The sequence below is a fragment of the Rasamsonia byssochlamydoides genome (assembly GCF_041956645.1).
Source record: "Rasamsonia byssochlamydoides strain NRRL 3658 unplaced genomic scaffold VTN77scaffold_55, whole genome shotgun sequence".
NCBI classification, from domain to species: Eukaryota; Fungi; Ascomycota; class Eurotiomycetes; order Eurotiales; family Trichocomaceae; genus Rasamsonia; species Rasamsonia byssochlamydoides.
The window spans coordinates 1-135,489 of record NW_027192438.1 but is presented as its reverse complement, the minus strand read 5'-3'; the positions used below and the strand labels follow the sequence as shown (position 1 = coordinate 135,489).

The window sequence follows — 135,489 nt, the reverse complement described above, 5'->3', positions numbered from 1 at the left end:
TAAGTATCAAGACAGATGACGGGATGGCAGTGGCCATGCTGTGTCCCCACGCTGCATTCCAGTTCCACGAGAGCCTCTCCCCGGTGGACCCTCGATATTTCTGTTTCTGGAGGCAGGCCAGTTCTTAACTGTGCTGCACCCAGATGCACAGCAGATACAGAGTAGTAGTAACTACTGTGCTTGTTGTGCTCGGTATCTTGACGGGGATTTCCTATCGACTTGATATGGTCTCTCAGCCAGAAACAATGGGTTTGTTGGCGTACACAGCTGCTGCTGCTGCCAAGTAGGAATTTAACATGCTGGACTCGACTCCTGACCAGTGGACAGGATGGATCAGGTACATAATATCATAACTGTTCTCTATATGTTAATCACCATCACTGGAAGATGAGATGTTGCTGGTGTCTATCCAAGATCCCAAGGATTACTCTCCAGAGCATCCTACATGAGGCTATCCCATCAATTCACCCCGTGACTTAAGACTAGCTCTGCAAGCTGCCAGCTCCGCCTTTCTCCATTGGAGCTGGTCGCAGGCAATTTAGCGCCTTTCCCTTTTCCTACCTAACCCCTCAAGCGGCCTCACCCGCAGCAGACGCTCACGCAGCCCCTTTCTCTCTCCCAGTTACTCTCTCTTGTCTAAAACACCCGCGGTCCAGCGCCGTTCAGGGAATCGAACTAACTTGGCCCGTTTCTTCACTGCGGAACGCTCCTCTTCTTGCCTTCTCCTACACGCACTCCTCGCTCTCCTGAGTCGTGCCCGTCCTTCTTTCCGTCTCCTGTTTCTCTTCCTTCTGCTTGTTTGTCCGTTTTGACAGTCAACAGCACCGTTTGAGAACAACACACGGTGCGTGAGATCTTCTCCGGACTTTTTATTTTTTTTCTTACGCTTTGTCCCCTGTTGAGTGCATCGTGTCTTGGAATCCCGGGTTCTCTCCATCACGGTAAGTCTGCAGAGGTTGACATATGCTTCTTCACCCCAGCAATGTCAACGTCTTTCCCTACCTCATTTAGAAGTTTATTCAACCTGAAAGTGGACATTCCACTCTAATCTTCTGGATCCTCTTTCTTCATCAGCTTCCAAATATGTATGTTGCAGACTCGTGGCTAACAGAGAAGGTGCGATTCAGGGGATTTCACTTTGCACTCCACGCCCCTTCACCTTCCCGACGCTCGTTTTCAGCAGACCTAGATCACTTCCCTTACAGTCATGGGTAAGCCTGCGAAATATTTCCTACACTCTATTGTTTCGGTTACCTCCCTATTGTGCCTCTTGCGATTGCCGGTGATTTTCTCCTCTGTCTCGTGTTGTGTACCGCCCGCCTGAGAGAGCTTCTGTTGCGTGATTGGAGGATGATGGGCCGTTCCAAATATCGTGTCGTTGTAGAGATCCGCCCCAGCACAGATGGTGGAAACCATGGTCATCACAGTCCCCGCTCGCGAATCCCAAGACTGAACAGATCATCTTCATGCGCATCTGCACCTCTGCTACCTTCTCCGACATTGCTGGATACCGATGAGAGCGACATGGATCAATATGCTGACTTCGACACAGCTACCACCGCCAACGGCTCCGCCACGGCGCCTGCCGACAAAGCCTCCAGCACCTCTAGCAAGCCAACTTCGCCATTCGTCGAACGAAGCAACCCACTGGGTGGTGCAGGTAACACCCCGACGGTGTCCTCCAAGGACCCGAAAACCGCTGCTAAGGCTGCTACCGACATGAACAATGTCATCCGTCGGAAGTTGACTGGCTACGTGGGTTTTGCGAATCTGCCCAACCAGTGGCACCGCAAGAGTGTCCGCAAGGGATTCAACTTTAACGTTATGGTTGTTGGTAAGTACTAGGTTGATTCTGAGGGCATTGTGACTGTCCAATTGACCCCGACTTTCTCTGTAGGTGAGTCGGGACTGGGAAAGTCGACTCTGATCAACACTCTGTTCAATACGTCTCTCTACCCTCCCAAAGAACGCAAGGGCCCCAGCCACGACATCATTCCCAAGACCGTGTCGATCCAGTCCATTAGCGCCGATATCGAGGAGAATGGTGTCCGTCTCCGCTTGACTGTGGTGGACACTCCTGGTTTCGGTGACTTCGTCAACAACGACGACTCCTGGCGCCCGATTGTTGAGAACATTGAGCAGCGCTTCGATGCCTATCTTGAGGCGGAGAACAGGGTCAACCGGATGAACATTGTCGACAACCGGGTGCATGCCTGTGTCTACTTCATCCAGCCCACGGGCCACTCTTTGAAGCCCCTTGACATCGAGGTGATGCGTCGTCTGCACACCAAAGTGAATCTGATCCCCGTCATTGCCAAAGCTGACACTCTGACGGATGAGGAGGTTGCCCTGTTCAAGCAAAGGGTACGACCCTCCTCCCTTTCTTGCTTACAATTTGTGGTGCTCAAACTGACGCTTTTACCCCATTTTGCCCCTGTAGATTCTTGCCGATATTCAGCACCATAACATTCAGATCTTTGAGGGTCCTCGTTACGAACTCGATGATGAAGAGACGATTGCCGAGAACCAGGAGATCATGTCCAAAGTGCCCTTCGCTGTTGTTGGAGCCAACACCGAAGTCACTACCCCCGATGGCCGCAAGGTTCGTGGCCGTCGTTACCCGTGGGGTGTCATTGAGGTCGACAACGAGGAACACTGTGACTTCGTGAAGCTGCGCCAGATGCTCATCCGGACCCACATGGAGGAGCTCAAGGAACACACCAACAATGTTCTGTACGAGAACTACCGTTCCGACAAACTCACTCAGATGGGTGTTGCCCAGGACCCGAGCGTGTTCAAGGAGGTCAACCCGGCGGTCAAGCAGGAAGAGGAGCGCGCTCTGCACGAACAGAAGCTTGCCAAGATGGAGGCCGAAATGAAAGCGGTCTTCGAACAGAAGGTCCGCGAAAAGGAAAGCAAGCTGAAACAGAGCGAAGACGAGCTGTATGCCCGTCACCGCGAGATGAAGGAGCAGCTAGAGCGGCAGAGACAGGAACTAGAAGAGAAGAAGGCTCGTCTCGAGAGCGGAAGACCCATCGAAGAAAAGGGCAAGAGGAAGGGCTTTTCGCTCCGTTAGAGGCCGAATCGACTGAACTCCGACGAAAGAACCCATACCTGACGAACACACTTGAGGGTGTGGATTATTGTTGCTACGGATGGAACTTGCCAGGGAGCTTACGGCCTGATTCTCCCCATCTGTCGATTGTTCGATCACTCCTTTCAATCGTTTCCCTTTCTTTCCTTTTCTCTCCCTTGTCACCTACGCTCATTCACCTCTCCTTTTCCTCGTATCTCTTTCCGGTAATGACTGCTTTTGTATCGGGCTGACCGAAGAAAAAGAACGTCTTTCGAAGAGAAAAGATTTTAATACTAGGGTTGTCAATATGAGACGAGCTGGAGATTTCAGAGTCTTTTCTGCATATCTTACGCGTGGTGGGCGGTTTCGATTTCCCAGGAGATGGTTTCCAGCCGCAAGACTGCTGCAGACTCTATTCAAGCCCGACGTCCGATCACCTTTTTCTTCTTGTCATGTACTTTTGGCCTATGTTATACCTCTCTTCCGCCTTCTGGTCCTTTTTTTTTTCTTTTTTTTTTTCTTTTTTCTTCTTTTTTTCTGTTTCCCTGCTGTGTGTTGTTAAGGTGACTAGTATATCATTTTTATCGCTCCTCACCCTCGTGCTCTCCTTATTATTCTTTGCGTAGTTCTGTTTTGTTCTTTGCCATTTCAGTCCAAGTGCGCCCTTCGCACTCGCCTTGCCTAATATCTGCCTTTCCCGAATCTTGACGAGGTAGACGTGTACTTGGGCTTGTGATTTCCAATCGTGACGACTTTTGAGTCTTATCTATAGTAGTAGATCGAGACCACAGCGAACTTAATAGGAAGCTAATTTGCTAAGATTATCGCTATTGGGGTTTTCTTTTCATTGAGAAGACGTAAGGATGTTACCGTCGATAATCCTGTGGTACTCTATAGTTCGACCTCAATCAGCTTTGGTATCTTCGATCGTGTGCTATTTTCATGATAATCTCATTCTAGGTTAATTATTAAGATAAGGGCTATTATAAATATCTTCTTAAACTTATAAAAAGCCTTATTAGCCTAAGCTATTTATTTAAAGGGCTTTTTTTAGGTAACATCTATTAAGGATATTATCATTATTAACTAGTTCTTAATATACTCCGTACAGACTGGCATAAGATCCCAGGTCGATTTAGTCCTGGATAAAAGGTGGAAAATTCAAGACAGCTCCTGTGGAGCATGTTATATACCTAGGTAGACAAGCTACATGGCTTTATAATTCCATTGAGAATGAATAAATCAGAACGATGACTTTGCATTGACGGCTACAGGGTTATAGATCGGGGAGTGGTTGCATCATCGCTGCACAGGACGTCACTGTGGGTGGAGTGCCGTGCGCATCGGCCAGATTGCAGAACTGGCTAATCAGCGCCCAGTGAAGGGCGCCCGGGCGGTAGGCCACCTTCCCCAATGCATCCATATGTCGCCAGCCTTCTTCCGCACCGCATCGCACAGCTCAGCACAGCTCAGCTCAGCTCTCAGCTCACGAGGAAGCCCTCCAGCAGGCACCACCCAAATCCCAGCCCGTCTGGTCCTTTCCGTCGGCCTGTGTGACTTGTTGTCAATCATAAACCCCATTGTGCCTCAAGTCGTCTTTTCTTGGTGGTTTTTCTTCCCTCGTCGCTGCCTACTTCGCTTTCTGACGCTGTCCATCGGTGTGTTGCGTTCACCATGGCTCCTCCACCTCCGGCTACCTTGCCTTTGGGCGAGAGACTCAAGGCCTTGGCTCAGACATTGCAGTATGTTCCTGTCATAATCCTGATAATTGATGCATTCTTTCCCAGAAACTGACCAATGTGACAACAGATTCGGTTGGTTTGTAGGGTATGTCTCTCCACCGTTTTCAGTTCCGCTTGTTTGCCCGTTCTCGAAGGCTACCTGCCTCGAAGTCTCGACGAATCGCTGCCGATTGGAGTTCAAGATAGCTGATGATCTAATTGTAGTCACTTGACCTTGCTCCTCGCGGTCTTCCGGTATTCCCTGTCCTACATCACCTTCAATTACTACTCCCCCTCGGCGAAGATCGCGTATCGTTTGGCATTTATCGCTGCGGCTGTGACCTACGGTATCGTCGTCTACAAGCAATATATCGCCCGAGGAAAGCTTACAGGAAGTGTTCCCAACATGGTTTTCAAGTTGCTGGGCGATGAGAATGTGCAATACCTTGGTAGGCACCCCGAGTCTGGCTCCAAGCAACTGGCAAGTGCCCCTGGCTCATGAAGGCTCGACAGGAATGGCCCTCGTGTGGTTGTACTCCCGCCAGATCCCCCTGGCTCTCTTGCCCTTCAGCGTGTACTCGATCTTCCACGTCGCCACGTACACCCGGACATACTTGCTTCCCACTCTGCAGCCACCAAAGCAGGATGCGGCCGGTCCAGCCTCCCCCACTTCTCCCAGAGCCGCTGCCAAGCAGTCTCCTCTCGCCGATACCATTGGAAAGTTCGTCAAGCAGTACTATGACAGCAGCATGTATCTCGTCGCGTCACTCGAGCTTGCTCTTCTGGTCCGCCTCGTCCTGTCTGCACTCACCTTCTCCCGGGGAAGCTGGGTTCTGCTCCTGATCTACTCGACTTTCTTCCGTGCGAGATACTCTCAGAGCTCCTTTGTTCAGAGTGCTGTGACGCATGCCGTTGCGAGAATTGACACCTCGATCTCCCACCAAAGCACCCCTCCCCAGGTTCGCCAGGGATGGGAAACATTCAAAGGCATTGTGCGGCAGACATATGACGCTACGGATGTGAAACGCTATGCTGGAGGTTATGCTGGTTCGCCGGCTGGCAAGAAGCCCCAGTAAAGGGCTCGCCATGTGGGTGGGGGGTTGACAGCTCAAGATGATCAACCACCTTTGTTTTGCGCACAGCTTCAGCCTCACCTCGACGAGTCTCAATGATTCTTGACGACATTATCGATAACGGTCAACGAACATCTTATCAATATCATCTCCGTGCTTGGGAACACTCCAGAAAGAAGAGTCATTTTGCAATGCGTTAAAATGACTAACCCCCTTTGCGATGAAAATTGGGGGGACACTCCGTCAAACAGTGTATTCTCTACTACAAATGGCTTAGGTTTAATGAGGGAAAACCTTGTACTCCTCACAGTTGGAGCTTGGAATCGAAGCGTTATACTTAGTTGTTATTGTGCTAATTCAAAGAACGGTTCTTCTTGAGCTGGTCTGCTACGTCATTCATGTTTTGTCTCAGGAAGGTCGGCGTGTTGATCGCGTGCGTGGGGGTTTGACTCGTCTTTGTGGTTTGTGGTTTCGTACGGAGTATATTATTCGAAGTCCTTGTGTCACGTCGGTCGAGCACGTGCTGTACAGAAATCTTTTCATCTCGCTGAACTGATCAGAGGCGTAGAATGGCTTTGGGCTGCAGAAACTGTGCCATCGTAGATCAATAAGCTAAGAGACACTGATTGGTTGAGAGGGCCAGGCTCAATGAGCCGTCGGAGAAATCGACCGCCGTGCCGAGCCGGAGGCCGACCAAAATTCTTGAAAAGACTGAAGATGAACCAAAACGGCGCTCGCGAGGTTGAGCAAATAGACCCTTTCTTTGGTGTTTCGGTCCCATTTTGATCAGTACGATGTTATCTAATTTTTCTTTGAGCTTGTATTAATTTTCATTTTTTGTTTCCCCTTTTTTTATATCCCTCCTCCACTCCAATCCATCTCCGCCGGTGGCGCCATTCTGTCACCAGGCACGCCGCTTCAATCCCGGAAATCAAATCACTGTCGCACTCGCCCTGGTGCCCCCGTACGCACGGTGATACGGGCACGGGCAGCGACACTCTCTTGCCATGAGCCTGGATTCGTGGGCTTCTAATTTCTTGACGACATCGAAGCCTCCTACGACCTCGGCGGATTCATCCAGTCATAACGATCATGTCTCGCAATTGACGCCGTCGACGACAAGTCAGACTTCACACGATGTTGTTCGAGGCCATGGGACGTATTCTGCGGCTCATGGTGGAAGCGACAAGACACTGCGGAAGAATATGAAGATAGAGGATGCGGAAGATGATCATCGTCCGCCATATTTATATGTATGTCATGTCCATCCCGTCCGTCCCTGAGACGGGCGTTTCTCTGCCTTTCAGTCTGCGGAATTTGACTGTCGTCTCCTGTGGATGTTTCGTGTCTCTCAAAAAAAAAGTTTGTTATGGCTGACTGCCTCATCATCGTGACTACAGTCCATGCTGGCTGGCGGCATCGGCGGCACCAGCGGGGATATGTTGATGCACTCACTCGATACGGTGAAGACGCGACAGCAGGGCGATCCCCATATCCCGCCCAAGTACACCTCGATGTCCTCCTCGTACATGACCATTTTCCGACAAGAAGGGATCCGACGGGGGCTATACAGCGGCGTGACTCCTGCGTTACTGGGCTCGTTTCCCGGAACACTGATTTTCTTTGGGGTTTACGAGTATACCAAGAGGCATATGATCGACGCGGGGATTGCACCGACCCTGTCATATTTGACTAGCGGTAAGGGTTTCTCCTCTTGTTGGAGAATGTGAAGGACGAGACTTGAGTTATAGTGATGACGATTCCTGACGGAGGTCATTTTTTCATTATAGGTTTTGTCGCCGACCTGGCTGCCTCGGTCATCTACGTTCCTTCGGAGGTGCTGAAAACACGACTACAGCTCCAGGGGCGGTACAACAACCCCTATTTCAATTCCGGGTACAATTACCGGTCGACGGCCGATGCGTTCCGGACCATTGTTCGTGAGGAGGGATTTGGGGCAATGTTCTACGGTTACAAGGCCACTATCTTCCGGGATCTGCCTTTCTCAGCGCTGCAGTTCGCCTTCTACGAGCAGGAACAGAAATGGGCCAAACAATGGGTCGGCCACCGCGATATCGGCCTCGGTCTGGAAATCCTAACCGCAACCACGGCCGGTGGCATGGCAGGGGTCTTGACCTGTCCGCTGGATGTGGTCAAGACCCGGATCCAAACCCAGCAGAACCCGGTTACTCCCAAGCCGGCCTCCACAAAACCGCCATCTGTCCACTCCTCCTCTCCCTCCTCAAGTCCCTCCACAGTGCGGCCTCCCTCGCGACCTATCTCGACTTCGTCTCCGTCAGCCGCGACGGTCAAGCCTGGGGCTGCCTTGCTAGACACGTCGTCTGTGGTCACCGGTCTGAAACTCATCTATAAGACCGAGGGTGTCGTGGGCTGGTTCCGTGGAGTCGGGCCGCGTGCGCTGTGGACTAGCGTCCAGAGCGGAACAATGCTGGTGCTGTACCAATATTTGGTGAAAAAGCTCGAGTCGTTCCAGAGCTTTGAGGGCTTGTCGCCGCTATAAGGTCTCTGCGTATATGCATATAGCAGAGGAACACTCTCGATCTGCAACCGGACTTGGCGGCGGCAGCTGTATACTTACGTAACCATTCGCATGGGCTTTCCACCACTGCAGCCTTACAAGATACAGGCACGTACAGGAGCATACTTAGCGCACGGTGGGAGGCATACTTGGGCGTTCTGGAAAGGGGATGGTCATTTCTGTAAGCATCGGCCATCATTTGCACTGTCCAATTACGGAGATAGAGTTGTAGATTCACTTGCACTGCCTTGGTCTGTACTATAGGGCTGAATAGGAATAATTCATAGATCTCTCATTGGCAGTCGCTTGATTGTATCAATGAGCTGGTGCGAATCATTTTTTGGCTGGCTATTCAGCATACAATAATAGTTAGTAACTAGATCGAGTTATTTAATGCATCAAATAAGTGACGTGTTTCTTGGACTGAATAATTTAATAATCTCGTGACAAGCCTGCTTGCTGCGTTGCTCAGGCTGGCGCGGAAGAAAACACGCTAAGCGCATGTAAACAAGTGCGTCAACAGACGAGGCCTGTTGTTGGCTGATCGCCCGCCTGCCCCACGAGTCTCTTTGCTGCGTTTTCTCTGCCCGACAGCCACAAACCATAACCATCACGTAGTATCCCATCTGTTGTTGTATCCCTCTTCTTCTACTAGTCCTGCAGCACTACGCTTGCACTCTTGATCTGTCTTCCACTTTTACGCGAAGTCGCATGGTCCGCGCGATCCAGAATCTCCTCTTTACTCACCCACCATGTCTTCTGCTATGCCCTACCTGCGCAGCCTGCGCAAGAGTGACTTGACCACGCTTGCGGAGATATCCGACCTCAAGGAGTATGTTCGCGCAATCGCTGCTGGTTGGTATCAGACTAACCCGGGGCTATCCAGTTATGGGGATCTCAGGAAGGCCGAGCTTGAAACCGCCTTGGACGAGCATCTGCGTGCCAACAGCGCCAGCTTCTCGGGAGACAAGAGATTCTCAGAATACTACCGACGCCTGTCGCAGCCCGGCCGTGTCTCATCGCCAGTAAAGAAGGAGCCCAAGACGGAGGCGACTGCGTCTGGAGACGAGGCGAAAAGGCCCACGCGCCGACGACAGACAAAGGCGGAAATCGATGCGACGTGTGTATCCATCTTTTCCTTTGTTGTCACTCTTGCGCAAGGCCTCACTTGACCTGACGCATCGCGTCGCGCTGTGGAACAGATATATCTGACAACTGACCACCATGACAACAGAGACGATTCCGACACGGCCGACAAGACCCCCGCGTCGACGGCGGTGGCCCCGACGCGCACTCCAGGTCGCTCCCCGCTGTCGCTAGCGAGCTCCCTGCCGCCGTCGCCGGCCATCGTCACGGACGCGATTGATCGCCAGACGACCATTGTCCGCAAGAGCCTCTCCGACGCATGGAAGACATCCGGGATGTCAGAGCGTTCGGACGCGCTGCGCGCAGCACTGAGCAGCGTCAAATCGATCGAGACGGTGATCATCGCCCTGGAAGGGCTCGGGTTGCTTCGCGAACTGGTGCCGCTGCGCTTCCTGACGACGGTGCCCGCAGTGGACGCGTTGCGCACTCCCGAGTTTGGCATCAAGGTGCCCGATCTGTTCGTGCTGCTGAGCGGCTCGTTCTGGGCGCCATCGTCGTTGTGGGCGCTCACCAGCCTCGCCCTCCCTCTGACCTTTGCGTACTTCTTCAACCTAAGCTACCGAGCGCAGACCAGTCATACGTACGGCACTCGCCGGTCGACTTCGTCGGCAGCTGCAGCAGCGACCTTTGACCCGCTCGTGTTCAACATTGCCAAAGCGCTCATCGCGTACCTGGTGTACGCCAACAACTTCACATTCTGGGACATCTATAGCCCGTTGTCTGTCGAGAGGGTGAACGTGGCGGTTCCGGGGCAGTGGCCAGGTCTGGTGACCGGCGCTGCTATTGGTGTTGTTACCAGTCTGTATGAGGCTGTTTTGAAGAAATAGACCTGATCCTCGCCCGAACGGCGGTTCTGTCTGTGACAACATCGCTTTGTATGAGCTACGATATGAAGATTCGGACAGCGGAAGTTGTGCGCTACGCTGTCACACGAATTTGGGTGCCATATTCGCAATATACTTTCTGGTTTTCAAATCTGGTTTGAATTTAATTTCAGCTTCTTTTCACTACACTCGTTTTCTGGCTTCCCCTCGGCTCCGCTTTTTCGTCTGCGAAGCGTGTGCTACGGGCGTCTGGCTCCGTAGGTTTTGATGACCGCACGGCACTGCCGAATGATGAACAACAGCAAGCCGAAGTCTTATGGAACTGGAACTGAAACTGAAACTGAAACGACTTGGAAGAGAGAAACCCAGAAAGTGAAGCGCCCCCTCCCTAGGTACTCTTTTCTTTTCTCTCGGCAGGAGTTGATATGCGCAAATTTTTTTGCTATCTATCCATCTACCTATCTATCTATTTTTTTTCTTTCCATCCTATTCTATTCTGTTCTTCAGATATCCCACCCTCGTTTCTATCTACGATATCTATCATACACCGTACACACTTGGGAGAGCATTTAATTGGTGGTTCTTGAGTTTTGGAACTTCGATCGATCGAGTCACGCACGTATCAGGTATCGGTATCGTTAGAAGGGTCTGACAGTAACGAGGTAGAGGCTGAGCCTGTTCGGTCCTTCTAGTTGCCTCAGGGTTGTCTGGCGCTTTTTTTTCCTGCTTTGAGACTTCCACTGTTTTTGTTTGTTGGGTTTTCTTTGTTGATGCCATCCCCAATCACAATCGTGAAACGCGACAAACAACAAAAAAGGATGCAGACGTACTCGTCCAGCGCCAGTCAGTCAGTCGGTCATGTATCTATCTAGTACCTACCTTAGGTACCCTTGTCCCCTTTCCCCTTTTTCCCTTTTCCCCAACGCACCCTTTCCTGCCTGCTTTTGCTTGTTTGCTTGCTTACTTGATTACTGGTTGGTTAGTTGATTGATTTGACGGGTATTTTTCGCTTTCGCTTCTGTTTTGGTTATTTATTTTTCTTTGATTTTTTATATGGATTTCAAATCTAGGTCTAGGTCTTTGGATCTATCTTTTTGATTTCGATTTAGGTTTATTTCTATTTCTTTTTTTTTTCTTTTCTCCTTATATTTTTGGGGGGTCAGGATAGGGATACTGTTTAGTAGTCATTACTTCTATTATTCAACTCTCTTGGTAGTTTAGTAGGTAGGGTAGTGAGTTGAGTGAGTTGATCTGATCTCAAACATTGAGTTGATTTTATTTGCTTTGATCGTCTAATCCAGTTTAATCCAATCCAATCCAATGGTAATATCCCATGTCATACCCATAAAGAAACCCACTCAATATGATAGATACTTTTAGGGACCGACTGGTTTTATCTACAGGATGACTGTGGCTGGCATTCTATTCTATCTAGGAGATGATAGTTGAATTTGAGCATTCTAGGAGATGGTACTTAATTTGAGTCATTATTCCATGTACAGTAAGTGCTAGCGAGCCATTTATTTCTAATTGTCTATTTAAATTTTTCAGATTTCTACTAGCTGAGCAAGTCACATAAGATTAAGGCTTGTTTGAAGATAGGATAGAAAGCTCATCTCGCCCTCCCACCCACTTTGAATCTGCTCGCCAACTCCACCGTAAACAGCACCGGTCTGTCCGTTTCAACCTGCACCACATCCGCACGGATATGATTGCTCGTGCTGATCTGCCCGCCAATCTCAGTCCGCCAGTCCGTGACATCCCACTCGAAGCCGCGGAGGGTGATCACGCTGGGTCCGTTGAGCGGGATGATACCGACGTTCTCCTCGAGGTAGTAATCGTCGTAGTCGCAGGGTTTATTCTCTGTCGTGGTGGATTCTTCCTCTGGAAGGGCCTGGTGGGATGGGAGTGGTGGAGGGGGCGTACCACTTGGAGGAGGCACCGCTACGCCCGGGCGATTCGTCCCGGGAGTGAGGATGGTGTTTTGGCCTGGTTGAAGGACGAAGGAGATGCTTTCTTCGGAGATGAGGTAGAGATCTTCCCTTTTCTTCGTTTTCTTTTCCTTCGATTCCTCCGGTCGGGATTCTACGTCCCCTCTTTCTGCTTCTTGGTGCTGTTGACTCTGCCGCGTCATGGCGTACAGGTGGTGGATCTGCGAGAATGCCTGGTCGACTCGTCCCCCGAGACCGCCGAGGATGAGCACGTCGAGACAGACATCTTGTCGTTGCTGCTGCTGCTCATCTTTTAAGGAAACGTCGTCACTCTGGGGGTGTAGTCTGCTTTTTGTGACGATCTCAGCAGCATTGGCTCGGAGATACTTGAGGCATTTGGTGAAGTCGGTCGAGTACTGATCTGGGTCATGCAGGATCGGGACGCCCCGGTCTGTGTAATGTTGGCGGACATGCGGCAGGAGGGAGTCGAGGTCTCCTACGATGGCGGACGGTAGCTAGCTTGTCCAGTCAGCAGTTGGTCTGAAACCCTTCGACTGGGGTAACCGTATACAACAGGAGAATTATCTCTCAATGTAGATGCACGTGCTCAGTTGTACAGAAAAAGAAGAGGAAAGTAAGAGGAATAGGAAAAAAAAAAAGAAAGAGGGGGGAAGAAAAGGAAAGGAAGGGAGAAAGAAGAACAGAAAACTACATAACAAGGGGATTTATTCTCTTGCTTCGACAAGCACGCTTACATCTGTGTCCACCTTCCCCCGACTCTTCATCAAATCATAGTATCGATTGGCACCCCCGTCAGCGCACAGGATAAAGCAAGCTAGATGAGAAGTGTCACTATTCAGGATTTATAGTGCAGAAAACTGGGCCAGAACTCGGAAATATATATATTAAACAAAAAAAGGTCGGTCAATGAGATTCAGCTCAAGCACAGTAAAAGATAAGGACACAGATTCACAACTAGTGTATTTCTATTGCTCTGAGGATATGCATACCGTGCTTTCTGATGGCGACAAAGGCCCTCTCGTTGATGGGCTGGTTCAGCACCAGGATTGCGTAGGGAAGCCGAGGAGGGCGGTCCTTGTCACTGCGGAAGAATTGCGTAGGATCCCACTCCATGCTGTGCGACCTGACGATTAGCAATATAATATAATATTATATTAAGTTGCCAAATCAACCCACAATATTAATCCTGAGAAATAATTAAAAATGTTAAGAGTTCATAGGGTGTATCATACATGCCTGCCTGTCGTCATCCATCCATTCATCATTCGGCTTATGTCAGAACTTTAACTGATTTGTTTGATCCGATTCCGTCCGCTTCACATCTCCAAGGCCGACTGCTTGCTAATCAGACCCAACCCACGGGCAAAAATCTTCCTCTCCCTCCTTCTCTTCTTGTCTTGTCTTCTTTTTCATGCATCAATTCCTGTTTTTATAGCTAATTCTCCCCTTTTCTCTCCTTTGTCGCCATGTTCCGACCCGCGTCGAGGACCCTTCTCCGCGCACCCAGCAGGGTCGCCGCACCGGGTCGCATCCGAGTCGTCCAGAGAATACCGACAACAAGCCGGTTGATCAGCACCGCTCCGCCAGCGCAGAAGTCGAGGAGTTGGACCAACTGTCTGGTGAGATTGGGTCTGGCGGTCGGGGTCGTGTATTACTACAACACGAGCAGTGTCTTTGCGGAGGAACCATCTTGTATGTGCGGAAAACTGAGAAAAGCTTGACCGTGCGCTCTTGCAAAGGGAGATATATCTAGGCTGACACACTGGCGTGGTTCATGCAGTCTCCCTCCGACCTCAGCCCTTAGAAGATGAGAACGCTCCCACCATCGAATCCCTCAGCGCCCAGAGGAAACAACGTCTACAGTCCGCCAGCGTCGCCGTCACAGAACCCCAGGCCCAGCCATCTGAAGGCTACACTTCGCCAGAAGACCTCGAGCAGGAGGCAGATCAGCAGGGCGCCTTCAATCCCGAGACCGGCGAGATCAACTGGGACTGCCCGTGCCTGGGCGGAATGGCCCATGGACCATGCGGTGAGGAGTTCAAGGCGGCATTTAGCTGTTTCGTCTACTCGACGGAAGAGCCTAAGGGAATGGACTGCATTGACAAGTTTAAGTATGTTCCCGTAACTACCAGCCAGAGAACTTCAAACTAACGTCTCATCTCACAGGGCCATGCAAGACTGCTTCCGCCAGCACCCTGACGTCTACGGCTCCGAGCTCGAAGAGGACGAAGTAGACGCCCAGCTGGAGGAGCACATTGCCGGTACGTCAGAAGACGAGAAAGCATCAACAGCCCGCGAGGTCGACGCCTCTTCGACCCCAGCCGAGAAACAGGCGGAAGCCAAAGAGGTCGCTGCGCAAGCATCGCAACAGCAGGAGCTGAGCGAGGGCGAACTGGTGCCGAAGGCCTCGCTCGATGCGGCGGAGGGGAAAACCCATACGAAGAGCACCAAGACGGAGAAATGAAGAGAATCGAAGCTTGTGCGAGTCCTCCTGACGACGGACAACGATAACCGATATTCGTTCATATAGAGACAAGCCAGCCAGCCACAACAAAGACAAGATAGACAAGGCGATCGATCGATCGATCTGACCGAGACTACATATGTAAGGAAAAATGTAGGTGGGTGGACGAATTCAAATGCAAATGCAAAAGCAGTATAGACGATGGATAGATGGATCGATCGACCGATTTAATTTTCACTCACTTATGACCTCTTTTTTTCTTCGCATTTCTTGAATTATTCATTTTATTCTTTTTTTTTTTGTATTTTCATCCATGTATACCACCAACCAACCAACCAACCAAGCATTGTTGCAAACCGAGAAAAAAAAAGAAGAAGAAAGGAAACTGGTATAGACAAAAGACTCCTAGGACAGACAATGTATACTACCTACCTATCTACCACGCACTGTACACTTACTGTACCAACGCATTTGGGTCGGCATATCTACTACTCTTCTATCTATCTATTCTAGACATCTATCTAATTTACTTTTACGTTTCATATGTTCCATATATTCAGCTCATTTTTTTTTTCACAGTATGATTAGATACCGCATATTGATTGATAAGAGGCTCGTCTGGACTGAATCTCGGCGTATTTAATTAATAATCAAACCAGGAAAAGCCCAAGCCAAGCTGATTAGAATTTAGCAGAATTAAAGACAAAAAAAATAAGATAAACTTGTCGATTTGTTGATTGATGAAAAAAAAAAGGAACAACTGAGTGGTATGAATGTACCTAGGTAGTTAACTAACTCATTTCCATCTCGAGGCAAATAGATAATTTGTAAGGATAGGATAAAAAAGACCACTCGACGATGGTTTTTTGGTTTGGGTTTGGTTTGTGGGGTGCGTTTTCTTATGCGTTTTCTTGTGTTAGTGGTCAAGACAGTACGGTACAGTACAGGCGAGAGCAAAGTTCAAGATCCCATTCGAAGTTGTAACTTGTCGTGTTGTAACTTGTTCGGCGACCTGCCTTGCTGGGCCCTGGTTTCATAAACATCCGCCAGGGCTTCCTTCCTTCCACTGTCACAGAGGTGCGACCGCCGTCGACACGGTTCAAACCCACCGGCAGCATACGTTCAACGTTGACCCGCGCATCTCATTTCCCGCTTCACCAACCTGTTTTGCATCGTCTCGTATTTCACAGATCTAAGACGCCTTCGAGCAGCGAAAGAGCGCGGTCTGGTCGTTTCCACCGGTGGAAATTCTCGCTGACGAACGTACAGTGGAATCGCTCGTTCCAATTCACCGGAGACAAGGTCCGACCCTGTTGAGTCTGCAGGACTGTCCGATATCAAGAATAAGATCGATCGTGCTATCGATATTGGAGACACTGATATCAATATCAAGTAGTTTCAGGTCCTGCATTGCAGCATGCTCATCAGCTTTGCGTCCTTCTACATCCAAGGTCATGTCTTGTCGGTCAATCATACCAGTCGACATCGCTCAGCTGTAGCCTCCTTGCTCGGAATCCAGTCCGGTTGGAGCTTGATTTGTCGATTCTCGACTCGCGTTGAGAGCTTCGCTTCTCAAAACCTTTACGGGTCTTAGCATTTCTGTTCACGTTTGGGTTCCTGTGGTCCAGGGAAGAAGGGTCATCTTCACCATCCGTAGGCTCATTGTCGTTTGATAGGTCGTAGTTTAAAACCAGGTTCTTGATCCGCTGCTGCTCTTCACGATCCGCCTGCTGCTGGGTCTTCATGGCAATGGCGAAGCTCGAGTCTGATGGTAGCTCAATAGTGCGAGTCTGTACAGAAGTCAGCACCTGATTTAATCTTCAGACCAGTCAACCAACCTGCTGCTTGTTGCCTTTCTTTGTCATCAACGAGAACGCCATCGTGTTCGGCGATCGATTTTCGCCAGCATTGTCCTCGGTACCCGCTGCGTCTCGACGAGAGGGTCTCATGGGCAGAGGCACGTCAAACAGGGTCTTCCGCTCGAATCTTCTCGACTCGAGACTTTCGGCCATCATCTTCTCGAACGCCCGATCAAACTCTGCTTCTGCCTCAGGATCGCGTTCCTCCTCCTGACGAGCCACGAATATCTGTTCCTCTTCCGATTCGCTGTCGACGTCTTGCTCCGCATTGGTGCCAGAGGCCTGATTCTCGTCAGGACCCAATCAAAGTGATTTGAGGGGGGAATATCCCAACTTACCTCAGCCTCTTCGGTCGACGACTGCTGCTCGTCTATCTCCGGGACTACATCCTCTTCGAGACCCTCATCCTCTTTTCCATCATCCGACAAAATGCTATCCACTTCATCTTCTTCCGGCTCCGCCGCCTTCTCGCCGTCCTGAAGCTTGTAGTTTTGGGCGATTGCTTCACTAAACAGACGTGCAGCCTCTTCCAAATCACTGGCTATCTTCCACTGCGGACGTACCAACGAATAAGTGTCCTGGACAAGGAACTCGACATCCATTGGAAGCGGATCCTTGGTATAAATGTAATACTTCGCGTCATATCAGTCAATACCGTTCAAAAGAACAACAAGGTAATGACACAAATATACCTGGAAGAAGGTCAGAAAGAAGTCCAGCTTCTTCTTCGCAGAACCGCGATCGAAGCAGACACCACACGTGTCAAGAAGCGTGCACACCAAACGGATACGGAAGAAATCGTCCGGCATGTCAAGCACATTTATTTTGCCAGGAGTTGGTGTGCCATTTTCTTGAGTCTGAATTAGCGGATGTCCGATGGTTCGCAAGGACAGAATACACCTACCGTGCCCAAATACGACGATTCGATAAAGCGCATCGAAGATCACCGGAGAGTCGATTATCTTGTAGTTGTAAAGCTCACCGAGATACTTGACCTCGGCTATACGCTTCTGGTTGAACTTGAAGTCGTTTTGTTCTAATCCGAGAGTGATGGACTCCAGGACATTGTCCACAATACCGATCACAAATTCCTGGTGATACCGATACAGGGCGCTTGCAAGAATCGCCAGGAGGTGTATGTTACCATACTTCACCTTTGCGGGCCTGCTGAAAACGCGTTCTAGGATGTCCACGACCTTGCAGAAGTTAGCAGAAAATTCACTACTTCACGAAAGGAACGCAATACCTCTGGCTCTTCCCAATGAAGTTTCCTTATCGATTTCAATATCTTGGTGTAGTTGCGCTTGTTCATGTCCAAGTAGATCAGTTTCCGGATATACAACTCCATCGGAGTGCGCTCCTTCTGCTGAATGGCCGGTCTCTCGGGAGGGTCGACATAGTAAATTGCATTCTCGATGATCATCCGTTCCTGTTGTTGCAAATGCGTTGCCGTCTTCTTCCGAATCAGGGTTTCCAAGAATGATGCCATTCTTGGACAAGTCTCTGGATTTCTCAAAAGATAGCGCCCACAGTTCTCCATCAGATTGCCCATGATTTCAATATTTGTGCGCGAGAAATCATCCAGGCAGACCTTGAGGCAGTGGAAAATGACGTGCTCCGGCACAACACCGAATTTGGTCAGTTCCGCAAGGTAGCGAATATTGATCATTCGGACCTGGCCCAGGAATTCTTTCTGTTTGCGACGCTGCAGGCTTCTGAACTCCTCGTCGAGATAGGAAATCAGCCCCTGGGGAATATCAGGCATGTACTGGCCCAGTGTCGCAACCAAACGCGCGTAGAGAGGCAGAAGATCGGTACGACCCTTGGGGACGTCCTGCAAAGCTTTGATCAACCGGTTTCGAGAAGCTTTCGAGTTTAAGAAACAGAAATCCAACGCTAGCTGGTCGACTTGGTCTTTGTTTTGCAGTTCTGGAAGTCTCACCAGGAGTGCATCCACCTGAGCACCAATGGTCTTGTTCACAACAGCAGTAGATTGATCATCTGTCTCGGATGGCTTCGATTCCGTACCCGGCGCTTCATCTGGCTTGTCTCCTGAGGTGTCTGGAGCAGCTTCTTTGTCCGCTTTGGCCTTCGCCTGCTCATCACTGTCGCCTTTCTTTTTCTTGCCATCTTCGAGGAGAACGGCTGGCACCTTTCCCTTAAGATCAACGAGGTTTTCATAGAAGCGCCTCTCCTCCTCATCTTCCCAGATCCCGGGACCTTCTCCTTGACCCCTGAGATATTCGGCAGTTTTGACCAGACCGATGCCTCCGCTCACAGAAGAGTCCGCAGCCTCTTTCTCAGCTAAATTAGGCATCTCAACGCCGAGGATCTCACACAGGACCTGGGTGTTCGCGACAAGTTTCTCATGCGCCTTGGATTGCTTCTCGAAGTTCGCTTGGCGGTCCTCAAAAATTTCACCGCTCTTAACGTATGCTTCCGCATTGCGGCGACTCTGGGCCGCTAACGCCTTCTGGTCGCGAACAACATGGGCCTTGACGTCCTCCAGATACCGAGTCAAGACGCTCTTAAAGCGGAGTTGCAGCTTCTCCGGAGTGATTGGCGGATCTTTCGCAACCTCGCCATTCACAGCCGGTTCGCCTCCAGGCGCAGTCTCCGTAGTTGCAGCAATGGTGGTTCCGTCGGCATCCACGGTCTTCCTTCCTTCTTCAACCGGCTTAACACCCAGAACGTCCCAGCTGAATGTCTTGGCGAAGAGGACCGCTAGGGGAAGATTTGTATGTTCTCTGTCGTGACCGAGGAGGTCTTTCAAGACTTCCAAAGGGAATGGGTCAGTCTCCTTGTCCTGGTCGCCTTTTGCTGGATGTGCCCTGGCTTTGGACGGTCCATCAATAGCCTTGCCTCCAACACCCGCAGCTCCATCTGTTTTCTTGACGCCGACATCTTCCGGTCGTTCAATGTCGTCCAAAGTCTTCAAGAAGCCGACCAGCCAGAGTTCCGTAACGACCCTGAGCAGCACCCGATGTCTCGAAAGCCGTTCCTTTTCCTCCCGTTCGCGGACTTCTTGGCTGAGAGTTTTCAACTGCGACTTGTCTGGTGTACTCAACCCCCGTCCTAAGAGCCATCCAAGCTGCTTCGTGAACTCATTTGGTCCGAATCGTTGGTGGAGAGCACTGGCGATCTCCACCCCTGCAGCCACCTCGCCGGGCGATTTGAGTTTGCAGAAACCTTCGTAGCAGGCCGAGATGATTTCCGAGAGGTACTTGTGGAGAGACAGGGTACGGATGTCCGTGAGGAAGGTTGGGAGCGCGGCGGCAGTGATTCCCGTGCGGAGGCGCTTAATAAACGCAGTGTTCTTCTTCAAAGAAGAATCGAGAGACTTGTTGACAGGAAAGACATCTGGAGATACAAATGGTATTAGATGTGGCTACGCACATGGTCAAGATGTAGTGGAGGGGGTTTGTCATACCACTCTCGCCAGACCAAGCCCTCTCATTTAAATCGCGGAGCTCCCCTAGAAGAGACGGAAAGTCAGAAGACGATTTTCTGAAAACGCTAAACGGTGACAAAGGCGCTGGAGCAACATACGCTTCCTTTTGTGGTCCATGGCTTGCTGCCCGTGTCGCGTGCGCCGGTGGTCGCGAGTACTGATTCAAAGTTCAATCGAGCTGAGGTCCTTTCAGAGATTCCGAAAGGAAATACCAGACACCAGCCGAACGCCACATTGGATTTGGAAAGCAGAACGGTAAAACGCTGTGTCGATGTCAGCTGAAAGCTCCCTTTCAGCCTCCAGCGCTTTCTAGAGGGAGAGGGAGAGAATGTTCTTGCGAGATGGGAGAAGGTGCTCTGCGGCGGCGAAGTGGGTTCCTTCTCGGGGTTAAGGGCGACGACTGGCGGGCGGTGGGCTCTCCGCCGCGGAGCGATCCAAACTACATCCTCCAATACTCACTGGCGCGCAAAAGTTGGACGTGAATGTTCAGAAAATTCATAGCAAGGATTTATTCTTTTTATTTCCGTCAATGTGATATTTGTAATTAAATTACTGCAATGAAGGTATATCTTGCTTTTTTACGAGGTCACTGTGGCAAAATATACAGTACAGTACAGTACATACATACTACCGTCATGCGTATAACCTCAGCAACTTAACAAAATATAACTAACCTATATAATCTGCCAAATGAGAGATCCCGACCATTCCGTCTGCCAGTTGATGCGACTTTCAAATGAGGAAAACTGTCAAATAAAAGAAAAATAAAGGATATCATTAATGCTCCGATTCCCTGCATTGAGTCATCGTTCCGGATTTCCTTTATTATTATTCGTATGTTGATTAATAGCATCTGCCAGTGAGGCAGCCGCGTACGGAAGGCAGAGGCAGTAAATCGCTAGTTGCAATAGGTGCCAACGGGCGTCAATCTTCGAAGCTGCAGGCAGGGATAAGCGACGACAGGCGCCCCTTCCCCCAGCTTCCTATCGGGGCAACTTCCTCTGCCACCAGCCTCTTACGACTTCATCTCCGTGAAACCAGATTCCTTGCCCTTTTCTGTCCGAAGAAGTCTAGCCTGCATCTGGTGCTTCAGATCCTGTGCGCTCCAGCTCTGCTGGCGATTGAATGACGGTTTCCATGTCTTCTTTTGCTCGTCTCCACCAGCGGTAGAATCAGGTGCGGAGTCAGCGGGGTTAGCGTTGGAGGAGGAAGAGGGGCGGCTGTTCGAAGGCGTTGACGACGAAGTCCCTTCACTTTCAGCCGGGAGGACTAGGATGTGCTCGCTCGACGAGTCATCAGAAAATGGGCCATCGTGACCAGTGGATGCCATCGTGAGACAGAGAGGAAAAAGAGATTCCGTGTACGAAGTAATTACGATAGAGATTCAATAGTCTTGTTATCAGCTTGAGTGGCACGAGCCAACTTGTTAAGACTTGAGAGATCAGCGGATAGTTGTTAGATATTATTAACTTGGCGAACTTAAATCAGACATCCCGGAAACCTGGAAATCCAGTCTCTTGTCCAAGGTAGCTAATTACACAAGTAACTACGGAGTACCTAAGTAGGTAACTCACAAAAAGCTCGAGCAGTGGCGACCTTTTAAATTGTATGCACACTGACGTATGAATACGCGGCAGCCGAACCGAATGCAAGTCTTCCCTGAATGCAGGCCAAGGTTCATCGTTTTTTTGCAAGATAGCTGATTCCCTTATTCTACTACGTCCCTGGTTCAGATCAACAGATAATATTTATCAACAATTGCTGGGTAACTCAATTAATTAACCCATATAAGACGTGAAAACGGAGGAGAGAGAGAGAGAAATGATACGGTCACCTGACCTGACCATGTGTATGGAATATGGAGTAACTAACGTAATTCCCGGCCTAGTGGTTCACCCTGTACCTACGCTTACTAAGCCGTAGGCATACACTGGATCCACCGTCCGGCTCAACATCGGCCCGAAATCTTAAACCTTGGAGATCGATAATTTTTAGTTTTCTAAGCAAAAGCTTCAGTTCAAAGCCGCATATCACATTGCGCGTTTCTTTTTCCACCCTCTCTCTCCCTCCACGTCGCACAAAGGGCGAGCCATCGCAGAGGCCGTGAACCCTTCGGCAAAGGCAAGCGATATTGAGAAAGTAATTTTCTCAAGTTCAAAAACAAGGATAAGACACCATGGCGGATCAGACTTCGGCTGGTAAATAATTATTCTTGATTAAAAGAAATAATTGACTATCCTGTGCTAACGTCTTCTTCCAGCTTGGCCCATCGCAGATGAGGCGCTCACCCAGACCATCCTGGACCTTGTCCAGCAGGCTTCGCACTATCGTCAGCTGAAGAAGGGTGCCAACGAAGGTATGTTTTCGGCGTCGACAGACTCGCGAAGAAAGGGCATCGCATCGCTGACGACTTACACAGCCACGAAGACCTTGAACCGTGGTACTTCTGAGCTCATCATTCTCGCTGCCGGTATGTGTGGTACTCGTTTCTGCCGAAGGAATCCATCCACGCTAATCTAACTTTCTCTCCCAGACACCTCTCCGCTTGCGATTCTCCTCCACCTCCCTCTTCTCGCGGAAGACAAGAACGTTCCCTATGTCTACGTTCCAAGCAAATTGGCTCTTGGCCGCGCGTGCGGTGTGAGTCGCGCCGTCATCGCCGCCAGCATCACGACCAACGAAGCCAGCGACCTGACCCCTCAGATTCGCGCCGTGAAGGACCGTGTCGAGAGGCTGATGATCTAAACGGATCTGAGCTAAGCTCAGTTCTTACCGATCACTGATCACTGATGACTGATCCTGGAATGTTGAGACCAATTTGATTTGACCTGATTGATTAATCCTGTTGCTGTCAGTTTCTCTCTTTGCCGAAATGCGGGGGAATGCTACTGTCTGTTATAGGTTTATACCATACCCTGGTCTTAGTTCCTAGGAGTCGCTTGCTTCAATAAACATGGAAAAATGACGTGAATCGAAAATTGCTTGCTACTTTGCATAGTATTGTCTTTTCTTTTTCTTTATTTCCTCCAACCCCCCCTCCTTCTTCCCTCCATCCCTCTCGTACAAATTACAATCCATCCATAACAATTCTCGTAATGCCCACTTAGGCCATTCATATTCTTTGACATTCCAGACGGCCAAACTGCCATTGCAGATTGTTTCCATTGCTGCAAATGTTTTGATTTTTTGCCTGAAGGGTAGGGGTAATAGAGTGACAACTTGAACAAATATCCTTTTCAATTTTTAACTATTTTGGGATATCGCTAATCATACAACACATTATCTGATAGGCGTTCAGGGTCTTGAATCTTGAAAGGGATGATGAGCCGTCTCTCAGAGACGAAAGATGCATATCAGTAGTCACGTTCAGGGCCATCGAGTTTTATTTTCCACACCTGGGGGTATCAAATTAAGAAAAAAGTCTTCCCACAGGAGGTGATTCTTCGAGTGTGGATGAGAAATACAAAAGGGGGAACTTGCATAGACAAATAAATTTAGTCATGTTAATAGAGGTGATGGAGGTAACTGGGAAGGGGAATACATGGGAATTCAGGGGACAAATAGAGCACAACACATCACATCGGTACAAGGTAAGCAAAAGGAGTTTTGCAGGGTCATAATACACTTAAACATCAATAGGAAAATTACAAACAAGGTACACCCGGCAATGCTATGCGAGAGAAACCTGACACAAAGGTAAGGGGACAAAGAAGTATGTCACAAGAATGTAGAATGCTGAAGAAGTTTAATTGGGGTTTTTAATTTCAATAAATTATAATCGCATGAGACAGTTTCGAATGCTTGGGCCATCAAAGTGTCTTCATGATGAAGCTATTTGGGTTTGCGCCAGTAGTATTGCTGTGACCTCACGTTAATACATATGAATATGAAACGAATGACAGAAAAGGAGAGCAAACCTTGTGTTGCTTTCTGCAGTTCCGCAAACCCGGCTTCCGTAGATCATTGACAACTGCCTGGCGACGCATTTCGTCCTCGTCAAAATCAGGGATATAGTAGAATTCACTTTCCAACGGCTTTCCGGCGGCATCTTTCCCCTCCCGGGTGACTTCGCCAATGCATTTAGTGCTTTCAAGAATGGATAGAATCTCTTCTCGTGTGAACTGTTGGTCAGGATTGCTTTCATTTTTCCACAGACTCGGCGGAAGATTATTGACGATGGTTGAGAATGGTGTTGACGAAAGGCGGGAGAACGCCAGCTGGTTGATCGCGTGGTTCTGAATAGACGCTCTGGCTGATGCCTTCTTATCATCCGCTTTCTTCTCCTCGTCTTTCGTTTCCTCGTCCTTCTTCTCAGTCGCATCAGACTTGGCTGCGGAGGGTTGCGACGGAGTGTTGGTGGGTTTGAGAGGTTCATGTTGGGCACGAGCGGAACGAGCAGTCCGAACGGGAGAGCCTCCAGCATTAAACGAGGCCATGCGTGGAAGAAGATTATCGCCAAAAGGACCGAAGGAGTGAACAATCGGGTCGTTCTCCTCGTCGTGATCTGAAAATTCTTCGTAAGACTGGGACAATTTGCTCAAGCTGCTTTGTTGTGAGCTGTGAGCTCCATCTGCAGCTGGTTGCTCCCCAACTTGCGTTGTCCTCGACGTCGTAAGTTGGCTGTCTTCGGAACGTTCACCTGGAGGAGACGGTTCATCTTCATAAACAACCACCGGATTGTGTGACCGACTTGGAGTAAGCAACGGGGAGGATGGGGGAAGCATGGAGCCGCGCGCTGCAGGAGACGGTGATATGGGCGAGACCAGTCGAGGTCGATCTCGGAAGGGACTGTCGTGAATATCACGACGTGATGGCAGGTTTCGTCGAGGAGAATTCTCATCCCATGTGTGATCCGAGTCAGCTGAACCGGAGTCCTTCCTTTCATGTCGGGGCCATTGGACCAAGACACGGGCATCCTGCACATCAATCATGATATCGGCGTCCTTGATATCGGACGTGAAGGTCTTGCCCTTGGCCAAGTCATAAGTCTTGCCTTGGCAATGCAGCTTTATTCCATTCCATCCCAGGCACATTATCTCGACACGGTCACGGTCGAAAGGGTTGCCGGCGGGCTTGTAGGTAGCTTTGACATGGACACGGGATATCAACCGGTTTGCAGAAAGCTGATAATGGCATGACGCACTCGATCTTCCCATCAAAATGGGTTCCCCGGATTCAGGAAGCATCAGAGTGGGCACGGCGGAGAGAGGTGCACGTTCGGAGGTCGAACCATTGCGCTGCAGCTTGGGACGCGTTAGGGGCATACGAGGCGGGGAGGACGACAGGATATGGGTCGAAGACGTCGGTACAGGTGTTGGATAGTCATGGGAATCGCGTGCTACACGCTTCTGAGGTCGAGGGAGAGACGGAGACGAGCTCAATGGCTCAAAGGCTGGCAACAGGGACGCAGGACGCTTGACGCCTGTGGCAGTAGATGCTTCCCGTGGAGGAGACGACTCCATGTCGGGCAAATTGAAAGTGTTGCTGGATGATTGAAGTCGTGGGCGTTTTAACGGTTCTAATTAGGAGGAATCGGGGGCTGTGTCGATTTAATGTTGTCGGTAGGTTCAGGCAGGAGAGAAACAACAACAGGGAAGAGGAGGGAGGAGGAAGATGGCCAGATGAAAACAAAGGCCTACTATAAACAAACAGGTCAGGAGGCTGGGAGAGGGAAAAAAAATGCGATGCGTCCAAGAAGAATTGCAAAGACTGAGGACAGTCTAGAAAAAGGTGGGTGCCTCGTGTGTGGTGCAGGAATGCCCTGCCGGAACGGTGCGTCTCGTCTCGTTGACCACCGCGGACGTCCACGCTGCGCTTCACGCTTGCCCACTCGAGACGCGTTCTACAAGCGCCAACGAGCTCCACTATGTGTTCGCGCCCCCTCACACGTCCAAATTGCAGCCCTAGCAAGAGCCTTATGCATGAGGAATATAGGTGTGGAATTAAAAATTCAGGAGGAGCGATGTCAATTCAATTGGGTTCGGTTCTTACATGCTACATGTCGAGATGTAGATCTCGTAGACGATGCGCGCTCCGCGTTGGTATCTATACGTCACGTGTCCCGCGTCAATGCTACCATGCTTAGTCAGATCTATCGCTTCCATGCCAAGTATTTGGCTTATTTCCTTTATCTTGCTATCTTTTGTCGGGAACAACCGTTTTCATCGCCTCTGTCTAATAGTTTTGACCGGAAGCAGTGTTAAACCCGGATGCGTTCACTGTGTAGATGCATCTCTTGCAACATATACCTAGGTATAGTTGCATAACTTCCGGGTGTGAGTCAATCTATTGGTATAGTTCGTAGCGTCTTAGATCGTGATTCTTTCTACTTCTAACTTATCTTCAAAAGCCATATATTTTTTAACCATGGTTCCTTTCAAACTCAAACGGCAGGAGAAAAAAAAACGAGATCTCATCCAAGGATGATGAAATTCAAAATATCTTCTTCCACTACCTACTTTACACATCGTCTTTACGCAACAGATTTAGGAATAAACAGCGTATTCTCAAATAGAAATATTTGGTTCATTGACAAATAACCTGGCGTACGACCAATTATGCTTTCTTAAATACCCCGCTCAGACAAGTGTCTTCCCAATGGTGGCGGATGTTGAGGTCTTTATTGACATCGTAGGTATGATGGCTATAATAGGTAGGTAGGTAAATTAGCAGGGTATGTCTTGTACATACATGAGGCCTCACATAACTGATCGAACAAGTTGGCTGAAGTCCTCCAGACATACAGTAGGCATCGAACGGAGGGATACAAGGCACTGCAAGGATTGGGAGGGAAAAAAAAAAAGAGGAACAAGGGGAAAAAAGGCATATCAATGGATAAAGTATCACAACCAAAAATTTCTCTATAAGAATTCTCCTTGATTGACATGCTCACTGTTTGGAAGTTCTTGATCCTTGGATCTCTCCCGAGATCCATGGACTGTACCGATCCATGGGTAGATTAGGGCCTCCCTTGGGTGGCAGGACACCTAGGTAATCATTTCAAATCACCTCCGGCAAGCTAACTCTATGGAGAATTCTAAGATTCTCAGAACCTTCAATCAGACAGCTTTCAAAGTTTTGAAAGCATAAAGGTCACCATTCGTCCCGTTCCACATCTAAGACCAGGCTGTCGAGAAAGTGCACAGGAAAAGAGAGCAACAATGGCGAGAACGTGGGATTGTGTCACATTCCATGTTGGATCACGGTCATTACCATCGTGGCGGTGGTATGGGACATGGAATGAAGTGACCAGGTAGTAGTACAAAAGAGGGTAACATATTGGACGCGTTGAATTTCATCCAAAAGACTAAATCGGTCGGCTATTAGGATGGATCTTTATGCTTCTTTCACCTCCAACAGGGGTTTCTTAAAAAAAAAAAAAGACGTAAATGGCATAAACGAAGTAAACCAGGACCGTGGAAGGCGTGACAGTTATAAATTAATAGTATCCCTAAGTATATGGAGTATATAATCAGTCTACATCAATATATAGTTCCCATCGCACGCCTGATTTAATTCTAGCAGCCCGTGTAACAGCTATTATTTTTCTTCTTTATGTTATTTGACTGTGGTGACATTATTATCAAGGCCAGTCACTACAGTACTCAGCATAAGTTCCGCTATGACGAATAATCCTTAGCACGTCGAATTGACAAATCATGCTTGATTGTCGACGTCACGACCTCGTCGTCATCTCGCATAAATCTAATCTCAACCAAGATCATACCGAGATAGGTTCCCCTCTAAGGGGGTGGCCTTACAGTACGACAGGGGTCCGCTACATTTATATCTCTACCTACAAACATAATCAATGATTACCCGAAGTGGAAATGATATATAAGCTCGTTCAGGGCCCGGGCCGATTTTCTTTGTGACTGACTATTTCATCTCCCCTATTCGAGCGAGTTTAATTAATCAATTAACTAACTAGGATTACTTTTACACCATACGGTTCGATTAATTAATTAGTATTACTATTACACCATATTCTGCGCAGTAATTAACTGTGATCCAACCATTTTTATCCCCCTGGGCTGAAAGCCCCAAGAGGGCATGTACAGTATGCTGTAGGCATGATATGAAACATGGCTTAATAAATAGGACCTTCTGAACAAACAGATTGAAACCTCGCGATCAGCAGATTCTATTCCCCAATCCGACATGGATACATAATCCTATGACCTGTTCCAAATCTCTATTAAGTGGTCCCACAAGGGGAAAACCTCATAGTCCCTTGTCTGACGTTGCATGGGTATTAAAATATATAGGTAGTTCTCACTGGCTACTTAGCAGCGCAAGTTTAGCCCTGTTTGGAGGTCGTGTCTACGAATAATGAATTAGTATTAGATCTACAAGAATAATGTATATCATATATAAATATCCATCCTGTCAACCTGTTCTCTGTCTGTTCGCTCAAGAGGACAAGAGAATCAACAGCTTCAGAGGTTGGGATGCATCTCTCCAGAGATTAATAGCACCAGAGATTAATAGCAGAGAACACATCTTCATCAACTTGATCGCATCTCTGTTCTGTCATCCGATAGCCTGTCAAGATGATTCTCCAATCAAAGACTCCGACTCTGGCCGTCCTTGGCCTCATCTTTCTCTGCTACTTCCTCACCTGCCTCTCCTACTCATAGAGTTGAGAAAAAGGAATCGTCGCAGATGGTGGGTGAGACTGTCTCTAATACGGAGAATGGGTCCTAAACTTCTGGGTCTGCTCTGTGCAGGACTTCGTGGAAAAGGAAAGGAAAGGAAAGGAAAGGAAAGGGGACGACGAAGGGTTGGGAGAGAGGGCTATGGGGAAAGACATTGGCAATTGTTTCATTTCATGTGTAGAAAACTGTTATTTACTTGAATTTACGTTTGGCTTTCGTCCTCTGCAATGGCTATCTTGTGGATAACACGTATAAATAAGTATGAACATAGCAGTACTCCGTACAGCAATATAATGTAATGCTCAAATACATACATGCTACTTTAACAGATACTAATACAATCAAAAGATAGAACCCAAGACATATACAACTGAATACAAAACGAAGCAGATCAAGAAGTATCGAACAAGACTAGAAGAGAACACAGGACAAGCGGACGATCAACTGCAATTTATCCAACATCCACACTATCCTGGGTATAACTAAAACAAAGATCAATAGCCGCCCTTCCCTTCCCCCGTCAGAGATTGCACTTTGGTTCCCATACTTTACTTCACATTCCCAACCCGCGAGATGCTAGCGCCTGTTTGACTTCGATGGCTCGGACGAGTGACAGCAAAAAGGAACAAAAGCTGACCCGTGTACACACTACGCAGTCTCCAAAGTCAAACATGGGAAAAAGTGTAGAGAAAGAAGGGGGTGAAAAAAAAGTCACAAGCCATTTAACGTAAAAACAGCCAGCACATTAAAATTCACAAAAAGAACACGACGCAAATGAACACTACACATAACGTGAGTTGGTAAATGAAAACCAAAAGCAATCTCAGTCTCCACGGAAGGCAGGCGACGAGAGAGAAAATGACTTCTTAATTACAACCATCAGATTGGACTAGCCAACCACAGCTTGACAATGTACTCTAGCCAATCTAGTAGAAGACAATGGTGGCGGTTTGGCCCTCGGGGACGGCGACCTGGTTCATAATGGTCAGAACAACGGATCGGAAAGCAGGTGAGGATCAAAAAGAGAACATACAGTGCATCCGGTAGCGCTGGTGCCTGCGCTGTCATAGAAAACGCCGTTCTCGTACTTGCAAGTCTGGCTGAGATCGTTGCCGGTGATCTTAACGTTGTAGTCCAGCTGAGCGTTGGTCGTGGGAGTGTTAGGGAAGATGGAGAGCCAAGTTTGTCCATCCTTGAAACCGGCACCGACGTTAAGAGGAGCCCAGTTGCCAATAGGCTGGCTGCCATCTCCCCACTGGCAGCCCTCCTCGGTCGAAACACCCTTCGGGTTCAGGTAGTACTGAGCAGAAGTGGGCATGCCCTTCCACTGGTAGTAGGTGTCCTCATTCGGGCAGGTGAGTTCCTGAGTCTGGCCAGGGGCGACGGCAAGAGGGATCGTCTCGGATTCCGTTCCTGAACAATAAGTGTTAGGTACCATCGCAAACGATCTTAACAAAAAAAATGGAGAAGGGGGAAATTTACCAGGATAGTCAGTACGGCAAACGGCCACCTGCTGGCTGAGAGTGTTCTGGACGAAGACTCCACCAGTGCCCGGTTCACAGAGCGTCGAGGAGTTGGGGTTGGTCTTGTACAGTTTGCCGTTCTTGCACTGGATGCCACCAACTGACTGACCAGTGGAGCCCTGAGCAGTGGGCCACTGACTCTTCTGGTAGCCCGGCGGACAGGCGTAAGAGCACATGGCACCGTCAGTGCAAGTCTGACCACTGATAGCGGTGACAATGGATTCAATCACTTCCTCGAAAACACTCCAGGTAATCTGCTGAACGCCAGACCAACCGCCCAAACCGAGATAGTCCAGAGGGACCGCACCGTACTCCGAGGGGAAAGTGGAGCAGTCAATCACACCATCGGGGAATTCAGCATTGATACCAGTGGCTCCCGAACTAGCAGAGGTCGAGGATGCAGCCGGGGCAGAAGCCGACGAGGAGCTTGGTGTCGGGGTGGAGACCGAGCTCGAGGAAGTCGAAGACGAGGACGAAGACGGGGTGGAGGTGGACGAAGTCTTCTGGAAGAACTCGGCCGCAGCAATGGAGACGCTCGTCGGGGTCGGGGATGGGGAGGCGGTGGAAGCGCAGGCATCCGGAGGAGCAACACCATCTGCCCACTTCAGAGTGCCATCGGCAATGCCCTGGCAGGCCTCCTGAGCGGAGATTTCCTTCCCATCAAGCTGGTAGGCAATGACGGTGGGACCAGGGACCGCGACAGTCACCGCGTTGGGTTCACGCTTGTGATGATGACGGTGAGCGTGGTGGTGTTGCTCTGCCGCCACGAGCGAACCCGCAGCAGCGAGGGTAACGGCAATCGGGGTAAACTTCATCGCGACTTGCTTTCTTCAGCGATGCCTTTACTAATAAAATAATATGATTTGACGTCAAGTCGTGAAACGGGCTATTGTAAGGACTGGCGCGAGGTCTGTCGAAGACCTCCTATACAATTGCACTGGCTTCGGAAATCGTCACAGCGACTAATCTGTATAAATGTGGTTTTGTTAGCAATATCATTGTCAGATTTCCAGCCTCGGGTAGTGCATCTGTTCCCAATGTTCCAAGCAATGTCGTAAGCAGCGCTCCATACGTCATTGGAGTACCATGATGCAGAACATTGCCGAGACCAGACAGGTGATAGCTGTATGAGACTCCAGTGTCTTCAAACGAGCGAGAGATCCTACAGCAGATCACGACAACGGGGGACCACGCCAACCAACACTCGCGAATTTTGTGCGAAAAGCAATATAAAGACCAAGCAGACAGAAAATGTAAAATCACATACTCAGATCCTATGGGCAAGCCCGTCACACACGTGACAAAAGGTAAATGTACACGAATGAGAGAGTCGATTGGTTTGGTTGCGATCGCAAAATCAGGCCGTATTGGCGAATGGTGAATTTGTTGGAAACGAAAGCAAACACGTTTCAAAGAGCGAAAAAGAGATTCCTAAAGGAACGTAATAGAGAGCGCAATGTCTCTCTGGTCGGATGGGAAACTCGATGAAAAGAGAGAACAAGCGAAGGATGGACCAGCAAAAAGTCGAAGAAGAGAGAGTGGGTGAGAGAAGGGGAGGCAGGAGGAGATGAAGAAGGCGGCCGTCCCGGGGAGGGGGCGCAGGGAACGTCAACCAGGGGTTGCGAGTTGTGACCCAGGCGCAGGCTAGAGGGAGTGTGGTGGCACTGGTGGGTGGAAACAAGGGAGCGATAGAGGCGGTGGCCCTGCTGGCGCTGGTCTACTGGTGTCTCAGAGTCAAGTTGGTCAAGCTGGTGCGTGGGCAAAGCAGACCAGCGCGTGGGCAGTCCTAACTTCGGGGCACGATGGGCAGACGCAAGCAGGGTGGATCGGGTCTGTGCAAAGAGTGACGGTGCAAGCGCCGGGCAGCAACGGCGTGTGTTGTCCTTCACTTAATTTCCTGCTCGGGAAGGCATTTGCCGGCCCAGCGCAGGGAAAGCGCGTCCAGCAAAGTTTCAGGCGGGCTCCTGGTCTGTTTTGCCATTTCCTGTTCCTGGCGCTAGCCCCTCCCTGGGCCGCCCCGAAATTGCTGTCGGCGCCTCCTGTCCAATAATCGCCTCCACCGGCAGCCAGGAACACCAATCAGCCCCCATCACGGGGGAGATCCCCTGGTCGCTGCTTCCAGACTGGCCAGTATGCGCACTGCAATTTCACTCCATGGTGTTGTTCGCCCGGCATTGGTGAAGTCTGAATTATTCTCACACGCGCGCCGCTAATTAATTAATATTTAATATGGGGTGTTGCATCATATCACAGAGTGACATCGACTTAAAATGAAGGAACAAGAAATGTAATACAGCGACTCGAGGATATGTCAACTGCTCTATATCTCGAATCCCGACAGAGTTGATCGTACGTTGCGTGGTACGTAGTCCACTGTATCTAATGGGGTACGCACTCTACGGAGTAGGTAGAGCGCTGATGGTGGCGTCCGTCGTCGGGCGCCAAGAGTGGGACTGGGGGTTCTTAAAGATTGACAAAATATATGAGACATGAGATGATGAGCCACAGAACTTAGAAGACTAGTTAATTAGTATTCTGTACGGAGTACTCCCTATACGGAATACTCCGTATAGGGAGTACTCCGTACTCTACGTGCAGGACGGAGTGAATTTGAATAGGCTCGGGCTTTCATTATTATTATTTACTTAAAATGATCTTTGCTACTCAGTAACAGCGAAGAAAACGTGTCCTCGGTACGAGTACGGCGTACGAAGTACGGAGTACGGAGTAGACTTTTCGATGTAATCGGGCTCCCCGAGTTCAAGTCTTCAAGAACATTCGGAAACTGCCGATCATTTTCTGCATACTGGCTGCTCCCCGCGCAGATCATCGACCTACTCCGTACTTCCCGAACGACAAAAGGAGTGACTTTTCTTTCTTTTCTTTTCTTTCCCCTTCTCTGCCCTAAGCAACTTCGACCGTCGAAGACACTGTTCTGATTCTTTGGCTTGTCGGCTTCGTCCAGTTAATAATTGACGACTGCACGTGGCCAGCCCATGCACTACGTACTCCGTACGAACTCGACCCATTATTCGCGAAGAGGTCCCGTCATTTGAGACCAGAACGCGCTCTTTGATTGCGCGTCTCAACTCAGCTGCTACTTATTATTTGTAATGATAATTTGTGGCTGGTTCTGGGTATCTACGTGGTAGATAACAATGAATTGCGATCGGTGAAATCTACGGAGTAAGGAGTACAGTGGACTCCCATCATCTCGATTTGTTACATGCGCCACAGCATTGCTGTACATACCCGGACTGGTACGTTGGCAACCGTATCTTGCGAGAAATGTGGCGATGGTCAATTGCCCCGGGTTTCAGATCGATTAATTGAAGGCAACTACTAGGTAGAAAGCTGCAGGATGCAGCATTGGCAAGCCAGATACAAAGTATGCACTACGCACGTAATACCTAGGTAGCATCGATGCATCTCCAAACGGAATGATGCGCCTGTAGCATTTTCACCACTGCCAAAGATATGGTAGATGTTGATGAGTGATGATTCTATCACATACTGTCGGTGACGACATCGGTATTTTTTTGGCACTAAGCCATAGGGCGAACTCAGCCCTGTCTGGGAGATTCTATGGACATCTGGACCTATCCAAAGACATTTCCTTCTCATGATGGAATGTAATACCTAGATGTGACTGCGGATTTCAAGGAACTTGCATACCCTGGTACCTATTTAACTTATCAGATAGATAAGACAAGCATCGTTCTCGATCTCGCGATCTCTTCCATGTTTTGCAGGGCCGATAACTTAATCTTTCCCCAATCAGCGTGTAGTATCGCACTACTGAGCAACAATTACAGTGCCAGCACTTGATTAAGGTACAGAACTTTGAAGAATGTTTTTCTTTTTCTTTTTCTTCGGGTCGACAATCCCGGCATAAATTGTTCTGTCAGCCATTGCAAATAGGGATAGTCCTAACTGTGGTCCAGCGTGCTAATATGACTCGCAGGATCGGCAAAAAGTAGGGCCGACATCAGTGACGTATGTATCCTGACCCTCTCCGAACCTTATCTGAGACCGCATCTCAACCGTGAAGCTGCAGTTCTTGGCTCAGCAAAGACAGCGATGCGACTTGGTTACCGCTTTCGCCTTCCCGCCTTGCCTCCCGTGCAATGCCCCAAACGGAAATTCTGGACGAGCCCCTCATCGAATCCCATAGAATTCGTCTCCACCAGCCTCATGTGAATCCTGCAGTCGCTGCGATTTAAATCGCATCCCGTTTCCTCACGATTCTTTCCTTGCTCTTTGCCCGGGGTCGTTGTCTCGTAGAACGTAGATACCCTCTTTCTTTGCCAAGCACCGAGAACTTCCTGCTGCGCATTCCACGACATCCTTCTCTCAGTCTCTTCCAAGGAGAGAATCGGCGAAAGCTCACTCAATTGACGAAACGCTGGATACTGGTGTTGCGTTTTTCTAATCATGGCGATTGTTCCGGCGGAAGAGATCTCTCCTCCGAGGAGACTCAACATTGGGGTCGTGGGTATCGGCCGGATGGGTCAGCGTCATGCGCTCAACATCCTTCACCACGTGCCCAGAGCGAATCTCCTGTGCGTCTGCTCACCGGCCAAGAGCGATCTCGAATGGGCAGATAAGCATTTGAAGCCTTACGGAGTCCAGATCTACGAGACCTTTGAGGAAATGATCGAGACTCCTGGTCTGGAAGCGGTAGTCATTGCTTCCGTGACCGCGCTGCACGCCAAACATACCGTCGAGTCGCTTGAGAGAGGGATCCATGTTCTTTGCGAGAAGCCCGTGACCACCGACTTAGATGAGGTAGGTACCTTCTCAGGACTTGTCCCACGCAACCGTGCTGCGTTGGTCACCCCTGCGCGGCGTAGCGCATCCATCTGGAATTAGCGCTTTCTCCAAGGTAATCACTCCTCCGTGTTAGTTGCTTGATGCTAAAGTTCCTCTCTACTAGCTGTCCAAGGTCATCGCCAAGGCAGAATCTCGACCAGAAGTCAAGGTGATGGTTGGATTCACCAGGCGGTTTGACGGTGATTACAAGTATGCCCGGGAGAAGGTCAAGGCTGGTGACATTGGAACGCCTATAGTGCTACGTTCACAGGGCTGTGAACTCTTGGACAAGAGCGGTTTCTTCATCCAATACGCTAAGGTCAGCGGTGGCATCTTTGTCGATTCCGCCATTCATGACATTGACTTGACTCTTTCCTTCTTTGGTGACGATGTCAAGCCTAAGGCGCTCTGGGCGACTGGAACCGCAGCTATGCACAAAGAGCTCGAGGAGTTCCACGACGCCGACAACGCAGTCGGGGTCGTCGAATTCTGGGGTGGCAAGATCGCACACTACTACCACTCCAGAACAACAGTTCATGGCTACGACAACGTCACCGAGATCTTTGGAACAAACGGAAAGCTGTCCATCAACGCCGTCCCACGCAAGAATCGTGTCGAGATTTCGGACGCTACGGGGGTTCGGAATGAAGTCACTCCCAGCTGGATTGACCGGTATGAAGGCGCGTTTGTCACCGAACTTAACGAATTCACCGCTGCCGTCCTGGACAACACGGAGCTTCCGATGAAGCTCACCACAGCTTTAACCTCCTTGAAAATTGCCTTGGGCTTGCAGGAGAGTTTGGTCACAGGCAAGAAAATCGAGTTCGACGAACAAGGAAACAGAATCACCCCTTAAAAGGTTGCGTCGTAGGCCGATGACCACTCAGTGCGGCAAGTCAACGTAAATACGCGGTGCGACTTTTCCCGTCAAGTCTTATTGGTGACATCTTTCTGAGGAGAACATGAAAGGGCTCGCAGCCTCAGTTTCTCAGTGAGTGCTAATAATCTTAGGAAAACCCGGACTACTCTGCTTTTTGCGAGCACCGTCTTACTGAAGCTAGATCACTTGGTAGGTTTGTAGGAAGTTGGCGATAGGTATTGTCCTCCCTCAACCATCTCGGCCTTGATTGGAACCCATGACGTTTTCACGACGGCATTAGGTAGCCACCCCCCACCTGGGTTCTTTTGGGAGGGGGAGGGCATTTCGTGAATTAGATGTGCTATCAGAGGAAGGGCGCCCTGGTCCTCCTCATTCACTCCCCAGATAGAATGTTGGCAGCTAATTCACAGCATATTCAAAATCTTCAGCATCTGTCTTCACGATGCTTGTATTTTGATCCCATACTGCGAGTAATTCATCATGACGTAGACATCTAGATTAAGGGAGAGAATTGCGTCCATAGGTGATATAGATTATCTTAGGCTTCAGTAGAGGGATCATGTGGGTTAATGTCAATCTGAAAACTAAGCTATCTGGTGTTGGTGTCGTCTATAGTCCGTAGTGAGTGCGGGGCGGTGGCCTCAGCATTGTTCCAATGACTAAGCTGCTAGTCAAACTCCGGCCGTGCATGCCAAGACTGGTCAAAATTCACCCACCGCCTTCCGCGATATTTTTTTTATTTGAATTTCCTATCGCAAGAATTCGATAGCCAGTGTCCATCAGCCACGATGGCCCCATCAACAGATGCTTTGACGACGAAGGTGACGTCGGGTTCGCCTTATCAGCTCGAAAATGGCCAGGTACGCTCATACTCCTAACGCTACTATGGAAAACACCCACTGATCGATTTGGAAATTTTGGGGGTTACAGGTCCTTCGAGCTTCGACCGCTCTTCTGCGGCACATGAAATCGCAACTCCAGAAGAAGGAGGAGGAATCGACGAAAAAGACCCTCATTGGCGACAATGATGATGCGTCCGATGCAGAAGACGCTCCTATCATCAAGGAGCCGGTCTGGCTTGTTATCACAACGAAGAAGCACGTGGTGGACAAAAATCGCTTGAAACCCGGCAAAATCAGCATCCCGCACTCGCTTAATACATCGCCTTCTCTCAGTATCTGCTTGATCACGGCCGATCCTCAGCGTGCCGTCAAGGACATTGTTGCTGACCCTTCCTTCCCTACTTCGCTCTCCTCCCGTATCAACAAGATCATTGGTTACTCGAAACTGAAGGCTCGGTATCAGAGCTTTGAGAGCCGACGGCAATTACTGGCCGAGCATGATGTGTTCTTGGCTGATGACCGGATTATCATGCGATTGGTCTCCACTCTGGGCAAAGTATTCTACAAGTCCAGCAAGCGGCCAATTCCCGTCCGCATCGAGCAAATTGAGAAGGTCGACGGAAAGCGCGTCAAGAAGGATCCGAAGAAGAAACCACCAAAGGAGGAGCGCCAAGCCGCTTTCGCACCTCCGCTGGTTGTCGCGAAGGAGATTGAGAAGGCTCTCAACTCCGCCGCCGTTCAGCTTGCTCCGGCTACTACGACAGCGGTCCGTGTAGGAAATACGAATTTTACACCTCAGCAGTTGGCGGAAAATATCGAAGCCGTCGTCAAGGGCTTGACGGACAAGTTTATCAGCAGGGGTTGGAGAAATGTGAAGGCTATTCACATCAAGGGTCCCAACACCATGGCAATGCCGATCTGGCTGGCCAGCGAGTTGTGGGTGGACGAGACGGATGTTTTAGAAGATGAGGCGAAGGAGCAGCCCAAAGCAATTGAGGGTGCAAAGAACGAAAAGAAGAGAAAATCTACTGGAGATGAGGGACAAGCGGCGGAGGAAAGCAAAAAGACAAAGAAATCGAAGACGGTAAAGGATGACGAGGAGTCTGCCTTGATCGCTGCAAGGAAGGAAAAGCTGCAGAAGCAAAAGGCGAAAGCACTCGAGGATGGTGACACTTCCGCAGCCAAGGTGATCTCGAACGGAGCGCGGGAAAGCTCTGGGTCAGAGAAAAAGAAGAAGAAGAAGTCCACCTAATGAGTGTTCTTGTTGGTGTTTGTGGTTTTTCATTTCATGCATTTTTGGGTCTGGCGGCGCACAAAAAGATGTTCTCATTTGTATTTATTGTTCCGTTGGGACAGGAGTGTCCCCGATACCTCTGTGAATGAAGAAAAGTTATTTTCAAAGCAGTAATAACATTTGCATCCTTTACAATAATAATTTGAATGCTTGAAGCACGTAGGAACTGGCGTGCTGACCCCGCGATCCACAAGCTTAACCGATTTCCGAGGAAGGCGGGTCTGGCCGTGATCGGATCCGACGATAACCACCACCGGGTGCCGCTTCTGCAGACATCACCAGTGAGTAAGGCCCTCGACAGCAACCGCTTGCAGCAAACAAGCGGCTCGTGTTGACCAGTTCTGCTGTTCCTGGCCAAATTGAGGGCCGACGAAATACTTCGGACAGCAGCATCGCCATTCCTTTCGTTCAAGATGATTTCCATTGCCAGACCTTCGGTCCTGCGAGCGGCGCGGTCGCAGCTCTTCCCGTCGCGACCTGTCTATGAGACCCGGTTGTCGGCACTCTCACGACTTCTCTCGACCCTCGCAGTCCTGGAACAGCGAAATGGCAAGCTCCAACCGGCATCTTTCTCTGCCATTGCGGCGGCACAGAAGCTTGGTGGCTCGATAACGGCTTTCGTTGCAGGGAGCGGCGTCAAAGGGACTGCAGCTGCCGAGGCGGCCAAGATCAAGGGCCTGGAGAAAGTCCTGGTGGTGGAGAATGACGCATATGAAAAGGTACGGAGGTGGCATCAGAAAGGATATTGTGTGCAAGGGATTGACAAGCTGACTGGACGTCGCATCGCTATAGGGTCTGCCTGAGAACTTCGCCCCTCTCCTCGTGGAAAACATCAAGAATGGCGGGTTTACCCATGTGATCGCTGGACACTCCGCCTTTGGGAAGAACTTGTTGCCCCGTGTGGCTGCGCTGTTGGATGTCCAGCAGGTCTCGGATATCACGGCCATCGAGAGCGAAGACAGTATGTCTGACGTACTTTGTGTGGTTGACATTTGAAGCTGACATTGAGCCAGCTTTTGTGCGTCCCATCTACGCCGGAAATGCTATCCTCACGGTCCAGTCGGAGGATCCCATCAAGGTTATCACCGTTCGAGGCACGGCCTTCCAAGGCGTTGAGACGGAAGGTGGTTCTGCTGAGATTGTGGACGGAGCAGACCCCAAGGCTCCTTCTCCTACGGAATGGGTGTCTGAGGATCTTGCCAAGTCGGATCGTCCCGACCTGGCGACGGCATCCCGTGTCGTGTCCGGTGGTCGTGGTCTGAAGTCTAAGGAGGAATTCGAGAGACTCATCCCTCCGCTGGCAGACGCCCTGGGCGCTGCGATCGGCGCGTCTCGTGCGGCTGTCGACAGTGGATTCGCCGACAACAGTCTGCAGGTCGGTCAGACGGGGAAGAACGTTGCTCCTCAACTGTACCTGTGTGCCGGTATCTCAGGGGCCATTCAACATCTGGCGGGCATGAAGGACAGCAAGGTGATTGCGGCGATCAACAAGGATCCCGAGGCGCCGATTTTCCAGGTGGCCGATGTGGGACTGGTGGGCGACCTGTTTGAGAAAGTTCCCGAATTGACGGAGAAGCTGAAGAAATAAAATAGATAATGCGTATATACGTCTGTCTTGTCTCTGTTTGTTTCCTTTGTATGTACCATGAATGGATCATTACGGTGCTATCGTTTCTGTGTAGCGCATCACCTGTAGGTTGTAGATTTGCAACACCAAATGGACGAATGAATAGTTGCATGACAATCACGAATTACGTTGTAGCTCGTAGCTCACAGCTTGCTTTTATATATATATATATATATATATATTCTGATCTCTTACCACAGATATATACTGAGCTGGTATAGGCCTGCTTTCTCATGATTCTTCCGATCTCGTCCAACCATCCCTCGTCTTTATTCAGTCTTGTCAAGCTAGTAGTTCTAATTATTTATCAAAATCATTACCTATGGTATCCAAACTCCTGTACCAGAGTGAGTCTACGCTTAGTTTAGCTGCACACGGCCGAACAAGGACGAGGCTCTCCGTTTGAGATCCGGTCCCCTGACATCAACTTAGGCAGCCAGGCATTCTGTGATATAGGTAGGTATCTAGCAAGAGCTGACTAATAACAGCGATGTTGGCATCATAATTGAGGTGGCAGCCCAGGAGGGAAGAGGCTCTGACTAGCTTTCTGATTGGGAAATCAGAAATATCAAGTCTGACTCATCTCCATCCTCACACTCTCAAGGTCCTCCGCTCCCGACTCCCCCGCTTTTTTTCGTGATGGTGGGGATGGGGCAGGGCACAGATGCGAAGTGTGATATCAATTGAGTACCCCAGAGTCATCCATTCGATATAGATAGATTGAGATAGATAGTAGGGCTATTATTAACCAAGGGTCCAAAAACAATGTGTCATTTGTTGGCTATGTTATGGCTTAGACTAACCACATGCTCAAAGGTTAGGCGAATTCCACCACTATGTATGTACGGAGTAGAATACGTATCCATTGGACCTCGTACAGTAACACATATACTTCTTCAACAATCCGCGTCACGTCATGAGGGATTTTATTTTTTTTCCTTACTCATCCAGGCAGAAACCTATCTTTATCCAATAGGCATCTCTATCTGCTTGTATGTACAGGAGAAAGGGAACCAACTAACTCTATTGAACAGGGGTTGGCCGTTGATGCGACTCAGGTAGACAGGGTTTTGTTTTGGAAAACCTCGTATTCGATTATCAATCAAACAACCATTCTCAGACTCTAGTACCTACCTAGTAGTCAGCCTGTCAGGCTGTCACAGGCTCACAGCAAAGACAAAGTGGACCCTGTCAAAACAAGCAATTAAAGCAAACATCGATGGATCGATACAATCCTAGAGTGGTGTACTATATGAGGTATGTGTAGGATCTATTTTGTTTGCTATTTTGCTGTGTCTGCCTGTTTGCTACTTTTAGCTCTGTTTGCGTTGATGTATGTCAGGTTATCAGATCAGTGATGCTGCATACATGCCTAGGCCTGGGCTTCAATAGACTCTATACGTATGTCGCGTACGGAGTAATGTAGTCTGCTGATCCTTGCACAGTAGGTATGCTGTTCTGAGATAGATGACGTCAGTTGCAACTATACAAAGACTACTACTCCATAGTTGACTCTCCCCTTTTCTTCCTCGCTACGATGGATGATAGACGGAATTGAAAACAATTCTCTAGACGAGAAAAAAATTCTTTCGATTCTCTCTGATCTGAAGAATGTAACTCTCCAGTGGCAAGGAAACAACCAGAATGAAGAAATGTCTAGAATTGACCCATACCGCCTCTTGAATGTAGCATGTCCGTTGCTGCTATAAAAAATTTTCTTTGAGACAGTTTCAGTAGTAGGTACTCCGTACTCCGTATACTCCGTTAGGCAGGAGGATTTCGGAGTTCGGAGTTCGGAGTAGTCAAACCTTTCCTAGGGAAACTATTCCGAGGGAAAGTCTCGAGACTCGGAATACTCGTGGCAGCCAACGAGATCATTCTGATCCATCACGAAGAGCAACGCGATCAACTATCGAATTTGTTTTTTTTTCGTTGAAGGGCCATAGCGTAAATCGGTTGACCGCTTGATCATCCAACTTGATTTGGATGGATCATAATAAAAATAATACTGATCCGGGCTAGACTTCGTATTCAAGGATTATTATTATTATTGAGTCATCTCCATACAGAACAATCAGGAAGATGTTGGTTGAGTACAGGAGTTGTAGGCTGACATACATACTGCACGCTGCATGCAGACAAAGCTAAAAAAAAATATGCCTGACTCCTGAGTCATAAACCCTCGAACCGCAGGGCATACACACAGCTGAGTTTAGAATTTTTTTTCCCAAAATCTAGACAGTTCTGATTTCATATCCTGCAGTCGTCACGCGCTCCCTCGATTGGATAAAACAATTAACGCGTTGCACGGTCACCCTGAATCTGATTTTTTTTATGCTATTCTTGTCTTGTCTCTGAGCCGACTGACAGTTAGCTTGTTGTCGGCATCCCCACTTGCCGAGCGGAATGGTTGCCGTCGGTCGGAGTAAAAAAAAAAAGGACTGACGGGACAACCGACAACGAAAAAATCGTCGGGATGGGCCCACGATGGCAGAGCTGAATGCCGCAACGGCAGCAACAAACACAGCCCCATCTTGTGATGTCTGATGATGGATGACATGTTATGTCGCTGGCTACCTCGCGATTGGCCCGGCGTTCAAGGTCGGAATCAGCCATGCGGCTTTGCATGTACTCCGACCAGGCTCGGAATGCCGCCTACCCAATTAGGACCCCGGCACTCGCTTCGTGTCGGTCATCCACGCCCTATGATGTATGACTCTGCAGAAGCATGCTACAGCTTGTGTGGGCCCGCCGTCAGATGCTGCCTGTGCTGTGCTTGATGTCTCTAGACCATAGTGGGTCGTGAACAAAATAATTTTGCCTTACGGAGTAGCATGTGTAGGAAGGAGATGTCTATATAAACGAGATGGACGTCTCGAGGATTGAGGGTCTACTCCTGGATACCATCAATCAGTCAGTTGAAGACAAAGACATCCACGAAAGAACAACATCACTTGCCAAAGGCATTTCATTCTATTGAAACATCGCATAACCTCTCAAGAGTCGAACCAAGACTGATACCACTTCCTCATCGAACTTGACCTCTTCCTCCATCCTCCTTAAGTCCATCAATCAAACCGAAGTCCATTTCATCACTGAAAGACCAACAACTACCGTCATGATGTGGGGTCTCGAAGCTTCTCCGGCCGCTCAGCGCGAATACCTCGCCGAGATGAAGATGATGGAACTGGCAGCGAAGAAGCGCAAGGAGCAGCACCAGCAGGAGCGGAGGAACAAGAGCGTCAGCACCATGAGCTCCGTCTCCTCTAGGCTCAGCGGCTTGTCCGCCGCCAGCACGCTGGGCGAGCAGCAGCACTCGAACAAGTTGTCGCAGTCACAGTTGCACAAGGAGGTTGATCGAAAGCACAAGCTTCGCTTCTATCGGGCTTTGACGGCGGTTCTGCCTCTGAAATAGACGGTCGAAACAAACCCTCACTTCGCTGAATCGAACGGCAAGCGATCATTGATCTCTCATCTCTCATCTCGAATCTCTCATCGCGAATTCAACAAAAGCAAGCGACAAAACATCCAATTCATCCGGGATACCCACGCAAGATACCCTCTCTTCTTCTCTTCTCTTCGCCTTTCTTTCCTCTTCACGACCAAAAAAAAATTCGATCGACCACGATAGAAAAGCATAGACACTGGGATCAGGAGTTCGGGTTCTTCGGTTGATTTTCATCGATACCACAAAAAAAAAGTTTTCGATACCAAAAAAGTTGACGGCGTTCTGTTTGAGGTTTCCTATGTGCGATTCGGTATCAGAGGGAGGGACTGGACTGGGCTGGAGTGGACTGGCTGAACTTTGATTTCGTCTGTCATAGCACTGAGATATCCCCTGTCGTTCTCTTCTTTTCTTTTCATGCTTCTTCACAATGTATATACTTTAATCTAATATACTACTGTATTTAATTTAATTTTTCTCGATAATAATCAGTCTTCTGCAAATACCCATTTTGATAACAGCAATTGATTGTCTTTGATAGACCACTTCCCTTCGGAGCTCTACAGATGTAGACCACGGTTCAAGAAATAGACATGATAGATACTTGCGTACTTGCTTTGGTCTGAACATGCAGGACCCCTATAATAATACCCATAATACCTATCTATCAATTCAGCAAACACTGCTAACTACATACTCCTTCACAGCAATAATTCGGAATACGGAGTATACATTAGGTAACAAGATGCAAAAAAAAAACCTCACAGTCGATGGTCAGGCACTTAGTCCTCCATGGGTACCTGATGATCTATCTGATCGCCTGGCCTGGTCTGGCCTGCTCTGGTATGTTCTCGTCTGGTCTGTGCACCGACATTCTCTGATGATTCCAGACTGATCCACATGGAAGACCCACTCGGCACATCGATCCTTGACGGCACTGACGGCAAGTCTCCATAACATGCCGACTGTAGCCGAAGGCTAATAATAGTTAATTTTCACGACTCCATCGGACTCCATCAGCGTACAGTAGAGTCCAGGCATCAGGCTACCTACTGAACCCGAGCGGGTTTCAGGGGATTGATATTAGGTAAACGGTACCCCCTTGAATAGGTAGGTAGTTAACGAATAATATGATATGATACAATTGATCAGACGCACATGTTTCGAGTTGATGTCAGGTCACAGTTTTATTATACCTCCTGACTGTACTCCGTACAGCAAGCACTATGGAGATTGATTGTCGATCACTGAAACGGATTGAATCTCGTAAGTCTGTGACTTAGATTTGCGATCTATGACGTACATACAGTACATTGTACTGTTTTGTCCTGAAGGGAGCGATGCTGCACCGGTACCCCTTGGCAATGGAAACCCAGGTGCTCGAGGAGAAAAGAAAGGCCGAATATGAATGATACTGGAAGGAAGATAATGTGCTGTCAGAAGCTTGGCATGTGTCGTAGCTAGCTACTGCGAGGTATTACAAGCAACTAAGGGGAGATATCATAGTGTGTTTCTTTTTCTTTTTTTCTTTTTCCTCATTTGATTTTGTTCGGAGCACTCAGGTAGGCTGTCATGTTAGAGGATATAGCTGACATAGTAAATTATGGTGACAACAAGATTTTCGAAGCTCACTACTTGTAAACTCCTGATCCTCGTTGCTGAGACCTGACTCGAATGGCAAACAATCGATACTATAAACAGATTCATCACTTCATTATGCTTACGGATTATTCATGGGGTAGTAATGTCTCGCTATACAAAGGCATTGCATGATCACAGTTCAGCCAGCAACTCGCTCATGGAAATCGGCTTACGAACAGCATTGGAGAAGCCCTCGTGGAACGTAACCCAGACTCTTCTCTCCGGCTTCTGCGCGTCGGATCTTCTCTTTTGCGTACAGTCACCGGGTTCTTTTACAGACGCTTCGTTGATGATTCTCCCGAAGAAATCGCGTTTGACACCGTGGCCATCCTTCGAGGACTTCGACGCAGAATCATTCTCCTTATCCTCATCGCTATTGCCTTTCTTCTTCTTGCCCGATGATGAGTCGCTGTATTTCGACTGAGACGCTTCGGACTGCTTTTTCATTGTCTCTTTGCGGTACTCCTGGTCCAGAACTTGGCGGACCGCATAACGCACTGGCCCGGAGCCACCAGTGTCAAGTGCGCTGCCCTTGATCTTCGAGAAGCTGATCAATGCATCAAGAGGTCTTTGTCATGCAAACAATGTCAGTCGTGTACGCTGGTGTTTGCCGTCAGGAGATACTTACGGTTCCATTCTGTAGACCCACCCGCCGTGGGCACCACCTTCGTTCTCCACTCGCGCTTTTTCAAACGTCACGCCCAGTCCGCTCATAACTCTAACTGCGGAACGTATCAAGGCACGTTCACTCTCCTTTCGAACACTGGCCACACTCTTCTGTTCTCCACTGCCCCTGACGACAACTGGTTTCACATCAGGTGATAGCATTCGTACCACATTAGGGATGAGCTCAGTGGCCACGCAGTCCGTGGAGCGGAAAAGTCTCAACAGAGAGGCCGAAAACGAGGCTTGAAAGCCGGTGAGAATCGAACGATTTTGTTTGTGAGCCTCAAATGCCGCGAAATCTGCCCTCGGTCCCGAGAAAGGATGTTCGTCCTCATTCTCATCTTCGTCAAGGTCATTCTTGTCCTTGCTGCCTTTCTCCTTTGAAGCACCGGCGAAAAGGTGGTGAAATGCCACCACCGACTGGCTGAGATACGAGTTCAACTCCCAGTCTTGGTTCGAGAATACCCTCGAGGATATCATGTCATGAAAATGAAGCCACTCATAAGCCGCATTGGGTTTTGATAAAAACGTATCGTCCTGATAGGTCTGGGTCGGGTAAACGGTAAAGCATTCCGTAATGCAACGGTCGTACTCGCCGCTGGTGTCAACCATTTCTCGCAGTCGGTTAATAGCATGGCGCTTCCGGAGGTCCGCAACTCCTACAGGAGTCTTCCGTTGGTCCCTGTCAAACGGATCCTGGAAAGATTCAGCACCCACTGGGGCATCTGGAAAGCCTGCGCCATCCATGAAGACGCGATCAACGATTTCACGGACTCCTCCCCTCCCGAGACCTCTGGCAGACCCATCTTGTTGAGAACCATCCAATATGTTCTGTTCCAACCACATTTTGGTCAGTCGGGGAGCTGAGGAGGAAGAAGTAGCTCTGAGTTTATGAGCTACCCATTCGGCTGCAACCAGAACACTTCGTATATCTCCTTCCCCAGTTGCGCGGTTGGCTGACCCTCGGTCCTTCCTGCTGTTCAAGCCCCAAGTTGCTTCGCAGAGTCTCCTCACGCCGTCACCATCGTAAGCAATCCCCTCTCTTTCCAGTATGGTTTTCACCCGTTGGACTACATTTTCCAGGGGGACTTGTCGTACGTGAATGATCTCGGCGACGTTTGAGGTTCGGAGCGGCCGCAAACTGGGATGATAAATGTCGTTGCATATGAGAATGATGGGGCGTAACAACCGAAAATTATCGCCTTTCCTTTTTCGTCCGGTCGTAGAGCTCTGGCCGCCGCTTCGACTTGAGTTTTTCTGATCCAGCAGAACGAGATCAATTAACGCTTTGATGAAACCTCCTTCTCCGCCTGTCCCAGATCCACTGACAACACCGTCAACTTCATCCACCACTACACACACAGGACGGCCCGCCTTGCGAAGCTTCTTCCCGTCGGCCTCGACGTTCACGATTTTCACATTTTCAGTGCCCACCGCGTCTCTAATCCGGCCTTTGACGACATCCTTGCTTCTATCATCGCTAGCATTGATCTCCAGGACCTCGTAGCCCGCTTGTCTAGCACAGACATGAGCTAAGGTCGTCTTCCCAAGGCCTGGGGGCCCGGTCAACAATAGAATCTTTCGATGAGACCATTCACTATCTTCGCTCCCTTGTTTTGGCTGCTTCTGCTTGGCTAAACCAGGAAAGACGATGGGGTCCCATCCCTTGAGCCATCGTAGGACTAACCTGTGTGTTCGCTCGTCGCCAATGAGATCGGCGAACTTGCGGGCACGGTACTTCTCTGTCCACATGGAATTACACGCCTTTTTCCCATGTCGATCTGGAAGCGGTGTCTCGATTGATGGTTGTATCGCTGGGCGATTAGATGTTCGCAAGGAAGAGTTGCGCTTAGTTTCCTTTGCAACCTCATCTAGAAGCTTGTGTATCTCGATGCCATAGTAACTTCTTTGAGCTCTCCCAGGAGCAGTCGTTGAACGACTTGCGACAAGCCTCTCATACGTAACTGGAGAGGAGACTTCTCTGGTCTGCACACTATGCACTTTCCCGGAGCATGTCTTGATGTGGATGGTATCTCTCGTGTAACAGGAGGGAGGAGGGACATCGGACGACGGAATTATCGAATTAAGGTCGGGGCCAGAGGCCTGGGAGGGTTGAGGTTGCAAAGGTGGGGGCACAGCAGAGGTCCTTGTATGTTGGTTTGTCGGTATTTCCTGTAAAAGCGCAAACTCGCTCTGCATGTGTGCTTCTCGCAGGGCATCGAGTTCATCTTCGTCATCGTCGTCCTCAATAAATCCACCAATTGTCTTCGGCCTTTTCGACTCGTTCGATATTGCTGGGTCTTCGAGCTTTCTTTTCTGGACCTCCGTCGGTGGAGACGAGTTCGGGGGAAAGACAACTGGAGAGGACATGAACGGCATCGTCGCAATTGGGGGCGTCGACGGTATGAGGGAATCTGATCCGAGAATAGAAAGATTTTTGTTTGGTTGTAGATTCCGAGACTTGGTTGGAGTAACTAGATAGTGTTAGATGGTCATTTCACGGGCTATATAATGTCTACAGACGCGACTTGCATACCAGGTTGTATATCGTCGTCGCTTCGAAAAACGTCAGAGAGATTCCAAGCACGATGTTGGATCACAATTCCCTTGCGACGATTTTCGTCGGCAGTCTCTTGACGTTGGAGATAGAATGCCTCGATGTCGTCGGCGAAGGACTCAGACTCCGGCTCAATGTGTTGCACGCTATCCGGCGGTTCTGAATGGAGATACCAAGCAGGGTCAAAAGAGGATGGCACTGGCGGAGGCGAATTATCCGCCATCAAAAGAACTAGATCCCAATTGTCATCACCGATAACCCGGCCAAACCTTGGAGACTGGTTGTATCATCAATCGTCGGGGTTGTCAGTCTAGCGTCTGGACGCGACCACGCGTTGGACGCGTAGAGGCGCTAGGCTCGATAGGGATGGACCCCATATTTACGTGAAATTACCTCATTTGGACAATATTAATCAGCAAAGGATCTAGAGCCGTCCTAGGTTGTGATTCTGTGAAGGTACTGAAAGCCAAGGCACACACATGTCAGAAGAAATAAAGGACATCTATTGATGTCTTCATTATGGAAGCTTTTCACCATTGAAGATGTTGAGCCTTATAGATTCTTTTTCTGTAATCGTTGCGCATCATCTATGTAAAATTCAAGCAGCAAATCGGAAATAAATGTATTGAATAAATATCATCTACTCCGTACTCTGTATAAAGACATCATAACTTCAGATGAATGAACAATAGTGGCCCTGGACCCTGATCCTGTGCAGTACTACGGAATGTTTGTGGTATGGATTACGTAATCTACATGGCTAGTGTGGCTGGTGGGCTTGGCGTTGTGGCGAACAAGTACCCAGATCTGGTAAGCGCCACGGACATGAATGAGGCTAAGCCGCCGCGCGAGTTTGCAGGAGAAGCATCGCAACCATCCCGTTCGTGTTCGCGACCGACGAAGACCATCGGCCACGTCGATTCCAGTTTCCATCTCAGAGCGTCTCCTCGAGCTTGATTGCGTGTCTCCCGGGCGCCAACTAATATTGCACCCCCAGTTGCGGTGCCTTCTAGAGTGCACACGCGCCTTGTCCTTGTAAGGAGCGTTGTCGTCTCGGCAGACGGACAAGGCGCCTGCTTCGAAACCATCGTCCGTGACCAAAGATCCATCTCAACCTCGACGCGCCAGTATGGATGAGAAGCCTGTCGTTTCGAGTGGAGCTGGCGATGATAGCCAGGCTCCTGTAGCTGCTCAAGATGTCGCTGGTGAGTCCGGCAACGGTGCGTTCTCCCTTGGATGAACTGGTGCTGTCCAGAGACGTGTGTGTATGTGTGCTAACATGTCTGGTGACTATTTTTTTACAGCATCGCAATCAGGCCAGTCATCTCCTGTAAAGAAGAGCGAGAATTCGGGTGTTTCAGATAACCCCATGGATGCTCCTGCATCTCCGAGACCTCAGGTTGAAGACGCAGAGCCCGAGGATGAGGAAATGGGCGGCACGGAGGCCGATACGAGGAAGGAGAATGGCGCCACAGGGGAGAATGCGGAGGGCGCACAGCAAACAGCGGATGGAGCTACTGATGAGCAGTCGGCGCAGGCAAAGTCGTCACTCGAGGCTTCTGCGCGCTCTCATCTCGTAAACCAGACCCATGCTATCATTCTTCCCAGTTATTCGACATGGTTTGATATGCACTCAATTCACCCCATCGAGAAGAAGGCAATGGCGGAGTTTTTCAACGGCCGCAACCGAAGCAAGACGCCTGCAGTCTACAAAGATTACCGAGATTTCATGATCAATACCTATCGCCTTAACCCGGTTGAGTATCTGACGGTGACTGCTTGCCGGCGCAATCTCGCTGGAGATGTATGCGCTATCATGCGAGTCCACTCCTTCCTCGAGCAATGGGGTTTGATCAACTATCAGGTAAGTGCGGCTACATCGCGTGTGATGAGTTTTGGCTGACCCATTGTTGTAGGTTGATCCTCAAACACGCCCGTCGAACATCGGGCCTCCCTTCACCGGTCATTTCCGCGTCATCGCGGATACCCCTCGGGGGTTGCACCCGTTCCAACCTGGACCTAACCATGTCGTAACTCCTGGAAAGCCATTAGCAGCGACCGATCGTGCAGCTTCTGCAACTCCTGCCAGTAAAGCGGACCTGAATCTCGAGATCCGCCGTAATATCTACGATGACAAAGGAAAAGAGATCACACCGGCCGAGGATAAGGAAAAGCAGACGAATGGAGAAACCGCTGCTACAAACGGAGATGCTTCGACGAAAGCGATGGAGAGTGCGATTCGAGAACCCCGGAAGACCTTCAATTGCTTTTCTTGTGGTATTGATTGCACTCGTCTGCGTTTCCATTACGCGAAATCCGCTCCTGTCTCGTCTAACCCTAACGCTCCGGACACGAAATATGACTTGTGTCCCAACTGCTTCCTGCAAGGCAGGATGCCATCCAGCCACAACGCTTCAGACTTTGTTAAGCTGGAGGAGAAGCAATACACGAACATTCCTGATAAAGATGCACCATGGTCTGATTCAGAACTCGTGTTGCTCCTGGAAGGGTTGGAGAACTTCGACGACGACTGGCAGCAGATCGCCAATCACGTTGGAACTAGGACGAAGGAGGAATGTGTCATGAAATTCCTCCAGCTGGAGATTGAGGATAAATATCTTGAAGATATCCCAGGCACTAACGATGCGACTATGCGGGCACTTGGGGGACGAGAACCGATCAGTCAGCTTGACAACCCGGTCCTGTCGGTAGTCGCCTTCCTGGCGCAGATGGCCGAACCGGCGGTGGCAGCGGCAGCGGCAGGACGTTCGGTTGAAGAGATTCGACGGGAACTCAGGAGTCAACTTGACAGAGCAGATAAATCCCGGGACAAAGGCAAAGGAAAGGAAGGAGAAGGGATGAAATCCGAGGATTCGATGGACATTGATAGTGCTCGTGAGGGAGATTCTGGAGCTGCAGCGGGGGCTGCGGCAACGGGTTCAGCGTCTGAGAAGCGTGCGTCGCTCGCGACGATTGCGCTTGGCGCTTCCGCAGCTCGTGCTGGAGCGCTTGCATCACATGAAGAACGAGAGATGACCCGTTTGGTCAACGCAGCCGTCAACGTCACACTTCAGAAGTTTGAAATCAAGCTGGCTCAGTTTAACGAGATGGAAGAAATCATCGAGGCGGAGCGGAGAGAGCTTGAGCAGGCCCGACAGCAACTCTTCCTCGACCGAATGGCGTTCAAGAAGAGGGTCAAGGAAGTTCAGGACGCATTGCAGGCGGCGAGCCTAAAAGGCCCGGGCGAGGAGCTCAACGGGTTGCTCTCGGGGGCCGCTACCACGGGTCTCGACAACCGTTTCCAGTTCCAGCCTCGGAATGCCGATGCAAGGAACGGTGTCCAACCGCTGAGTGCAGAGCCTGGTGCAGATTACAGGACTCTTGACCTGTAGGGAAGGGAAAGGTTATGATGAGTTTTCGTGACTTTTTATTTTTTTTCTTCAACCACGCAAGGTCCCCGCCAAAGTGCGTTTCAAAACATTTCTTTTCTTCTGATTGATTCATGAGTTGTACAAATATAACTATGCCAAGGGTAAGATTGATTGGACAAGGGGGCCTCACAAAAAAAGAAAAACAGAGAAGAAAGTGCCGCACAGAATCAGAATGTCTCGATCGATCGATAGATCAAAGAATCTATGTACCGTGGTGATTTCTTCTTAACTGGCAGGCAGGCAGGCAGGCGCAAATATGGGGGAGTTTATGAAATGAAGCTAAATGTGTGTTATTATTAGGTCTGCGTTCGTTTTTATTTATCTAGGTAGTGTCATGCGAAAATGCATCTTGTTGATTGCCGTTTTCTGACTAAGTGCCCGCTGCTTTGCTTCCCTGCTAAAACCCTGCTCCCCTCAGCTCGCCCTCCACTCCTGCATGCTCTCTCTTCTACTAAGGCCTTGCCCTTATCCTCTACTATCAATGCATCCCTAATGCTCTACTCCATTTGACGGTTAGCCGGCTGCCAGAAACGGCTACACCTGACGCCGTTTTGCGAGTCCTGCTAACCATCCTCGTCTTGGCCTGCACAGGCAGGGCAGGAACCTGGCACAGTATCATTTGCATGCTCTCTGGCATACAGGGCAATTTTATTTATGATGTCTCAACAGTCGCTATCTATGTATTCCCACCTTGTTCCATTGAGTGACAAGGACTCATTTTTAAGACTCCGTATTTTTATCTTTTGCCGACCCTTTGCAGCGAGCACTTAGGTGAGGGATATCAATGTGTACCACTTAACAATACTTGCGTTCCATTGAATCTTTTTCTTCCTTTTTTTTTTAAAAAAAAAATAGAGGGCGATTTGAGAGTCATATTGAATATTTGTGATTTTGACCAAGCACCTTAAATATTCTATAGTCATACGCGGAAATATATAAACCCATTGCGGCATTAAATGATGTGTCATGATGTATTATGTCATTGAAATTTTTATGTGATGATTGGAATTCCAAGGATGTAATCGAACTCTCATAAGATCTGGCTAATCTGCGTCATCAGAATCAACTAGTTGGTGAAAATCAATAGGACTCTTATTGAATAGGGTGCGCAATATTTACTCCCCCTGTTTAGTTTCAATCAAACGATCTCACCAAAAAGAAAAGAGAAGAAAAAAAAAAGGGCATTCACAGTATCTGACTGTCATCAGTTTCTAGCAACTCCCTTAAGCAATAGGGGTTTTGTCGTTTGGTTTCCTTCCAGCACATCGTCTATGTTGTTTCTCCAGGACATCCAATCCATTGATGTGCAGCACACCAGCTACCCACGGAAGGACTTCACTCAGCGAACAGGCCCTAGGTTCTTTCGGGAAATAGTCACTTTTCTGGGGCTCTTCTGGCATGTCTCCAAACTGTTTACATTCCTTTGAGCTGCCTCCGTGGTCTTGGAGCTGATGTTGAATCTCTAAGACACTCCACGTCCTCTCCCATTCTTTATATACCTTGTTATAGCGCTCGTAGTTTTGAACATCGAAGGTGCGACTGGAGTAATGGAACCAATCCTCAATCGCTTGGTGGAAGCATTCCGTCTTCCACAGAGTGAGGGCAATTCGGCTTAGGAATTTCATGCGTTCGTCCACAAAACTGCACATCTGTGCACCAGCAATGCGTGCTATACAGTAGCAAATGCATCATCTATTAAAATACCTGGTCTGAGTGTCACAGGTAGGAATCCCTGCGATCTTTTATCTTTATAACCACCATTCAAGATATGCCACATCACAGGTTTTGTTGCCTCACAAAGCATGAGAGCATATGTAGCTTGTTCGAGCTGTGATAATTCCTGATAGCCAGGTTAATCTCATTGTATACAACAGCTTAAGGTAGGTTTGAAAAAAATTTCCGCTACAACTCTTATGTCAGCTTTTAAGCTTTAACAGAGCTGTCATAGTACAATTCAGCATGGATTTGATTAGGTCTGCGAGGACTTCAACGAGTGGCAGGTGTCCTTCGGGTCGACATCAATCCCCGGTCGTTGTTCCAAGTGTGAAGAGGAACGCCTCTATCCTGGTAGGCGTCTTTCCCACATTAACATGTTAAATTGGAGGTGTCAGTACATATTAATCATGTATATAGATTCTGCGAACATGACCGTCCAGCACCAGTTATACGCTGCCACATCTATTAGCCAGAATCAAAATTCATGTTCTGCGTGAACATGCTCGTCAGTGGCACAGTCGGGTGTCTCGTGACCGGATGACTCCCTTCACAATAATTTGATATGATTCTCTTGCCTCGACTCCCATCTTTAACGATGCCAATACTGCAACCTTCGTTTAAAATAAGTTAGGAGCTCTAACAAACAATATTCCTTTCCACATCTATGAGTACCAGACTAAAGTTTTGCTGAGAGTGTGAGTGCCTTGTTACTAATACACTCCAAATTCTAGAATCCAGCTGAAAAGCCACAGCTCCATTGAAGAAGAACAACGAACCAGAAAAGGAAATGAACCCATCAGCCGACCACTACGCTCTTCGCAAGATCTCACCGACATGTCTGCGCTGTAAAGCCGTTACCATCAAGCATACAGCCAATCCGAACAATCCGAACGGCAACGCTGGGCGTCAATACTACCGATGCGAGTCTTGCAGTAAATTTGCCTGCTTCGGAGACATTCGAGGAATCGACCTGAGTAATCCCGCGTGTGATTGCCCGGAACTCTTCCTCAGTCGACTACAAATTGCTGGACTGGACGCGACATGGCCTCGAGGACTGCATTTTGTTTGTGCGGTGGGACGATGCGATTTCTTTGAATGGGCTTATGATGATGCTGGAGACAGTCTGGCCTGGATGACGCCGATACGGTCGTCGTCTGAGATGGCAGAGCTGGGGTACTAGAGACGGAAATATAATGGACAGCAGACATCTGCAACTTTGATCAAATCTTGTCCGGTTGGGTATGAAATGACATCTGCGGAACATAAGGATGCAGTGCGGTACACATAACGTAAGATCACAGCTGTATACTAGTTATGAAGCCTTACCGACGAGTGGTGGTGGATATAAAAAAGCAGTTTCGATGTCGCCTAATAAAAGCAAAAGTGGGTGTTCAGACTATTGACGAAGCTGATAGAATTTGCCCGATTAGGTCTAGCGCTATACAGTTACCACGTGGTATCTCTTGGCAAATCAATCTATAGGCTGGGGACACTGAGATAACCACTGTTTATGAAACGGGGTTGGTCCCGTATTTGCTAAACTATCTATAAAACTAGCATAGATATCGCTGGAGAAAGAAGAAGGAAAAGAAGGGGATCGAGCCAGTGTATAGTCTTATAACCCCTCGACTAAGGCCGTACTAAGCTTTACAGTCTAGCAATCTTTGCTAGCAGTGTTTGCTGTCAGTTGTTTGCTAATTGCGGCCAATAGCCGCAATATACGGCCAATGGCGCACGGCGCATCGCCCATTACAGTTTATTCTGTACTGTTGTAGCCGGGCCGCCGGCCTGGCCTGCCAGAAAGGGCTTAGCGACCGGGGCTAGGACACTAGCACTGTTGGAGACTAGTCCGCATACGCAGTTACCCTCTCTTTTCATTCTCCTCTATTTACCTCATTGGCCCTTGCAGATTATCTCCGTTTGTTTACATGATTCTAGATTTTGATATGGCGGGCATAAATAAGCTTCTCTTGCCCGCTCATGATCTAAGTTTAGATAGTATCTCCGGCATCATATTCATCTTCAGTTCTCAACATTCCCTAGACCCTCCGCCACTTTTCTCTTCCTCTTTCCTCTTCGAGTAGCTAATCAAGCTTCAAGATAGCAATGAAATAACGCCTCGATTCTTGCTTCTTTGTGCTTTCTTCCCTAAGCTTAGCTCGACATCATTTACCATAAGACCCAATTCATTGAATATTGACATCATGCCGAAAAAGTCAAAGCGGCTGGCTCAGGAAAAGCAGCCTGTCCAAGCAGAGACACGGGATAAAGATGCAGAGGAGCTCCTCATATCTGTGGCAAGGTACTTATCAATGTCTCTGTCTTTGTCTTCCTCGTATGCTTAAGTGCAAATACCCTTTACTGTAATTCAAAATACAGTGATCTAACCATCGTTTGCGGCACGGAGAAATTCGCAGTGCACCGCTGTATAGTTTGCCCTCGTTCAGGTTTCTTCAATGCAGCATGCAATGGTGAATTTCAGGTATGATTTATACCAGACAACAGAGTCACGGATACAAGCTGACATCAAGCTCACGATTGTGAAGGAGTCGTATTCCAAGTAATTTCACTGGATGACGTTGAGCCAATTCTGGTCAAGATGTTACAATACTTGTACACTTTGAACTACGTTGTGACGGATGTATTGGATACTGAGTGCGTGGCTGTCAATGGAACATGATGGCAACGTAGCTATTAACAACGCTATGGAGGAACTGCCTGTGGAGGAACCACCTGTGGAGGAAGCGCCTGCAAATATACCGAACATGACAGATTTGCCAGAAGCTGAGAACATGGCTGAGACTTCGGAAGTCTTCTTTAGCCAGTCAGCTGAACAGTCTGAGGCATCCCGGATCTCAGACCCTCTTCTTTTCCTACTGATCTATGCTCTTGCCGACCATCTCCTCATTCATGGGCTGAAGGTCCTTGCAAAGAGATATTTTCAGGAGGTACTTCTCCAGCGGTTGGACCATAAGTCTTTCCCTCCTGCGGTTGTGGAAGTATATCAGTCAACACCGCGACACGAGCGAGAACTGCGGGATGTGGTGATCAATGTGGCACTGGATCAATTGATGACCCTCAGAATCTCAAGAGCCCTAGGGATCAATCTCTTGAAGCAGGTACCTGACTTTGCATGTGATCTTTGCATTGCAATTATGGAAAGACACTTTGAAGTTTCGCAACTCTCAGGCGCTTGTTACAGAGACCACTATTCAATCCCTCAAACAACCTATGGGTTTTAACCTTGTGTATTCTCATGTCAAAACACACGTCTGTTAGACATTTGTACTGGTCTAGACAACCGCTAAGGGGCGCTCCTCGTTCGGATCTTCGCTACAACCAGGGTCCTTGTCCCGATCCACTCGTTTCCCACGACGGGATGGCTCACACAGGCTTGAATATGGCAAGAGAATGGTCAAGACGGGGTTATTTTTTTTTCTTTGGGCGAGGAGGGGCAGAGGCTGGAGTTATGATATCCATCAACGACCTGCACATTGGCGTCGAAACCGATGATTGAGAGACACTACCGCGGGTCTGTTGAACTTTTGCAGAATTTCTGCTACGACCTCTTGAAGCAACGGCGTCCAAAGATGCTCTGCCCGTGGTGCCTCTTTCTACTACTTGAGCTGACTGGGAAATATGCTAATGTGAAATACAAAATGGAAGGCATCCAGGATCTCTGGAGCTCATATCTGTGTAGCTGATTAGCGGCTTACCTATAACTGCTATCACTAATCATATTCAAACACTGAGAGCAGAAGCTTGGAGAATCATGGAGATCATAATGCAGGGATGATCTGAAATGCCAACAGTCTGGTTAGTCAGCATCCTGTTGGTCAGTTAGTAAACTGGTTAACTGAACTTCTATTGTTCTAATTTTGGCGCGGCAGGGGGTGACGGGTGTGTTCACAGACGAGCGGTGTCACAGATCACAGCTGTTACCCCCACCCCACTCTTTAGACACTGGTAGCATGCGACTGAGTGACTGTTCGTTCTTTCCCCTTTTCGTCTGTAGTGTTGAAATGAGGTTTGTTCCGCCACCTCGACTGACAAGCCAACGCGTAAATGCCCATTACCCCCATGGAGTATATTAGACGGGATGTTCGACCTCGGGAGTTCAATGAAGGGCCTGTGCGAACAGCACGTTGAATCAGAAAGATTTGTACTTGCTACCTGCAAATCTTCTTCGCAATGGACCCAGAGAGCCGAGACGCCCGTCTAGACCTTCTCCCCGCAGAGATCCTCAATATGATTGTGGATCTTCTCGCGTCTTGGGAGATCAAACGATTGTCGCTTGTCACCAACGGCTGAGAGAAGCATGCCTACCATTTATTTTTTTCGCAATGTCAAATTTGAATTCTCGAAGACCAGGTTCGATGACCTCTGATGTCTTTCCGGGTCTGATGTCGACAACACGTAGTTTCTTTCTCTTATGTGGTCCCGGAACTTCTTAAGCCTGGTAAGCATCTTCTTGTCTTTTACTTATGAGCTTGGATTAAGTTTCGTATAGGAATCCTGGATTTTGAGCAATTCAAATCTGATATCTATACTCCTGACAGCTATGTCGAAGAGGTAAAAGATTTATATGACTCGGGATACCCGCCTGACGAATGCCCTCCATATAATGGTCATTTATGACGCTGTGCGCTGCATGTGCAAAGAGCAGCGCAACATTATAGACAGCAGCATGGATCTGACTGTGCTATCATCCGCTCTTGGAAAATTTCCGAAGTTGGCTGAACTTCGCATGTCTTTTTGCAAGACTGTTGGGGACGAGTGGCTGGAGTCGTACCTGGAGCTCGGAATGACACTGAAGGAAGGGTCTTACGAACACCACCTTCGAGTGGCATCAGGCGCCATTCATGATGCAAGGAAGAACGGCGTTTGCCTGCGTAGCATCCGCTTATGCCAGTTTGCACTTCCCTACCATCTTCCGTGGGAGAAATTCCAAATCTCGACAGGTTGTCCGAGTCTCTCAGGGAGTTGCTCGATCAGATCGAGATCTTGCACTTGGAATGGGATGGCTCCCCATTGAGATTACTTCCCTACAGAGTAGGGAGTCTCCGCCAGCTCGATATGCGCCGTCTAACGGTCCCCCGTGCCTCCTTGGAGGCATTTCTCGAAAGCAATGCGAAATCCATTCGTTCTATCGGATTTCATGACGTTCAACTCACTAAGGCCGATTCACTGGGACCCAGAGTTAACCCCAGAGCTACTTCGTAGCATGCTGAAAGCGCCTCAGTCCAATCTGTATAGTACAACTGATTACTGTAGCTATTACACTAAGAAAACTGCATGGAGGTTGTTGCTGGAGTGGGATTATGAGTCAGAGTCACGGCAGTCAAGCCAACGTCTGGCGAAGAGGAAATTCGCGGCTATCCACGAGACCTTGATAATGTCTTGAGTACTTACGTAGTAGCAAGGATACCGCATGATATTTAGTATCTAGTAATAAACCCGAATTTCTAAGCTATTAGCTCCTGAACACCGCGTCCATTCCGATTAGAAGGCAACGCAAGCACTGTACTGAAACAATGCTATAACGATGAAAACCACCAAGGTAACTGCAATGAGTGTCGCAAAATCTGTCAAATCCGCTTCACATCCACCTACGTCATTACTGGTTCGCTAAACAGAACTCAGGAACCACTTCTTGGTTATCGCAGTCCAGAATATGAACCAGAGAGTAATCACTCTTGAAAACGACCCTCCATAGTCGCGGCTGCCCGGGGTCTGGTTTAAGACATTAGCTATCAAATCATAAACGTCGAGATAGAAAAGGGGCATTACATGTCGTACGGGGGTACGAATGTCTGCAATCGAGTACCAACCAGTCTCTAAGTAGGCCCCGCTGGATCCATGAGTAGTATGCACCATTCTGGGAAAATCGGTTGCAGTGATCTTGGAGTCGGTCTCCGTCACGTAATAATTCAACCCCCCAGCCGGGGTCAATAATCTGAAAGTCAATACGGCCCTGTCTAGTACCTGTCCACTCACTGCAGATTCCTATGCCAGGCCCAACCTCGTTCCAGTAGCATCGGTAGAACTCATCCTGGAAACTGGCTTCTGGGGGTCGCACTTGACCTGATGGGCCAAGCCGTTGACTGCTTCTCGTCCTACATAGCATTTCTTTTGAAAACCTTTGTAAAACCTTCAAGCAAAGCTCGCGGATGGTTGGATATTTTTGAAACGGGAACGGTACAGGATCAAATCGGCCATAGTAGTATTCCACAAAGCTATCCTTATGTTAGCATGGAAACTACGATGGACGGGAAAGCGAAGAAGGGGGCCCTTACCGTGCATGTAAAGCAGAGGGCAGAACACAGACCATTTGGCCAGGCCCGACCTCCTCAGTATGCACAAACCCTGATCTGAAACAGCGTTCCATCCCTGGGTTATGGCGGTTGAATTCCACACTCCCATCTCGCAACGTATTAAGAAGTACGGTGACAGTGTCTGGATCAATAATTCCGAGTTGCATCTGCCTTGAGGGCAGAGCTCTGCCAGCAACGTGGTATTCAAGGAATCCGAACAATTGAGGGTCGTCTTCTAATGCATCGCGAATGTCGTTCAGAGTAATTTCCGATACGTTAGAATATTTGAAGTTGTGTCGATAAAACTATACAATTACTAAGACGCCATCTCAAAAAGTAAGGCCATAGTGTACATACGCGGTGGATGTATGTCAGAACTGCAGTGACCATACCAGGATGGCCGTTCGTGAGTGATAAAACATAATCTTGCACTTCCGTAGCAAGGGTGAATTCAATGGTAGGGATTTGACAAAATCTGTTGACAACATCCTTAAACTCAAGCGAGTTGTAAAACAGACAGATACCAGGCCCATTTGAGTTGTGGGGAACTGTTAGTGAGACTCTTTGCTCCCTGGAGAGGATTGGTGGTGTTGTCGATTTAGGGTAATTAGGGGATCCCATTGTTGGACTGCCATACGAACTAAACAGGCAGAAACGTGGGCCAATGAGTTCCCCAAGCCGAGATTTGATCACAGTGTACCACAGATCAGAATCGTCATATGTCGCCTGTGCCTCATCAATGATGAAGACGATGTCGCTGTTTTTGCCACTCAGGAGATCGAGTTGTTGAACCTGATTGTAGCCGAGCTTGTGACACTTCTCCACTAGGAACTCTGTCGCAGATACGTCATCTCTCCAACTGGTTATGAAGACGACTCTGCGTGTCCCACGAAGATAGGCATGAAGCAGTTTCGCAAGGGTGGTCTTCCCCGACGCAGGTGTGCCTCGTACATGGATGACCCCATGCTCATCGAGAACGCGCGCCAGTGTCTCCACAGTTTCAGATCGAGGGCATATGTGAGGATAGTCTTCCAAATGCGACTGTGTAGGAGAAGGAGGAGAAACAGACGACGTAGCTGCTCCAAGCTTATGATCCGATGCAGTTGGCAAGCGAGGAGGTTCTGGAAATAAACGTCAGGATTCTCTCCATGCGCCCATGGGGAGTAATACTGTTACCGTAATCCATATGCTCAGCCAACGGATGACCACAGTCTGTACACAATGTGTTCAAGTCGACCGCGGGAGTGGACAACATAGAGGAGCCTGCTTCACATGGACACTTAAAGCGTCCTGTTTTGTTTGTAAACATACATGGTCCGAGCATCATCAGAACCGTCTTCCCTTCATGTTCATGAACCGTTACAGACGACAAACGATGAGATGAACTTGATGTTGAGAAGAAACTGGTAAATCTCTCAGACCAACTAGACATTGTGTGTAATTGGTCTTGTGCAAAACTAGTTATGCAGGTAGCAACAAAACTTGAGGACATGACACTAAGTGGGAAGGTACGGACGATGTCAAGTCCGGATAAGATATGATTAAGCTCCTGGTCAGGGAATCCAGTTTAGCTCTAACTGGGCGGGTGGCTAGTTCAAATATGGAATAGTTTATTGTGGCTAGCGTCAGCTGTTGGCTAGTTAGCGGCAGATCTCTAATCAACAGCTCTATTATTAACTAACTACTCCGTAGTTAGTGTACGGGGTAACTAGTTGTCAGCCGTATATTACCGCTATTATGATCTGACCAATCAGATCGTGCCGCTCTTTATTGCTTTATCTTCGCTATATGAGCATTTTCAGCGCTCATCGTTTTTCTCTTGATACGATCCTTAATTTTGCCCGCTCATTTTACTGTTTTCAGATGGAGCTCATACGAGCTTACTCAGCAAGACTGCGTTTCTAACTATAGCCCCTTATTCTTGATAGCTATTAGAAGAATCAGACCTTCATTATATCTCGCTCAGGCGGTTACTAGCATTGTACCATAGTGAGCGGGATCCGATACTAGTTAACTATTATTCTCTATGCAGGAGCCATGCCAGACTTGGTCTATGCTCTCCACATCCTGCCAGCTGTGAACCCTCGCGAACTCCCTAAGATCCGAACCCTAGAACCAGTCCACCCCCTGAATCGGGCCACGTACGAGTTCTATACCAAAACCGAATAACTTCGAATTCTTCTAGCTAAGAAGAAGGCACTGAAATGATACTACTCGGTGGTTGAATACATTATTGGCCTGCTCACGAGGTTGGTGACCCACGCATTGTTCTCGTACCTATCTCAGTGGCGCTCAGACGTCATTGAGAAGGGAGAACGGCTGCCCATAAGGGGAGTGGCAGCAATAGGCAGTTCGATGGTTGATGACGTGGCTGTCGTCCTCGAATCGTGATGGAGGTCGAAGCAGCGAGGGGGAGGTTGACAGAGAAGGCGGGTTTATAGACATGATGGCCGCTCGCCGACTGGGGCAGGCTAGGCGAGTGCTGCTGGAGGCCATTTTCGGCGCCCTCGTAAAGCTGAGGCGTGGATAGCCGTAGTGAGCTTGGGTGAATGACGCGAAGCAAAAGCAGTTGTAGCCGCCGCAAGATCATGTGCGAGGGGCATGTTGGTGCGTGGGCGAAGCACCAGGGATGTGGTGGAAGGAGCTTGCAGAAACGACGCTGAAAGAGGCATCATCTGCAGCCATAAGAGGTAGCAAATCTGCAAATCAAAAATCCAAAATTCCTACAGAGTAGAATCACTGTCATAATAATGCGGTTACCCAGTTTTATGCCTGGCAGATTACCCGTAACTATATACTTTGCTGACTAGTGCAGGTGGGTGTACGGACGCGACCATACCTAAAGTGTAATCCAAAGGTCCTGTTTTACATTTACAATATAACCCAGAAGAGACCGGAAAATGTAGCAATCATTGATTGGCCTGGGACATGTTGCATCACCATGACGAATTTCGTCTTATCTAAAATAAAACCCCAAACTCTTAGCATCTCTTTGCAAAGAGCCGGCTGCACAAGAAAGAAATTACGCTGTGCTGGTGGATTTGTATATATTTCATTGGCATATGAGAATGGTGAATCAGGGTATATCTCATCCCATAAAGAAAGTGTTGAACTAAAAAGGTGCCATGACTCCAGTTCAGTCTCTAGTTGACAGGAAGTAATTCAGCATAATTAAGAAGCTCACTGTTTATATGAGGCCAGCCGTTAAAGACCCTGATCTCGTCTCAATATTCTATAATAGTTCCAATGCCTTGACCATGGTTACTAAGAATAGAATAAATAGATGTTCCCGAATGGCTTTTCCCATAAGGCTACAGGATAAGCCTATATATAGTTATAATTATATGCTGAAGAGATTAATTGAATGAACTAAGAGACATTATTAGCATCTGTCAGGCTACCATCACATCACATCAAAGAAATGCCTCTTCCAACCAGCGACAACAGAAAAAAAGCAAGCAATAAAACCAGTCCACTCATTTGCCAACCTTCACGGTGAACAAGCTCCAGGATATGCACACAATTGACTGACATGCACTTCTTATGTAAGATTAAGGCTGTCTTTAATTAACGTAATTCCCGGCCGTCCTGAACACCCGCCCGCACCCACGGATTCTATACAGAAATCGATGAATTTCAACGCGCCGCCATGCCACCAAAAGCGCGTCAAAATTCAGAAATATGGCGCATCAGGAAGGGCAAATCATATTGGCTATTTCTGCTATAAAAAATCGCGAGAATCCGCTGACTATTCGCAAAGCAGCGCGTCTATATGATGTTCCTCTTACTACTTTACATGACCGACTCCGTGGCACAATTGCGAGGACGAGAAACGCCCAAGTGGGCATAAATTGACAATTACTGAGGAGGAGACGCTTGTACAATGGATATTGTCTGGATATTGTCTCTAGATAGGCGCGGAGCGCCTCCTCGGCCAGCTGCTATTCATGAGATGGCGACTATCCTTCTTTCTGAACGCCATCTGGCCAATACTCAATGCCATCTCGGTAAGAATTGGGTATCCAGCTTTATCAATCGCCATGAAGAGCTTAAATCGCGATATTCACGAAGATACAATTATCAGCGCGCTCAATGTGAGGATCCAAAGGTTATCCGCGAGTGGTTTGACTATGTACAAGCACCTATTCAACAATACGGCATCCTCAATGAGGATATCTACAGTTTTGATGAGACAGGCTTTGCAATGGGCTTAATTGATACTGCAATGGTGGTTACTAGAGCAGAGACCTCTAGTCGTCCGGTTCTTATACAGCCCGGGAATCGGGAATGGGTATCAGTCATCGAATCGGTCAATTCGGCAGGATGGGCTCTCCCACCTTATCTTATATTCAAAGCAAAGACCCATTTAGAGGCCTGGTATGAGAATGAGGCCTTGCCATGTGAATAGCGGATTGAGATAAGCCCCAATGGATATACTACTGACGATATTGGGCTCTCCTGGCTTCAGAATCTCTTTATCCCTTATACAAATACTAGTACAAAGGGGAGATATCGGATGTTGGTTCTTGACAGGCATGGCAGCCATCTGACTCCTCAATTTAATCGCGCTTGTGCTGAGAACAATATTATACCAATTTGCATGTCGCCACACTGATCTCATCTTCTGCAGCCTCTTGATGTCGGCTGTTTTGCAGTTCTGAAGCACATATATGGCTGCTTGGTAGAGAAAAATATGCGGCAGGGTATCAACAATATTGACAAGCTAGATTTCCTTGCTGCATATCCAAAAGCCCGCTCTGAAGCATTCAAATCTAAAAGTAGTTCTAGGAAGTGCGCGTAATAGTTGCTCCTTGAAATTGTGGCCCGACGGACCAATGGCGTTGATCAGGATCTGAACATCAGCGAGTGCATCACCGAGATTATTGTCATCGTAGCTGCGTATAATAGGATCACTTTTGGTCTGCCATTTGGATAGCTGCGAGGAACCCGAGCCTGACCGGGATAACAATACCACATTGGAAAAGGAAGGTCGGAAACGAGGGGACAACAGGGCAGAGGCGATGAATCGGCCCAAATGTCCGGTAGCGCCTGCAATGGCGACTGTTGGACGAGAGGTTCTCAGAGATCCTTGTGCCATGGTGCTCGAGAACATAATGTCCTCAAAGGTTTGTACACACCAAACAAAACGTTTGTTCAAGTGCACGGGACGTGGTGTACTGAAAAGATTGGAAGTCGAAGTGAGGAAGGGGCAGGCTGGAATCCGCCCTTTATCTTTTATCTACTTCCCAGGTTCTAGAGCTAATCTAGTGCATCTCTAAAGTTTATATTGTCTTGCTTTGCCAGCCACTGAAGGGTAAAAAGAGAAGCTTCTGTCTGACAGTACAGTTTGATAAGTCTGTAGTTCTGTTACTGGTTGATGAGTGTGCCTGCCTTATCTGCTTTGCTTACTTTTACATTTGCCCCCTCCCCATAGATAAGCAAATGCGGAAGTATTTTTGGACTAACAACTCGAGTTGGAGTTCCTTCTTTCGCAGCTTGGCATCTTGCTAGAGCTATTAATGGGAATAGCACTTTATTTCCTTTTGCTGGAGTCGCGACATCTATCCCTAGATGATTCGCCTCTATCTGTATTCAATTCGTCACTTTGTTACGCGCTGGGTTCCGACTTAGTCGCACACTTGGTCGTTAGGGAAGGATCAAGTCTCTTTTATATCCTCGACGGACTCGACGCTCTAGACCAGGAGCATGGTGAAAGCCTTCTAAGGGTCTTTCAGTCACTATTCTGTGGCTCCAGGTCACCGCAAGGATCGCGAATTCTGTTGCTAAGCAGGGAGCAAATTCCGGGTTACATAGACATAGCTACAGCTATGCCAGCAATTCATCAGATCTCGACCTCATCCAACGTTATGAGAGATACTGAGGTTTACATCGAAACAAGTATCGTCGATAAAATGATGTGCAAAAAGCTTACAGATGATCGCCAATTGTTAGAAGAGATAAAGCGGGTTCTTCTGACGGAGTCATCAGGAATGTATGACACCTTCCTTGAAGCTTTTATGAGGATCAGATTCTCTTCGCGTTACACACTGACTCGCATAGGTTTCTATGGGTATATCTCCAGCTGGGAATCCTTTGGGATACATGCTTCACAGACACAGAAATACGATCAGCCTCAGGTCAACTACCAAAAGACCTGGAAGAGACCTATCGCCGTTGCATGGAGAGGATAAATCTCCAGGATAGCCGTGCTCTAAAAGTGCTCAAATGGGATTAGCTTTGCAACCAGACCGCTTCATATTGAGGAAGTTATTACATCTCTACTGCATTAGCTACTGTCAGGGGCCTCTCCCTGCCATACAGTACGCTAGGATCACTGATCTAATGATCAGTGATTTGCACCTTTCTTGGTTGTGGCTGAGTGGTAAACCTAGCGGCCGCCCAGCAGCCGGACCAGGTACTTAGTGGCTCCTCACAGCTACACAACAGAAAACAAGAATTAGTATAGATGAGGCTGAAATCTCACTCCCCTTTGCAATGGATCCTTGAGGTTTTGAAAGCTGGGAAAGTATAGCCGAAGGCAGTGTCGGTCAAGATAGGTTTGTTCTCTACCGTGTCACACCAAAAAAGTGCCTAGCTCTCTTCGGCTCCCGCCTTGCTCCATCTTGCTCCCTTTGACAGAGTACTCCCTTCTCCCGGGTCTCCATCACGTGACTGAGCAAAAGCGGCGATGCTCCCGTCCAAGGACGGAAATGGCATCTGGTGAGCTGCATTTTCGCCTATAATTATATAGGTAATCTCATTATCTTTACTTTTTTTCCTTTTTAAAGGCGTTGGGAGTTATCTGAACCTAAAACTGGCTGGAGGATTTTCCCTTGCGCGTGAGGAGGTATTGTTGCGCTTGTTGTCTTTTATATTAAGTAGCTATACTTCTTAGGTACTTTTAAATTGAAAGCAACTTCTTCTCGATGGATGGATCGATTGATTTTCCTTAAAAGTAGTATATTATACAAGCCTTGAACCCCTCGCTCCGCTCGGACGGCTAGAAGGGGGTAACAAAGTCAGGTGACTAAAGCTTATAAAATAACCTACTATAGGCTATAGGGGTTTCTTATAGGCTTTGCACCCCCAAAGCCCTATAGCTAGATGCTCCGGACCTTCGGCCCTCCGCAAGCCTATAATGCAAGGCTTTATAGAGCCTTAAAGCGTGAAAATCTAGTATGGTGTTTCACGGGGGCTCCTAGACTTCCCTAGGCTCCACGGGGCTCCCTGGGCTTCACGGGAGCTCCCTGGGCTTCATGCACGCTCCACATAGGCTTCCACGGGGGCTTCATATAGGCTTCATATGGGCTCTATAGGCTTCATGGATTGCAGGCCGCAGGAGACAAATTTTTTGATGGGTGCCATGCTTACGTAAAATGCACGGATGGGTGCCGAATAAGCGGTTTTGACCAATCACGTAACCCGGAAATGGCTTATTAAGCAACATTGTATCCGAAAGGTGTTATTTCCATCATAATAGAGTAGATTGGTAGAATGATACGTCCCAGTGTTTTTCTCTCTCCCCGTGATATAGTAGAGAAGTATTTTCTTTGTTTTTCTTTTCTTCTTTGGGTAGGCCTATCTTCCTAGGTACTTAGGCACAGTGTGCCTACCATGCATACTTGCGTGAATGTTCTCCGTAGTGAATAATCACTACTATATTAGCTAGCTATCAGATATACAATACATTGGTACATAAATACATATACAGTGAAGAACTCTGGCAATAAGCGAGGAATTTTGGTGTCATTCAGGACAGGCACCTTCTTTTCCCCCTTCGAAGTAGGAAAGAAGAGAGGAAAAATTTACCCGCCGTCGTCAGAGTCCAGTTGTTGTGTTGCTGAACCAGGCGGACTGCCGGGAGAAGAACCGCCCTCCTCTCCATCACCTAACGATAGAGGTATATGGGAGTCATCACGCTGATGTGGATGTTGTCGTTGGGATGCATCACCTGGACTAGACAAGGTGCCTTCAGCCTGATACGCACTCTCTTCTATGTCCATCTCAACAACAGAACGCTTCTCAGCTTCAGTCATCTCGGGTTCAGCGGCTTCGGCCTCAGCTTCAGAATCAGGAGCTTCTTCGTAATGCGATTCCTCGCCAAGCTCTCCATCGCTCGTGTCGAGCGTATTAGCATCATCATCATCAGCATCATCGTCATGACTTTGTCGTCGTTCCGCAAAGCTCCTCAATTCACGCTGCGATGACCGTGACCGTGTAAAACGCACAGGTGCCTCTACCTCAATGCGGCGTCGTTTTCTGCGATTCTCTGCCAGTTCCTCATTGATTTCGCCCAAGGCACTACCTCCGTACTCTTCCCACTCGCTTCGGTAAATCGTACGATCCCTCCAGTCAACAAGGTCCTGTTTCGTCTTCCGCCCAGCAACTGGTTTCGGCGGAGCAGTCGCATTGTCGTTGTCGTCTTCTGTCTTGATCACCGGCGGGAGGAGCGTATCCAGCATGGGACACTGAAGGAGTTCCCGGATGCGGAGTTCTTCGTCTCGACTTGCTTTCTGGTCGATATACTCCGCGTAGATGTCCTCTTGGTCTGCGTAGGCTTCCTCGTCGGACACAGAGCTGGCCAACGAGTCAGCTGAACGTGGAGACGGTGGTGTTGATTCGTCCTCTTCTACATATTCATCTTCATCGTCATCGTCAGGGTTGATGCCGCCGTTCTCTTCTTGTTCTTCGTCGTCATCGTCGTCATCCACGTCATCATTATCATCACCGTCATTATTCTTCTCTAGATGACGAGACGCGCTCCGTTCACGAGATTTCGAGAAAGAGCGTCGCCCAGACAGAGCATCCTCTACCTCATCATATCCCATGTAATCTGCCTTCCAGCCCTTCTTGTGGCGGATATCCGCGACCTCGAGACTGCAACGGCGCGCAAGACCCACCCAAAAGTCAAAGCTGTTGTGCTTCATATTCAAGACATCCAAGGCCGCTCTGATGTCCCGGGTCTTCACTTTCTTCGCCTTGTGATAGCTGATGTTGCGGATCCGGGATATGGCGAAGAAAAGCGCCGACTGGACGATGCGTCGGGTGATGCTAACCGTAAGAGCATAGAAATCCGCAAACGCATCGGCTGTGAGCGATGGCGACTCGTCTTTGAAGGCGACATTGACCCAGTTGTCTTCGAATCGTGATCCGCCGAAGTTCATAAAGAACCTCTCCGACAGCTGAATCCACCTCTTGATATTCAGCAAGCTAGCACTGAGAAAGATGCTTGAATCGGGCAGTGGACTGTCATCTGAAGAAGAAGCAATCTGTTCCTCGACTTTCTCGGCTGTCTCGCCATTGATGATCCAGAAATCTCCATGTTTTTTCATCCCTGCCCTGTCATCGGATTGTTGCTGCAGTAAGGTTAGATACTCAGAGAACTCGTCCAAAGCCAAACAGCACTCGTCGCTGATTTCTGCAGCAGCCGGGATGTCAATGAAAGTGGCTGATCTGCTATGCCGCTCATGGAGCTGCTGGAGTTCCAGGCCTTTGTGAAGAAGCCGGAGGTATTCCTGCACCTCCAGCTCCGATTTCGATCCGATTGCATCTGCAATCTCCCGGATGCCATTCTTGCCTTTCCGCGCCAACAGATTGAAGAACGTCTCCTTTTCGCTGGTGGTCCACGTGACGATCCCGAGTTGAGAGGAGACGCGGAGATTGTCGTCCAGTTGCAACGACGACGTTGGCGAGAGATCGTCGACTAATTCCCTGAGAAGATGACGATACGCATCGACCGATGCCTTCGTCAACCCTTTCCGGCGGATTACACGCAGCCTAGAATGCGCGGTTTGAGAGGCCCGCGAGAGTGTCGCAGAAGGATCATTCTCTTCATCCTGTTCCGGAGAGGAAGACTGCCTCAGTCGTGAAAGAGACGAACCAGATCTTTCAGGTACTTCATCTCTTTCAGGTGGATTTCTCGCATCCGAATCAGATGCCTCTTCATCTTCATCTGGCTCGTACAGACTGGATGTGCTCATATCAAGGTCTTGGATCTGCTAGCCTTCCACCGCAGAACCACGAAAGACGAATCAAAACTGGCCGATAGGACATTACAAAAACTATATTAATCAGGATCAGTAACTATAAGAATCTGAAACAAATAAGTTCATTTCATGGCAGTCAGCTGAAGCATCTCGGTATTGCCGTTTCCAGAGAAATTATGTACGATAAGATTTGTGTTTGCAGTGTTTGCTTCAGACTCCACTGCCTATCCGTACAGTACTCGTTAATACTGCAATCTCGATCTCGCCAGACACGATGTCGCTCGCATGGAGGTCTTGATGCGAAGATGGGCCTTGCAACCAGTCTCGCAGGGCCTTTGGAGGCTTTTTCAACCTCGGAAAAGCCTCCAGCTGCACCTCAGACCATGGCGCTCTACTTCTACTTCTACGAGCTTTTCCACCCAACCACCATTACCGCACGGTGAGCCGTCAACAGGTATCCAACTTCGCCAATACCAGGAAGAATGCATTCAATCCGTTCTCGACCACATAAACCAAGGCCACAAGCGTCTTGGGGTGTCACTGGCCACCGGCTCGGGCAAAACGGTTCGTTCTCGTCTAAGAGACCAGGGAGCTGTCTCCAGCTGACACTGACGATCACTGACGATCGCAGGTTATCTTTACTCAGCTAATCGGACGCATTCCTCCGCGTAATGGCACCGCAGACCAGTCGCTGATCATCGTCCATCGAAAAGAGCTTGTGGAGCAGGCTGCGCACCACTGCCGTCTTGCATACCCGGATAAAACTGTGGAAATCGAGATGTCCAGGAACAAGGCGTCTGGAGCGGCCGACATCACCATCGCCTCGATACAGAGCTTGATGTCACAGGATCGGATCAAGAAATTTGATCCTGACAGGTTCAAGCTGATTCTAGTTGACGAAGCACATCATATCGTCTCGCCGTCTTACCGCGAAGCGCTGGCCCATTTTGGCCTCGATCATGCGTCCGATAGCTCGCCAGCCCTTGTCGGGGTTTCTGCGACGTTCTTCCGATTCGACGGTCTAAAGCTGGGCGCTGCCATTGATTATATCGTCTATCACAAAGACTATATTGACATGATTGGGGAAAAGTGGCTCGCGGATGCTGTCTTCACTACTGTGAAGTCAGAGGCCGATCTGTCGCGCGTCCGCAAGGACAGATTCGGCGACTTTGTAACTTCAGAGTTGTCAGCAGCAGTCAATACAGAAACAACAAACAATATCACTGTGCGAGCGTGGCTGGCAAATGCCAGTGATCGCCGATCGACATTGGTCTTTTGTGTCGACACAGAACATGTGAGGCGGCTTACCGATAAGTTTCGAGAGCATGGAATCGACGCGCGGTATCTCACGGCGACAACACCGCTTAAAGTCCGCAATGAGCAGCTACAAGCTTTCAAGAATCAAGAGTACCCGGTCTTAATCAACTGCGGTCTCTTCACGGAGGGCACTGATATCCCGAACGTCGATTGCGTGATTCTTGCCCGGCCAACAAGATCGAAGAGTCTGTTGATTCAGATGATAGGAAGGGGACTTCGACTGTTTCCTGGGAAGAAGGACTGCCACATTATTGACATGGTTGCGACACTGCGCACGGGAGTCATTTCTACGCCGACGCTGTTTGGTCTCGACCCGGACGAGGTTCTGAACAAAGCGAGTGCAAAGCAGCTAAAAGCGATGCGGGATGGCTCAGCAGCAGAAGGACGTCTAGCCGACATTTCAGATAGCGGTCCGCTACTAGGGGAGGAAGATATCAACGTTACGTTTACGAAGTACGACAGCATATTCGATTTCCTCAACGACAGCAAATCCGAGCAGCACATCCGGTCGCTGAGTTCCAATGCGTGGGTCCGAGTCGACCAGCACCGGTACGTACTCTGCGACAAGAGCGGCTGGCTCACGATCGACAAGGATGACAGCGAGTCGGAAGGTCTGTTTGTTGTCTCATTCGTGCAGAAATTCGATGACGGGAAGACTGGCCGACCAGTGCATACACGAACGCGGGTCGTTGCGCGCGCACCCGATCTGGAGCAAGCCGTCCACGCGGCCGATACGTTCGCCAGCAACCATTTCAACGAGCACGTCATCGCATTGTGGCGGCCCTGGCGGCGATTACCCGCGACGGAGGCTCAACTGAAAGTCCTGAACGCGAAGCATCTGCGAGAGGGACTTGTGACCACAAAAGAGCTCACCAGGGGACAGGCGGCGGACATCCTCACCAAGTTGAGGTTCGGGACGAAGAGGCTGTTTAAGAAGGAGCTGAAGAAGCAAAAGCAGGCGGAAAAGGCGCGGTTAGAGTTCGAGGAGCTTCGAACGAGGGGGGATGTGAAGGTTGGTCCGTTAAATCAGATGACTTGAGGTTGACGACAGCCTTGCCGTGTATAATAGTCTTGTAGATTGCATTGCATCGGTATACCCATTCATCATGACCATGATTATGCAATTACCCCTACAGTACAATATTATAGCATCCGACAATCCTTTGCATGTATCTACTGTGCTGTATATGTGGAAGTATACGGAGGAGAATGAATACATATCTTACAAATCGATCCAACTTACCTAGGCAGTGAATTACCTACCCATCTCTTCTGACTAGCTACTTATGAACAAATCCACTCCCCTCCTCGACTTGGTTGCCATTTTCCAATAAATAAATTAAAGCAAACCCCGCTTCTAGTTCAACTATGATATTGCTTTCCTGATGCCTAGTGTTGCTAAGAAATATCCTTAAGTCTTTTGCTACTCTACCTGTCTGATCTATGTATGTACCTATAATAAGAATTAATAATAAAAGCTATTATTTATTAACCTATAATTATGAGCGGGTTCAAAACTACTATTTGCTAATACTACTTAGTTTTATAACCCTTACCAGGGCGAGATAGTTGTAGGGAGCATATAATATCACCCTTATTTTATATATACCCAGTTACAGCTACATTATAAGAATAGTAGGGGGATAAGGAATTAGGTAGAATAGATTAATCCCTCTCTCGTCCCTTTTATTATATTATATTAAATCTATAAGTAGTTATCCCTACAACCAAAAATATAAGAAGAAGAAGAAGAAGAAGAAGAAGAAGAAGAAGAAGAAGAAGTAATAAGAGGGTAGGAGTAACTCTGAAGGAGTGATTCCTTTTTCCTAAAGAGAAGGGCACAGGGTGCCATAGTTTGTTGGATAGGAAAAGGTCCTGGGACTCAGTTGGCTGTAATGTACTATACATTACTTATACCCAGGCTATAGAGAGGCTCCCATTATCTCCCCTTGCTAAAATAAGCAAAAAACAACTTTCGCCTCCTGCCATTTGATAGACAATATTTTTTATTTATCATAATATCTTGTTGCTCATTCTATAATTAAAATGAGCTATACTAGTTTCCTTTCTTACTGTATAGCACCCACCATTAGTCCTGCTTCAACTATCTTATACAAATATAAACAGAAACAAAGTTATCTCCATCATTATTACTAAAAAAAAAAAGACAAGGGCACACTTCGCTCCAGGAAAAGTTGGAAGTAAGGAGAGGGCCATCTTCACGATGGCAGTATGACAGTAGGAAAAGTGGACTCAGAGTTATGTAGTTAAGTCTTTTTTTTCTTTCTCTCTCTCATGCAAAAGGTTTGAACGTTCTTCTCAAAAGTCCATCCATCCGTCTCATCTTTTTCGATTCAAAGAAGAAAGAAGAAAGGGACAGACAGACAGACTCGGTGGTACGTATGTTCTCAGTCAGACTCAGTCGGTGCGAGGCATGGTTATATTTTATTTATTGAGACGAGTTTGAACGTTCGTCACTAGAATAAAACTTAAACTCATCACGGTCCAACTCTCTGCTCTCTGGAGGAGAGGAGGGGAGGATTCGAGAAGAAGAGCTATGACCTAAACCTTATGTACTGTACTTACCTAGGTAACCTTACTCACCTACACCTACCAAGTTATGTACAGCACATACGGAGTACATATGGAAAGTACGGGGTATTAAGGCAGCAATTGATTGGGTCCACTAGCACATGCAGGTATACATCATCTATCCTACCTAATCTTTCGGCATCGTGTTACCACACCTGGGTACATCTACTTCTACTGTACTGTATCCTTGCAATTCCCTTTCTATTGTCATGTCAATGTCAATAACACATGATTGATGCATATGCATACTTGCCTAACAAGGGTAACTGCATACATAATTTCTCCAGTTACAACACGGAAAAGAGTGTGATAGTCTATGAAAGAAGTAAGTACTGTATATGTTTCCCAGAACGTAACTTGGCTATGCCCGACATAAGTAGAGAAGTACTACTCATGAGGTTAGTACTCCGTACTCTACTCCGTACCTACTCCGTACAGTACTACCTTGTACAGTACAATCAACCTGAACAGACTCGGTCACGGCATACTCCCGACTCCATAGAGAGGGTTCTTCCAGTTTACAGTAATAATAACAGTTGTTTAGTTCCTCCGTTTAGTTCCTCCGCATCGGGATTTTCGGAGAGATATCAGCCCGATCCAGATCGCTCAGATCGCGCACTAGACCTGATTGGGACAAGATCCGATCTGTCGGGGAGATTTTATTATTCCTGCAGGTTCAACGTCATTCGCTCAACGGTTGTACAGAGTACTCCGTCCTCGTATTGAATTACATTGGCGCCTCCAACCCAATCAAATCATCGTGATTGATAGCGTGCTGCAACGGACGGACGTACTTTCGTTTCTTTCGTATCGATTAATCCTTCCGAGATGGGATGGGTGATGGTCGGGATGGATTCATCATGTCTCCTTCGGGGACTGGATAAGAGAGATAAAGATTGCTTTGGATGATGGTGTATCAGGGATTGTTATCACCATCAGAAACAAACGGAATCAGTCAAGCTCAAGTCTAACAACGACACAAGTTTGACGGTATCACTACAACGGACAAGACTAAATCTACAGTACAATCTCAATACGACCAGGAGTCCTTCCTGCCTTCCTAAGAAAGGAGATTGGGTTTCTTCGAAGATACCAGCAAAACGAAAACACAAACACAAATACAAATACAAACAAGTGTCTACGCATCGCTCAAAAAAGAGAGAGAGAGAGAGAAACACCGCTGGAACAGACATTGCAACAACGAGCAAGGAACCACAGAAGAACAACAGCAGCGCAGTCAAAGCCATCTCAAAAACCATGTCTTCTCCTTCTCCTTCCACTTCTCCAGTCGGCAATCCTACAATCGCCTTCTTCGGCGCCACCGGCGGCTGTGCAAACGCTTGTCTCGCCCACACCCTGAGAGCAGGCTACTCCGCAGTCGCCCTAGCGCGGACGCCCTCAAAGCTGAGAAACATGCTGCAGCAGCAAGACGGGATTACGGAAGAGATGCTCGCTACGCAACTGCGTATTGTGCAGGGGGACGCGACGGATGTTGTGGCTGTGAAGAGGACCATTTTAGCCGGTGACGGGAAACTTGTCCGGACGATCGTCTCAGGGATAGGGGCAAGGCCTTCTTTTAAGAGGCAGAGCAAGTGCTCCATCATCCCGTGCCTGACGCTCGACAACCCGCAGATAACAGAGCAGGGAATGACGGCTCTGGTAGCTGCGCTGCGGGAGATCTACGTTGAAGAAAAAGACAGCGACAGCAACAGCAACACTCACGACAAACCACTACTAGCAACCATCTCATCAACAGGCCTCACCAAGCCGCACGAACCCAGAGACGTGCCCTTCCTCATGCGAGGGATGTACCGCATCCTGCTAGCCATCCCTCACGCAGACAAGCGCAAGATGGAGGCTCTCATCGAGGCCAACGCGGATGTTTTCGGTGGGTACGTCATCGTGCGGCCTACCCTGCTGACGGGCGACGGGAAGATCAAGATCACTCCCGGCAAGGGCAAGGAGGAGGATCAGGGATGGCGGAAGCTGAAAGTCGGGACAGTCGACAAGCCTGCGGTTGGGTACACGATTGATCGGGCGGATGTTGGGCGGTGGATTTTCGAGGAGGTTGTCAGGGCTGGGGGGAAGAGGTGGATTGGGGAGAAGGTTACGTTGGCATGAGAAGGGTCTTCTTCGATGTTGAGTCCATGTGGGAAGTATGTACATACATTACGGTATATGATGCTTTATACCAGTTGCTATCAGTTGCTGTTGATAGGATAGACATTCTCTAGGTCCTTTTTCCTTTTGTTTTCTTTTTTGATCACTCCCTTGTTTATGGCTGATTTGATATCCCCACTGCTATCGTTTATGCTGTCAAATTTCACACCCATCTAAATTTCTATACATGGCAGCCATCAATACGCGTCGGTTATCTTGCCCAACCTAATTATTAATTCCTATCTTCTCTCTCTCTCTCTCTCTCTTTCTATATTCACCATTCTATCTAGATGCAAACCGCAAACTCGCTTGCTGTGCGAGTGCAAGTGTGAGGACATATGTATGGCGACACTCCGGGGGTTGAAAACACTATGTATAAAAAAAAAATGGCGATACTCCGGGGGTTGAAAACACTATGTATAAAAAAAAAAACTCCAAACCCAGGAGGTTTTTTTAACAGGGCTATTTTTAATAACATGCATATTCGAGAGAAGGGGGAAAACAGGGACGAAGAAAAAAAAAGCGCAATAAAATGCATATCCTGACTGAAAGGAAAAAAAAAACAGCTGACCAATTCCGCATCATCCGGGCAAAAAAAAAAAGCAGAAAAAAAAGTTCAAATCGCCGTCCACGCTGAAAAAAACTCTGAAAAAAAAAAAGGTAACACTGTACAGAATGGTTGATAAAACCAGACTACGGCTTTTTCTTGATATGGCGCCCACCGTTTTCCGAACCGCCACTGGCGCCATCGTCTCCCTCCAGGATCCTCAACAACCGGCGCAATGAGAAGCCACCGCTGCTGAGGTAGATAGCCACTAGCCAGGCGGCAAGGATATTAGCGAGATGGTGTAGAAGGTAGGCGTATGACACGCCATAAATGGCAGAATACGCGGCGAGGAAGAAGAGAAGGATGTACGTGACATGTTTAAATCTGTAGATGTCAGCAACTGTGTCATGCCTGTCATCCCGCTAGACGTACCGTGAAAGGACTCTCGGAATCATCAGACCACTCGTCATGGTCTCGACAAGAAGGAGAAATGGCATTATAGATAAAACATTGTGGTGCGACGAAAATGGCGTCAACCAGTGCACGGTCAGGTTGTGCACCCAAACCGCCAGAACAAGAATATTAATCGGAAGGACCCACAGCATGAGGGAGAGGATGGAGTGAGCGTAGTTGAAGAAGCTCGAATGTGCGGCCAGTCTCTGCAGGTAGTCAGTAACCGAAAATGCAAAGAACAGTACAAGAAGCAAAAAAAAAAAAGGTGGAAAATACCGTCTCCTTGACATGCCACTGCGCTCGGACGCAAGTTGCGATCTGGACGATACACGCAACCATATATGCGAACTGATACGGAATGACAGTAGCTACCAGCAGGAGGAGGATAGCCGTGTTGATGATCCTCCGTCTAGGCGTCGGGACCGAAAAGATTGGCGGGTTCCTGAACGCGTAAGCATGAAATAGTTAGACATCGTTGTGGTTAGATGGCTGCAACAAGCTTACCCCCTATCGTCTCGTCGAATGTAGCCCGTCCTGGTCCGAAACAGCCCGTAGCAGAAGGAAAACACAGACAGGATGGTCAGACTGACATAGTGGACGAGGACGCACACCCCCACACTGATCAGACCAAAGAGCGGGACCAGAAACCAGAAAAAAGCATCCTGTGCGCCTAGCAGCAGGTCGTTTTTCGTGAAATCAATCACCGTCTCCGTGGCATTGGTCCGCCAGTGGAACGGGTCGTCGCTCGGAGGGAGTCGTCTCGACGATGCAAGCGACGAGGCGAAGAGCGACAGCGCAAGCAGCAACAACGGGAACGAGGACCGCAGGCACAGATTCAGACCTTCCATGAACGTGATGAAGTAGCCGGTCTCGTCGTACACCTTGAACTGCTTTCGCAGAACGAGCGCAATGACCAGAAGAGGAAACGCCGCGAAAACCGTTCGATACCGCATCACCAGCTCCCCAAGGCTGTTGGGAATATCCACCGTCAACGACAGATCCACACCGGAGCCGCAGGTCGGATCGGACCAAAGTTGGAACGAGACTCCGCCGTAAGTGGCCTGCTCACGCAGCGGCGGCGGCATAAAGGGCGCGACGCCGTGCAGATTCACGTTTACGTCCTTGATGTTGACGAAGAATTTCGATTCATGCGGCTCCGGCATCGACTGCCGCAAGAGTGGAGAGAAGAGCGCAGGATGTTCCTGGCATCCTTGGGTCCGCACTGAAAGTTTGTACGCAAGCAGGCTGGAATGCAGAGACGGGATTTTCACTTCAGTGAGCATGGGACGGTTGGCAGGGAGCTTCATATGGAGACCAGCACTCAGAAGACGACCCAAGCCGACTCGAGTAGGAATCACCGCATCCGAGCTGTCAGAGAATTCGGCAATGACCCATCCGCCGCTGGGCGAGTCAGCCTTGTCCACCACAGCCACAAATTGGTGTTCGGCAAGATCCTCCAGATCATACTGGAGGTACGAGAACGGACGAACCCGGTCGAAAGGATGCTTCGACGAGGGCGTGGACGCCGGGAGACGGATGCCGTCGTCGGCGGCATTTTTGCATGCCAGCCGCGTCGAACCCGAGCCGCCTCGGGAGAGGTCCATATTCATGGAGAACAGGGCCGTCGTATGGCCTGCTTGTAGAGGGAACACGCTGCAGAAAAGGACCTCCAAATTGCCATTGCCGTTGGGTGGATCGAATGGCTGATCAGTGAGGAGAGTGAACTTCTTTCCCGGCACGCCCTGGGGTGGAATGGGAAGAAGATGCGCCTCAGGCTCCTTGTGATTTCCGAGTCCTCGAAGGACCAGTCTTTCGCCTTGGGCCAAGATCGTGTTCGTATTTGCTTCCAGAGTGAGAAGTGTATGGGGCTCTTTCTGAGGGAGTGTTCTCTCCGCGACAGGCTCCAAGCCAGTGAGATACCATTTCTTGAAAATGCGCATCCTTTCCGCTCGAGGCCGTGTCTGACTCGGCCGCCGCACGTCAACAATGTCAAACAGAGACTTGATGATCACTTTGCGGAACTGATCACACCAGGTGATCGAGAGGTGGTCCATGCCGATCCAGACGTCTGGGATGGTCGAAGTAAACACCGTGAAGCCGTGTGTCTCGGGAACAAGCGACGCGAGACTGGCGTAATCGGACGCGACAATGGTGTCCCGTGCTCCGCCTGCAATCGAGATCAGCGTGACATGCCACAGAGGATTGTTGTTGGCCCACTCCTGCGAGTAGGCCGCCCTCCAGTAGTCGTTGATCTGCTTGTAGGTGTGCACGACGTCCGAGTCAAAAGACACGGGAGGCTTAGCGTGCGGCGCAGACATGGTGATGATCGTATTGACCGAATTGGCTTGATAGTTGGCCATGGTCAGCGCCGTGCGCGCAACAATGCCGCCCATCGAGTGTCCGATCAAAATCACCGAGCTCGGGTCGGGAAGGTTCGGGTCTCGTCGTGACCGGCGCGGGTCGTGGTATAGCGACAGAATATATGCCAGTGCTTCGTTGACGTACTCTGCCTGGTCCAGGAGGGTCTGGCCATGGAACGCTGCCATGTCCTCATTGAAGTCGATCATGAAGAAATCCAAACTGCGCGTGCCCGCCTTCAGGCGCTCTTGATCATGTTGGACCACCTCCCGATAATGCCTCGAGGCTTCTGCGGCCAAGGATCGGACCTGCTTGTAGCTGCCGGCGTTTCCGGGGAGGAAGAGGACTGGAGCACCGTTGAGCTGGAAAAGTAATTAGTAGTGTGAACGGAGTGAACAGACGCAGGAGCAATAATCCACTCCAGAGCGCAATCAGACATACCCCGATATTTTCTTGCGTGTAGGGATCAACGCCCTCTTCCCGGTAGAGAAAGAGATTATACTTGCTGGCAAATCGCGTGTGCTCCGCGTCGAACTCGACCATGCGGATGTACGTAGGACTCATGACCGGGACATCACAACCATCGGCGCCGACGGGGCGGTGGACGAAGGCATGCAAGATGAAGAGAAGGAAGACCAGGCCGGAGACAGCTACTGACAGGGTCAGGAGCGAGCATGACCACGGACTGCGGAAGCGGGATTGTCGACTGCGCAAGGTCTCTGGCGAACCCTCGAAGGAGAGCTGCCGAGACCCCAATGGGATCATGGTGGTCGTTGGTTTTGTCGCGGAGGAGGTGGAGGAGGAGGTGGAAGAGGACGAGGGGTTCCTGAAGGCGCTGGAATTCCTCGATCGCGGCGTGGAGGAATGGGGATCTGGTCGGAGGTCGACACAGGCGGCGGGCGCGGCTATCGGCGACCGCAATGCTTCGGCGAGGTCGTGGGCGCTGGCTCCATGGCCATCATCCGTCGAGACGCGCGAGACCAAGGGATCTTCAGCCTCGTCCTGGACCGAAAAGCCGGACGAGCGCCTGTGCATTTGAAGCGGCGGGGAGAGCAGTCATCCAGCACCGCACCACGGTCGAACGGTCGAACGGTCGAACGGTCGAACTTGGTTGAGCGGAATCTGACGGGGAGGCAGCTCAGCTTGATCTCGACGCGCTGTATGAAGGAAGTATCTATCCTATGGAGGTTCGAATCGTGGTGGAAGGAGAGGTGGGAGACAGGAGACGGCGGCGATTGGATCGGATTGGTGGCTGAAGCTTCAAACTTCTCCTTTGACTTCCCCAACAGATAACTCGAACACGCGAGCAGTCGCCGTGACGTGCGGGGAGCCGATTGGGGGGACACAGCGACAGAAATACTGAATGGCTCCAAAATTGAGACGAATCAATTGCCTTCCGGACTTGGACTGCTGAACTGCTCGTGGGCAGAATTGATGGTGATTGATTATAATCATTCCCCCAATCGACCTCGCGGACTGTCACTTCCGGAACGGGATGGCCCGGCTGACTAACACAGCACAATACTTCTATCACCATATTATAAAACTCCCAGATAGAACAAGTTTGTCCTCCATACCAAATAGATAGAAGTTTTTAATTGAAATTATCCATTCCTGAGCAATGAATCTATCACAGGAGAATACCAGGTTCAAGAAAGGCACTTGACAGGACTATACTTAAAGACGACGGTGAGAGAAGATCAGAATCTGAGAACATAGGCTGATTTTATATACAACAGTAAGTCCAAATCCTGAGGGGGTCGATATGATTCCGTCCCCTTCGTTGACTCTGACGAAGTCAATGAATCAAAAGAAGTATCTGAGCCTGATTTCAAGAAAAAATACAAAAGAAAAAGATAAGAAAGACATTGCAAGGAGCCAGCTCAGCTCAATTCTGCTGTCCAGCATGGGCCTCCACAGCCTTCTTAGGCTTTATCTCCTGGAGGAGATCCCAGCACCAAAGAGTCCTTTGCTCCTTCGTGGTTGAGGACTTCGCGAGTATGGGCGGTGTTGTGGATGGAGTTGGACTCTTCTCTTCGATGGTGGCTCCCCAAATCGTCCACGGGAGTTTGGCATCCGGCTAGATTCCAGTCAGTTCGCGCTGGGAGATGCAGGGTCAGTGGAGCCATACATTACAATGGTCTGATGTAATGCTGCAGCCTGCATGAAGGTGTTCGAACTGAAGACCCCCCCCCCCCCCCCCCCCTGTGTACTCCGTACTCGAACGCCGTCAGCAATAGCCAGTTCCAGTGCTCCCCATGTCGGAGGGGGGTGGGTTCGGCATCATGTCCTGTGAAGGACCTCTTTTTTGGTTTGCTGCAGAGTCTCTTTTAACCAGACGAGGCGGTCCAGCTGCCATTCATATTAACACAATGTTCATGTCCTGAGATGATTTTTTTTAACCCTCTTCTTGAAAGACAATTCCTGGCCCTCGCCCTCCACAGCTTTCTTCAGAGCCATCTCCTCCATCACGGTCTAGAGCCGACTGACCTCCTCATCTTTAAGGAGGTCCTCCATCTCCTGCCATCTTTCAATCCGTCTCCTGGTTTGCTCTAGGGTCTCTTTTAGCCAGACAAGGCGGTTTTGAACTGTCATTTCATCTGCCAATCTCAGTTATCATGCTGCCAGTTACTTGGGAACGACGACAGGTTGTAGGTAGGTACATACCTTTTAAAGGACAATACCGATGTATTGCAGAGTTTTTAAAGTTGGTGCGATATTTTTTTTTAGCATCGCATCAAGCTTGGCTCTGAAAAAGGCCAGGGTTTGGAGACTATTTATTCTCTTGACTGAGAATATCTCTGCTTGATACCTGTATGCCGGAAGGGTCAGCTTAGTCTAGGCATAACTGATTAGCAGGAGCAAGGGATTCAAGGAGACGATGCAGGACAAATATTTCAAACGAGAATATATGTTTTGAAGACTGTCCAGAGAAGAAAGGAAGAAGAAGGAGCAGGCGAAGGGAAAGTGGACTGACTTGACTCGACTCACGAACTGCGTTCTCGAAAGTAGAAAATAGAGAATCGAAGACGACAAGCTGAAAAGAAGAATTGTAACTGTCTGATCAATCAAATCTGCTTAAACAAATCTCAAACGGAGCTGTTCCCCCCCCCCCCCCCCCCTCCCCTCCCGCACGAAGCTGTACAGGGGCGAGTAACGCAAGACTAGCTTCCTATCGTCATCGTCCTGATGAGCATGGATAATGACGCAGCCATGCTGGTGGCCCATGAAGGACACCATCAGAATCTGGTTAGAAACGGTGTTATTAGCACAGCAAAACAAAAGGACCAACTCTCTTAGAACGTCCACTGCCAGGAGATCGGCAGACATTTTCAGTGAAACTGGCTTATACGTATATATATATATATATATATATATTGTCGACGAAGACGATAAAACGATTGAATTTTAATTATGTCGACGGAAACAAGAGGATGACTGAATTTTGACTAGAACACTAAACCAACATGGTCCATCAGCTTCCATCTCCTTCCTTTGTGTCGGGTACTTGCTTGGTTCAGTGGACGGATGAGATCACTACCTAACCACCTGGGATTCCTAGACGCTGACATATACTCCGTGTATCGATCGCCAGAGCATTGGGCATCACTTCTACCCACGTAGGCAAATACCAGAAGGTGACGGTCCAGAGCTAAGTAAGCCACTTGTGGGTTCCGGGCGATTCATAGACTATTATTACCCCAGTTTTTCGCCCGCTCCATACTCTGTCTCTCCAGGTATAGTATATGCAGTGAGAAAATTCAGGGAATGGAATATTATGACTGCTATGATGGGGAAAAGTTGGGGGGGGGGGGGGGGGGGGGGTTATTGACCTGTATCAAGTGCGAAGAATTGGTATTATGTATTGGTCTAGTAAAGTAAGTCGGTCTAGGACAATACTTCCTACCGTAGTGTTTAGTTCAGATAAGCTGCCATAAAAAACAATAAAATATTCAGGCATCTCTTTGATAGGCCAGATCTTATCTCTGCCCAGTCCCCACGGAATGACAGGATGACCAGGCCGTCCCTCTTGGACGTACGATCATTGGAAGCAATCTTGCCCTAAATTCGACCGGCCGTATTACAGGCTGTGAGCTACCTACCTAGCTACTACCTACTGTTCTCCTATATACAGCTGGAGAACTGCAAACTGCAGTTCTCCATTCAATTCAATGGCATCGTGTTTACGATAGCCAGTCAATCGCCCTGCGTCTCCATCTGGTATATAAGCTGTCCTTCATTTCCTTTCCCTGTTCCTTGTTTGGATGGGAACACAATAGGAGGTTTGAATATATATAAGCAATGCATTAAACTTAAATCGGGAGATCATATGATGCTCCCAGCAGTATGTATAATGCGTCGTGACTGTCCTATCCCACAAGGCATTCCTATCAACAGGCAAGGATCGCTCCAATTAGATCTTAGCCTATTCTCAATCCCAAATATAGACAGATCGCAATCCATTTCAGTATCCAAAACTCATGGCGAGGGTGATGGGAAACAGCGAATTTCATCCACATCATGACTTTCCATTACAGCATAGAATCGTCCAAAAAAGCAGTCATAAACATTAGCCCCTTCTCCAGAAGGAGATCAGTCCAACATGATCCACGCAGCCGTCATCCTTGCTGCGTGCTAATCGCCTTCTCCGGGTCACTTTCATCTGCGCGGGCTGCCGCCCGTTGATGGGCGACCTCGGCCAAATCGGCGTCATGCTCGGCGTCAAACTGTCTCCCCAGCCGTTCCGGTCCAAGGAAGGTGACTATTATCGTATATGCATACACACAGCCCATGAAGATGCAGATGACCTTGCCGTACTGGTACCGATTCGGCACGGTCTTGGTGGGCGGCAGCGGAAAGCGCTCGCCGATGGTCGATTCAATGGTGGAACTGGCCGAGGAGACGAGATTACCGAGCTGGTATGCGGAACCGACCACGAACGTGCGGACGGGGCCAGGAGCCAGCTCCATCAAATGGATGGGAATGACTCCCCAGGCGCCTTGCACACAGAACTGTTCGAAGAAGGCGGCTGCCATGACCGAGGTCGACGAAACGTACGTGTATGGGTAGAGAAGAGCCCCACCGACAATGGAGATGACAATGATCGAAAAGCGTCGGCCAAAAATCTGGCTCGCCCACCCGCAGAGCGTGCCGCCCGCCATGGCGCCCAAATTAGCAACGACCTGCGTTACCGTCACGGCGTTGGAAGAGAAGTTGAATTCCGCCTCGAGGAGGGTTGGATAGAGATCCTGAGAGCCATGGGACTAATACGAGAAACCATTAGCTCGGAAGAATGGGTCTTGAAGGAGATGATGCAACTAACCATGAAGTTAAAGCCCGTCATCAAGAGGATCAGATAGATCAGCAGCAGCCAATGACGCTTGACGGCCACTTTGCCTTCGGACAGGAATGTCGAGGTGACATCTCCGGCCAACCCCTTGCGCACTTTCTCGCGGCTCTGATATGCCTTGGTCTCGGGCAAACAAAGACGGAAGATGATGAACAGCACGGGCGGGCAAGCTCCGAACCAGAAGAGGGGTCGCCAGCCATGCGGAGTGGTGTCGACCAGACCACGGGCAAACGCCGTGACCAACAGATACCCGAAGGCATAGCCTTGTTGAAGCATCCCGGACACGATCCCACGCGCTTCTTCCGGGCAGTCCTCCAGAGCCGTGGCCGCAATGTTACCGTACAGACCGCCCATGGCAATTCCAAACAGGGCGCGACAGGCCAAGAAGCCCTGATAGGTCTGCGCGAAACCCGTCCCCAGCTCCAGGACGATGAAAAGGAGGTTGTTGATGACGAACGGCCATTTTCGACCGTATCGATCTGACGCAATCCCAAAGATGATGGCACCGACGGAACGGAGCATCAGCACGAGGGTGATCCCCCATGTGATGTCGGAGTTTGATTTACCAAAGTATTTGGCCAGACTGGTGACGGAGATCGAGACGGAAAAGAAATCGAAGGAATCCCATGTCCAACCGAGGAAGGCGATCTGGAAGAGCAGGTCAGTACCGCAGGCGATCGCAAAGAGTCCGGGGACTGCCTACCAGGAAGAAGAGCCAGTTTTGTCGATTGAGCAACATCAACGCCTTGATGGGGTTGGGGGCACGGTTCATGGGAGGAACCAGAGTGGTGACGCGCGTGACGAGGTACCTGCCTATACTGATATGCTGCTGCTCTTCCTGCTCCGGAGAGCTGACCTCCTCCGCGTGAGGCTTCCCCTCCTGAGCCTCGGCCATTTTGAACCCTGTTCGTCGGACAAAGAACAACCCAAAGAGAGTCTCTAGAGACCCCGGATCAAGGTTCTTGATCAACACGGGGGAAGGGTGTTAGACAGGGAGCACAAAATTAGGGAAGTCGGTGCCACAGGGACGAGGAACGCAAAGCTAGGGAATGCGAAGTGACACGGGGATACCAGAGAATAAATGCTTAACAGCAGTCGAACAAAGCTCTGCTAAGCAGGGACCTCCGCTAAGCGACAACCCCGCTGCAGCACGGCCAGCGGTGTGTTCGAATTAGACGGGGACGAAGAGCTCGGGCAAGCTGGGGAATGATTAGCCGCCAGTTTGACTCGTTTAGCTCGGTGGGGGAGGAGAGTCCTGCCCAGTCCGGGAAGGCAGCACTGGCCGTTAGCAGCTTAGTAGCTTACTCAAAGAACCATGCAGTACGGAGACATCATCATCATTACTAATGCCTATTGATCTATCCCTTGAACAGTACTCCGTACGACTGCAGAGCCATTCAGACGTCATATGGTGGCACACTGCAGCTGGTGCTGTTGCCGTTGCTGCAGTTCCAGTCCGACGCCACGAGGAGCTGCCGCTGTCAGCCATGTGCGCATGGGCACGCCACACGAAACATCAAATCAAGTCTTGGAATCCTGTTCTTTGCATGGGAGAATTAGAAATCTACTCCGTAGAAGGACAAGGTACGTCGTGGCAGCAGCCAAGAGCCAAGCGCAAGAGACCTGCCTACCTGGGCCAAGCACGGTGAAGATGCGGGGAATCTGGGGAAGCACAGACGCAAGGCAGAAAATTCTCCCATTCTTCAAGCAACAATGATAATTTATAACCTCGACATGCACTCTAAACAAGGGTACTGGGCCTGGCTACTTACTCTTTCTCCCTCCTTTTTCTCTATCAGATACGAGATTCTGAGGTAGTTACCACTTCCTCACCCTGCGCTTCCCCGGCTTACCCACATTACCCGCAGCCGCCGATGACATGAACACACTAAATCCCCAGCCAGTCTCTGCACGTCATTACCTAATCTCCGGCACGTGACTGAAAATTCTCCGTTTAGCCGTGATCTCGATCAACCTGTCGGAGATTGACCGATTGGATTGCATCCCGACAAAATAATTCTTCCCATTGGACGACTCTACCGGTCATCGGTCGGCATTGACAGACATCAGAAAAGGAGTGTCTGTTCCGTTCATTCTCCGGAAAAGCACTTTGCCTGTTCACCTTGTCGGTGTGATGGCCATTTGACCGAAAAATGAATTGTGGAGTAACCGCCGTACAGAGGGCCTGCTAAGCTGTCCGATCTCGGGATGCTGCCAGATTTTACCAGATTTTCGGGATTAAGTTCCAAGGTTGTGCGTCTCCATTGCCGATAACTATCTAGTACCTTGCCGGAACCTGGAACTTGATTAAACTCCAAGGGGGTAAAAAAAAAAGGACAAAAAGTTCAACAATATTTGGTTGGTTCATTATTGTCTCCAATGTCAGGCATCCTTCATTGCATTCGATCCACACTCATGCGAGGTTGAGATGGTTTAAGCTGTTCGTCAAGGTGTTTACTGAGTTAGCAAAGAAGACGAGCAAAAACATTCAATTGATAAAACCGTGTCTGGAGGGAACAGAAAGGATGCTCTGTACCGATGCACTCGGGCAAGAAGTCTTCAGCTGCCCATGCTCGATAGTCATCTCCTTTTAGCGCAAGACGTCGTGCAGGAGATTTCATGTCCCGATCAACCACTGAACTTGTCGCTATTATTGACAGTAACATCCGGCCATCCATATAGAATCTGAGAAGATTGAACCTGCTAGTACTGCCCTAGGTATGTACACACACAGTGGTTCAAATATCGGGAAACTCATGGCCTGGGTTTGGCTTTTATGGTAGAACTTCATATCTTAACACTGTGGGATCGATCTCTTATGTCGACCTGCTTACACCATGAAAGACAGGAAAAAGATGTGATAATTATCTTGAAGCAAAGTACTTACACCTAGAAAACAGACAGGATGGAACAATTCTAGTAAGATAGAGACATACAATCCAGATGTACTTTATCTAATACAGCACTAGACGTTGCCAGTCTCATCCTGTAGCATGAGGTTTCGGGGAGCCCACCCAAAAAGTAGACAATAAAGACTACCAATCAATGCAAAAAAAAAATACAGTGAAGAGAATATCGTAAGGAATATGAGTAGGCAGCCCACCTGGAAAGTAGATGATAAGATCACTTATATATAGTAAGTAGGCCTGGGGGCCAAGAGTCCCAGGCATAGAACAGGTATTTTCTCTTCAAAGTTCAACCCAGTCGAGCGAAGCGAGACCTGTAAGGCTTGTTTTCCTCGAAGATCTTGATCCTATGACAGCAGATGACTTCGGCTTTCTTAGTGATGGCGGGGACGCAGGTGCCGGTTGGGGGTCCCGAGAGATCATTTCACTACACAAGAAGCCTTTCTCATATCTACCTTATATTCTGAATTTACCTCCTGGTAGTCAATAAGATATCCACTCTGATATCGGCTATCACCCTCGCTTAGCAGCAGGAATCTTAGAATCTCGGCGGCATGATGAGTCGGCCTATACCTAGACCTAGACCTAACCAGGCCTAGGGCTTAGGGTCTGGGGTTAGGGCTAGTGGAATAAAAAGAGAATCCCCTAGAGGATATATGAGCCGCAAAGCCTGTTTGGATATTGGAATCCGAGCGCAAATGCAGAAACCAGCCGCTTCCCAGATGGAATAGAGGAGGTATACGACAATGAATTAACATGGTCTTCATATGGCGAGTCTGACGACAGAAATTTGGTTACGCTTTCCACAGCAAGCGTAATCCCTTTTCTTCTTCCCTAACAGCTGATTGCGCAACTGTTTATGTATAGCTTTCTTCAATGCCGCGGGACTTTTCACGCCGAACTCGACGCTGCGAAATGACAGGAACTCGAGGTTCACAACGCAGGCCTCCAAGACTACATGTATGGTTCTGGTTGGCTCATACGCCGCAAATTCCACTGGAAGCAACCTACAGGCTCTCTATCGCAATGTTCACCTGTTCAAAGTACCCGTCGATTAATATACTGGAACAAGACTGAGAGCTCAGCTTTTAGCTCTAGCATCAAGCTATTGGAATTGAAATGCTATTATCTTGGTTCTGGCCTCGTTCCTGATCCTGAATTATCAGCCATTGACATCTATATTACATGTCAGATTCTGGGAGTTCTACAAACAAAGCAATCTCACCCGTGAAGCAGGTGGCTATCCGAGACAACGAACGGGATGGAATCATATCGATCCCCTAGGATTTGGACTAATAATCAGCCTGGTCGTCTATAGCCATCGTCTTTTAGTCTTGTCAGCTAGGAGTTTTATCTAGTTCATAGTCAGTCAGTCAGAATAGATCGTCCCATCGTCTCTGTTGATGCATTCCTTCTTAGTGATAGCGGCCATGCAGCCCGGTCGAGGATCTGTGTTCACTATGGTTACTTCACTGTATAAGAAGCCTTTCCGATATCTGTATGCCGGATCCACCTCCTGGTAGTCACTTTCTTGCAGATTCACTCTGCTATCGGATCGCTTCACTAACACCCTCGCTTAGCAGCCGAAACAGTGAATACGACACCCGATCTTCCCCCTCGAGGGTGATCAATTCAAGGCTTTCGCCCACTGGAATCCTTCTCTCCTTCTTTCTTCTCTCTCTACAACCCACAGACTCTGGCAAATGCCCTTGTTTCTTCATATTATAGGACACGACAAATCTTCCATAACAGCCTTGTATATACCTCTTCTACTTCTGACTTCCTGATCCCTTCTCAAACCTCCTTTCGATTTGGGACAGCTCTTGAGCTGGCTGCATATTATGGAGAGACCTTCTCGACGATGGTGGCCGATCTATCGCTTCACACCTGTCCATGGGACCATCAACTGCGTGGGCTACTTACAGGATGATGCCCTGGCTCAAAAAAAAAAACCTTCCTCTTAACAGTCTTCCGATGGACCCTCTTCGCCGTTGGATTCTCCGCTCGCTATGAGTCTGTCTTGGTGTGGATTTACCTGTAAGTTCCTCTCGCTTGTTCCTCTGGCTATGTGCTAATCCTCGCCATTTAGCTTCTGGCATTCTGCGTGGGATTTGGGACCACAATCCCCGTATTTGCATGGGAGACGTCAATGAAACTATGTGTTTCTTACTGGAACCACCATGCATGGGGTAGATATATCCTTTCGATTTCTTTCTAGTTTTGATCTTTCTAATTTTCATGATCCGTGCAAAATCCAGACTTGTTGCTGAATATGACTGAGAGGAGGCCCGGTCCATTGCCTCCCTATCCTGGCCCTTCCACTCTACACAGGCATCCAAGGCCTTTCTGATCGCAAGATCAATTCGTCTCGCGAGCCCATTCTCCGGTACTGGACCTCATCGGACTGGTGACATCGGTCAGTCGGTTCGGCGTGTATCATGAAACTTGATTGAGTTCACAAGATCACCTTGCTCCTACCTTGTTTAAAAGGCATGCGTTCGATGCAGACACTGGATTCTTACAAATTTGTCCTGCGGCCCTTCGCAATGTCCATACTGGCGGCATATGCTAGAAGAGCAACAATTGTCTGCAATACAGACATAGACATGTTTCAGCGTCCCTGGTCGGCTACCTGTTCTCCAGCCGAGTTACGATGCTGGTGGACAGAACGACTCAGGTGCACCACAATCTCATGGTCCCAATCGGAGACATCTTTGACGCTCTGCCAGTCCGAGTAACCAAAAACACTATCAGGACCAAACGCCAGCCTTTCTCCGAGCAATTGTTGACCGAAAGTCTCGTTGTTTGTTTTCTTCCTAACGACGTCAAAAATTTTTGCAGTAAGTGACCCCATCCCTTTCATTTTGTGGTTGTTGGCGTTGTTTCTTTGCATTGTCAGTGTTGGCGATGTGTTTCTATGTCGATATTTGATTCTCACGGATTTCCCCCGTTGTGCGCATAAGATTTGTCGCAGCCTGTAGCAGTATGTGTGGATGCTAACAGGGGTATAGATGGCAATGACTCCTTTGACTCTTTCCAGATTGTAGATAACTTTGTTGGCGCAGCCGATACCTGGTTCAGAATCACCAAGAAGTTGGTGCCATGGTGCCTCTTTTTGGCGAGTCTGCAACAAACTTTGATTTCCTAGATGTTAGACGAATACGTCTGGTTCGACGACGGACACTCTAGAAAATATCCTTTGATGCCATGGCTCAGGAAGCAGTTCATTCGTCTCCAGCAGTCAAGCAATGAAAACAGCCATTTTTCGAAATGAAAAATGACGGAATGGGGACGGATCGATTCGGTCGTGTCATATGCGATGAAGACCACAAAGTATAGATCATTTCATCCCGAGCATATCGATCTGTCTCTACCTTGTGGCAAAACATCGCTGGTTGCGGACTGCAACTCTAATGCCGAAAAGAGCAATGGATCTTTGACGCTATCTGGAGACAAGACCCACGACGAGTTCGACCTGGCAGACACAAAAATTACACTTATCATGTTTGATCCCCTCAAATGAAGGAGACGCAATTCTCCCGCCGGTGAATATGATTTGCTTGCTGTAATGAGCGGTACCAGTACTTGCAACAAAAGTGTTTGCAGATTCGATGAACTTACTGGAATCAGGAAAGAACCCGAGGTTTTTCAGGTCGGCTATCTCACCAGGAGAAATAATCACCCCGACCTCTGCAATAGGAGCGCCACCTCCTCAGTGCAGATGGAGACTTGGTTATCAATGAAAAAGCAGCTGATTGATTGCATTCTCGTTGATCCTTATCATGGGCTATGTTGTCGTGTCCTGAGCCTTACTGAGAGCTTATATAGGCCCAAAGCAACTCCCCAGCAGGGGAAAGAGAGGTGGCTCTGCCACAAGCAACAAAGTAAGAAATTGTTTATACTTTTTTCCTGCCTGTTAGCAAAGAAGAATGTGCCTAGGCTGGTTCAAACATGACTGTTGCCCTCACCACATAGCCATACCATGCTCTTTCCTCATGCTTTTCTGACATACTTCTTATATATGGACAGTCGTCGCAGCAACAGCAAGCTAAGGTAAGGCATTTGAAGAAGGAACTGGCAGCATGATAATTGAGATTTTGCAGATGGGCGACTTTCGGGAAAACAACATCGCGACTGGGAACATTAAGAGGGATAGCGGGGAATCCATAACGAGAATGCCCTATTGTCGTCTGACGCTGCAGACACACCTAGTGTTCAAGAAAAACTTCTAACCAATATTGCCAGATTCAAATACTTGATGCCAGATGCCAGCATTCTGACAGAGCGGGACAAACCAACTCTACCGCCGTCTATGGCAACTTGCGACGCGTACCATATTACGACTTCTCGGATTTGGCGGGCAGGCTAATCGCCAAAGACAAGGTACGATTCGACAGCCCGACTGGGGGAAGCTCTGAAGCTCGTGCATGCTCGACGTGAGTTGTATGTCAACCAGTTGGCCACATTCAGTCTGTCCTTAACGGGCCCATACATGACAATAAGAATTGTTACGTATCCAAAATTGCCAATCCAACTAAGTAATTCCCATCATATCTGTCCAGATAACAGATGAGGGCCAATCCGAATCCTTTCCAAAAGATTCGCAATCGACTACTGCACAAGGAAACGAGTAGAGGTCTGTGGCGATATGATCGCTCGGTTAGTAGAAAGATGGCCACATGACATACAAAGTCCTGAAACGGGCAATCATCTCAAGTGTATCGAGGCTGTTGTTTCTAACAGCCTTATACTTCTGCTGTTGACACCCTGGTGGGCAGCACTTGCCACGTGCTGCTCGCTCGATCCTGCCATTTTGAAGAACCCATTACGGGACATCTGTCAGAAATCTTCCCCTCGCCCAAATTCATTCCTAGCTGAGTGCTTTCTTTCTGCTGACAACATCGACATGTTATCGCATGGCAAGTTGCATGTACACCGGGTTCATGCAACGGTGCAAAACTGGCTATTGTATAGGTCTGACCTCACTGTTGTGCCGCGAAAACAACAAGGTGAAGATTCACCCTATTGTTTCTATACACATGGACTAATATTGCATCAGACCGTCCACGCTGCCCCCGTTGTAGCTCCCTGGAGCACCCAGGGGAGTGTCGCCCCCCAGAACGATTGATAGAGTTATATAGGGTTCGCGGGTGCGGAAGGGTGTTCGGTGTTCGGGTCGGCCGGGAATTACGTTAAAAGATGTTAGAAATTTTAGTGGTTATGCCTAAACCTTAGTCCTCTATACAGGAATTAAAGAATCAGTTAGGCACCGCTAGATAGACCATACCAGTAAAAGAAGGGTTAATCTAATTTCCCTAGTAATTTTGATAGTAATAATCCTAATAATAATAATAATAATAATTATATTAATAGGAATAATGGCTTTACTAATATTAATATATAACCTTGTCTAGTAAAGAGGCAAAGAAGAACTGCCATTCTAGGAATTATATTAGGTTGAGTTTAACACAAAGCTCAGGGTATCTTGCTAGCCAGAGTAATACTATTGCCAGACCAATTAAGTATTTCTATCCAAGATTATCCTTGTTCCTTCTAAGAGGATAGAGCTATATTAGTTTCCCTGATACTTACAAGAAAGCCCACAGATGGAGAAGATGAGTGCCATGGCATATCTAAAAAGCCGTCCATCCCTAGCAAGATATTGGCACACACCGCAGGCAAGGATATTCCATTCTCCCATGCAGAGGATGAGCTGTTGGTGAAACTAAAGGAAAAAGACAATCTGGCATGGAGTAGGATTGCAAAGCACTTCCCAGGGAGGACGAATGGTTCTCTCAGTTAAGGTGATCACGCGTATATGATCTGGTCGGACAGGTTACTTGCCCATGCGCAAGAGTTATTTTGGAAAAATCGTGGTCACATGTATAGATTGCCATCGGACATGCGCCAATGTTGCACATACGCCAGGTTCTTTCTGAAATTCGTGGTCGACCGTATAGATTAATCGTAAAAGCACCTGCGTCTGTTTTCTGTATTAGTGTGTCAGGGTTGCGTCTGTCCGTCCTGCGCATACTCGCCCAGGAATCATATCCTCAAACGACGGTGAGGAGATCCCGAAAATGCCGGATCTCCAACATCTTCGACTAGGAGGTGGTCAATTATTGACGACTGGACACTGCATACGCAGGGCTAGTGATTCGCCTCCAATGCGGTTTAGTACTATCTGTCTAGACTATGTATCATTCCCGAGCTGGGGAATTAAGGTCCCATCACCCGGCGCTATCCATTCAGCCTAGAAGGTGGCATCCCCAGGCACCGTGCCTGGAGAATGCGGGGTTAATGAGGAAAATCATTTATTTGACTGGGATGGCCGTCCAGCTGACCAATTCTGATTTTGGCTATTTGCCTGTGTCATATTGTCCGATGCAGGGTAGTTGGCCAGAGAGAATATTCTGAATGCACTGCACTGCAGTCAGTCATCTCGACTGCAGCGTGATGATGAAGGACACTCACAAGGAGGAAAAGGAGGCCAAAGGAATACCAGATTGCAGCTATCTGAGCAGTCTGATTGTGTTAACCGGTGTATCCTTTACTCTGTACTTTGGGTCGTGTGGGATGAAGAGAAGAGAGATCTGCCGGAGTGAGCAATGACGCTATGACTGTCGCACTATATGCTAAATGCTCAGTCTGCCACTGAATAAATCCACCCCAGAGATGCGTTAATAGGCCAATAGTGCTTCTGGCCACAGGCAATATTCTTTAATCCCTGACGTATTGTAAGATACAGTACCTCATGCACATAATCTTCTCGTATAATTGTGGTAAACACTCGAAACTAAGTACTGCATCGACTCCCGGATTCCTTCAGGAACTGGAAGTCAACAATCCAGGGGATGGGCTTTCGAGAAGGAAGCTCCACTATATGTGAAACAACTCAAAATCAATTAGTATTGTCGCTTCAGAGTAGTCATTGAACCGTGCAATACAGCAAGATCAATAAACTTAACTCCAACCGATGGAAGGAGGATTTACCCCACGACGAGTGAGCTGAGAGTGGGAATTACTACGCCGGAATATAGACTTTAGGTCCTGACTGTAGCTGTATTCCTCAATCCAATTAGGCAAGACACGGGTGCAGCCATGTTGTCGGTTCTAAGAATGAGGACGTATTAATTCGTCGAGATTGTACGACATGTTTTGGCATGCTCGTTTTCCTTGTATCATAGGCTACCCATTTATCTAAGAAAGGTACAAAGGAGAAACAAAGAATTCGAGAAAAAGGGGAGAAAAACGCAATCTCAATTCAGCGCGGAAAACGGCTAGACAAGAAGCGAAGGACTAGATACAGCTCAAAACTTCTCGTTTTCGTTCATCATCATCATCTTCTTCCCTCCCTCATGAGCACGCAGAACGCAAACCACTCTCAATCAATGCCTGCCTTTCCCAATCCTCGTTTCGGCACCCACGATCAGCAATCGACGGTAATATTGGCCACCTACAGACACTGGGAGTAGTAAGGGTTCTGCTCCTGACAGGTGTACGGGGAGGCACAGGTAGTTGGGCCAGTCCAGCCCTCACCACCGCACTGTCCCCAGTGCTGAGCGACGCCACTGCCAGAGCCGGAAGAGCTGGTAGTCGTGGGCGTGGACGAAGTGGTGGTTGTAGTGGTGCTAGAGCCACCGGAACCGCCGCCAGAGCCACTGCCAGAACCACCGGAACTGAAGGTCGAGCCGATGGGACCAACCTTGATGTTCGAGTAGATCACATAGGAGTTAGGGCTCTGGGATTCAACGGTGGCGGGAACACCAGAGGAAGTGGAACAGCTACCTCGGGCCACACCGGGGGTGCTTGTAGACTCGTTGGTTGGGTAGTCGCTGTCGAGCCACAGCATATTGGCGTCGTAGTCATCCCACACGCTCATGACCAAGACCATACCAGCGGACAGAGCCTCACTGACACCACTCATGCCACCGTGTTGTGCGAAGGAACCTTCTTCTTGGAAGACAGAATTCTCAGCGGTACAGTAAGCGGCATCAATGACATTTCCAGTAATGCCAGCGATGTCGGAGTTGGGCTGGGCATACACGACGTCGTTCTGAATGTAGTAGCGCTTAATTTCAGACAAGGTGCCAGTGGAAGTTCCATCATCAGTGATGAACTGAGTGACAACGGTGATCGGCTGGGTGGTATCAATAGTCATGCCAGGACCATAGAAAGTCGTGTTGCCCAACCGGTACGGGTTGAAATCACAGCCATCAGGATCACAAGTGCCAGCATAGCGAGTAGTGCTGTATGTGCCACCGCAGGCGTTGCCATCACACACCGTATTTGTGGGAGTGTTGCACGGATGGGCGGTAAGCGCTTGAGAAATGCTGTTCGATTCCCAGATATCTATTTCTGCACAGCAGGACCCGAGGTTCCCAACACCAGTATTGGCATTATTGGAGGAAGGTGTCCAGCCCTCAACGTTGGCCTGGCCTTGGATGAACTTGAGATCTCGGGGACACTGCGAGTCACAGTAGCCCACACCATACTGAGCACCAGCCGCATTATTCGTATACTCGGATACACCACCGTCGGCATCCATAACAACGAGGTAGAGGGCGCCGTTGAGACCGCAGGGCAGGTTTGAGACATCCACTGTGAAGGTAAACTCCTGGTTCAGCAGATTGAAGATCTGGTAGTGGGTGTCATCCGCCATTAGGTAGACACGGGAGCCGACGTTCGCTCCATTCGAGTTGTCGGTGACAAAGTTGAGACGAACTTCATTGCCGCTGGTGGTGATACCGTAGGTGCTCTCGTAGTCAGCACCATCGACAGCGCATTCTTGGGCACAGGTCGTATCGGTATCGCAGATGGAGGTATCCCAGGTATTGCCGGTATAGCAGTTGGTGCTGGTGCCGACCTGGTGGACCCAGCGCCAGTTGGCATCAAGGACGATAGAGCCGTCGATGGTGGTACAACTGCCGCCGGTGCTGCAGGTCTCCCAAGTCAGAGAAGGGTGGACCTCAGCCTGCAAGGTGCCAATCTGCTGGCCCTGGGCAGCAACCACGAGGGAACAGAGAATGAGAGCATTTTCGTAGAGTCTGTAAGAAAGAGAGGCGGACATCTTTGCTGTTGGTCGAGCTGGTTGTTTTGATGGTTCAGGGTGCTTGCAGAGAATGGAATGGATTGTTCTTCATTGCCGCGAAGAGAATGTCCCTTTTATATTCATTTCTTTTCATCTCCTGGACCGCATCACCTGCCTGACGAAATCAGAGCCAAAGAGCTCATCTCCAACGGCTCCACGGACCGCCAGCCCGCTGAGCTCACAAGAAGCCCCCCTAGGATTAATTGCGAAATCTTCGTGTAGTAAACACAGATCGAATTTCCCTCGATGAAAATGGTAGAGCCCTGGAAGGATCAAGGGTAGAAACTTTGATCTTCATACCCCGCACGGAGTTACTCGGGGGTCGTCGGAGAAGGATGAGTATCAGTTTTCCCTGTCAGCTGGCGTTGACGAACTAAACATGCAGAAAGCAAATTGGGTATACATTGTTTTGAAAACTTTGGCAAAGTCCCTTCATTAATAAACTAATCTAGCCTCTTTTTCTTAGCTCCATTTCTACTCAGAGCTTATTCGGCCTTGTCGCATCAGGAAAGCGTTCGGAATCCCGGGACGGACCCCTGGGAAGGTTGCAATGAAGATAAGAATCCTGCATCTCGTTTTCTCTCACATAAACAGGGTGCAGATTCTGGGCCGCTATCGCTGTTCCTGAATCATCACGGCACATACACCTGTAAGTCCACACAGCGCGGGGTTTCTCGCGGATTATCGCCTCTACGTTTTCTCGGATTATCGCTTTTACGTTCTCTATGTGTCTGAACCGGTATGAGAGGTGATGAGTACGTCCCAAAAGAAATTCCCAGAAGGAATTGTGTTGGCGATGAAATGTTCCTGCTGGTCGTGGTGTGCATGTTGGAATTGCTCGCAGTCGGCAGTCTCGGTGGCCTTTTTGGTCCTCATCCTCCTTCATTATTATTATTTTTTGTTGCCCGTGCGTCGCCTCCACTGCTGTGAAGAAACGGTGTTTCGGTCCCTGTCGTTTCCCCAGAGTTCGCGCCCTGCTGTCTGCTCCTTCTTGGTACGTCCCTGCCTGCAGAGAAATTAAATTAACTTCTCCAAGGGCCAGAGACTGTCTCTGGTACGGCATGCAGACCGACGGACTGTCGGTGATCTGCTGCAGAGAGTTGCACAATGTCGTGTCATCGTTTCTGCAATTTCCAGGGTCTGCGATGCAGATGAATATCGGATTTGTTGAACCTTGCATGAGTTGCATTGCTGTGATCCCGACCAACCTGAGCAATCTCTTCGGTGGAATCTGACCGCAGACCCGGCCAAATCTCCCTGTTCATCTCGTCGCTGTTGACTGAGCGTCGAGAGGAGTAGGAGTCAGAGTGCAAGAAACGCATCTGGTTCTCTGACCTCAGACTACTCATATAAAGCATCAACCTTCTTTTCCGGAGTCAATTCAGCATCTCCCTAGCTTCCCCGCTCTGTCTTGTCTTCTTCTCCATCTGCTAAACGGATCTGCTTATTTCTCTTGCCCATCATGAGATTTACCAGTGTGCTCACCGCAGCCGGCGCAGCAAGTCTTGTACTCGCTGCTCCTGGGGCCCGGACCAAGTCGAAACGAACTTCGACCTTTGAATGTATGTCGCTCTGTGGGCGTTTTTAGTCTCTCTCTTCACATCCAACACTCATGCTGATACTTTGTGATCAGGGTTTGGAACCAATGAGTCCGGCGCAGAATTCGGAAGCGGAAACATCCCTGGCGTTTTGGGTACAGACTACACCTGGCCGAATACGTCGGCCATCGACATCCTACGCCAAAAGGGAATGAACATCTTCCGTGTGCCGTTCCTCATGGAGCGATTGGTGCCCAATAGCATGACGGGCTCTCCAGATCCAACGTACATGGGTGATCTAATTGCTGTAGGTTTCCATTTGTCGATGTATATAGTTCGGTATGGACGTGACGCTGAGGTTATATTCGTTAGACGATCGATTATATTACGTCCACGGGTGCCTATGCCATCGTTGATCCGCATAATTTTGGTCGATAGTAAGTATCTTGCCTGAATTGTGCTCCCCATTATTGGATTAGGGGATTTGGATTATTATTAATCGCCGATTTGTTGCTTATCAACCTAACAGCTACGGAAACATAATCAACTCGACCAGCGACTTCGGTGCCTTCTGGACTACCGTCGCATCGCAGTTCAAGGACAACTCCCTGGTCATTTTCGATACCAGTAAGTTTGAATACTACTTTGTTATTGAATAAGATGTCACAGAAGAAAAGCCCTGATAAATTGAACAGACAACGAATACAACACCGAGCCCCAGCAAACCGTCTACGATCTCAACCAAGCCGCCATCAACGCCATTCGCGCCGCGGGTGCCATGTCTCAATATATCTTCGTCGAGGGCAATTCCTGGACAGGGGCGTGGACCTGGACGTCTGTGAACACGGATCTGGTCTCCCTGACCGACCCGTCAAACAAAATCATCTACGAGATGCACCAGTATCTGGACAGCGACGGTTCCGGAACATCAGACACATGCGTGTCGACGACAATCGGCCATGAGCGCGTCCAGTCGGCCACGGAGTGGCTGATCAGCAACAACAAGCAGGCCTTCTTGGGAGAGTTCGCCGCTGGTGCCAATAGCGTTTGTGAAACCGCTGTCCAGGGCATGCTGGACTACATGGAGGAGAACTCCAACGTTTGGCTCGGCGCCGAATGGTGGTCAGCTGGTCCTTGGTGGGGAACCTACATGTTCAGCATGGAGCCTCCCAGTGGAACCGGCTATTTGAACTATTTGCCCCTGCTCGAGCCCTACTTCCCTGGCGGTAGTTTTACCAATCCAACGACGACCGCGTCGTCGTCGGCTGCCCCGACGTCATCCACCACGTCCACCACATCCACGAGTGCGAGCAGCACTTCCACTGCATATGCCCAACATTGGGGGCAGTGTGGCGGCGAAGGCTGGACTGGCCCAACTACCTGCGCATCTCCCTACACTTGCCAGGAGCAGAACCCTTACTATTCTCAATGTCTGTAGATGGGGTGGATTGAAATGTGCTGGCTTTAAGGAGCAGTGATGATGTACGGCAGTATTTGACCTCAGGACATCCTGTGGCTGAAATGTGATGGGAGGTGTTTTATGATCAGCAGCCTATATTTGATGAATGGTCTGAGATTCTTCCACAACCCACATTTCTTTCTAGTCCCTTTATTATTGGTGCCTGCTCACCTTTTGACTATAACCCTATAACCCTTGGCTAGGCATCTGCCTATCTATTGGCTCTTTGCATGGATTGTAAACGACCTTAAAATTCCAGGTATACTGCCGTAATAGATCCCTGGTAAATAATAGTTTCTATTTGAAAGGTAATATCTCCTCAGAAGACATTACAGCCGCCAGATGGCCCAGCTCTGGCATGATTAGGGAAAGCGCTCTAATATAATTAGTCTTCTTAAAATATTCGGACTGTTATTTACCTCTGGTTAAGACCTTCTAGTCTCGCTATTTTTGAACCTACTCAGTCCGATAATGTTCAAGTGCCGCTATGCGCAGAGAGGTCAGTATGATATGGTATCTTACTCTTGCCTCATTAATCGAATAATGATCTGCATTGTCATTAATCTGTTGTGAAGCGCTTCTTCAAACAGACTCATTTCAGCCAAGAACGGCTTGACAGCTTTAAAAGCCGCCTCCAATACCTCTTTCTGCCTTTGAAAGAGATTCCTTTCGAAATGGCACCCATTTTCCTCTTTGGACGAAGATCTCCTTGTGGTTTGAAAGAGGATCCTGAAAATCATGTTAAAAAAACGCAAGCTCCCAAAGACTCTCGAGACTCATAACATCATCCAGCAGATCTATCAGTTCCTGGACCGGGATGAGAATGTTTTCAATTTCAATGAGGCCGTGGGTATTGGACCGCGTGGCTCTCGGTTGATGGAACTTGCCCACAAATACTTTGCGCCTAACAAGCCGGATGTCGACATTAGCTATAATGTCAGAACAATTCTTCGGAACGTCCTTCAGCATCCCGCGGATCGCTACCCGTTTACAAGCAACTACCGAACTGTTTGGTATAATGTGCAGTTGGTTGTTGCTGCTATGGAGACAACAAAGATACCATTGCATGAAGATGTGCCTTATACTGCAAAGTTAAGAGGCTCTACCGGTATAGGCCGATTCGCCATACCAATAAGGAATTGTTCCAATCTTAGTTTCATGTTCAATGAGGTTCGAGGTCTCAAGGTCCTGAGCGGCATTGTTATTGATGGTGAACTCGTGGGCTATGAAGGTCAATGGTGGAGCCCTGTCTGCGTGACCTCAATGAAAGGGCTGCGTGTGGCCAGCATTGCCGACCAATTTGTTGCAGTTCAAGTCAGGGATATGACTGGTTGGCATGCAAGATGGCATGGTACATACCCTGGTCAGAGCTCAATTTTTCAGCTGGAGTAATCGATAGATCCAAATATCGCTTATTGGTAGGATTCCGATATCCAAGCTCAATAAGCTTATTACCCTAGCCTCTACATTAGCAAACGGAGGTCTGCAAGACATTGTGCCAATTGGAGCCAGGCAACTCACATCGTACGATACTACAAGTTCACTTTGGTATGACTCCCACTCCAACTGATCCCGCCAAAGATCCTGGTGGCAAGCTGAAACTTCAACCCAAACAACAAACCGAAAATCTTGATCGAAACTCCCCAGTCGAAGAAAACAATAACGGACAGCAGAGAAATGCTAGAACTAAGAGGGCCAAACATGTATATAAAGATGTGCCAGCTACGAAACGGCGAAAACGAACCACAACAGCCTAACCACATCTTAACCTAGGAATTGGCTTTCAAACGTTCAAACGTTGTCAATGTTGTAATTGCTCATCTTCAAAGTCTGACAACAATAACAATATGTTTCTAGACATTGTAGATTGATGCTCTATTGATTTCAACAAGATCTGTAGTAACAATAAATTCCCATGATGCTCTGGTTGATTTTAAATCAGGTAGAGACTTCCATGGTTATCCATCAGATCATCCATAGGACATGCCCTTAAAGTTTCCTGTCTGCCTTTAATCTCACTCCAGAATCTAGAGTCTACACAACTCATAATACAGTACGTAAGACTTGAGCCCCTACTGTCCACAGACAGACCTGAAGCAATATAAGCTGTCACCCGACACAGAAGAACCTCCTGCTGTGAGTATCAGGCTTCATTGCTAAAGTCACCATATGCCAGCACCCTTAAATTGCGGATCCCTTCTGAGCTAAATGCCTAGTCAGCAAACTCGCATAGTTCCTCAGCTAGGGAGCCAGAAGTTCGCCATTCACAGTATAGATGCCCGCCTTTACTGATGTTGAAGATTGACGAGCAGCTGAGATACTCTTCCAATCGATCTTCACTTATTGAGTTATCATCATTTTTCAGGGGATTAGCATCCAATGCACGAAAAGGTGGATAGTCTCGGTCAATACAGCCGTTGTGCCCTACTCTGCGTTTCATTATTAGACTTTATATAAGACTAACCTTTAGATATATTTATAGAGCTCTATTAGAACCTTATTATAGTTATATGCAATTTAATAATAAGGACTTATAAGATATAGAAGTAGGGTATGGTACAAGAAGCAAAAGAATATTAAGGAGAATTGAATACTCTCTTTTTAGATAAATGGTCATCATGAAAAGAAGCCATTTTAGATGAGGAGTATTCATCATATTTATGTAATTTAGAAGCCATTCTTATAAATAGAGTAATAGAGAAGCAAAGCTGCTAACTCTAAAATAAAGGAAAAACAAGGATCTATAGATGAACAGGCTATAAGTGAACAAGCATGATTGCATTAGTATAAAACATAGAGAGATATGGATAATGGATGAGGTTGTGTAAAGTTGCCAAAGTTATCATTGCCTAGTCCAAAAAGCGGTAAGGTCAAATAGTTACATGAGGGAAGTGACGCTGAAAGCGGCGTCGACTGACACCAAAAAAGGCGTCGATTCCCCTGACTTACAGACTATAGAGGTAGTTATCGACGAACGCGACGGAGTCATATCGACACCATATTTTTTTTTAAAAAAAGATCAGCCTCTGTATGTACTGTACATGCATCTATTTTCTCATTACTCTGAGCCTTTCTCCAATTAAATTAACTAATCATCGTCTTTATTTCAGTCTTGAACCAACCAACTAGGAGTCCTACTTTGCTTTGTGTTAGTCAAAGTTGATCGATCAGACGGTCTTTATCGTTTGCAGCTGACTTCCAAAATAAATAAATAAATAAAATATTAAATATTAACAAAAAAAAAAGGAATTCTATAGTAATTAGCAGGTATTAACCATTTCATGTCTCTGTCTGCAATAGTAAAATGGTCATACTGTGGAACCTTGAAAAACAGTTAGTTGGATAGATAGATAACTGACGGTTCTTGACGACCTTTTCCAAGTCCAGTACATGCCCTATGAGGTAGTTTGTAGATTGCCAGACCAGATCCGGAAATCTGCACGACGGCCGGGAAAGCAGCTAAGCAAGTACCTGAAAAGCTTAATATCAATTAAATCTTAGTGCTGACATTTAGATTGGTGTACTTGAGTCCGTACTCCATACGGCGTACTCCGTATAAACTTATCCAGTCTCCACTTTTACGTAAAGATGCTCCGTGCGTATTTATTTTGGTCGCGTTCGGCTTGTACTGCACATATATTTTCAGCATGCCAGCTGGCAGTGGCTCCATCTAGGTATCTAGTTTGGCTATCTGCTGGAGATTTTCTTCCTCAAAAAAAAATAGTCTGGCAGAGATGATGCAGAGTCGAGTATGTAGACGTATGTAGATAGATATTTGGTAGATATACAATGTCTATGAATAGGAAAACACGAGATCGCAATGTATTGGATTCCATCTAAAAGTAAGTCTACTATCAAGTACGAAGTCAACAAGCACTGTGGTTTCAACAATACATTTAATAATAGATTTGCCGTGCTCATGAGCAGCCTCCCATTTTATCTGTTCTTCCTATCTATAGGATAAGCAACATGGTAGGTGCACAGGGCTAGTAGTCTTTTTTGATTGGAGTAAGCATGACAAAAAAGGAAAAGAACAAGAAGAAATTAGTATACTCTGCGAGATTACATGCGGCTAAGCATGGGGCTGCTTACCAGCTGAAATCGAAACTAAAGATAGGGCTGCTAAACTGGTAATTTGGCCCTACACTAACATGAAAATGTCCTGCTCTGTTTAGGGGGAAATAGTATAAAAGTCTGCAGAAAGAGCAAGCTTCCCTCATTTCTGCATTGTCATTTCCAATCATTATAGAACAGCAAGAAAAAGTTTTGTTCCTTTCTGTTTGAATATCCACATTGTTTTTTTTTTCTTTCTTTTTTTTTCTTTCCCAAAACCCTCTTAAGAAAGACGACTTAGTCATCTTCGTCTTGTTCATTCATCATGGCAATTTCCTTCCGCGACGTCATCTCCATTATCGAGCTGGTTGTGTATTTCCCCTCGCTCTTCATCGCCATCTTCGTCGCGTCCCGGCATGGATTCTCGCGGAGTTCCGGCTGGATTTTTCTCGTCCTTTTCACCCTCGTTCGTATCATCGGCGCATGCGCCTCCCTTGCCACTATCAGCAATCAGTCTGTCGGGCTTTATATCACGGCCGCAATCTGCAGCTCTGTCGGCCTGTCACCGCTGATTATGACCAATGTTGGGCTTTTGTCGCGGGCGTAAGTCTCTTGAGGAACAGCCTGTGTGTTTTTTTTTTAAGAAGAAACTCGACTAATCCCACCAGCAACGACTCCATCGCGCGCAACACTGGCAACGAGGTGAATCCCTTCGCCTTCCGAATCGTCCACCTCGTCACGATCGTCGGCTTGATCTTGAGCATTCTCGGTCAAACACACAACACGACGAGAGAGGGTCTGACGCAGATCCAATCCAAGACGAAGATCGGGGTCATCCTGTTCATCGTCTCCTGGGTCCTCCTCTGCCTGTTGCTGCTCACTCTCAGCGGTCGTCGTAGCGACATCGAGTCTGGCGAGCATCGCCTGCTGGGTGCCGTGGGGCTGTCCCTTCCCTTCATCTTCGTCCGGCTGCTCTACTCCATCTTGGTGGTTTTCGTCAACAATTCGACGTTCAACCTCGTCACGGGGAACGTCGCGGTCATGTTTATCATGTCAGTGTTGGTCGAGTTCGTTGTCGTCGTGGTCTGCCTGGGCGTGGGATTGACGTTGCAAGTTCGACCTGCTTATGATCGGGATGCTGCTGTTGCTGCTGATGACAGCGAGTATCCTTTGCAGCAGCGGCAGCAGCAGCGTGAGCCAATGATGCCCAAGGCCTATGAGCAGGAGGAAAGGCCGTTCCCGAGGAGGAGTGAGCGAAGAAGAGGTGGCCCTATACACATGCTTGTTGGCATGGCCATGGATGCAGTTGAAGAGAGGAGTCGTCGTTAAGCAGGTCGTCAAACCGGTTTGCAGGAAATTTGTGATGGAAGGAAGACTATAAAAAATTAGAGATATATAGATCAGGAGTTTTAACGCTATTACCAGTAATGTCATGTATTTTTATTGATGTAGCTATGTATTGAGAATTATGTAGCTAGCTTGGAATTTATGTTCTGTTATCAATGTGCAACTTTCGCCCATAATATTCCAACTGCTGTATGTAAATGAACATCCATACCTATATAGATCGCTACCGAATCCGGCTGTATCTGTATCTGTACAGTATACAAGCCTTACGCGTCTCGCTTCGCTCGACTGGTTTTGGACTTTGGAGAGAAAAAAATACCTCTTCTATATGCCCGGGACTCTCTTGGCCCCCAGGCCTACGTACGTACTATATATACTTACTATATAAGTAGTTTTTTTTATTATCTACTTTTCAGGCGGGCTCCCTGCTCATATTCCTTATAAAATTCTATTTACCATTTTTTTTTGTATTAGGTAGTCTTTATTATCTACTTTCTAGGTGGGCTCCCTGCCTATATTCCTTGCTACATATTATTCTTGCCATATCCCTTAGCAATATTAATGTTTGCCTCTATTACTGATATATATCTCTTGCTAATAGGGGCTAAGCAGTTTTTGTGAATAAATTTAGTGTGGGATGCTTACGTATGTACATATAAGTTACTTTTTACAGCCACGTGACAGTGTGCAAAAACGGATTTTAATGTTTTATACGGAGAAGTATATACGCAGAAGAAAAAAGAAGAAGAAGGTAGCATTATAGTATCATGTGAATGAATTAATCATCCTTCATCCTTCTTCCTTCTTCTCCTTATCCTCCTGACTGACCACCGCACGACTTAAGCGTAATGAAAGAAGATAAAATACATCACAGCGAACAAAACCAAAAATCCAAACAAGACTGCCGTAAGAAAGGACACGAAAGGGAAATTAAGCACTTTCGACAGGAGCACGTGAGAAAAGGGATGTACTGTATGTAGTTTATATGGACACGTGATTTCAGTGCCCTTCCTGGTTACCTATTATGGAATACTACCTACTAGGTTAGGCACTGAGGGATCTGTCAGGAATTATTCACGAATTGGATTGGATCATTTTTTTAAAGATTTTATCCTGCTATATTATTGTCTGCTACATTCAGGTTAAAATTTAAAATTTCCACCTCTTCTCGAAGCTTGGAAGTACGGAGTAGGTACTCCGTACATACATAGTTAACAAAAATACAAGCTACATAATTATTGAAGCTAATATGAACCTAATAATAGTGGTTTTTTTTTACGTACAGCGACTCAGCACTTTGCTCTATCGGAACAGTCCTTGACGAGTTGAGGAGGGAATAATTAGGGTAAGGTTAAGGCCTCCCATCGACCTTCGTCTGACCTGACTGAGGTATATTATGCTCGATGATCCCATCTGTTAGTCAGTAATGATCTGTGGTCTAAACAAGACTAGTTTATTATCAATTACGGAAATTTAGAAACTGACACTATACATATTCATAGATTCAAGGTTACTCTTTTGGTAGTCATGGAACGAGGTCGAGGGATCCCAACAGGTACATACGTCTTAGAAGGAGAATATAATAGGCCCAAGGCTTGCAGAATAGGGCTGGGGAGTGTTCTCCAGTTGGATTCATCCCTTTTTCTGACACGATACGTTGATTGAACGATCAATTCAATGAATACGGGCCTCAGCTCGCCTAATTAACCACATTTACAGGTATTATAAGCAGCTTTTTTTTCCTGGAGAGCTAAGAGCTGAGCCGAGCTGAGCAGAGAATTATTTCTGCTAGTATGTGCTTAGTTATGTTAGTACTTATCTTGTCTGGACCTGTCAACATATTACCTATCTATCCATCTATTTCCTTTCTATTTCCTGTTTTTTTCTTCTCTCTTGGTATATAGCATACTCCTCGAGTATTAAAACCTGAATTTAATCTTATTATTAATTCAATAAATCGATTATTATTCTGATTCAGACCAGTAAGTCAAATTTCCTCTGCTCTACAAAGTAAAGCTCCATTATAATATTATCCCTAATCTAATGGGCTCTGGCACCTGTCCCATTTGCAGCAGAGGCTGCAATGAATGCCGCTGGTGTTGTGTCAAGGTAGGTTGAAGTTCCTCAAGATTTAAGCTCTGTTGTCCCTTCCTTTGCTAATGGTTGTACTGTACAATTCTGACAAGTTTCGTTGACCTAATACATTTTCCTAGCTATCCCCCGCGGTATTTTCTGGGTCAATCCAAAGACCAAGGAGGTCACGGTGTTTGGGTCCGGAGACCAACGAGTGAGCATGTCATCCATTGACATGGTCAGGAAGGCCACCGTGGCAGTCTTGAAGAATCCCGGCGCCTTCGCTAACCGGCCGGCATACTTCGCAGACTATACAATCAGCTCAAATGAACTTCTGACAATTCTTAACGAGTTGGAAGGCGCAGAAAAGTGGAAACCAAACCAGATCCCTCTAACGGGGTTCTTTCAGCAAGCAAAACAGCTGTGGGATGCAGATACGGCTAATGGGGTGCAGGACAGGCTCAATTCTACCGCCTATCAGATGCTGGGAACATATGGTTTGTTCGATGAGTCGAACCGATACGGAGCGGACTTTAGTGGGAAGATCGAAGAGGGATTTGGAGTTTCACTGGACGAGTTCAAAGAGATCTTGCGGACAGCCATTGCCTAGAGGCTCATCAATGAATGAAATAAATGATCTCACTGGCGAATCTTATTTTTGATTATTTTACAAGGGGAGATATGGGAGCCACTCTGTAGCCTTGTATCAGTACAGCCAACTGGCCTTTACTATCCAACTGACTTCAGTGGTCTTAGGGTGAGAATATACTAGCCCTTCTCTTCAGAAAAGGAATTGCCCTTAGCTTTTAAGAGTAGTACTACAAATACTCCTGCCCTCTTATTATTCCTCCTTTTATAAGTTGGTCAAAGGATATTACTTGTCAGCTAGGTATAGCAATAGGATAAAAACAAGGATTAAACTATTCTACCTTATTCCTTATCCCTCTATTATCCTATGACCTCTATAAAGTCTTGAATATATAAAAGAAAGAAGATATTATATGCCTCCTATACGTATCTTTGTCTATCTTACCCTGGAAGGGCAATAAAATCAAATAGCATAAATAAATAGTAGTTTTAAAATAGCTTACAATTAATTGCTTTATCATTAATTCTTATAGAATAAGCAGAATAGCAAAGACTTAAGAATATTTATTATTAATAGCTTATTACTTACCTTATAATATTAAGTCATTAGAGGGGCAATATTATAGTCAAATTAGAGAGAGGGAGGAGTCAATTAAATCATAAGGACACGGCCCCAGCACCGCATTGAAGTGAGAGTTTATCGCTCGAGTAAAATAAATAATTCTATTTATGTATTGTCTGAGGGGTAGTTAAAGTGAATGGTACAGTACATGTGCAATAGTAAAGTAGAATTGCTATCTACTACTCCCCTCTTTTTTTTTTCCCCTTTTTTGTTCTGTTCCCCAGGCACTTGTTCCATCCCTTGCGTCGTGGCGCCAAAACTGGCCCTTGACAGGGGAAATATGAGGTTTGTAGAGACAGGTAGACTCAATGCAGGTAATAAAAGAAGAAGAAGGAGGAGGAGGAGGAAAAACCAGGTTGATGAGGGAGGAAGGGTTCTATGCTGATGTTTCTAGTGAAACTTGTATTTCTCAGACAGTCAGAATTCAACGTAATCTACTGCTCTCTCTCTCTTTCCTCTTTCTTTCTTTCTTTTTTCTATGCGTGTGTGCCCTATATACGGGAGCATTCTAGCCCTGCCTGTGTGATTTTTTCCTCATATTCTCCTTTAGATATTTTATTTTTCACTCTTTTATTGGTGGTAATGATCAACAGGATTTTTCCTTTCCGGTGGTCGGTTTCTACTAATCATCTACTTCGTACTACTACTCCGCACACCGCATTTTATTATTCTAGCAAGCTTGTATGGAGTATAGTGGCTACCAATTTTATATGCTATTTTTAATATTGCCACTTTGTTCTCTACTCTATCCTATTCGCATTTAATAGCATATTCTAGATTAAGGGTATAAGCCTGGCACCATCTATTCTTTACTAAAGGAGGGTATACTATGCTATTCTCTGCTTTTCGTATTAATTCTGCAATATTTTCTATATAAAGCCTTTGTATTATTTATTTTATTGCATCTCCGTCGAGCTTAGCGAGGAAGTAATTTAACCTCCATCGACCTACTAAATAAAATAGCCTGTCTGGCTATCTTGGCGGGCCACTTCAGGGCTTCTTCTCCGCCGATCCATCTCCATCGCCAGCCTGGGGTACCCCACAGTCGACCAATCTCTAATCAATACATGGCCTGGCAGGAGGAAAACAAAGCATGAGTTGTTCTTATAGTTGTTCTGATAAGAGTGCCTTTCTTACGAGTGCAGAACGAGTCCAGAAATGCCAACAAAGAAGCGGTGACATCTCACGTCATTAGTTGTCAGGAGAGAATTCCTGCAGACCTATCATAGTATCCGTGCAAGGAGTCCCCTACACCGTACCTTTACTTCCGACAGGGTTTTTCTTTAGGTCAGGGGCCGGATACTGCTGCTGAATCCGTCGTTTATGCAGAGATTGGCCGAGAATTTCCCACCAGCCACCACCACAGCCCGTGGATTGGCGGCTGAACAAACGGATGAAAGGCGATCCCTGGCTCTGCCTGTGTTCTAGAAAATCATCCGGTAAAGAATAAGCAGGCTGCGCCACCAATCCGAGCCGGGCATCCCCGATTGCAACCCCGGCTGGGGTGGCGACAGAAATAGATTTCGGACCCAGCTGGTGCAGGAGAGGGAGGTCATCGATAGGGGTAAAACTGTAAAAGTTAAAAAAAAAAAGAACCGAAAAAAAAAACTGCAAGGGATGGCTTCCTGATCATTATCGTTATCGCTACCCCGTATTATGGTCCGAGCCGACTGCCGGGGCATCTGGCACATGCAGATGAAATGAAGGGAGATTGGCTGGGAGTCAGCCTGACTGCCTTCCGCCACGTACTCGAGTCGACACCGTTTAAGGGTCTTCTTCATCACCAATAGTCCATACAAGACAAAGACCAGACCATTCAGATTCAGTAATTAATTCAAGATGAATAAAAGAAACAGCAACAGAATCGCCTCCCCCGTCGACTTGCGACGTGCAACTTGCCTCCCGGTTCCAATCCGACCAGTCACAGGCCAGCAACGCAGGCAACCAATCGTGGCGCCCGGATTATGCTGGGCGGAGCCCTTCCGCATCAGGCTTAGCGCTGTGCAGGCTCTGCACTAGTACTTCCTTTTCAGGACTAGTGCGGCACCCTGGGCGAAAAAAAAATTTGGAAGGAAAAAAAATTTGGACGGGCAGCGAGGCTGGGCGACGGCCGCACAGCGATAAATATTAATCTCCTTGCCAGCCCACTTCACCCCTCTCCTTCTTCTCTCAACTTCTCCTCTTTCCCATCTTCTCTTCCCTTCCCCTCAGTCTCTTCTTCAGGAGGTCGGGCTCTCCTTTTCTTTTTTTTCTGTCTCTTTCCATAGACAGCAATAGATCTCTTCGTCTCGGCCGCATAGAGCGCATCTTGCGTTCCCCGACGCAGATACGTGGGCCGCCGCCACCGTCTTAATCACGATACCCTGATAGACCGGTTTTCGCACATTTTCCTCCCTTTTTTTATTCTAATTTCTTATCCACCATTTCTTCTTACAAAAAATCTACGGATACTATCGCTCCATCCGACAAAATGCCCGCTGTCGATGTTATGGACTCCGTTCCCGCTGTCTCTGGCAAGGAGACCGCCAAGTCGGTCGCTGTGATCGAGGACCTCATCAAGAACCTCTCCATCTCCAAGACCCCCGATGAGGCCAACACCCACGCCAACAACCTCGCCGCGCTCCTGAACGGCCCGATCGAGGAACAGACCGTGCCCCTCAAGGCCGTCGAGTCGCTCAAGAAGCAGCTCGCCAACAAGAAGGATGCCAACGCGCGTGAACGCGCTCTGGATGCCATCCGGGCGATCGCTGAGCACTCGGCCCTCGCTCCCGGTGTCGAGCCTCACCTCCTCACCCTGCTGGGTCCTACGCTGGCCGCTGTCGGCGACAAGATGACCTCCGTCAAGAACGCCGCCCAGGTGGCGGCCATTGCCATCGTGAAGGCCATCAACCCGAACGCCGTCAAGGCCGCCTTGCCCACTATCATCAACTCCATCCTGTCCGCCCAGAAGTGGCAGGAGAAGTTGACGGCCCTGCAGTGTGTCGAGGCCCTCGTCGAGACGGCTCCCGTCCATCTCTCTTACCGTGTTCCGGACCTGATCCCCGTCGTCTCCGAGTCCATGTGGGACACCAAGCCCGAGGTCAAGAAGGCCGCCTATGGCACCATGGAGAAGGTCTGCGGTCTGATTGTCAACAAGGATATTGAGCGCTTCATTCCGGAGCTCATCAAGTGTATCGCCAATCCTGAGAACGTCCCCGAGACCGTCCACCTGCTTGGTGCCACCACTTTCGTCACCGACGTCCACGAGCCTACCCTCGCTATCATGGTTCCCCTGCTGGACCGTGGTCTCGCTGAACGTGAGACCGCTATCAAGCGGAAGTCTGCGGTCATCGTCGACAACATGTGCAAGCTCGTCGAGGACCCCCAGATTGTCGCTCCTTTCCTGCCGAAGCTGATGCCGGCTCTGCAGAAGAACTTCGAGACTCTGGCCGATCCCGAGGCTCGTGGTAAGACGAAGCAGGCTCTCGACACCCTCATCCGTGTCGGTGATGTCAAGGACGGCAAGATCCCCGAGGTCTCCCACGCGGGTGACATCTCCACTGTCTCCGCCATCATCAAGGAGATCCTCGAGCCCAAGTACAAGGCTCAGTTGGCCAATGCCGAGACTACCGTCGAGTACATTGCGGCCATTGCTGGTCAGATGATCGACGAGAAGGTGACCGAGGTCACCAACTGGACTCAGAACACTACGCCCTACTTCGCGGCCATTGTCGGCGAGGCCGACGCCAAGTCCGTCGCCGAGACCCTCCGCAAGCGTGCCTCTCCGGGTGCCGCTGAGGAGGATGAAGTCCCCTCGGACGAAGAGGAGGGTGAAGACCTCTGCAACTGTACCTTCAACCTGGCCTACGGTGCCAAGATCCTTCTGAACCAGACTCACCTGCGTCTCAAGCGTGGCCAGCGCTACGGTCTTCTGGGCCCCAACGGTTCTGGAAAGACCACCCTCATGCGTGCCATCAACAACGAGCAGGTCGAGGGCTTCCCCAAGAAGAGCGAAGTCAAGACCGTCTACGTTGAGCACGACCTCGATGCCGCCGATACCGAGCACACCGTTATTGGCTGGACCCAGATGAAACTCGAGAGCGTCGGCCTCAAGATCTCCCGCGAGGACATCGAAGCCAAGCTGCTCGAGTTCGGTTTCCAAAAGGAGCAGTTCGACAAGCCCATCACCTCTCTGTCTGGTGGTTGGAAGATGAAGCTGGCCCTCGCCCGTGCTGTGTTCGAGGAGCCCGACATTCTGTTGCTCGACGAGCCGACCAACCACTTGGATGTCAAGAACGTTGAATGGCTGGAGAACTACCTCATCAACTCTCCTTGCACGTCCATCATTGTCTCTCACGACAGCAAGTTCCTGGACAAGGTCATCCAGCACGTCATCCACTACGAGCGCTTCAAGCTGAAGCGCTACCGCGGTTCTCTGAGTGAGTTCGTGAAGAAGGTTCCTTCTGCCAAGTCCTACTACGAGCTCGGTGCCTCCGACCTGGAGTTCAAGTTCCCCGAACCCGGTTTTCTCGAGGGTGTCAAGACCAAGGCCAAGGCCATCATCCGTGTCACCAACATGTCCTTCCAGTACCCTGGTACTCCTAAGCCCCAGCTGACGGACGTGACCTTCCAAGTCTCTCTGGGCTCCCGTATTGCCGTCATCGGTCCTAACGGTGCTGGCAAGTCGACTCTGGTGAACGTCCTCACCGGTGAGCTCCTCCCGACTTCGGGTGAGGTCTACCACCACGAGAACATCCGTATCGCCTACATCAAGCAGCACGCTTTCGCGCACATCGATAACCACCTGGACAAGACGCCCTCCGAATACATCCAGTGGCGTTTCCAGACTGGTGAGGACCGTGAGACCATGGACCGTGCCAACAAGATCGTCACCGAGGAGGACGAGAAGGCCATGGACAAAATCTACAAGATCGAGGGTACCCTGCGTCGTGTCATCGGTATCCACGCTCGTCGCAAGTTCAAGAACTCGTACGAGTACGAGTGTTCGTTCGCTCTGGGTGAGAACGTCGGCCAGAAGAACGAGAAGTGGACTCCCATGTCTAGCCAGGACAACGTCTGGATTCCTCGTAACGAGATCATCCAGTCGCACGCCAAGATGGTTGCGGAGATCGACCAGAAGGAGGCTCTCGCCAGCGGTCAGTTCCGTCCTCTGATCCGCCGCGAGATCGAGGCCCACTGCGCCAACTTCGGCCTGGACGCCGAATTGGTTTCTCACTCTCGCATGCGTGGTCTGTCTGGTGGTCAGCGTGTCAAGGTCGTGCTCGCCGCTTGCTCGTGGCAGCGTCCTCACGTGATCGTCCTGGACGAGCCGACCAACTACCTTGACCGTGACTCGCTGGGTGCGCTGGCCAAGGCGCTGAAGACCTTCGAGGGTGGTGTGGTCATCATTACCCACTCCCGGGAGTTCACCGAGAACCTGACGGAGGAAGTCTGGGCCGTCATGGACGGTAAGATGACTCCTTCGGGCCACAACTGGGTTCAGGGCCAGGGATCTGGTCCTCGTCTCACCGAGAAGGAGGACGACGAAGAGAAGCGCGATGCATTGGGCAACGTCATAGAATCCACCAAGAAGGCCAAGAAGCTCACGTCTGCTGAGCAGCGAAAGAAGAGAAAGGAGCGGATGGCTAAGAAGAAGCGCGGAGAGGAAGTTTTCTCTGACGACGATCTGTGAACAGCGGAAAAAGAGAAAGAAAAAGAGCGAATAGCTCAGAAAAAAAAAGCGCGGAGAAGAAGTGTCCTCTTCCGACGATCTGTGTGTGAATTTTTTTTGAAGCCCAGAAGTTGTCGCGGAAGATCCAGATACAAAATACATACGGGTGTTGAACCCTTCCGTCAGTCACATGACACGCTGCACTGCACGTGACCTAAACATGTTTTATGGCTTACGTATGGTCTGGAGTTGGATGGTTTTGATGACTAATGTCCTTTTTTTCTTATGTCTTTTCTTTTTGTTATCTAACATTTCTTATAGATAGAAATGATTTCGAAGTTTAAAAGAGAATCTCTTTTTTTCATGCTTGGCCATTGGCTCGGTTTGTCGTAGATAGAACGGAACAGATCAGATCAATCAAGAGATCAGAGAGAGAGAGAGAAATGACAAATTCTTTCTTCATGAAAATGTTCCTTTCCAATTGCGAGCATCGAGTTCATACTTTGTATAAATGTCTCTGGAATGGAATTACGCTTGGGTGTTGGATATCTCAGTCTCCAATCAATCGTAATCGTACGTGAGCATTAGATTAATCCGTACTGCACTGTATGTACTGTACATACATTGTGCGTTCCCCCGGTTAAGTCCGGAGAAAATACTTGGTCTAATAGCGGGCTCCTTACCTGCCCATACGGCGGTTTCACGTTCTGGAGAGGCTATATGTAACTTTAATGACCGTAAGTTGCTTTTTCTTTTTTCCAAAATAGATAATCTTTATTATATCTATAGACAAATTATAGAGAAAGGAATCAAAGGATCTACATCCTTATGGTTGGGAATCAATGTCGCAGCTGATGCCACTGGGTCATTCGATTCGATTATCCCGTTTTCGACCGGGAATTGGTAATGCACCTACCTACCTAGGTAGATAAAACCCTTTACGTTAGGTGATTCTATCAGATACTGTATTCGGATTGCTGATGTTGCTGGATGATTGAATTCAGGTGATAAACTCTTCGATAACAACAACGAAAAATCTATTATTACCTCTATAAAGGCCTTGACCGCTAGATTAAGAGGGGATTAATACATACTATTGGCACAGATGAAATTGTGTCCTACCCAATTATAGCCCCATATTCAATTTAAGTACTATATTGTATCTTGATTGGGATGGCATTAATATCGACCCCCAGGCATATGGGCCAATCAGCAATAAGGTTATGTTATACTATAAGGGATACTATACTAAGTATAATAAAGAAGCTTGTCTCTCATCTCATCAATTATTACTACTAATAGGGTTAGGAAAGCACAGAAAAGCACATACTGATTCTAACCTTTACTGGTGATGCCTTTTTTTTTATCGTCTCCCTTCTCTTCTCTCTGTTTCCCTCTCCTTCTCATCTCATCACACTTTCTTATCTATTCGATTTCTGCCATTTGAAACGACAGCATGATAGCAATTGTTTCTGGGATCTGGCATTAGTGAATCACCAAGGGCGTTGGTGGTGTTTCCTTTCTCTCTTCCTTTCTCATGCATGTTGCAGAGGACATCAGAGACTCGACAACAAGAGATCATGAGCTTGGCTGAGGAATATACATGGCAGGAAAGAGCACATATATACATATGTATGTGTGTGTCTTGATGACAGTTATTGACACTACTTCAGCTCTGTCTATTGATGTTCCTAAGTTAGATGTCTGAAATACGAGCTAGGCAGCTATATTATTATTTTATTTAACTATATAATAAGGCTATTATAAGTTATGTAGTAGTAGTTATTATCTACTTCCTAGGCGGGCTCCCTGCTCATATTTCTTACAATACTCTCTTTACCATATTTCTTGTATGAGGCATATAGCATTTGTTATCTACTTTGCAGGCGGGCTCCCTACCTATATTTCATGGTTCTCGCTATATCCTATATCCCTTAGTAATATTTGTCTCCCTCACTGATGCATATCTCTTGCTAATAGGGGATAGGTAGATTTCATGAATTTGGTGTGCTTACATCTGCTGCTTTTTTACAGCCACAGTGTGCAAAACGGAAGGTAAGGGTTTATAATAGAGTAGATTCCAGATCAACCGTATGTGGGCGTAGCTTCAAAACGAGGAAATATCTACAAGGGAGACGAAGAATAAATCTACTCTACATTAAATTTTTGAGGCTTCTAACGTTTCATGTTACGTTCATATGCACGTCCTTCATCGGCTTCGGAGCTTGAACTTCAACAACCTTCCGCCCCCGCTCATCCAGCCCGCCAAACAAATCGGGTACTTGCTGCTCATTCACAGCGATTGCCCCTGCTCGTTTGCCATGTCGCGGCATTGGGAATTCAAACGTCAGTTTGTGGTTGCGCTCCGGAGGATGCGTGACCCTCGGGATGAGACAGTTGATCCGGTCCCAGAGTCGCTGCATCAATCGCAGGGTGATCTTGTGCGGCCGGCCATCTGTGAACTGTCTGAATGTGACACCTTTCTTCGGTCCCTCGGCTAGAAACCTTGCGTCTAGCGATGATGATGATGCCGGTTGAGCTGCAGCAGGAGCCTTCCTCCGTTGTCTGGGCGCCCAGGGCTGTGTTCCATCCAGCAACCCTCGCAACATAGTCATATCGTATTCTGGAAGAGGAGGCAGAGCACTGTTCAGCGCAGCGGCGTACCATCTCGCTCTGATATTCCGCCGACGACATAATGGCATCGGCCTTCCCCAGCTGTTCTCGGCTGCGATCTTGGGCTCGAAGGTCTTCAGAGTACTTCGGACGTTGGACTGGACAACGATGGGACTGTGGTGTTGCGCCTTCAGAAGCTCCACCAAGATCGCGGGCGGTTTCCATCCGTCCTCAAACTTCGCAGGTCTTTTGAGCATCTCCTTCACGGCTTCCGTGTTCGGGGGCACTTGTTGTTCTTCAGATTCCAGCATGGCTTCCAACAGCCGATGCCTCCGTCTCCCAATCCGACCGTATGCCAGGAGCAGCACCCTCTCGAGGGGTTTCGGGTATCCTTCATTTGCTCGCGTCAGCAGCGAAAGTGTTTGCTTTGCTGCCCTCCGAAGACGGGCCTGCCGTATGATGCCCAGGGCTTTGGGCGGTGGGAGCGACGGCTGTTCACGGCTGCGACGGAGATTTTCTTTGTACTTTGCAGCGTATTCGCGATATCGAGTCATCACATGGTCATGCATGTATTTCCTTGCAATGGGATCGGGGAGATAAGAGCATTCGCGCAGCAAGGCTCGGAGCAGATGTCGCCATTGCTCAGGCGGAACGAGGATTGGGAGGTCGCGAGGCATGCGCACAGTCCTAATGTCTTCTGACCGAAGGCAGTAGTTGTAGAATTCAAGCAAATCTAAGTCAAATAGGTCAGGAATATGGAGTAGTCCAGTGCAAGTCCTGGCTTCAGTCTTCAGAGTCCTCTGGCAAACGCCTGCACAGACCAAGTGGAGCATCCCGAAAAGGAAATCCATTTCCTCGGGCGGTTACGCGAAGCGCTAAGCAGAACGCGAACAAACCCCGCGACTTCAACACGCATCCTCAAAGCCTCACGCACTGAATGCATGTCTCTAGCCACGCTCTAGCTCTTTCTGCCCCATTTCCACAGCACAAACTGTCCTCCTGCGAATCATATCTTTCCCCCTTTTTCATTTGCAGAATTTCCCCGTGAGTCTAGGCGACTAGACCGCCCGTGTCCTTTTCGCGATCCGGCTAGACTGCAGTACGCGCCACGCCTTTCAGCAGTGTGCGTATTCTGTAAGCCCAGCCCAGTCCAGTCCCCCTTGGCTGCGATCTTCACAGTGGATCTGCCTGCTCTATTCATGCTGGCTTACTTGCTTGCTAACAAAATGTGTTTCACGATCGACAGATCTCTCATGCACGCGTCTACCTGACCAGCCTCCCTGGAGTAACTGCCTGAATTTGCTGGCGATGGCTTCCAATAGCCATCACAACCAGCACCCCAGCCTCACCATGTCACACTCCCAGAGCAGTATGGGCTCTGCCAATGGGCTGCCCCTGTCTCAATCCCACATGGGGTCGTTCAATGCCTCCCAGTCTGTCGCGTCCACCCCAGCTGCCACTCCTCCGCGGGGTTCGCAACGATCTTCCATGTCGTTTAGCTATACAAATGGCGGACCCCACAATTCAGCCTCTCAATCCAGCTTCAACGGGTATGAGGATGCTAACGGCTATGGAGCAATGGTGCCATATCAGGAGGAGTACAAACCTCAGATATACAGAGTAGGCTTGATATTTTTCGATCTGAAGTACTCAGATGATTGACTTCTTCTAGGCGGTCTATTCGAACGTCTCAGTCTATGAAATGGAAGTTAACGGGGTTGCGGTCATGAAACGCCGTTCCGATAACTGGTTGAATGCGACCCAGATTCTGAAAGTTGCAGGTGTCGTCAAGGCCCGACGCACCAAGACGCTTGAGAAGGAGATAGCCGCTGGCGAACATGAGAAGGTCCAGGGAGGCTATGGAAAGTACCAAGGCACCTGGGTGAACTATCAAAGGGGTGTGGAGCTGTGTCGGGAATACCACGTTGAAGAATTGCTCAGACCACTCCTCGAATACGATCAGGACGGAAATGGTGATTCCGGCAAGAGCTCACTTGAGACGCCTACAAAGGAGCAAGCCATGGCTGCTCAGAGAAAGCGCCTATACAATGCAGAATCCCGAGGCATCAGCCAACCTCCCCAGGGCACTTTCTTCCAGAATATCTCCCGCACTGCGGCAAGTGCTGTGAATGCCATCAGCAAGGCCCGCTTTGATTCGCCTTCGACAAGAGCTGCTGATAGCAGACGGTCCAGCGTGATAAGAAAGCCGTCTAATCAAATGAGCCAAGAAACAACCCACGGCCTCCCAAACAGCCAGCAGAGCACGTATAGCATGACATCTGACAGTGGGTTTGCAAGCGGCCGCACTGGTCACCATGTTTCTGGCCTTGATCAGGAAGACTCCGTGGAGCCGCCGCGCAAACGAGCCCGATCCTCTTCGAATCAAGGGCGCTCTTTCGGAGGAAACAGTACGCTCTCGGCGTACGAACCAACGCCAACGGAGCCAAATGAGTCCTTCTACCAGCACATGGATGAGCCGGTGTCTGCGGTGGATGGATCTAAGCGCGGTCTCGATCCGCTTCCACCGGCCACTACTCCGGAGAGGTTCCAGAAGATGAAGTTGATCATGACACTGTTCCTCGATAAACGGACAAAGGACTTCTCGAATCACCCTGCTCTGGTGCAGTTGTCTGGTGAAGATCTTGAGATTCCGTTGGACGAATACCGCAACAGCGCATTGCACTGGGCGGCGATGCTTGCACGGTTGCCCTTGGTTTATGCCCTTGTTGAGAAGGGTGTCAGTATTTTCCGCTTGAATCTGGCTGGTGAGACGGCCCTTCAGAAGGCTGTGGGGACGAGGAATAACCTTGACTACCGGAGTTTTCCCAAGTTGCTGCAAGTTCTGGCCCCAACCATCGATATGGTCGATCATAGCGGGCGGTCTATCCTTCACCATATTGCGGTCATGGCCGCGACCGGAGGTGGAGGCCATGTGTCGGCGAAACACTACCTTGAGTCGCTGTTAGAATTTATTGTTCGTCATGGAGGCTCTACCATCAGTCCACCCGTGAATGTCAATGGTAACGGGGAAGGTCAGCCAAAATATGAGGTCATTAGTTTAGGACGATTCATTTCGGAGATTGTCAACCTGCGAGATGACCAGGGTGACACTGCGCTGAATTTGGCCGGACGCGCGCGTTCTGTGCTTGTGCCTCAACTACTTGAGGTTGGAGCCGATCCGCACATTCCCAACCATACTGGTCTTCGTCCTGCAGACTACGGCGTGGGTGTCGACATGGTCAATGACAGCTCTCAGTCGCAGCCCAACGGGGAGAAGAAAGATTCATTCATCGACCAGTTGGCTAAGACGAAGAAGGAGATTTTAGATGGTAAGACGAGTGTCTTCCCTCTTTTCAGCGAATAATTGATGCTGACTATGACTAGCAACGCTAGCACAAATCGGAGCTCTCGTGGAGGAAACTCTGGGTGGGATCGACAGGGATCTGACATCAGAGTTGAGCAAGAAGCAGGCGGAATTTGATCACTGGCACGCGAAGATACGCGAAAGTGCGAGAGCCAGGCAAATCGAACAAAACCAGCTTGACGAGTTGAAGCGGAAGAATGCCGAACGCGCAGAGCTGGACAGGAGGATTAAGAATCTGGAGCGTGATTCGGAAGAGCTCCTGGCAACGCTGAAGGAGATGCATGGGGACTCTTTTGACGAGTCAAAGTTGGCTGTCATCGGCGACGCTGACAAGGATTCGGGGGTTGATATTACGGAATTTGATAACCTCTTTCCCGAGTCGTTCGACCCCGCCAGTGGAATGTCGCCCGAGCAGACTGCGTTTCTGTCTGCCTTGCCGTCGGCGGCCATCTTAGAAGCCCGGCTCAAGTGTTACCAGGAACACAACAAGGAGATTTTGGAGGAGGTGGAGCGTCTCAAGTCTCGGAATGTTGTGTTGGGGGAGAACTACCGGAGGGTAGTCATGGCTTGCACGGGATGGACAGCGGAGCAGGTAGATGAAGCGGCGGAAGGCTTGACTCAGTGTGTGAAGGAACTGAATGACAATCCTGTTCCGGAAGACGAGGCCATCGAGATATTGATGAAAGACCGCGGCCAGGACTGGTGACCTGCAGCGAGTCGATGAGTCGATATTTGTGGCGGTTGCAGTTGTTACTGCCGTTTGATTCCGTCTTGAGATACCTAACCTCTCAAGGCACCGAGTTTATGTGCTGACTGACATGACGACCTAGAATCGGGTGGCGTTTCCCGGCTTTGAGATGGATGTATTCACATTTTCCCGATCATGTGTGGCAGATACCCCAAACGCATTGTATGATTGTGTATGTATGTATATACTGTTTGTGTACTATCGCTGATTGTTGGATTATGGATTGTGGGCGGTCTAGGGTTAGATTTGATATTTTAGAAGGAACACTGTTCTGTTTACAACCATATCTGTAATGGGGTGGCTGCAAGGTAACCATTCCAGGCCTTCGCAAGAGGACAAGAGAATAGTAGGCACAGGTCGTAGTCGTGGAAAGAGATGAATATGCGTTGTTCATCTAGACTTCCAACTATTATTAGGCAATTGACACTTACAATAGTAGTAATAGGAAGTAGTCAGTACAGTGAGTGAGCATCTCATCTATCTCTATCTAGACCGCAGGATATCGCTCTAACCAACCAACTACTACCTTCTCCAACATGTCTGTCACATTAGCCTAAATTCAACCCAAACAAACCCAAACCAAACCATATGTGCAAGCCACTGCAAGTCACCCTGCGGCTATCCAAAGTTGTCGACAACCGCCACGGGATTATTCCCTTCATTGACGGCGAAATTTCCCCGCCAATTATTATCTACGGAGTATCGTTGCGGGGGACCAGCTCCCCTCGCAGAATCGCCAAGCTGGCTGGATCGGTGGATAAGTGAAATGGGGCATTTATTTAAGTTGACATTCTGAATTGGAAATGTGGGGAGATATTTCTTTTATCTATGGTTCTTCTTCTTCTTCTTCCCCAGATTTTTAAGTGTCAGCGGCGAGGATTCTCGTCCTTTAGGCTCCATCAGCCCTGGCCATTTGAACTAACTTGGGACGGACGCAATTCACCAGTCGGTTAACTGGTCGACATCGACATTGAGTCAGGTGGTTAGGTAGCTAGCCGTTCCAATCGCCATTTCGCCATCACGAGCGAGAAGAGAAGAAGAGAAGCAGACACATGGCCTCCGGGATCCTCAAGGTAAAAGGCGATAAGATCGTCGATGGGAATGGCAACACTGTGATTCTTCGCGGGGCAGCGATTGGAGGATGGCTGAAGTAAGACCCCTTCCTCACTCTTCATATCTATTATAATCCTGTTAAGGATAACCTATTCAATGATCTGCTTGCTAACGGTAACTGTCAACCAGCATGGAGAACTTCATAACCGGCTACCCAGGCCACGAATCCGAGCACCGCGCCGCAATGCGCAAAGCCCTAGGTCCAGAACGCTACGAGTTCTTCTTCGACAGGTGGCTGGAGTATTTCTTTACGGAGGCGGATGCGAAGTTTTTCGCTGGACTGGGCCTGAATTGTATCCGCATCCCGTTTAATTATCGTCATTTTGAGGATGATATGAATCCGCGGATGCTGAAGGAAGAGGGGTTTAAGCATTTGGATCGGGTTGTCGAGTTGGTTCGTTAATCCTGCTGACAAGCATGATCAGCATGTATATACAAGTTATGTTCTGGACGATGCTGATTAGGATACTGGATAGTGCGCGAAAGAGAAGATATACACCATCCTCGACATGCACGCCGTCCCTGGCGGCCAGAACCCTGACTGGCATTCAGATAACCCGACGAAATACGCCGCATTCTGGGATTACAAGGATCACCAAGATCGCACAGTCTGGCTATGGGAGCAAATCGCCGCGCGGTACAGGGGAAACCCCTGGGTGGCGGGGTACAATCCTCTCAACGAGCCCTGCGACCCGGAGCATGTCCGCCTGCCTGCGTTTTACGAGCGGATAGAGAAGGCCATCAGGAAGATTGATCCAGACCATATTTTGTTTCTTGATGGCAATACGTTTGCGATGGAATGGAAGAGGTTTGATAAGGCGCTGCCGAATTGCGTTTATGCTTTGCATGATTATTCAGTAAGCCTTGTCGCATCAATTATATCCTTATAGGATTCTGCGGGCAATATTAACCACTCTTCTAGGGAATGGGCTTCCCAACCGGCGCCCGCTACAAAGGCACTGCCGAGCAAAAAGAGGCGCTGGAACGACAATACCTCCGCAAAGCGGCCTTCATGCTCGAGCACGGCACGCCGATCTGGAACGGCGAATTCGGGCCCGTCTACGCAGACCCCCGTCGCGACCCCGACGCAGAGACGATCAACCAGGAGCGCTATAACCTGCTAGGCGAGCAACTGCGTATCTATGATAAGTACCAGATCCACTGGTCTATCTGGCTGTACAAGGATATCGGCCTGCAGGGGATGATCCACACGAATCCGGAGAGCAAGTGGAATCGAACGATCCAGCCGTTCCTGGAGAAGAAGCAGCGTCTGCGTCTAGATGCATGGGGGACGCGCCCATCAGCGGAAGTCGATGCGGTCCTCAAGCCACTCGTCCAGTGGATTGACAGCGTCAGTCCAGCAGCGAAGGAGACGTACCCGACACCCTGGGCGACAGAGCGACATGTACTAAGGGCGGTGTTCCAGACGTTTTTAGCGGCGTCCTTCGCAGATGAGTTTGCGGCGCTGTTCAAGGATATGGATGAGAAAGAGCTGGATGAATTGGCCCACAGCTTCCATTTTGATGAGTGCGTGCAGCGCGAGGGGCTTAATGAGATTTTGCGGAGTCATGCTAGGTTGAGGGAGAGTACTAGCGGTTAAACATGATGAGTTGGGGAGGAAACAGGAGTGAGATTGCAAATATCTAAATCTGCTTTCCATAATACGAAGAGATGAGATGAGACGAGACAAGACGATAAATACGAGCAATAATGACCATTTCCCTCGTGGAGGGCAAAAAGACTTGCACTTGTCTAGGGCATTTCAGACAGTAAGCTGAAGCATGTGAATCGATATGAAAGGCATTCTAGCATGTGATATAGTCAGTAGTGCCTCAAGCAGGGGCAAACCCGAAACTATTAGCATTAGTATTATAGACGAGTAATCATCCCCAGCGATGGTCTCGCACCTCAACATTGTTGAACGCGGTACTGGGGTCTATTATTTTTATTTATATGGATGAAGCCAAGGTGAGCTCCTTATGATCGAATCGACTCACCTGGTCGCTGTTTCCAACAAAGCAAGGAAACTTCCCTGGATTCGACCATAATATTGTTTCCCTAGTGCCTTAATGCTGTAAGGCAAGCAATAAGCTATTAATAACAAATATCCTTAAGTCTTTGTGATTCTACCCATCTAATTTACCTACCTATGATAAGAATAAATAATAAAACTATTGACTATGATCATATGAACTATTTCAAAACCACCATTTACTAATACTACTTGGTCTTATTACCCTTATTAGAGTGAGATAGTTTTAGGAGATATATGACATCTTCTTATCTCAAAAAAAAAGTCTTGAGCCTTTATAGTGGAATCATAGTTAGGTGAGCCTATGAAGGTGGCATCTATCTAGGTATAGGATGGTCAGGGGACGGAGGAATAAGGTGGAAACCCTTCTTTTATCCCTTTTATGTGCCAAATCTATAAGTAATAGTAATAAGAGGGTAGGAGTATTAGTAGTACTACTCTTAAGGGTGATTCCTTTCTTTAAAAAAAAAAAAGGAGAGAGAAAGAGAAGAGAAGGCTGATATTTTCATCCTAAGGGTATATAGTCCTCAGCTGGCTGGACTTATCTGTATCCACTATAGAGGGGCTCCAATATCTCCCCTTGTAAAATAAAAATAAAAAAAAGAGTTATTTGCCGAAGTATTATAGCCGAGTATTACTCATTACTTGCACGGGCAGATTGAAATCAGTTTCAATAATAAAATATCAATAGATTAATAATAGCTGAACGCACAAACACCACTCCGAGAGCCTGCATACGTCTCACAATCTATATTATTTTTTACTATTATCGCTCTTGGTGCCTGAGATAGATCTGTTATACTTAACGGGGTCGAGCTGTCGAAGTACGGAGTAGAGACAGGAGGCCCCGAACTAAGCGGTGGTCTGACCGCGGCGACTACAGGAGAGGGGACTGACACCTGAAAAGGTAATTTTAATGATCCTCCGATCCAATAACAAGACTTCATTTTTGACAGCATAAGGAACTCAACTCCTGGCTCGAAGTAAATCTCCGACGGAGTTAGTGAATGGGCTGTTTTGCCGTGAGACAATGTCGAGACTGACCTTCCTTATTTGGCACTGGCATCTAACACTAGCCGTCTCACCTTGCCGCCCCGGATTCGACCATCTCCCTGAGCCACGCTCCGAACAGTTCTCATGCTGTTCATGCATGAATGCGGTATGGCCTCGCTATCTGTTCTCCAGGAGTTGAGTCGAGTCTCGACTTGGTCTCAGACTAAATCTTCACGGAGCCTCATGCATGAACCTCCCCCTGGTACTTGCTTACACCTACTAGGTAGGAGTCTGGTGTCAGGAGCTATGGCCTTAGCTTGTCATAGCTGTCATTGACGTCACAGGAACCCTTACTTCCAAATCTCCATGAGAGGATTCACAATCAATTCTTTGGCAGGAGGAACTGTTGAGCAGAATGGACATGACATGACATGGCTGCAGAATGCGAGTATTTCGAAGTATTTCCAACATCTCGTGTCTGTTATTTTTCTTCTGTCTGTCTATCTTGCATGATAAAGGGAGAAAATTCCTCACAAGACAGATCCAAGCTAAATCAGCCACCAGCCAGCTACCTACATAATCTCAAACGGTTATCTAGATCTCGTGTCACACCTGTGCCGGTAGTCTAACCGAGGCCAATTTTCCTGCTATGGACCAGGTGACCTATCTGTGGCAGCATCTTGCAATGGATACTCGGCAACAAACTGGATTAGTTTGATTCTTCATCATGAGGGGAGTAATAGTACGGAGCACTCCGTACGTCAGGAGTATCCTTGCGTTTGAGATAGCCTCCTATTGACGCGGTCCTCTAACGGGCTGTCTCCTTAACATCAGCCGTGTTCTGGTCTGCGCTGGCCGTGTTTCTTTTCTGCTTTCCTTTCTTTCTCTCAAATCCTCAGACTTGGTGCCTTCGTTTCGTTTCTCCAAGTCTATTTTCCCTTTACTTTCTCTTCTCACACCTGCTGGCAAGGTTTGTTCTAGATATTGGTAAGTATGTACCTGTACAACATCATCAAGCTCGTCCACTAATACGGGGTAGATTGTTTCTTTTTTACCGCCGCTGGTCGTGTCGGTTTCAATTCTGACTACAGTACATATATTTTTCAATTTTACAAAGCAGCAATCGAGAAATACAGCCCTACTTTATAATACCGGCAACATGCGACAGTACAGCGTCTCCCTCTTGCTGTTCCTCCTCCTCCAGGTCCTACCGGTTTTTGCAAAGAGTCTTCTGGACAACATCGAGTTGTCCTGGCGCCGTCGCAGCATTGACGTCTTTGAACGAGCGCCCTGGGTGGTTGTGGACAAGGATCGACTGAAGCATACACAGCCTGTGAGCAGCAGGTCTACCGTCAAGCGTACCACGTCCTCTGCATCCGCTGCATCCAGCTTCAACGAGCAGGCGTTCAACCAGTCCGCCACTCAGGCTTGCACCGATGCCGTCAGCAATTACCCAGCTGCCGTCAACCCCAGCGGCATCGTGGCCTGCTATAACATCGCCTTCTGGGACAACTCAACCGGAGTCTTCCAAACCGATGTCCGGTTCTATCAGAAGTCCGACCCTGTCGGTGCGTTTGTCGGTGTGCAGCCCTCAGACTACACCGTCTCGATGTCGATCCCCGAAGCAACGCTGTCTGCGCCGCAGATGGTCATGCACGGTTCGCTGGCAGGGAACCAGCCGGCGACGGGGCAGTTCTTGCAGGGTTTCCAAAACATTGGGCAGCTGAGCGAGTCGCTACAGTATTCGAAGCTGACTGTGTAAGTTGACTTGTAAGTATATGTATGTACTACTGATCCTGACTGTTCTCAGGTCCGACCTCCGCATCCTGATGATCCCTGACATTACCATCGCCGCCGTCAACCCGTCAACAAACGCGCTGGCCAACACATCCCTGGCTTCCGACACAATCTCCTACGTAGCCGGCCAACTGGTGCAAACAGGCGGCACGCCAACAAACATCACCTTCCCAGACGCAACAGCCCTCGCCGCGCCCGTCGTGTCATCCGTGTCGAAATTCGTCCTTCCAGGCACGCACATCAAGGTCTTCCCCACGGGGCTGATCATCACCTGCATCTGGACGGGGCTGTTCGGCTTGGCTGTGGGAGGGGGCACGATTGGGAGGTATCAGTTCCGACAGGCTTACCGGAGGAGAGTGCAACTTGCGCAGGCGAGCACAGCTCCGAGGGGAATTTAATTGAATATGTATGTACTGTATTGTTGTATGTACTGTACATTCTTTATGATCTCTCTCTTTCTCTTTAATAAATACAGTGGTTACTGTACCTGATGTTGGAGTCATAGCGGTTGTTATGCAAGCAGTATTACGATTGATCAGTTTCACTACCTAGAACTATGTAGTTATACGTTGGCAAGCAAGTTGGCGACCCTCTTCCGCATAGTACATTTCTCAGATTTTTTTTTTTACTCCTTGGGTCAACTTCAGAGATGACAGTGAGGGACAAGAGAGCTATCCCCTATACTATAAAACATTAAAATCCGTTTTTGCACACTGTCACGTGGCTGTAAAAAGCAACATATATACCTAAGCATCCCATACCAAATTTATAAAATCTTATTAGCAAGAGATATATATAAATTTATAAAAAAAAAATTCACCTCTATTATTACTAATAAATTATATATTAGGCTATCAGCAAGGGATATGCCTTAGTGAGGAAGATAAATATTAGTAAGAGTAAGGGACAGGGCAAGAACGTACCTATTAGCAAGGAATATGGGTAGGGAGCCACGCCTAGGAAGTAGATGATAAAAATCACTTATATATAGTAGGTAGTCTGGAACAGGTAATATTTTCTTCTTCAAAATTTAAACCAGTCGAGCAAAGTGAGACCTGCAAGGCTTGTATGTAGAGATGGAAGTACAGGAGGACAGGAGAGAATGTTAATAATAGAAATAATAATATTTTTTTATTTAAAAAAATTAATATTAACATAACAACCTTCGTATTCCTTCGACCAACATTGATCCCTACTCCCACCAGTCACACATTCAGGGGAACTTAAAAAAAAATCAGAAAAAAAAGGAAGTCAAAAGCGAAGGGGAGAAAAAAAAGACAGGCGAAAGAAAGTAAGCTGGTGAAAAAAGAAGATTATGTAAGCTCTTTGTCGGGGAATCGAACCCCGGTCTCCCGCGCTTATCAGCCAAGACTGAACTTGATGACAAGCGGAAATCATGACCACTAGACCAACAAAGACGCTTTGTTAATGGAGCAAGGAAAGTGAGGGTATATTTAGGGAGTTGATTGTGTATGGGGTTTGCCTTCAGTGAAGATTTTATCTTGCTTTGTGTATGATTGGTGGGTGCGGCCGTGCGTGGCGATAAGATTCTTTTTCTGGGATGTCCACTAGATGGAGGGTTCTGGGTGTCTTGGTGGGGGCGAATGGTATTGCCACGACCAAGGCCCAACGGGTTCTCAACCTTAACCCCACCATTGCGCTATTCCTGAAAGGGAGAGAGTTCGGTATCGATAAAAGAAAAAAATATATCTATCCGCGGGGCAACGACTGCTCCAATATGATTATTATCGCATTGCATGATTACTGTTTTTAACGACAGCAGTGTTTGAAATTATCTTCGTGGCTCTTTGCAATTTGAGCCCTTCATTTTTTTACCCTCTTACAGGAATGGTTTGAATCTGGGTTCTAGATCTAAGAGGGGTACATATATCAAGAACATTGATTGAACTTGGTCGAGTGATACCAGAGACGCAAAAACAGCAAGCACTAGACGAATCAACAATTGTGGTCATACCCCATTTAATCTATCGTCTCTCGTTCAATCCTCTCTTGTCTGAAGGATGGCGGAGACGAATTCCCCGCCTGATTTTCCAGCGACATTAAACACGTTATACGAAGATGACGCCAAGAAGACACAATACGAACCTGTGCATCTCACGGCGTCGGAGGCGCTTGCTATTCTGCAACTCCCGCTAGCGAAGGAAGTTTTTGGTCATGATTATAACAATGACGAGGACATCCTCCGTCGTGTTCAAACCGGCGAGGTTTCCTACACAGACTTCGTCACGGAGAGAGTACGACATGTTCTTCAAAATCCTGCATCCAGTCAAAGGCACGACTTGACGACTGGACGACTACGGTCGCAACTCCTGCACATCGGCCTCGCGGCGCTGTTCAGCTTCCTCCAGTCCAACGTCACCGGCCCCCCGCTGGGCTTCAGTCCCGCGGAGATCGTCATCCCGTCGACACTGCGGAAACATGTGTCGACCGTCCGCAAGAAGATGATCCGCGAGTTGTCTGTCGATGGAGAGGCGGCATACCAGCTGACGCCCAACGTGGAGCTGTTCTGCGTCGCGAAAGCGGTTCTCGTGGATGCGGATGTTCTTATCGTCAACGGTGCGCCTCTCGCGGCAAGGACGTCGCGGTTGCGAGTCAACTTCCTGCATCAGAAGATGCTCTCGGAAGTCACTGGCACCTTGCAGAAGACTATCTACGATGATCTCGACGAGCTCGCCAAGTCGCTGCTTGGACAGGGACGAGCGTCGACCGGTGAAGAACGAGCGCGGTTCTTGCTTGAACGTGGGACGATACACACCCACCACGGTTTTGACGCCAAAGCCAGGGCGGATCTCGAACAGGCTGCCGCAGAAACAGGCTTTGAATACGCTCTGACCGGGAAACTCGGCAAGCGGACCAAGTTCCAGGAACGCGACATCAGCCAGCTGGTCGTGTTGGCAAAAAGCGCTGATGGAGAGACTGGTTCTTCTGAAAAGACAGCAGAGGCGACGCAGGCACAGGCACAGTCCAAACCAAAAACGCTGGATCTGAACGACGACACTCTCCTCGAGTCGATCGCCTTCGCCAAGGAAAACGTCGCCGAGAAATCGATGACGGTCCAGGACGAATCCTCGCTGTCGCCTACCCTGGCGTCTATCGACCCCTCTAACCAGCCCAAGCTGAGTCCGCTCGACTCCGCGAACCTCCTGGCCATCGCCTCGGCCATCACAAACACCTCTCCCGACCACGGCCTCACGCGCGAGGAGACCCTGCCCTACGCGACCCGCGTGATCGAAGGCGGCAGTCCAAACTGGCAGATCTACACGCAGGCCCTGCTCGTCCGCAGCCGGATTGAAGGATACCGATCGCGAACGGTCGAGCGAAGCGTTCTGCAGATGCAGGCCCTCGTCGACCAAGTCATCGCCGACACCGCGTCTGCTGACACTGCTGTCGGAGGCAACGACACTGCCATCACTGACGCTGCCTCTGGTCAAGAGCCGACGACATTCCTCCCACGACCAGAAAAATCCGAGTCGGCTTCCGCTGCCGAGAGACTGGAGTATATCTGGACGCTGAACTTCTCCACCAGATGGAGCCTGGAGGCGGAACTGGCGTCCCGATGGGTCAATCTGGGTGGGCTGCGAACGGCGCTGGAGATCTACGAGCGTCTGCAGATGTGGGCCGAAGTGGCCCTGTGCTACGCCGCCACGGAGAGGGAAGACAAGGCCAAGTCGGTTGTGCGGAGGCAGCTGTACGAGCGGAGTAACCCAGACGAAGATGACGAGAACGCGAAATTCGACGGCCCTGAGCTGTCTCCCCTTCCCGCAGACGCTCCACGCCTGTTCTGTATCCTCGGAGACATCGATAAAGATGCATCCATGTACGAACGCGCCTGGGAGGTGTCCAACCAGCGCTACGCCCGTGCCCAGCGCTCGCTGGCCCGTCTCTACCTTGCTGAGAAACCGCCTGCGTTCGACAAGGCGGAGGATGCCTATCGGAAGAGTTTGAAGATCAACCCCCTCAACCACGGCGCCTGGTTTGCCCTGGGATGCATCCAGCTGAACCTGGAGCGTTGGGACGATGCCGTCGAGTCGTTCACCCGCACTGTTCAGCTCGAAGACAGCGATGCGGAGGCATGGAGCAATCTGGCCGCGGCCCTGCTGCGCGTGTCTTCGTCGCGACCTACCCATATCACCTCGGAGGCGATCGTCGATTCGACAGAAGTTAACAACAACAACAACAACAATAATAATAATACTGATCCGGACGACGACGACGGCGACAAGCCCGAACACGACCCCTACAAACCCAAGCGCGACGCCCTGGCCGCTCTCCACCACGCAGCCCGCCTCAAGCACAACGACCACCGCATCTGGGACAACCTCCTGACGGTAGCAGCCTCGATCCCTCCACCACAGACGCCCTACCGGGACATCATCCACGCGCAGCGCCGCGTGATCGAGATCCAGGGTCCGAAGAAAGGCGAAAAGAGCATCGACCTGTCCATCCTCACGATGCTGGTCGACTACATGGTCAAGAACTTTGAGTACCAGGATCTGCTGATCTCTGTCGATGACAGCAACGGTAGTAGTAATGGTGCTCGCGTCGTCCGCAGCGGAACCGTTCCAGGCCAGATCCTCTCGCTCATCGACCAGAACGTCATCCCGCTAATCACGCACTCTGCCCCTCTATGGCTTCTCGTCGCGCGCGTCGAGCTCTTCCGCGAGCGGCCGTCCAAGGCCTTCGAAGCGCACGAAAAGGCCTGGCGCGCGGTCGTCGCGTCCTCCACGCAGGGCGCCTTCCAGATGGGCGATGAGAAGAAGTGGATGGAGGTCGTGAAGGCCACGGAACGCCTCGTGCGCGAGGGGTACGCGAAGATAGGACCCATGGAGAAAGAGGGTCAGACAGGCCACGCAGAGGGAGAAGGAGAACTCGTGGCGAAGGACTGGCGGTTCAAGGCCCGTAGTGCCGTGCGCGGGATCCTCGGCAAGGGCAAGGAGTTCTGGGAGGGCACTGAGGGGTGGGATCGGTTGAAGGAGTTAGCTGCTGAGGTTAGTGGGGGGGCGTAGACAGATCTCGAAGGCAGAAAAAAAATAGTACAGTACATGTATAGAAGAGCTGAACAGGCCTACGACTGCTTTATGACTTGCTTTGCTTGTTTCGTCAAGGATACAATAGAAGGGAGGTGGTTATCCCCTTCCCCTATACTATAAAACATCAAAATCCGTTTTCGTACACTGTTATGTGGCTTGAAAAAAAAGCAACATCTAAGTATACCATTACCAAATCCATAAAATATTATTAGTAAGAGATATATATAAATTGGTTAAAAAAAAACTACCTCCATTATTAGTAAGAAATTATAGATTAGGCCATCAGCAAGGGATATAATATGAACTATATATAGTAAGGAATAAATATAGGTGGGGAGCCTACTTAGAAAGTAGATGATAAAATCATACCTGCTATAGGTACAGTATATACACCATAGGGGTAAAAGCAAGTTCCCTAGCATCCTATTATTAGACCAGGTATTTTCTCAGTCAAGCGAAGCGGGACCTGCAAGGCTTGCAATTTCATGAATATGGATACGCGATATCACGCTTATTAATTGAGCTCTCAAGAGCTATCCTAAGCAAGGTATCGATGGACCAGAACCAAATAATAATACAGAGAATAATAAAGAGGACAGATAATAAAGAATTCATCTTCCTGGCATTTCTTTTGGTTCCTTCTCACTTCTCTTCCACCTTCCGCTTCAACATCCCACAAAAGCTCTCAAACAAGACCGAGTCGGTGCCCTTCAGCCACCGCACGACAACCGTCGGGCCTTCTTCAACTGCCTTATCCTGCTTCAACTGGATCTTGAACCCCAATGCGGCTTTCTCTTCGTTTACTTCCTCTTCCATTTTCTGAGCTGTCGTCGCCGGATCTGCTTGTTCCTGTTCTTTCTGCTTCTGCCTCTTCCGGCGTGCTTGGCGGGACCAGACGTTCTCCATCGCGAAGCCGATGCCTGATGCCAGCCCGGGACGCCAGTGCCACTGTAGCAGCGGGAGGGAGCGCATCTCCGCGTCGATCTTTTTCCCGACGGCGTCGATGACGTTGTTCGAGACGTGGAAGGTGAATTCTGACGGGAAGGGGAGGAGGTGTTTGGGGAAGCTGGTTATCCCGCGGGCGACACTCTGAGGTTCTGTCAGAATACATATACGTAAAGCACGATTTGTATGGATGTGATACGTACCGTAGTCGGTCGCAGATCCCTCCACGACCAAGCAACAGCCCATCTCCTCGTCTTTGATCCCTGCACAAACTCAGTGACAGCGTAGTTGCGGTTACCAAGTTCGATCAGGTTCTCCACGATGACAGAGACACTGCTCAGCTTGCCGAACATGGTCGTATACCATTTGACCCTGTCACGCAGCTTGAGGCTTTCTTCGATCATCTCGGACACAAAAGCGATCTCTCCGCCGGGTGTGACCATTTCCACTTCTGCTCCTGTGCAGGCCTGCCAGTTGTAAGCCTCGCTCTGTCGACACGAAGATGTTCCGTAACAGAAGTACTCACGGAAAATGGTGGTCTCTCTTTTGCCTGTGCTGATGCAATCATCTCCTCCTGGGACTCGTAGAATGGCGGATTACACATGGTAAAGTCGAGACTGCTTCAGTTAGCTATATATTCATATATATTATAAGCCTCTGAAAGGAAACCACTGCAAGAATATCAAAAACAATCCTCACACTCTCCCACCCCCCTGCTAAATAACCAAGACAAGAATAACAAATCACCGCATCAATTAAACAAAAAGAAAAGAAGAAGAAAAAACAATAATCCCAAGATAAAGAAATAAAAAAAAACAATAAAAGAAAATCTACATACAACAGCTGGGATTCGCTGGTGGTCACCCACCCAACTACTAACCAGCCGGCGTGTGGCTTAAGTACGGCTGAGCGGACGGGAAGCCCTGTTTTCCACACCCTATGGTCGTATGTACCAGACACGAAGAGATAAATGGTTTATAATGCGCTGAGAGTATATTTCTCACCTTTCGACGCCAAACTTCGTCCCGAGGGGGATCAAAGGATCGGTTTTCTCCGTCTTGACAATTTTGATCCGCGATTCCAGCCCGTTTTGCGAGACGTTGCGGCGGGACCAGTTGATGTTCTTGTCGTCGATATCTGAGTAGCGATTAGTTTGTCGTTCGGTAGCTGATAGAGAGTCAAGGAGGATAACTCACCCGTGGCGATGAATTTCCATCGCGGTCGCTGAGCGCAGCCAAGCAGCGGATAGATGCTGCAGCAACCGGTTCCTCTATAGAAGTCAGCAGGTTGAAAGCCCAGTTGAAAGACAGGCATACATGTCAAGGCCCACAACTTCTCGATCCGGATCGTAATCATCGCGATAGTCGTCTCCAGTAGTATCTATGAGATCTTGCAGCCACAGGATGTAATTCAGTCTGTCGACGGTCAGAAAGTGTATCATCTCATACCAGGAACTCTCCCACCTGTTAGGAACCTATACATTGTCAATATATATCTTCTAGTACTCTGGACAAGAGCACATACCGGAGGACACAGCCTGTCGTCAGGGAGATCGACCTTGAGGCCAAAGTCGCGCGCCAGCAGACTCTTCGTTAGTTGTCTAAAGTTTAGAGCGATATCAGCCCATGCACTCGCCAAATCAATGCAATTGGGAAATACCCACCGAACAGAATCTGGATTGCTAAAGTCTAACTGGTCGTTCGGTTTCAAACTAGTGGAAGTCAATATCTAATCATCAGAGTTGGCAGGATGATGTATGGACTTACTGCTTCGCAAATTCAGGGGACTGAAGCGCCAAAGCTTTGAAGTCGACCTCATCTTTGTAGATATTCCGAGAGAACTTCATGACAGCGAGTCTGACGTGAAGCCTTCTGTCGTCCGCTGCACCTCAAGTTCGAAGTCTCTGTCACTAGTAACATAGCAGTGACATTCAGCAAGACAAAATTCACATCAAATCAGAAAACACGTTTCCATCAAATTGCAATTATCTTTCATGGGTAAATGATTAATTGGTATAACGCGTTTGTGTATGGATACAACCAGCTAAGAAACACATCAACGTAGTAGGGGTCGATGGGTGATGGGTGATGGTTGATAGTCTTCACACGTACCTCCCATTCGACGCTTGACTTGTGGAGACAGGAGAGGTAAACCTTTTGAGGTAGAGCTAGCTATTCCTTCCAGTCTGCTAGATGTCTGCAAGGTAGGGATGCATAGTGTAATTTCAATTTCATGAAAAAGGGCTTTTTTCAGTAATTTTTTATTTTCCGAAACTTTTAGCGCCTTGGCACTAAAAGTGGAGAAAGTTTTTGTATTCTTTTTATCATATCATTGATAGAAATAACGTAATCCACCACCGACCCGCCCACCACGCGCGTCGTGTCTTCTATATTGAAATCGATGATTTTCAAACCACCACCATGCTACCAAAATTGCATAGAATTTCAAAAGATTTAATATAGCAGGAGGGGAGAATCCTATTGGCTATTTTGTTATTAAAAATCAAGAAATTCCCTCTATTTATGAAGCAGCATATTAATATGATATACCTTAATCTACTCTATGCAACTAACTTTGCAGATGCAGTATAAGGGCTAAGAAATATGCCAATAGGTATAATTTAATAATTACTAAAGAGGATGCACTTATATAATGGATATTATCTCTTAATAGATATGGAGCAGCTCCTTAGCCAGCCTCTATATAAGATATCGGCTAATATTCTTCTTTCTGAATACAGTCCATTAGACATTTAATATTATATTAGTAAGAACTAGGTTTATAGGTTTATTAACTGCCATAAAAGCTTAAAATATAATATTTATAAAGATATAATTATTAGTATTCAAAATCAGGTGCTAGAGGCTATAAGTACTCTAGCTAGGGAGGCTGCTTCTCTACCTCATATGCATGCCCTACCAAGGTATAGCAACTATAATACTATTAGGCATACAAGGACCTAATGCCCTAATCACTCTGATTCTTAATTTTTTTAATTAATCACTGTTTTTGGTTGATAATAAAGCTTCAATTTCTATATAGGAGTTGCAGATGCGGAGCGGTGGGCGGGTCGGTGGTGGATTACGTAACGTAATCCACCACCGAGCTGGTCAGCCACAACACCAACACCGAGTTTTTGACTATTACTACCACCATCACCCACCACCACCTAATGGCCGATATATCTAGGGAGGAACGTCTTCAATTGGCCCTTCAGGCCTATAAAAAGGGCC

General features: G+C 48.5%; 40 protein-coding genes and 1 non-coding gene across 41 annotated transcripts in view; 23 read left to right on the top strand and 18 right to left on the bottom strand.

Annotated features, from left to right (window-relative positions):
• The window catches only part of VTN77DRAFT_6985 (uncharacterized protein), a gene marked incomplete at both ends in the record, with an annotated part of 479 nt that extends 442 nt beyond the window's left edge, over positions 1-37 (bottom strand). Inside the window, one exon of the mRNA XM_069423323.1 lies at positions 1-37. This exon is cut by the window's left edge and continues 11 nt beyond it. Coding sequence (XP_069275742.1) covers positions 1-37 — 37 coding nt within the window.
• Positions 38-1,207: 1,170 nt separating this feature from the next.
• On the top strand, positions 1,208-3,076 carry VTN77DRAFT_6984 (uncharacterized protein; the record flags this gene model as incomplete). Its single annotated transcript, XM_069423322.1, has 4 exons — positions 1,208-1,211; positions 1,553-1,834; positions 1,898-2,364; positions 2,441-3,076. 4 exons carry the CDS (start codon positions 1,208-1,210, stop codon positions 3,074-3,076), a joined length of 1,389 nt encoding a protein of 462 aa, XP_069275741.1.
• A 1,276-nt stretch (positions 3,077-4,352) lies between these two features.
• Positions 4,353-4,657, bottom strand: VTN77DRAFT_6983 (uncharacterized protein; the record flags this gene model as incomplete). Its single annotated transcript, XM_069423321.1, has 2 exons — positions 4,353-4,513; positions 4,567-4,657. The coding sequence occupies 2 exons, from the start codon at positions 4,655-4,657 to the stop codon at positions 4,353-4,355; spliced, it is 252 nt and encodes an 83-aa protein (XP_069275740.1).
• A 93-nt stretch (positions 4,658-4,750) lies between these two features.
• On the top strand, positions 4,751-5,873 carry VTN77DRAFT_6982 (uncharacterized protein; the record flags this gene model as incomplete). The annotated part of the gene is made up of 4 exons (XM_069423320.1): positions 4,751-4,818; positions 4,886-4,903; positions 5,023-5,246; positions 5,311-5,873. 4 exons carry the CDS (start codon positions 4,751-4,753, stop codon positions 5,871-5,873), a joined length of 873 nt encoding a protein of 290 aa, XP_069275739.1.
• Positions 5,874-6,877: 1,004 nt separating this feature from the next.
• VTN77DRAFT_6981 (uncharacterized protein) lies at positions 6,878-8,391 on the top strand (the record flags this gene model as incomplete). The annotated part of the gene is made up of 3 exons (XM_069423319.1): positions 6,878-7,123; positions 7,271-7,568; positions 7,661-8,391. The coding sequence occupies 3 exons, from the start codon at positions 6,878-6,880 to the stop codon at positions 8,389-8,391; spliced, it is 1,275 nt and encodes a 424-aa protein (XP_069275738.1).
• A 770-nt stretch (positions 8,392-9,161) lies between these two features.
• VTN77DRAFT_6980 (uncharacterized protein) lies at positions 9,162-10,382 on the top strand (the record flags this gene model as incomplete). The annotated part of the gene is made up of 3 exons (XM_069423318.1): positions 9,162-9,241; positions 9,296-9,529; positions 9,644-10,382. The coding sequence occupies 3 exons, from the start codon at positions 9,162-9,164 to the stop codon at positions 10,380-10,382; spliced, it is 1,053 nt and encodes a 350-aa protein (XP_069275737.1).
• A 1,609-nt stretch (positions 10,383-11,991) lies between these two features.
• On the bottom strand, positions 11,992-13,444 carry VTN77DRAFT_6979 (uncharacterized protein; the record flags this gene model as incomplete). The annotated part of the gene is made up of 3 exons (XM_069423316.1): positions 11,992-12,825; positions 13,066-13,145; positions 13,321-13,444. The coding sequence occupies 3 exons, from the start codon at positions 13,442-13,444 to the stop codon at positions 11,992-11,994; spliced, it is 1,038 nt and encodes a 345-aa protein (XP_069275736.1).
• Positions 13,445-13,797: 353 nt separating this feature from the next.
• VTN77DRAFT_6978 (uncharacterized protein) lies at positions 13,798-14,795 on the top strand (the record flags this gene model as incomplete). Its single annotated transcript, XM_069423315.1, has 3 exons — positions 13,798-14,023; positions 14,112-14,442; positions 14,498-14,795. 3 exons carry the CDS (start codon positions 13,798-13,800, stop codon positions 14,793-14,795), a joined length of 855 nt encoding a protein of 284 aa, XP_069275735.1.
• Positions 14,796-16,193: 1,398 nt separating this feature from the next.
• VTN77DRAFT_6977 (uncharacterized protein) lies at positions 16,194-20,222 on the bottom strand (the record flags this gene model as incomplete). The annotated part of the gene is made up of 10 exons (XM_069423314.1): positions 16,194-16,200; positions 16,272-16,374; positions 16,444-16,585; positions 16,634-16,936; positions 16,993-17,286; positions 17,347-17,504; positions 17,559-17,850; positions 17,901-20,014; positions 20,085-20,129; positions 20,204-20,222. The coding sequence occupies 10 exons, from the start codon at positions 20,220-20,222 to the stop codon at positions 16,194-16,196; spliced, it is 3,477 nt and encodes a 1,158-aa protein (XP_069275734.1).
• Positions 20,223-22,281: 2,059 nt separating this feature from the next.
• Positions 22,282-22,850, top strand: VTN77DRAFT_6976 (uncharacterized protein; the record flags this gene model as incomplete). The annotated part of the gene is made up of 4 exons (XM_069423313.1): positions 22,282-22,303; positions 22,366-22,461; positions 22,525-22,575; positions 22,639-22,850. The coding sequence occupies 4 exons, from the start codon at positions 22,282-22,284 to the stop codon at positions 22,848-22,850; spliced, it is 381 nt and encodes a 126-aa protein (XP_069275733.1).
• A 1,086-nt stretch (positions 22,851-23,936) lies between these two features.
• Positions 23,937-25,567, bottom strand: VTN77DRAFT_6975 (uncharacterized protein; the record flags this gene model as incomplete). The annotated part of the gene is made up of 2 exons (XM_069423312.1): positions 23,937-23,963; positions 24,023-25,567. The coding sequence occupies 2 exons, from the start codon at positions 25,565-25,567 to the stop codon at positions 23,937-23,939; spliced, it is 1,572 nt and encodes a 523-aa protein (XP_069275732.1).
• Positions 25,568-29,688: 4,121 nt separating this feature from the next.
• VTN77DRAFT_6974 (uncharacterized protein) lies at positions 29,689-31,100 on the bottom strand (the record flags this gene model as incomplete). The annotated part of the gene is made up of 3 exons (XM_069423311.1): positions 29,689-29,733; positions 29,796-30,175; positions 30,245-31,100. 3 exons carry the CDS (start codon positions 31,098-31,100, stop codon positions 29,689-29,691), a joined length of 1,281 nt encoding a protein of 426 aa, XP_069275731.1.
• Positions 31,101-31,793: 693 nt separating this feature from the next.
• Positions 31,794-32,335, top strand: VTN77DRAFT_6973 (uncharacterized protein; the record flags this gene model as incomplete). The annotated part of the gene is made up of 3 exons (XM_069423310.1): positions 31,794-31,823; positions 31,902-32,036; positions 32,096-32,335. The coding sequence occupies 3 exons, from the start codon at positions 31,794-31,796 to the stop codon at positions 32,333-32,335; spliced, it is 405 nt and encodes a 134-aa protein (XP_069275730.1).
• Positions 32,336-34,719: 2,384 nt separating this feature from the next.
• VTN77DRAFT_6972 (uncharacterized protein) lies at positions 34,720-35,953 on the top strand (the record flags this gene model as incomplete). Its single annotated transcript, XM_069423309.1, has 2 exons — positions 34,720-35,073; positions 35,222-35,953. The coding sequence occupies 2 exons, from the start codon at positions 34,720-34,722 to the stop codon at positions 35,951-35,953; spliced, it is 1,086 nt and encodes a 361-aa protein (XP_069275729.1).
• An 812-nt stretch (positions 35,954-36,765) lies between these two features.
• Positions 36,766-38,071, top strand: VTN77DRAFT_6971 (uncharacterized protein; the record flags this gene model as incomplete). The annotated part of the gene is made up of 2 exons (XM_069423308.1): positions 36,766-36,837; positions 36,908-38,071. The coding sequence occupies 2 exons, from the start codon at positions 36,766-36,768 to the stop codon at positions 38,069-38,071; spliced, it is 1,236 nt and encodes a 411-aa protein (XP_069275728.1).
• Positions 38,072-38,526: 455 nt separating this feature from the next.
• VTN77DRAFT_6970 (uncharacterized protein) lies at positions 38,527-39,701 on the top strand (the record flags this gene model as incomplete). Its single annotated transcript, XM_069423307.1, has 3 exons — positions 38,527-38,832; positions 38,906-39,074; positions 39,127-39,701. 3 exons carry the CDS (start codon positions 38,527-38,529, stop codon positions 39,699-39,701), a joined length of 1,050 nt encoding a protein of 349 aa, XP_069275727.1.
• A 5,257-nt stretch (positions 39,702-44,958) lies between these two features.
• On the bottom strand, positions 44,959-48,272 carry VTN77DRAFT_6969 (uncharacterized protein; the record flags this gene model as incomplete). The annotated part of the gene is made up of 3 exons (XM_069423305.1): positions 44,959-45,394; positions 45,455-47,966; positions 48,029-48,272. The coding sequence occupies 3 exons, from the start codon at positions 48,270-48,272 to the stop codon at positions 44,959-44,961; spliced, it is 3,192 nt and encodes a 1,063-aa protein (XP_069275726.1).
• Positions 48,273-49,178: 906 nt separating this feature from the next.
• Positions 49,179-51,441, top strand: VTN77DRAFT_6968 (uncharacterized protein; the record flags this gene model as incomplete). The annotated part of the gene is made up of 3 exons (XM_069423304.1): positions 49,179-49,269; positions 49,354-49,913; positions 49,966-51,441. 3 exons carry the CDS (start codon positions 49,179-49,181, stop codon positions 51,439-51,441), a joined length of 2,127 nt encoding a protein of 708 aa, XP_069275725.1.
• Positions 51,442-52,703: 1,262 nt separating this feature from the next.
• Positions 52,704-53,129, bottom strand: VTN77DRAFT_6967 (uncharacterized protein; the record flags this gene model as incomplete). Its single annotated transcript, XM_069423303.1, has 2 exons — positions 52,704-52,928; positions 52,980-53,129. The coding sequence occupies 2 exons, from the start codon at positions 53,127-53,129 to the stop codon at positions 52,704-52,706; spliced, it is 375 nt and encodes a 124-aa protein (XP_069275724.1).
• Positions 53,130-55,835: 2,706 nt separating this feature from the next.
• VTN77DRAFT_6966 (uncharacterized protein) lies at positions 55,836-56,438 on the top strand (the record flags this gene model as incomplete). Its single annotated transcript, XM_069423302.1, has 1 exon — positions 55,836-56,438. The coding sequence occupies one exon, from the start codon at positions 55,836-55,838 to the stop codon at positions 56,436-56,438; it is 603 nt and encodes a 200-aa protein (XP_069275723.1).
• Positions 56,439-58,813: 2,375 nt separating this feature from the next.
• Positions 58,814-61,002, bottom strand: VTN77DRAFT_6965 (uncharacterized protein; the record flags this gene model as incomplete). Its single annotated transcript, XM_069423301.1, has 5 exons — positions 58,814-58,929; positions 58,987-59,432; positions 59,493-59,815; positions 59,868-60,631; positions 60,687-61,002. 5 exons carry the CDS (start codon positions 61,000-61,002, stop codon positions 58,814-58,816), a joined length of 1,965 nt encoding a protein of 654 aa, XP_069275722.1.
• A 6,313-nt stretch (positions 61,003-67,315) lies between these two features.
• VTN77DRAFT_6964 (uncharacterized protein) lies at positions 67,316-69,490 on the bottom strand (the record flags this gene model as incomplete). Its single annotated transcript, XM_069423300.1, has 1 exon — positions 67,316-69,490. One exon carries the CDS (start codon positions 69,488-69,490, stop codon positions 67,316-67,318), a length of 2,175 nt encoding a protein of 724 aa, XP_069275721.1.
• Positions 69,491-69,781: 291 nt separating this feature from the next.
• On the top strand, positions 69,782-71,852 carry VTN77DRAFT_6963 (uncharacterized protein; the record flags this gene model as incomplete). Its single annotated transcript, XM_069423299.1, has 2 exons — positions 69,782-70,060; positions 70,128-71,852. The coding sequence occupies 2 exons, from the start codon at positions 69,782-69,784 to the stop codon at positions 71,850-71,852; spliced, it is 2,004 nt and encodes a 667-aa protein (XP_069275720.1).
• Positions 71,853-74,662: 2,810 nt separating this feature from the next.
• VTN77DRAFT_6962 (uncharacterized protein) lies at positions 74,663-75,526 on the top strand (the record flags this gene model as incomplete). The annotated part of the gene is made up of 1 exon (XM_069423298.1): positions 74,663-75,526. The coding sequence occupies one exon, from the start codon at positions 74,663-74,665 to the stop codon at positions 75,524-75,526; it is 864 nt and encodes a 287-aa protein (XP_069275719.1).
• Positions 75,527-76,258: 732 nt separating this feature from the next.
• On the bottom strand, positions 76,259-79,958 carry VTN77DRAFT_6961 (uncharacterized protein; the record flags this gene model as incomplete). Its single annotated transcript, XM_069423297.1, has 5 exons — positions 76,259-76,496; positions 76,545-76,771; positions 76,842-77,007; positions 77,070-79,285; positions 79,365-79,958. The coding sequence occupies 5 exons, from the start codon at positions 79,956-79,958 to the stop codon at positions 76,259-76,261; spliced, it is 3,441 nt and encodes a 1,146-aa protein (XP_069275718.1).
• An 853-nt stretch (positions 79,959-80,811) lies between these two features.
• On the bottom strand, positions 80,812-81,089 carry VTN77DRAFT_6960 (uncharacterized protein; the record flags this gene model as incomplete). The annotated part of the gene is made up of 2 exons (XM_069423296.1): positions 80,812-81,003; positions 81,060-81,089. The coding sequence occupies 2 exons, from the start codon at positions 81,087-81,089 to the stop codon at positions 80,812-80,814; spliced, it is 222 nt and encodes a 73-aa protein (XP_069275717.1).
• A 2,453-nt stretch (positions 81,090-83,542) lies between these two features.
• Positions 83,543-85,168, bottom strand: VTN77DRAFT_6959 (uncharacterized protein; the record flags this gene model as incomplete). The annotated part of the gene is made up of 3 exons (XM_069423294.1): positions 83,543-84,187; positions 84,247-84,921; positions 84,977-85,168. 3 exons carry the CDS (start codon positions 85,166-85,168, stop codon positions 83,543-83,545), a joined length of 1,512 nt encoding a protein of 503 aa, XP_069275716.1.
• A 9,467-nt stretch (positions 85,169-94,635) lies between these two features.
• On the bottom strand, positions 94,636-96,249 carry VTN77DRAFT_6958 (uncharacterized protein; the record flags this gene model as incomplete). The annotated part of the gene is made up of 1 exon (XM_069423293.1): positions 94,636-96,249. One exon carries the CDS (start codon positions 96,247-96,249, stop codon positions 94,636-94,638), a length of 1,614 nt encoding a protein of 537 aa, XP_069275715.1.
• A 499-nt stretch (positions 96,250-96,748) lies between these two features.
• VTN77DRAFT_6957 (uncharacterized protein) lies at positions 96,749-97,333 on the bottom strand (the record flags this gene model as incomplete). The annotated part of the gene is made up of 1 exon (XM_069423292.1): positions 96,749-97,333. One exon carries the CDS (start codon positions 97,331-97,333, stop codon positions 96,749-96,751), a length of 585 nt encoding a protein of 194 aa, XP_069275714.1.
• Positions 97,334-97,732: 399 nt separating this feature from the next.
• VTN77DRAFT_6956 (uncharacterized protein) lies at positions 97,733-99,246 on the top strand (the record flags this gene model as incomplete). The annotated part of the gene is made up of 5 exons (XM_069423291.1): positions 97,733-97,832; positions 97,904-98,115; positions 98,181-98,245; positions 98,338-98,435; positions 98,504-99,246. The coding sequence occupies 5 exons, from the start codon at positions 97,733-97,735 to the stop codon at positions 99,244-99,246; spliced, it is 1,218 nt and encodes a 405-aa protein (XP_069275713.1).
• A 759-nt stretch (positions 99,247-100,005) lies between these two features.
• On the top strand, positions 100,006-100,659 carry VTN77DRAFT_6955 (uncharacterized protein; the record flags this gene model as incomplete). The annotated part of the gene is made up of 1 exon (XM_069423290.1): positions 100,006-100,659. The coding sequence occupies one exon, from the start codon at positions 100,006-100,008 to the stop codon at positions 100,657-100,659; it is 654 nt and encodes a 217-aa protein (XP_069275712.1).
• Positions 100,660-103,645: 2,986 nt separating this feature from the next.
• Positions 103,646-104,649, top strand: VTN77DRAFT_6954 (uncharacterized protein; the record flags this gene model as incomplete). Its single annotated transcript, XM_069423289.1, has 2 exons — positions 103,646-103,923; positions 103,989-104,649. The coding sequence occupies 2 exons, from the start codon at positions 103,646-103,648 to the stop codon at positions 104,647-104,649; spliced, it is 939 nt and encodes a 312-aa protein (XP_069275711.1).
• A 2,105-nt stretch (positions 104,650-106,754) lies between these two features.
• Positions 106,755-107,350, top strand: VTN77DRAFT_6953 (uncharacterized protein; the record flags this gene model as incomplete). Its single annotated transcript, XM_069423288.1, has 2 exons — positions 106,755-106,776; positions 106,881-107,350. 2 exons carry the CDS (start codon positions 106,755-106,757, stop codon positions 107,348-107,350), a joined length of 492 nt encoding a protein of 163 aa, XP_069275710.1.
• Positions 107,351-110,420: 3,070 nt separating this feature from the next.
• Positions 110,421-113,621, top strand: VTN77DRAFT_6952 (uncharacterized protein; the record flags this gene model as incomplete). Its single annotated transcript, XM_069423287.1, has 1 exon — positions 110,421-113,621. The coding sequence occupies one exon, from the start codon at positions 110,421-110,423 to the stop codon at positions 113,619-113,621; it is 3,201 nt and encodes a 1,066-aa protein (XP_069275709.1).
• Positions 113,622-115,783: 2,162 nt separating this feature from the next.
• VTN77DRAFT_6951 (uncharacterized protein) lies at positions 115,784-116,890 on the bottom strand (the record flags this gene model as incomplete). Its single annotated transcript, XM_069423286.1, has 1 exon — positions 115,784-116,890. One exon carries the CDS (start codon positions 116,888-116,890, stop codon positions 115,784-115,786), a length of 1,107 nt encoding a protein of 368 aa, XP_069275708.1.
• A 673-nt stretch (positions 116,891-117,563) lies between these two features.
• VTN77DRAFT_6950 (uncharacterized protein) lies at positions 117,564-120,283 on the top strand (the record flags this gene model as incomplete). Its single annotated transcript, XM_069423285.1, has 3 exons — positions 117,564-117,833; positions 117,886-119,542; positions 119,598-120,283. The coding sequence occupies 3 exons, from the start codon at positions 117,564-117,566 to the stop codon at positions 120,281-120,283; spliced, it is 2,613 nt and encodes an 870-aa protein (XP_069275707.1).
• Positions 120,284-121,377: 1,094 nt separating this feature from the next.
• Positions 121,378-123,038, top strand: VTN77DRAFT_6949 (uncharacterized protein; the record flags this gene model as incomplete). Its single annotated transcript, XM_069423283.1, has 4 exons — positions 121,378-121,475; positions 121,568-121,832; positions 121,915-122,295; positions 122,361-123,038. The coding sequence occupies 4 exons, from the start codon at positions 121,378-121,380 to the stop codon at positions 123,036-123,038; spliced, it is 1,422 nt and encodes a 473-aa protein (XP_069275706.1).
• Positions 123,039-125,622: 2,584 nt separating this feature from the next.
• Positions 125,623-126,658, top strand: VTN77DRAFT_6948 (uncharacterized protein; the record flags this gene model as incomplete). Its single annotated transcript, XM_069423282.1, has 2 exons — positions 125,623-126,221; positions 126,274-126,658. The coding sequence occupies 2 exons, from the start codon at positions 125,623-125,625 to the stop codon at positions 126,656-126,658; spliced, it is 984 nt and encodes a 327-aa protein (XP_069275705.1).
• A 924-nt stretch (positions 126,659-127,582) lies between these two features.
• VTN77DRAFT_t109 lies at positions 127,583-127,678 on the bottom strand. Its single transcript has one exon. It is a non-coding gene; the product is annotated as a tRNA-Asp (tRNA).
• A 603-nt stretch (positions 127,679-128,281) lies between these two features.
• VTN77DRAFT_6947 (uncharacterized protein) lies at positions 128,282-131,287 on the top strand (the record flags this gene model as incomplete). Its single annotated transcript, XM_069423281.1, has 1 exon — positions 128,282-131,287. One exon carries the CDS (start codon positions 128,282-128,284, stop codon positions 131,285-131,287), a length of 3,006 nt encoding a protein of 1,001 aa, XP_069275704.1.
• A 666-nt stretch (positions 131,288-131,953) lies between these two features.
• On the bottom strand, positions 131,954-134,102 carry VTN77DRAFT_6946 (uncharacterized protein; the record flags this gene model as incomplete). The annotated part of the gene is made up of 10 exons (XM_069423280.1): positions 131,954-132,400; positions 132,460-132,723; positions 132,783-132,873; positions 133,261-133,393; positions 133,453-133,526; positions 133,573-133,671; positions 133,720-133,730; positions 133,781-133,856; positions 133,920-133,967; positions 134,023-134,102. 10 exons carry the CDS (start codon positions 134,100-134,102, stop codon positions 131,954-131,956), a joined length of 1,323 nt encoding a protein of 440 aa, XP_069275703.1.
• Between the last annotated feature and the right edge of the window lie 1,387 nt (positions 134,103-135,489).